Source organism: Furipterus horrens, unplaced genomic scaffold, assembly GCF_987537825.1.
Source record: "Furipterus horrens unplaced genomic scaffold, mFurHor1.1.pri manual_scaffold_11, whole genome shotgun sequence".
In the NCBI taxonomy this organism is placed as follows: domain Eukaryota; kingdom Metazoa; phylum Chordata; class Mammalia; order Chiroptera; family Furipteridae; genus Furipterus; species Furipterus horrens.
This window is the reverse complement of record NW_028327181.1, coordinates 86,871,271-87,015,449: the sequence shown is the minus strand read 5'-3', so window position 1 is coordinate 87,015,449 and position 144,179 is coordinate 86,871,271. Positions and strand designations below refer to the sequence as shown.

The following is a 144,179-nucleotide window of genomic DNA, read 5'->3' as shown; positions in this document are numbered from 1 at the left end:
CAAGATATTATAGGTAATAACTTGGAAAGGCAAGCCAAAAATGATAAGGCAAGTAAAAGTTCCACTTCCTCTTTATGATGTCTGAAATAGGGCTTACAAGTACTAAATTCAAGATAGAACACATTTTCTTGGCAGTCTTTTCTCATTGGCTCAAACTGTCAGTAACAGTGCCACGTATCCTGAACCTTGTCCTACTAAAGAATCAGTGTATTCAATATACACAGGTCTTCCTCCTTAAAGCAAAGCCAGAAAAAAAAATCTCGTTTTCAGTATTCTGTTTTGCATAAAAGATTCAACATGAGATAGCGGTCAACTGTCAATAGTATGTTCCCTTAACCTATTTTTCTGCAAACTATAGGAAAGGAAAATAAATATATTCCCATAACATTCTAAATTCAATCCATTTCATAAAGCAGGTGGCAGGGAGTAGGAGCTTGCTGAAGATTTCTAAAATTAGTAAATAAGAGTTATATAAAAGATTATGGAAGACTCTTTACTTTGAGGTCCATCCTTCAAGATTACTAGGATTTCCAGAGAAAAATACTGCAAGGTAATGAGTGGCTGTCTCCACAGGACAATATTCTGCCTTTCTTCCCGATCCCTCTTCTTCTTTTCATTCATTGAAGAGGGATCTGAAAAACATTAGTGCGGAAATTAAAACAAAATGCTCGCTTTTTCCAATCACTTTCATAATTCGTCTACTTTCCCATCCCACATTTGAATGACGGCATATGAACCTCAAAAAAACAATGTGGTTCACACTAGGACAACTCTTAACATTTTTTATGCAATTATCTTACTGTTAGGACACAAGTTTCTCTTTTGTACATTACTGGAATACTACATTATCCCACCTCTACGGAGTGCAATTTAGCTTATATCGTAGAGCAAAGTGATTTAGAGCTCAAAATGTGAAGGCAAATTACTTCGTTCCAAATCCTGGTCTTGGCGCTTAACTAGTCCTGTGACCTTGGGCAAGTTGGTTAACCTGTCTATGCCTCAGTTATCTCTCTCTGAAATGAAGACGAAAATAGTACTTACTTTATAGGGTCATGATAAAGATTAAATTAATTCATATAGTAAAGCTCTCAGAAGTTTGACCCTTAGTTAAGGGCACAATTAAGGTTAGTTATTATTGTCATCATCTATCAAAATTGCAATACACATAGAGTAGCCCCACCTTATACATGGTTCCACTTTCAGTACCCATGGTCAGCCTTGGTCTGATTCCAGAGATCAGCAATTCATAGGTTTTAAATTGCGCACTGTTGTGAGTAATGCGATGAAATCTGGCGCTGACCGTGCTGTCTCTGCTACCTGCTCACTAGTCACTTCGTAGCTGTCTCGGTCACCAGATGGACTACTGCAGTTACCACAGTGCTGGTGTTCAAGTAATTCTTATTTAACTTGATAATAGCTTCAAAGCACAAGACTAGTGATGCTGATAATTCGGATACGCCGAAGAGAAGCCATAAAGCATATGAATGCATGAAAGAAAAACAGCATATTTAGGGTTTGGTACTACCCATGGTTTCAGGCATCCTCTTGGAATGTTTCCCCCATAAATAAGGGGACCTACTGTACCCTGTAATCCAATAATTCTATTTTTAAGAATGATTAGGTGTAAGGAGAAATAAGTTTTGTACAAGCTTATTCAATGAGGCATTATTTGTCCTAGCAAAAGATTATAAACAACTGAAATGTTATCAACAGAGGACAGAGGGATGATTCTAGTATGGTATACTCATACAATGGAGTACTAAGCATCCTGAATAAAGAACAAGGTCTTCATGTACAGTTATAGCACAACCTCTGGCAAATATTTAGTAAAAAATAAAACCTGTGGTAAAGAAGAGTATGTCATAGAAACATTAATTTTAAATTTCTGGGGGTGAGGCAGTAGGGGGAGCATATATAAATGTGCTAGTTGAAAAGACAAAAAAACATGTAAAAGCTACTAATGGGAGAGACCGTGACATATACGATGCCTATCTCTTAATCCTGAAACGCCTAGTGAAACAATGTAAAATTTATTGGCAAAGTAACCCAGAAGTCAGATCAGTGCTACAAAATGTGTTCTGCAAGGCCATTCAGTGATCAAAGCAAACATATGGCAACTGTTTCAGATAGCTTACACCTCTTCCAATAGAAGAAAATATCTGCTATAATAATATTACCATACTGGAGTATAATTTGTGATGTGTTTGAGATGCTAAACAATCTAGAAGTTAAAAGGAAATCCATTACAATGAACAGAAAAGGAAAACCTTTCATTTTCCTTTAATATGCAAAGGAAAGATTTTTGTTAAATCATCTATATAAATAAATTCTGTAATTTTCAGGGTATATGTATGAATAAGAGTCAAACATACTGCAATTTACCCCACAAATTTCAAATTTGGTTAAAATATAAATTTGTCTCAAGATTTTGAAATAAATCCACAATAATCATATTCTGACTTTTTTGATAATTATATAATTTAGGGTTCCTGTAATAAGTAAATTTATAATCTATCTCTAAAGTTACAAAATAGCATCATGAAATTGGGCACCAAATACTTTTCATACAATAAAATTAACAATAATCATCTTGTACCTAGAATACTAAATGTGACGGTGGCCAGGCTGCCTCGACTATCACTGTGAAAAAAAATCACCTTACAGGCCCGGACTCATAATTTAATTTACTCTGAAGAGTAAACAAAATATAATTAATCTTATATAAGAACCTTGTATTATTACATAGAATATTATTTTACTATAAAAATAACAAATAATAGATATATTTCTATTTTATTCCAGTGAAAAGCATATAATTTAAACCCATAGATCTTCTCCCTCCAAACTGCCATACTTTACCTGTGAATTTTCCATTATATTGTTCCTTGTTCATTGCTACACGTCTCTGGTCACAATTTTTTCCATTCTCTGCCATTTCATAGATCAATAACTCTTGAGGAGCTAATAAAGCAAAATAAAATCCAGTGATACATTACAGTATTCCCTCACTTATCACGGGCATTACATTCTAGATCCCCCCGTGACAGGTGAAAATCCACGAAGTAGGAACCTTACACTTATTTTAGTATTTATATATATTTTAAGGCTTTATAAACCCTTCCCACACACTATAAAGCTTTCCCAGTCCCTTATTAACCTTTCCCACTCCCTTATTAACCTTTTCCACACTTTTATAAACACTACTTATATTCTTAAACACATTCTATACTCTTAAACCTACATAACTTTAACAACATATGTATACAGTACCGCAAAATCCCACAATACAGTGAAAAATCCACGATAAATATAATATTCTTAAAAATCCTGCAATACAGTGAGGCCACGATAAGTGAACAGCCATATAGAGAGGGACTACTGTACATAATTCTGCTTTGCACCCGTGACTAAATAAAACTGCATACAGACACAACATGGCAGCACTACCATATCTTTACCTGAACAATGTGTTTACTTTATTTGTAGTTGGAGTAGTTAAGGTTAAATGAGATCGTAAGGGTGGGGCCCTAATCCAATAGAACCAGTGTCACCAGAAGATGAAAAGAGACACCAGACACCTCTCTCTCTGCAAGCACATAGAGGAAAGTCCATGTGAGGACACAAGAAAGCAGCTGTCTGCAAGCCAGAAAGAGAGGCCTCATCAGAACCCAACCCTGTCAGCTCCCCAATTTCATATGTCCAGACTCTGAAACGGGGAGAAAATAAATGTCTGTTGTTTAAGTCAACTAGTCTATGGCATTGTTATGGTAGCCCTAGCAGACTAATCCAACACTGATTAGTATAAACAAGGGGAACCAGATCACAGTACAGTAATATTTTTCTTGGTAATAGTAATAAATTGGTATTCTGGTTTGTGAACTTGGTTAGAATAATTCCATCCTCTGGTGTCCATTCAGATATACACTTACTACTTCAAATTTACAAGCTAAAAAGCTGAGAAGCAGACACTAAAATGTGGCATCTATACCAAGATCCAGATGCCCTGAGTGGACTAAACTGCGTAAGCCAGACCGTCTTTTATCCCAGATATACCCTAAGTATTTTGCAGCCCGTGTCTTCAAATCACAACAGTGACTACTCAGGCTAGCATTAACATACCCTGTTAATCTTACTCATTATCATTTTCAACATCATAAAAGGACCAATTTTATAGGGGAACAGAAAAACTTGGTTCCCCAAAGCTGCCAATACATCTTGATGGACTTCAGGTCATATCAGAGCAAGCAGCCCTTGGACTTGGTATGTCACCTGTCTGTATTCCACACCCTAGGCCGAATGCATTCTACCCTATTCTAATTCTATTCTCCTTAACTGAAAGTTGCTTTATTTACTGGAGCTAAAAGAATCCTTCCAGCATCATGTATTTATTAGCTGCACGACTTGAGTAACTAATTTAAGCCTTTGCATTTGAGTTCATTTGTAAAATATCCCCATTTCTATATTCATGTCATCTTTAATTTTTGTGTGTGTGTTGGTTTGGAGTATTCTCAGTAATTTAGTCTCTCTACTTCAAGAGAAATTATAGATAACTGTCATGCACAGTGACAGGTACACAGCAGGCACTTAATGTTAGTTTCTCCAAGCCCATTTCACGAATGTCACAATTTCCCAAAATAATCATAGTGAATTCTTCCCTGAGTAGTCACTTACAGACACTTGTTTTCCACATACTACACATGAACTTGCAAAACTGGTTTCCAGAGAAGCAGCCAAAGAATCAGAAAAATCTTACTTTGTTATGTTGGATAACAAAAATGAATTATCATCAATCTAAACATTTTGAAAAGTACTAAAAGGACAATTTGTTAAAAATCATTATGGAGTAAAGGGCTCTAGCCTACCTATGCAGCTAGGTAGGGTAAGAGGAAGTACTAATTTTTAAGGAGAGCCACTTTTCACGGTGGAACGCAGAAGCATAAATTTTGGAAATCTATGATGGAATAGTGTGTGGGAATAAATCCAAAAGGACTGAACTCTCCTCAAACAGGAACCTAGAATATCTTCCTGATATCCAACGGAGCTTACTGTGCAGTGGAAGTGTTGTAATATCAATTTTAACAGCATGTATTGAGAATTAAGTTGTTGAAATAAACTCTATAGGTCTGTGGATGAGATGAGAAGGTAGAAACAGGAAAGCATAATTCAGACATCCAATATAATTTTCATTGTGAAGACATATCTAGATACAAGAAATGCTTTAAAAGGCTGTAAACTTGCAGATTTTAAACACAGCTGAAGCATTCAAAATAAAAGGTTGACCTTAAGATATATGGGTTTTTTTGTTTGTTTCTGGCAGAAGTCCTTAGAAAATACTGCTAAAATCAGCTCACAAAGGTTCTTTGTAGGCTGTACATCGGTGCTAAGACTATAATAATCCATTCATTTTAAACATTAGCTGCATTTGTAATGCAAAAACACTGTGAAACTAAATTATTGTGAGTTCTTCAAAGAAACACAGAAACATTTAAGGAGAAAATGAAAACAGCAACTCCCTGAGTAATAGAAGAGCTACTGGGGAATTTAACAAGATGAAAAGGAAAAGCAAGTAAGATGAGTGAAACCACTGATTCTAATTTTCTTAGCCACTGTGTTGCAAAATAAAATGAGCACACTTCCACTTCAGAAAATAATCTATCCAAATGATCCCACTTTCTCACATACAAAAAAACTAATAAAACAGATTTTCCCATATAAAGCATATAAGGCAGCCAACTTGATTAGTATACCTTTCTTGCTTTCAGAAGTGTGTATCCTTAACTGGATTATTTAGTAAATTCGGTCATAGACTACTCCAAAATAGCTGTAGATTTTCCTAAAATTATTAAGATTAAGAAATTGCAATTTATTCCTGGAAACTTAATAAATAAGTGAAGAGTAACATATCTTGACTAGTGAGGCTTTGATACAGCATAAAGCCAAAGAAAACTCAAACACCACGCGCAATATCAGAGTGACTATCAGATCATCTGACTCAGAGTCAGACAGTATCTAACACATGCTTGTGGCAGTTCAAGAATGTGTTCTCAGAAGATGCATTATTTGAATGAGAACATATGAGATAAATTCTCTGAATCTTTTTGAACTTTCTAAGTCTTGGGGAATTCAACAAATTAAAACTCCAAGTTAGGATAGAATTTAAGTGTTCAAAATCTCAATAAATCTCCCAAAAATGGCTTAGTAGGTTATGAGGGTATACATTTCCAGCCTAAACTGTTCCCCATATTGGTGAAGCATGAAGTACACTAACCTATGGGAAGGGGAACCACCAGGTGCTGAGAGGCTCTGGCGCCAGAGCCGGTAGGAGACATACCCCGGAGCTTCGGGGCCAGAAGCACAGCACAGAGTTCCTGTGCGCACGGTGGGGGGAGGGGGGGGTGGTCACAGATGGCAGATCAGCTTCCGCTGAAGTCAGCTCTGTGCGCACAGGCTTGAAAAGCACTTGCCCTGGGACCTGTCTGTTTTCTCTGACTGCTCTTTGGAACCCCCGGCCCGTGTGAAAAAGGCCCCGGCTAACCTGCTGAGGCAGAGGGGACCATGTGGAGCAAAGGCATCCCAGCCAAGACCGGCCTAGCTAAAGAGCCACGCTAGCCCGGACCAGGACTGCCCAACCTAACTCACAGAATCACGAGAAATATCAAATGAATTTTTAAATCACGAAATTCTGGAGCTAAGTTGTTACACAGCAAAATACTCAATAGTGATAACTGCTACAGTGAAAAGTAAGGAAATTTGGGAGTGTGTATATGCGTGTGGATCGTGCACAATTTTTCACAAGGTGGGTAAAAGAAGCTTTCTCTGAGAACTTAACATTAGAGAAAAGCCACGGAAAAACACGGGGAAGAGCACTGTAGGGAAAGAGGAAAAGAAGTACAAAGCCTTTGAGGTGGGAGCCTGCGGGCATGTTTCACCTCCCAACAGCTACTAAGGTTACTGATTGATTCAGATACTTAAATTTATAAAAATTATAGAGTTTTGCAGGTACAGAGATTCTAGCGATATCTGTAATTAGTATAAACTGAAGAAATTCCTCTACCCACAGAAGCAGCGCTAAAATCTCCTAAAAATTAGATCTTAAAAACTTACAAGGGGCAGGAGAACCTTGTATGCTCTCCTGATTACACAGCTTTTGCAATGTGGAGACTTCAAAGTTTCTGGAAGGAAACAGACTCAAAAATGAGGAAAGAAGAGGTCAGTCAGATCCACCAATTCAACTTTACTGGACTTTATTCTGTCCTCTAGACCACAGAGCAGCATCTGACAGAGCTGAACATTTCTTAAAAGAATTCTGAGTAAATCACATGCTTGATACCCAGCCCCCTAAAAAAAATGACAAACCTCGCTCACCCCTCTGCCTCATCTGTGTAGCTGTAACCACTTTTTATTAGTGTTGGATTATCTGATCATTCTTTCTTCAAACACTCATTTATCAGTGTCCTTTGCTGGCTCTCATTTACCTGACCTGACCCATTGCCAGGTTTCTCCAAGTGACTTATCTGGTTCCATAGTTTAAAATACTAGCATGGATTTGTACTTCCGGTCCTGAGCTCTAGATTAGTATTCCTAATAAAGTACCACCTGGACGATTCCCAAGCATCTCAAATTTAACATGTTCTTTTTAACCCAGCCTCATCCCTCTTCCTCTTCTGGTAACACATCCAGTCCTCCCCAAACCCTCCCTCTCCCGGTGCTTGGCACAACCATCCACCCAGTTACCACACAGAGAAGCACAGCTATCCCTGACTCCTCACATCTAATTCAGGCCCCAGTACTCTTCCAAATATATTTAGCATCCACCCACTCACGGCTCTCCACTTTTGCTACCATCTGGATCAGGCCATCTTCATGTCTCCATTTCTATTCTTGCCCCTTCAATTCATCCTTCACATATGAGCAAGAGTGAACTTCATATAAATCATATTACTCCCTACCTGAAACTGGAGAATGACTTCCTATTGCTCTCAGATAAAATTCAAACTAATTTACATAGCCTGGAAAACTACATAACCTCAACCACACATGTGTTTCCTACCTAACCTCGTATCACGGTATTACAGGTGTACCGTGCCAGAGTCTCAAACAGGCAGACAGCCACATTCATTCTCTCTCAGACCCTTTGTTGTTTCCTTTTTAAGATTTATTATACTGTGTTTATTCTTTCACTTCTGTGTTTATGTTTCTATCAGGCTTCTGACAAGAGTATCTGTTTGTCTTTGTTTCCCACTGTTTTCCCCAGAACCTAGGACACAGGTATTTTGTTCAATGATTGGATGAATGAACAGATGTCAATGCAAAATGATCTTTCCATACAAAGACGTAAGCACTAGAAGACATCCCTAAAAAGCAAACCCCCAGATTTTAATTCTCAAATTCCGTGTTATGGCTTACCCAGATAATGCTGTGGAGAAAGGGAAAAATCCTTCCTCCCTCCGGTTCCTTTTGGCTGGCTGAGGAATCAAATCAATGAGACAGATAGACGAGAGAAAATCAAATTTAACTCCCCAGGCACGGGAAGCCCAACTACATCACAGAGTTCCCGCGCACACGAGGGATCCAGAGACAGAAAGGGAAAATGCCGTATGTACGTCATTGTGAGCTTAGCATGAGACTGTCTGAGAGACTTTGAGACGGAGGTGACCCGTTAAGCTGTGCCCAGATATGTGATTCATGCTTACTGTTTTTTAAAGCCACCATGTTTCAGGGTAATTTGGTACACAGCAATAGGCAACATATATAAAGGACTTGACTTAGCAATGCTGTTGCGCTGTGCTCTTCACAACAGCCAGATTATCAAGTCTCTCGATCAAAATGTGTATACCTCTTAAGCAGAAGTTTTGAGGCAGGCAGGGCTAACACAAAGCACATTGGACTTGGAGTCAAGGTTCACGATTGACTCTCGGCTTTCACATCTGCCTTAAATAACATCATTAAGTCTCTTCAAATTTTGAACTTCGGTTTGCTCATCAATGAAATAAGGATTTTTGACTCCACAATGTTCTCATATTGTACTAAAAGCCTTTTCTTACATCCACTATACTCTCATTGTCTTATCTCCTGAAATACCGATGAAACAAAAGTCAAAGTTCTTACTGTGAAGAATGTTGTCGAGTGGGGAAACCTGAGTAAGAATAAGACATTCAGCTAAAATATGCGACCCTATGTCAATGTTTGTTTGTGAAGTTTGATGGAATACGTTACTAAAGGAAGAATTTAAATAGGATTTAGCATCATAACAAGAATGTTAAATGCCGAAAGAGAAAGAGGCAAGTCAGCTGACAGGATGGCAGTAATAAAGGCACAGAAGTGAGATGTTGTATGAGGTTATTTACAGAGCACTGAGATGATGTGATGGGCGAGAGTGAGTCTCGGTTAATAATGAGAAATGAAGAAAATACTGGAGAAAGATTATTCAGCTTTGCCAAAAATTTTACTGGATGTGGCATTGCTGCTACATATTCATAAGTCAGAAGAAAATCCATTAGCCACAGAATGGGATGGGACAACGTAAATTGAAGTACGAACTGGCATTTTGAAAATACATAATGAAATGTAATAACTGGCTGTGTCAAAGTCTGTCTAGAGTCAACAGTGAAAAATACAGAAATATCAGAGTAATATTGTAATTTTTGCAGTATTCTATCATTTTACTTCCTTTTTAAAGAATTACCCTAAATGCTGAGGCAATATGAAGCATACCTGGCTATTTGCCTTCATTTTAGTTATTACAAAGCATTAAAGGGCATACTCATCACCATTTTATTTGTGCTTTGGAAATCATGATATCCTCATCCCATCCTGTCACATCAGGACTTCCCTGAAGGATACCAGGACAGAAGAAAGTTACTTCTTAGTCACATTCTTCTTGTATAGTGGTAATTCCTTAATTTTTCTCACTCTTTTTGTTATTGTTGTTGATGTTGTTCATGCCATTATATCTTCTCTTCCTGACTAAGCTGACAGACTGTGTGTAGTACTGGTCATCGGTCACATGTTTCCAGCTCATTGCCACTTTATCTGAGTTCCCTCTTCCAGGAGCAGTATTTCCACAGACGTGCCTAACGGCGGTGATGCTCAGTTATAAATCCCCCACTCTGTGTTCTCCCTGCAGTGGATATCTCCATCCATTACAACCAGTTTCAGGGTTTGGACCTGAGCATGGGTATTCCTAGTGGCATTTCGGTATTTCTTTTCCATGCAGAAATATGAGCATTTCCTTTCTCTTTAAATAAAAAGATTACAAATAAGCAATGAATAACTATCTCCACATCCTCCACCAGGGTAAAGGAACCAGAGGGCCAGAGCTAATAAATAACTCATCATGTTGGTTTCTGACTTGGTCTCCACACTACTAGGCAATTTCCCCAACCTGGCAGATGGAAATAATTCAACATTGTGTTTAATAAGATAAACACCAGAGGAAGAAATCTTTTTTTTTTTAATAAAGGGGAAATAAGGATGAAAATAAAAATTAGAATAATTATGCATTTTTTTTTTTTTTTTAGAAATAAGGTGATAAATACTCATATTCCTTCCCATGACATGAGACACATGCAGGAATCACTGCCAATTAGCCTGGAGTGAAGGGAGATTAAAAGTATCAATATGTATCAGAAAGGCATGTGCAAAGCCCACTTTCCTGTTGAGCAGGGTCCCTGGTGAATGGTTTTCTTCCTTTGGGGGCCTTGCTTTGCCCAAATCATTTATTTCACCGTTTACTTGGTTACTGAATTGAATGCATTCCATTAGATTGCTATAAAAAGCATGCCTAGGATTAAATACCCTTTCTTAGCAGCTGAGACTTTCACATTGTTTACTGGAATAGGGTGGCAAAAACTGCTCAATTAAAATTCTCTGCATACTCAGACGAATACCCCTTGTTAAAAAGGATTTTACCAGTCCCCCTCAGGAAATGTGAAAGAAAGCAATCAAAAAGGTTTACAGCAACCACATTAGGGGAAGATAAAATCAGAGCTGAGAGGCAAATCACCCTTTCCAACCTAAAATATGGGAGCATATTTTGAAATACTACCTGATGTGTCATCCACATAAACTGGAGGGAGGAAGAGGTCTATGAGGTATAATGACATAATGTTCCATAAATAACCACGTTTTGGGGAAAAGAGAAGGCAAGAGTGGCTATTTCCCCCAAAGCCTACGATTGAGCCCAGATACAAGGTGCAGATGTAAAAAACTGAAAAACGAACAAAATAAACTTTACTTGCCTTATGTGAATACATATTTGTATCCCTCACATAAAGGAAATTAAAAGCAATCTTTCCTCATGAGAGCCATGGAAGGAGAGAGAGATATCATGCAGACGAGATACAGATGAAGATTTTGTTTTTCATAGGACAAGTCTGGTGATGTGACTTCAGCTATTTTTGCTCTCAATTCTTTTCTGCCTAAGTGGGAAAAGTGGGGTAATTTGATTATGTTTTGGCTTGCATGTTTCTGTTTGCAGCATGAGAGGTTAAAGGAAACACCCTCCACCCCTGCCGGTTAGAACCTCCATTTTTGGAAAGCCTATGGCACTGAAAAAAACGCTAAGGAGGTTGCATCTGCAATCTTGCCAAGAATGGAGAAGTGTTTGCAAGTGTCTATGAGGTGGCAGAGAAGGTAGGAGAGAGGAGCTGAGCCAAACATAACATGCTTGATATATTAGAATTTAACTTTTAGTTTAAATTATTAAATTAGCCTTTCTTAAGAGTCATAGTGTTACTGTTAGCCTGGCCAGACTGCTGGGAGCAGGTGGAGGGCAGCGAACTGAGGGGATGCTGGAGGACATCCTAAACTGCCCACAGCGGCCAGATAACCAAGCTCTGCCGCATGCATGCTCCACCCGCCGGGGAATAGTGGCTTGCACCTGGTGGCATATCCCTGCCCCTGGGCGAGGTGGAACAGGAGGAAGTATTACAGTGAGCACACAGAAGGCTAGCAAGATCCTTGGATAGGCAACAAAGTCCTCCTACCCCCTTCTAGTACCTGACTGGGGATGGGACCAGGGCAAGGCAGGCACATGTGCCACAGAGGTCAGAATGGCAGCAAGGGAAGGAAGGGATGCACTGACCCACCTTGCGAATGTACTGACTGGTGTGTTCGTGAGACCGTCTGGCTCTGGAAGCCGCATAGCTGGTGGTGGCATTGGCCCCACACATGGGCTCCAGGAGGGAGCCTGAGGACTGACGGTGGCTGGGGAAACAGACGAGCTGACTCGGCGGCCACTCAGTGGCTGCCTGCGGTTCCCAAAGGGCAGTACTTTCAATGGGAGAAGGAAGTCTGGATGCTGCCTTTGCTTTTGGTCTGGCTGAGGTCTGCTGTATTTTCCTCTGGGTTTCCTGGAGTGAATGGGCTTTGAGAAAAGTCTACCATTCTCCCAGATCGTGCAACATTGACTAAAAACCTTGTTCCTTTCTCACCACCCTGTCCCTAGAATTTGTCTATTGGTGGTGGCAGGCAGCAGAACCCCCGCTTTGGTTCGGAAACAATAGCTGCAACTGGAACATAGTTATGTCTTGGGGCCTGCAGGCCTGCCAGTAAAGCGAGCTTCAAAAAGTATACCCTGCTTAAGATAACAGAAGAATATAGCCCGTTAAGCATGACATGTATAGCTCTGTTCTGTTGGCTGTCAAGACTATGTCACTGACTCACAATCCCAAGATGTCTTACAGACCTCTCTTTCTGTTCAAGACCACCTGGCCATAGTCACACATACCCAAGAGTGGATAAATCAGATTGCTAAAGCTTGCATAAAATATGATCAATCAACACAGCCCATGACCCTGAACACCTTACTCATAGTCAGGCACAATTTTTGCTCTGTGAAACCTCTTGTCTGTAAACCATTGGAGAACTCAAGCTTCTGAGCAGTAGCTTTCCATTCTCCTGGACGGCACCATTTATAATAAAATAGCTTGTCTTTCCCCACTGCAAAGCCAGGTATCAGTTCTCATTGACTCACTGGGCACACAGTTGGCCATGGGCTCTCCTCTGAGTTGCTTGGTTTCAAGAGCAAAAACTGTTTCTAAGTTGGGAGAGGCAAAACACATCTTTTCCATGTCCAGTGAAGTTTATAACTATGGAGCAGAATGCAGGATTAGTATATGATTAGAATTCAGATAAGTAACCAAAAGGAGTGTGTATGTTTGGATCAAAGTAATCAATGTCACATCAATTAAAAACTTCTCTTGTTTTCAGACTAACCCTGTTTACAGAGATTTGCATGTTTGGATACTGGAAGTAGGAGCGTTGTTATAAATTTTATATCAAAATATGATACATTACCATTGAAAATAATGTGACTCTGCAAGCAGCTAAGAACAAAAGAAATTATTGGCCATAGTTTTCTCTTGGAAGTTAAGTTCCTTTGCTCTCTATTTTCTTTTGCTTTCCACTAGTACAATATCTCACACTGCCTGGAGAGCAGCTTGCATTAGAACCCCGGGAACCTGAAACTGAATTTCCAGAAACCCTAGATCACAAAGACAAGGGACATTCTTTAGATAGGGTTCCCCACCGTGAACCTTTATTAACTCAGACATGATGCTGGCTTTGACTGGCTCCCTTTCACCAAAGGATCCCTGTAACTTGACTTCCAATGCATTTCGCTTACAAACCCTGCCCTTTCGGCTGCCCTGCTACTGACAAACGAAGCAGTTCAGGAAGTGCAGACATTCTCTGTGTCTTTGCCTGGATGCCTCTGAGCTGGCAGCAGATGTCAGCCGAGCAAACAAGTCTTGAGGATATCCTGGCCATTCCTAAATCTTTCCAAACGATGTGGAGGTCTGGTTCCTCTCCGGGAAATCAGGCTTCTATCATGAGCCAGGCAGGGTCTTAAGAACCTCAGAATTCAATGGATTCTGCATGGGAAGGCCATTTCTGTCTTAAAATATTCTGTAATATGTGTTACACAATTAACTTTTTAGAAATGATGGTGCTCTTGAAGTAAGACCATGCATAATTCTACCAAACTAACTCATCCACTTTTTCTTTTTCCCATTTACTTTCAATGTTCCATAAGTTTACTCCATTTTAAGGGACCATTATAATGTAGACACAGTGGTTTATCTAGCTCATTTTATCTCAACTTATATCTTAATTATATAGCATATACTTTACTAAAACAATCTTCCATGAAATGGAATTTAGGTTGTTTCTAATCTTTTATTACTAATAAAGAATTTTGCATATGAGTATCTTTCTGGCTATAAATCTCTACTTACTTCCTTAAATTAAATCTAAAGGACCACATAACCTTGATAAAATTGAGAAATTGCTTTCTAAAAAAATGTACCTGGTTGCTAGTAATATATGATCTTATCAATTTCAAGACAAAGACATATTTCTTATACCCTTCTCATAGATTCCTCCCAACAATATTATTTTCTGATAATTAACTATTCTGCTATCAAGTGACTATGTTATGTTATAGTTTATTAGGAAAGTATACAATATATCTGGTACACGGTAGGAACTCAACAATTTTTAAGTAAAATTAATTTGAGTCCCACTGGTAGTATATAAAATTCTGCCTAAAATAATAAGTTTATCAAAGTGTTTAACTTAAAAGAATAAAATAAATTACTTTTTATCGTTGGAGTTAATATTTATATATGTCAAACCCCCGGAACAAATGCTTCTGCTCTCTATCCCCTGGTCTAAGGAAAATAGTAACTATACTACAACCTTTGTTATTATTAAGGAAGACCTCTCATGTAGCAGTCGGGATAGACCTGGTCCTAGAAAGAGCACTCAGAAAATGGCAAGGGAACAATACTAGGTCCACCTGCTCATTATCAATAAACAGCATGGGCTATAGCAGAGGAAACTAAAATTAATCAAAGTTACAGAGAGATTCAGACCCATTTATAGAGGCAATATAGTTTACATAACTCTGTCCATCGAAACTTTCAAATTAACTGCAGCACAAGCTACTCAGGTATCAATATATGAAAGAAGTCCTTGTGTTTTCCAGGCAATATCTACAAAATAAAAACAGCAGAACAACTCCTGAGGCTGTGGGAGGGTGATGGAGGTGGAAACAAGCCCATCAAATCAGATCGTAGCTGGGTAAACAAACCTTTGGTTTAATGGTCAGCTCTGTGCCTTGTTTTTCACCTGTTTTGGCAACAGGTTAAGGTAGTCTGGGTTGTTTCACCTGCTTCTGATACTCTGCATACATGATCACCCTCTGAAGTCAAGCGGGTACGCTTTCAAATGCCATAATTAAAGGTCTAATTTATCAAGAAATGGCAAAGATAGAATTTGTTTCTGCTTACTTTTCATTATAGCATTCCTAAGTTACCTTTCTAACACCATTGCTTTTATTATGCACATATAAATATGAGTGTAGAGATAGATAGGTATTTAGATGTAGAGATGTAATATTTGTGGCTCTGGATTTTATTACCTGTTACTATTTCATTAGGTAACTCCACCCACCCCAACCACCAAGGGAAGTGGATGTGTTCTCCATTGACCAAGAGGCTGAAGGATTAATTTTCCAGCACCTGAAGGTCTTCAAAGCCAATAGGCAACATTTCCAGTCGGGTAGTTAATTGTAACCCGCTCTAACTAGACTCTCCTAACTGAAGGTTGCTGATTTTGCAGTGCAAAAAAATACTTTCAGCTGTGGACAATTAACAAGCTCAGTAGACCAAGCAAAAGTGCAGCCCTCTTCTGCACAATTCTGCTGCCAGCAGTACTTTGACAGCTATATAATTACATGGACCATAAATTATGCTCAGTAATCACCTTGTTTATAATTCCATTCCCTGTAAATTAGTAGTGTAATGAAATGAGATTTCATAACCACCAGATGCATAGTGAGCTGCTCACCAGAGACTCTGGCAATAGCTAGGAGGCAACCCCTTCCCAAGGAGTGAGATTTTGGTGGGCTGCTATTTGCTGGTCATGCCATTGGCAAGTGACCCAGTGCAACAGGCTTGGGGCTGCCGATGACATTCAGGCAGTTCCAGGATGGAACCTGTATGAAACACCAGTAAGTATCAGGTACATGGTACCCTGTCTGAAAGAAAACCTTTGCTTGCTTTTACCAGCTCCATTTACCCATGTTGCATGTTATGTAATATGTGCACGTAGAGATTCCTCAAGAGTCCATCTTAAAACTAATGATAATGGGCAAATGTTCCATAAAGAAACTATTTGTTTCACTGGGTAAATGAGTGGTCTGTTTTTATAACATGGGAATATGGTAAATGAGCAAGAAATATAACCACATTCCCCAAGGTTATTTTTCCCTCTATGTGGAAATTATTTTTTTCAAAATCCTTTGTATCATTCTCAGTTACTGTGAAAAAGAAATAAGAATGGAAGTAATAAAAATGCTGATTGTCTTTGTTCTAGGTTTTCACAAGTAACCCAACTTTTGAGACATGACTCCCTACTATTTCATAATAAAACAATGACAAATTATAATTTTTAGAGTCGATAGCATGCGACTGGGAATTATACATTTTTATAGAAAAGAAGAACAAATGAACACCTGATAATTTCTCTCTTATATTCCAAAGCCCAGACAAGTTATTTGCAAGAGATTTATTAGAATTTGAGCCATTACTGCTACAAGAATTGTGCTGCAAGGAAAAATACAAATTATCTGCCACTGCTTCTAACAGAACTGGGAGGGGAAAAGGCATGAATCTAGAAGCTTTAATTACTTGCAGAAATGTAAGTTGGTTATGCAGTACCTATTTTAATTACCATCTGATTAAAATTAATCCTAGGTAGAAAAGGAGAAAGTAGAATAAGGACACTGTAGTCTAAAGGTTAATGTTCCAAATGCAGACATGAAATGGACAAAATATCTGCTTGAAGGACATGTACTGCAAGTGACTATCTGAATTGTGAAATAGGTTTTTAGATATTTGTTGTTTTGACACATACTTTTGTATTTTCTGAATTTCTAGGAAAGTTGCATCCTTCATCCCTCTACCAGAGGTATCTAAACAAGGCAACATTTCCCCCAGGTAGAAGCATTTCAGGTGAAATAAAATTATTCCAATGTTATTAGAGACATGGCTGGGACTTCCACACCAGTTCTCAAAGGTTATTTCCTTGAATGACAAACCTAGGATGTAAGTCAACAGCAGCTAATTTATTTTATAACATTTCTATAGTGTGGCATGTGTAATGACTTTTTCAGAGATGGAGGACCCTACTGAGATCATTAGATATTATAGAAATTGACTATTAGTGACTTCTTAGAAAGTCATGTCCGAAAAAGCTGAGGTTTATGTGTAGGGGTGTGTGTGTGTGTGTGTGTGTGTGTGTGTGTGTGTGTGTGTGTGTGTGTGTGTGTGTGTGTGTGTGTGTGTGTGTGTGTGTGTGTGTTCACACACATCACCTGCCTTGATGGCAGGGATCAGGCAAACCTGGTAATATCATCAACACAACAGATTAAGTACTTCCTGGTCAACAAAGAGAGCTTAGAAACTATCTATCCTTTATGTAGACAGATAATTTATAATTGGTGTGCCATTATAAGATGTTGAACTTTGAGTTGGTTTTCCATTTGAAATAATGCATTTACTCTCAAACAATAGGGTATTAGCTAAGAAATAGAATAAATAAACTTGTTGATACATATTTTGAAATTGCATCTTTGGTTGCCATTGTTGCCATTAGACCTAAATGAGAGATATCTTAATATGATTTCTAACACTACCATAATAAGTAGCCTAAATCATAAGTTGTTAATTATATTTGGTGGCTGAAAAGATTGAATATTGAATAAAAATTCACAGAACCCACCTCAGCATACAGTTAAAGGAAATAAACACAAAAATTAAAATAGCAAATATAAACTAGCAGTATTCAATCTTGTGAAAGGGCTAAATTTTATATCACAAATAAAGGTACAGTATACTATAATAGCAAAAGAACAAGCAGATAAAAATTAAAAGCAGGCAGTAAGAATCCACAGAGACGTCTTCCTCCATCAGTCCAGCACCATGTTGTTACGGCTACATAGGCGAGATTGAACACTCTGAAGCGGTGTATAAAGTTAAGCAAAGGATTTTTAATATTGGCCAGGAGTTGGGCAGACCCTGAGCAGGTCTCTAACATGCTCCAACCTACAATGGAGTCTAAACGCTGGGCTTTTATACTGGTGCAGTCTCTTTGTTTCTTCTTTGGCGGGAAACAGCCTTAGGAAGAGGGGGCTGGGCAGGACTGCAGGAATGTCTTGGCAGTAACAGGAACAGAAATTCGCAAGGCTAAAGGTTATCTTCGACGGCAGCATAGCTCTTCAGCCAGGGACGAACTCCCTGTGAGGCAATTTATTTTCAAAGGGCTAGACATTCTGCAAAGCACAACCTTCACAAATGTTATAAACCAGACACAAGCAAGCAAATGGGAGGTGATAGAGGCTGAAGTCCTTTTAGCTTGTAAATCACTAATTGCTATAACACTCCTTCTTACATTCCTTTTTCCAAGGCCTTTTAGCAAGTCCTTGCTACTTCTTACAAAGAACATTTAAAGCCCTTACATACTTACATATTGAAACTTTTTACAGGGAATATTTGGTGCCCCTACATAATCCCCCCTCTAGTCCCTGGACTAAACCTATTAGGGACGTCTAGGGACTATAAGTAGGGTTTTTAAACCCTGGTTTTCAGGAGGGGCTTAGTAGCAAGGATAAGGAGTTGGGTATTTATAATGCTAGCTTTCAGGAGCTGCAAGGAAGAAATTAAGTTTTCAGAAACAAATGATAATGAGTATACAACATCCCAAAACTAAAAGGGACACAGCAAAAGCAGTTTTGAGAGGAAAGTCCATAGCAATACAGGCCTACCCAAAGAGGATAGAAGAACTCCACACAAAAATTTAACCCCACAGCTACAAAAACTAGAAAAACAATAATAAACAAAGCCCAGAGCAAGCAGAAGGAAGGAAATTATTAAGGTTAGAGCAGAATTAAATGACACTGAGACTAAACAAACAACTTAAAAGATTAACAAAAGCAGGGGCTGGTTCTAGGCTTATAAAGAAAAAAAGAATCCAAATAAACAAAATTAGAAACAAAAGAGGAGATATTATGACCGATAACACAGAAATACAAAAAATTGTAAGAAATTACTATAAACAACTATATGGCAAGAAACTTGACAACCTAGATGAAATGGACAAATTTCTAGAAACATATAATTTTCCAAAACAGAATTAAGAAGTAGAAAGTCTTAACAGACCAATAACAAAGAAGGAAATTGAAACAGTAATCAAAAATTTCCCGGCACACAAAAGCCCTGGATGGCTTTACAGGCAAATTTTACAAAATATCTAGGGAAGAACTAACTTCTACCCTTCTCAAACTATTCCAAAAATTCAAGAAAAGGGAAAAATTCCAAACTTTTTCTATGAAGCCAGTATTACCTTAATTTCAAAACCAGGTCAAGACATAACAAAGAAAGAAAACTACAGGCCAATATCGCTAATGAACATAGATGCTAAAATTCTCAACAAAATATTGGCAAACAGGATCCAGCAATACATCAAAAAGATTATATACTACGATCAAGTGGGATTCATCCCAGGGACACAAGGATGGTTTAATATTCGCAAATCAATAAATATAATACATCACCTAAACAAAATGAATGACGAAAATTACATGATCATATCAATAGATGCAGAAAAAGCACCTGATAAAGTACAACACCCATCTATGACGAAAACCCCCAGAAAAATGGGAATAGAGGGAGCATACCTCAACACAACCAAGGCTATATATGAGAAACCTGAAGCCAACATTCCACTCAATGGACAAAAAAAAGAAAACATTCCTTCTGAGATTAGGAACAAGACAAGGATGTCCACTTTTTTCCTTTTCTTTTTAAACAGTGCTGGAAGTTCTAACTACAGCAATTAGACAAGAAGAAATTAAAGACATTCAAATTGGTAAGGAAGACAAAACTGTTACCACTTGCAGAAGACACGATAGTATACATAGAAAACCTTACAGACTTTACAAAAAAACTACTTGACCTAATAAATGAATTTGACAAAACAGCAGGGCACAAAGTTAATATTCAGAAATTAAAAGCGTTTCTATATACCAACAAAACATTAGAGATAGAAACCAGAAAAAAATTCCATTTACTATAGCAACAAGAAAAACAACAGTATTCAGGGATAAACTTAACCAAAGAGGCAAAAGACCTGCACTCGGAAAGCTACACAACCCTGAAGAAAGAAATTAAGAAAGACACAAATAAATGGAAGCATACACCACATCCACGGATGGGAAGAATTAACATTTCCAAAATGTCCACATTATTTAAAGCAATTCATAGATTCAATGCAATTTCTATTAAAATACCAGCAACATATCTCACAAACCTAAAGCAAACACTTACAATTTAATTTAGCAGACATTTGTTAAGCACTTGCTATGTGCCATGCATTGTAGATTCAATGATTAATAAGAGCAAATGGAATGTTAGCAAGATGATGGAAAACAAATTTCCAGACCCTTATGGAAACATTAAATTAACAACTAGGAACTGACTAAAATAAGTTTTTACAGCTTTGAAAACTAGTCAAAGATTAATAGCAATTAAGGAAATGACCAACAAAGAAAGCACTACATTCAAAATGATAGAAAATTTTATGGCACTGTACTTATTTTTGCCTTACCCTTTTTTTTTTCAATGTAGTGCAGTATACTTGGGAGGAATTAGCCTAATTCCCAGTTTTTTTCTTTTCTTATAAGGAATGTCTGAAGCCCCTGTATAATTCCCCTCCTTAGACTTAAGACCTTTTATTTTATAAGAGGACAATGGGCGAAGGTCTCGTGCTCTTCTAGCTGCTTCAAGCTGAACATGGTCGTCGTCCTACCTACCCTTGGGTCTAGGAATTTCTAATAAGAGTGGGGGTGGAGGGGAGTGCGGCCCTCCCTTATGGGGAAGGATTTTTGCAGAGTCCAGGTCAGTTGGCTGTCCCCGGGCAGCGGCATTCTTGGTTTCCAAGGGCTGGCACTGTTGGACAAACTGACATCCTTGTCATATTCTGGAGGCAACAGATTTGGCAACAGGGTTAAAAGGCATAATTTAACCCACAACCACTAGATGACAAAAGACAGAGATTAATTTTTCAATGTCCCACATTAGGAAAAGAAATGGCTTCTTTGGAGGAAGGTGTGCAGGGCATGTCACACCTGTCCAAAATTCTTTTGCTCACTATACTTAGCTAGGGCTGAGGGAAATATTTTAGGTTTTTCCCCCTCTCAGACCTTTAGGCCCTTTTTGTCCAAGTCATTAGGATAGAAAAGAGAAATAAGTTTTTAAAGTGAAGCTCACAGACTACCCCATACTTTACCAACCCAACCACTTAGTTCAGCCAAACCGTCGAGTCTTAGGAGGAGGCACTGCAGATGGGCTTCTTAATTGAGGCCTATAAGTACAATTACTCAGGTAATGAGATCATAAGCTTATGCCCTATGAAAACAGAAAGAACACACATGTTAATTCACACAACACAATTCACAAACCAGTCTCCAAATCGGAGAGACTGTCTTATTGGGAAGACATCCAGTTGCAAGGCATTTGACATTCTTCTTGCCTGTAAATAAAGCATCCTTGATAATGTCACAGACTTGGTTTAACTTTCAAATGAAAAACAAACTTTATAGACAGTTAGCTGCACTGAGCATTGCAATTTTCCTTAAGTCATGATTTTTCTCCTTAAGATCACCCTCCTTGTCAGTAAAGGGCTGCATTAAGTCCAGTTTTAATTTAGCCTGTTCATTTGCATAAAAACAACAAGAGCAGTGATTGATCACATATGATCTTTAAGTCTACTATGCTGGAACTTACGCAAGGAACCTTCATGTTGACTTTTAGTTTGCCCATTAGGGCACAGAAGCTGAGCCACACACCTGCCATTCAGCCTTGCCTGTAAACACCTGCTTTTCCCAAGTCCTTTGGATTTTTCATTGTGCCTTGAGGTTCCTTCTAGCCATTTTTTCAGGAAAGCAACCTTCGTTCCTTCCCTGGAAAGACTGCCATGAACCGCACAACCAACCAAGGTGTCAGGCCTTTTTTTTCATGGGCTTTTCTTAGCTTCAAAAGTTAAATCCAGTTCCTTAGGGCTTCCTGGTAACAACAACCAGAGCCTAAGCATGCCTCTTTCAGGCATATTATTCCAGTCAATGTCTTGGTTAACAATACCTTTATTAACAACTGGTCTTTTTAGTTTTATGCAAAGAAACCTAATGTCATTACTTACTTCTTTAAATTGCCAAATTCTGGAGGGATCAGGTAGGGAGAAAAATATACAGTGTGAAGGAAAATCCTTGTCCTTCTAATATTTACTAAAACTGCATTTCCATGCCTTATACTTTCTTTTGTTCACTTTCCTACATGTGAAGTTTTCTTTTTTTTTTTCTTTTTAACTCTCTCTGGGGAACCTCAATTTTCTTTTCAGATTATATGGCTAATACCAATACAGAGAATTCTAGACCTTTTCTAGGTCCCCAATGGCTAATGCCAATTCCAACACAGGGAATTCCAAATGACCTTTCATAGGTCCCAAGGCTAAATGCCAATACAGAGGTACAGTAACCATACAATTAGACCACAAGTAGTTGAGGTTTCCTTTCCCCAGGTTTAAAACTTTCACAACCTTTCTATACATTTTTATGACTTTCCACAGACCTTCTGCAACATTCACAAACTTTCCATATATTTACCCATTCAGATTTAACCATAATCCATTTCCAATTCTTGTTCTTTTCCACACTGTAAAGTACTCTACTCAAACTCAGTATTTAGCAGCTAAAATTTCCCTAGATTTATAGATATTCTGCAGTTTTCTGAAGCTTCCTGCTTCTTCTTCTTCTTCTTTTCTAACATACACTTTTGAGCTTTCCTGAGAAGTTTTTCAATTGTTTTATTTGGCCTATTACTATTCTATTTAGGATTTTATTGGGAACCTTTTGTTTGGCCAGGACAATTCCCTGACCAGGAGGATGCTTGCATTTTTTTTATATTCTTATAGCAGCCCACCTGATTATTCCTCTTTCTTTCCTATTGAAGAGGATGTCTAGAATGGACATTAGTTTTATTCATGTGTAACAACACTTTTCCTTAAGATACAGGCACATTCCCCCTGCTGAAGCAGTGAGGAGATTGAAGGCTCTTTAGTTACAGCTTTAGAGGTGTTGCTGATTGGCACCCAAGCAGCTTGCACCAGTTTGAAGAAGAGCGGCCTGAGTTTTAAAAGTGTCACTTTTTTTTTCCCTCCATGTTGGAGAGACAGACATTCTGCTCTTTCTGTAACCTGTAGCAAGGGGATTATAGACTGCCTCTTTGCTAGCAAATTTAACATTGCCCCTCCTTGTAGTTCTAGCAGGGAGTATTCAGATGCAAACTGAATTGCTAGAAGTTACCTGGGGTGGAAAGAAATGCTGCAAGCAATTTCTCTGGGGAAATTTTTAAGGAGCCTCATCCCTCTGGCCAGGGCTACAAGGCAGCAGGACACAGCACAGAGGGTCCTAGGCTTTTTTTTTTTTTTTTTGTGACACTGCCCATATTGATAGCCTTGGTTTTCCTGTTCCCCACCCCCCTCTCCTGCGCCTGCAGCTGTTTGAGAGATAGCAATTTGATCTGGGAACCAGGGGCCTTCCCAGATTACAGAATATGTGAAACTAACCCACGTTTGTTTGGCCTTCACTAGCCATCTGCAAGATAATACCTTCTTTTTTTTTCTTAAAAAAAACACTTTTCCCTTAGAAGTGCAGAGCAGGAGCCACTCTTTCAAGGCACAGCTCCCTCCTGCCTTGCTACTTCCCCCAATAACCCTCTCCTTTCTGCTTGTTGCATTTTTGCTTCCCGAGAGACACCGTTTTACACTTATAATATTTAGATTTAAAGTACTCCCAAGGGGGGGGTGGGGCTATCCGACCCCAAAAGCAGACCACTCTGACCTACAGAATGTTTCCAGGGTGCCAGAGTTTATGAAGGGATTTTGTCCCCGGAACTTGGGGAAATTCTGGAGCACACAGTCAAGAACTATGGGTGCAGGCTTAGACTGGCGTCCCCTTATGTTGGCTAACGTGACTGCTACAAACATGCACTTAATTTGGATTACAATTAGGAGCTGGAACACAAGGCACAGGAGCAATTCCCCCCTCACGGCACAGACAAACACGGGCTGGGAGCTCCCAAAGGAAGCCAAACAAATGCCCGCTTGGCCTCTCCTCCTGCGAGGCTAGAGCCCACTCAGACTCCATAGACCGAAGTTTGTGGAGGCACACAAAAAGGAGGAAATAACTTTTTTTTACTTTAACCTTAACATTCACTCACACATTCACTCAGAGGTTAAACAATCCCACCCAAACCCCGCCTAGGCTTCTGAGATTAGATGAGCAGCATCGGCTACAGGCAGCAGAACCCCAAAACCAAAAGAGCTCTATACAATCCAAATGAAGCTAGCCAAGCCGGCTTCAACAAATTCCCTGTTCGGGAATATGTACCTCTGCGTCCAGAGGACAAAAGAGACCAAGTCTCAGTGGCAGTGGCCCAAGTCCGCTGCCCAAATGGGTTGCCACTCACCTGTCGCCGAGGCTGTCCTCTGTCCTTTGCTTACTCTAGACTGGGCCGTCAGGGCTTCTAGCAGCTCCCGAGTGTCTCCTGAAGGTGCAGGGAATTGCTCCCAATCAGAGCTTGCGGCCGCTGTCCTGCCACACGTCAGCTAGACACACGGGACCGCACGAAGCCCCGGGGGCTCACCGAAGGCGGCACCGCTTTACAGAGGCATCTCGCTGGGGCCTCCAAAATGTTACGGCTACATAGGCGAGATTGAACACTCTGAAGCGGTGTATAAAGTTAAGCAAAGGATTTTTAATATTGGCCAGGAGTTGGGCAGACCCTGAGCAGGTCTCTAACATGCTCCAACCTACAATGGAGTCTAAACGCTGGGCTTTTATACTGGTGCAGTCTCTTTGTTTCTTCTTTGGCGGGAAACAGCCTTAGGAAGAGGGGGCTGGGCAGGACTGCAGGAATGTCTTGGCAGTAACAGGAACAGAAATTCGCAAGGCTAAAGGTTATCTTCGACGGCAGCATAGCTCTTCAGCCAGGGACGAACTCCCTGTGAGGCAATTTATTTTCAAAGGGCTAGACATTCTGCAAAGCACAACCTTCACAAATGTTATAAACCAGACACAAGCAAGCAAATGGGAGGTGATAGAGGCTGAAGTCCTTTTAGCTTGTAAATCACTAATTGCTATAACACTCCTTCTTACATTCCTTTTTCCAAGGCCTTTTAGCAAGTCCTTGCTACTTCTTACAAAGAACATTTAAAGCCCTTACATACTTACATATTGAAACTTTTTACAGGGAATATTTGGTGCCCCTACAATGTACCCACCCCATGAACACCCCCACCAATCACCACTAGATATTGGCATTGTGGGGCAGAAGGAAAGTGAGGAATTAAGAGGAATTTTACTAACTTGGGACGTGCCTTTAATAAGTGATCTAAGAAGAAAGGGTGGTTAGGTGGTGGTGGGCCAGATGGGGAGTAAAGTTGGAAAAGAAGGGAAAAAAATCGAATGTACTCCTTTGTTAAAGTGACTTGCTAGAAACTAACATCATTAATAGAATGTGTCATTCAGTTCTCTTCTGACAGGAAGAAGGGTAACAATACTAATTATCCCCAACAATTAAATAATTAATAATTAAATAAATATTTAAAAATTTCAAAAAAATAATAAAATAATAAAATGAAAACCAATGTGAATCCCTAGAGGTATCTGTTGCTAAGGGGCAAGCTCAGTATCTCAAGTGAAGTCCATCTACTCAGTATGCAAAAGGAAAGATGTAGCAAGAGATGACATAGGTCATCTTTTATTCCCCATTGCACTGCTTGAAAAAAGGTAGGATTGGATGCTAGGTGAGCTCAAATATTAGAATTCTGTTAAACCAAGGAAATCATACAAACTGAAGCTCTTCCACTTGCAAAGCCCACAGTATTTTATATGACTCAAACAAGGTAATTTAAAATTTAAAAGATGAGAGAGCAGTATAAAACCCTTTACTGCCCCACCTCCACCATTAAGAGGTGATATAAAATCAGAACATAGAATACTAAACAGGATCTATAACCTTCAATCTTCTATCTGAAGCTCTGAAAGGAAAACACAAACAGACCATCTAATGTTTCAAGGGAGCCAAAAAATAATACTCTCAGGACATTCTGCCAAATGCAATGTCCAGATGAAACAGCCTGCTTACTTAGCAAATATTCTAGAAGGATATGATGGGACAACAATAAAAAATTACTAGAGCAAATAATAATAGGATGGAAATGGTAAAATGAAAAGAAGAGAAAGAGAAAAAAGGAGAATCCTTTCTGGGGAAAATTTATTCTAGAAAATAGAAGAAAAATTTCAACCATAACTTTATACTTTTCAAGGAATTAGGAAAACCACAAAATATGTGGAACTATATATAACAATAAATGTTAAGTTTTTAGTGTGATATTAGAATGCTAAGAAAACAATTTTTTCACAATAAAATATACCAGAGAAAATTGAAACATCAGAAACAGAAATCATGTGGTAGAAGGCCACATCAGTAACACAGGGTACAGGTATTAAAATATCGCTGCAGGTGAAGGTATAAGTCTGCGTTACCTACTAGGCCTCCATTGACACTTGATAGTCCTTGTTGGACAGAAGTGGGAGTTCTGATTCCTTTTATGGTCCCATGGATGCCATGGTGGTGATGCCTCCATGACACCAGCTTTCTGGGAAGGTGAGGGATTCTACATAATTATCAAGTGGAGTCTAGGCTCCCCAAGTGATTTCCACTGATACCAATTGATCAATGACTTGTTACTGGTCAGTAAGGTTGAAAGTGTCAGCTCCCTATGTGGTTTTCTGGAACCATCCTAGTGGGGATATGGAAGACTCTCATTATATCCCAGTACTGGTAAAGATCTAAGCTCCCCCACTTGGCCTTTGCTCACATGAGTGGGGTGGGTCCATAGTTTTTTTGAGGTGATTGCTTGGAGTGGAAAAGTTACTGTCGAAAGTTTTCTGGTTTTGCAAGGCTTCTCCTTTCCTGGTCCTCTTTTTGTCTCTACCTGTGCATGTTTCCAGCCATATGACTTCTTCAGCTGTAAGTCGGGGGTACAGGAGACAAAAATCACACTGTGTTGTTCCTTGGGCCCATGGTCCCTAGATAGTTTGCCTCCTCTCTCCAAATTTTGGAGTCTTCTTATGTTTGTTTTGTATATAATGTTGATAGTTTTTAGCTGGTTTTAGTACAAGGGATAAGAAAAAATAGATTTTCCCCATCTTTCTGGAAGAACTATGAACACATTTTTGAAAGATTGAAAGTGGATGGAAGAGTGGTAATTGACTTAGATTAGTAGGGAAAGCCAAAACTCAAGTGCTTGCAGAGGTTTCTAACAAAAAAATGAAATATCAAATCCTGGAAAGGGTGCAGACAAGAGCCCTTGTAAATCTCTTACATTGCAGGTGGGAATACAAAATGATGCAGGTGTTTGGACAAGCTTTGAAAGTTTCTTAAAAGTTAAACATGTACTTATGTCATATGACCCAACAATACTATTGCTACAGCATTTGCTCAAGAGTAATGGAAATACATTTTCATACAAAAAAACCTCTATTGAATGTGGAGGTCCCCTTACTGATTATAATAAAAGAAAACTCAAATATTCATCAAATAATAAATAGATTATAAAATTATAGTACATCCAGAAATAGCTGTTATTCACTGGTAAGAAGGGGTGAACATCTAATAAATTCAACAGCATGGGTGAATCTAAGAAGTATTATGCTATTGAAAAATGCAATACACAAAGATGGCCTACAAGTTGATTCTATTTGTGTAGCATTCTAGAAAAGGTAAAAATAAAGAAAGTAAAATCAGGTCAGTATGTGAGAATAAAAAGATTGACAAAAAAAGGGGGCACAAGAGAACTTCCTGCAATGATGGTAAAATACCCTATATTTTAATTGTGGTAGTAGAACTCCACATCTAAAAATGTAAATTTTAATGAATTTAATTTATAACTCAATGAATTTGACTTCAGTGAAGTTATAAATGGAGAATAAAATCCTTAATAAAAGATTTGACATAAAAAATAAATAAAAAGTTAACAAAAATTGATGTGATGGGCCTAGTAGAGAAAAAAATAATTAATGAGGTTCAAGCCACTACAATTAATTTCAGAAAGGTATAATAGGTTAAAGAAAAAGGAAGAAGAAATTAAGAAAGATAATAGAAGCATATTTTCAGAACGAAAGGAACTAACTTTTCATATTGAAAGATCTCACTGCAAAATGCATGCATACATACATACATACATACATACATGAAAAAAGAACCACAGGAAGGCAGACCATAGTAAAATTTTAGAACAAAAGAAATAAAGAGAATATCTAAGTTGTCTTGAAGAAAATTAAAATTTTAACATCTCCAATATATAACCTGTATCAAAACTGCACTGGTTTGCCAATATTTTGTTGAGGATTTTAGCATCTATGTTCATCAGCGATATTGGCCTGTAGTTTTCTTTCTTTGTTGTGTCCTGACCTTTTTTTGGAATTAGGATAATATTGGCCTCACAGAAAGAGTTTGGAAGTCTTCCTTCCTCTTGAATTTTTTGGAATAGTTTGAGAAGGATAAGAGTTAATTCTTCCCTAAATGTTTGGGAAAGTTCTCTCCTGTGAAGCCATCTGTCTGGGGCTTTTCTGTGCCATGAGTTTTTTGATTACTGCTTTAATTTCACTAGTTGTTATTGGTTTATTCAGGCTTCTTGATTCAGTTTTGGAAGATTATGTTTCCAGAAATTTGTCCATTTCATGCAGGTTGTCAAATTTCTTGTCATATAGTTGTTTGTAGTAATTTCTTACAACTCTGTATTTCCGTGGTATCGGTTGTGACTTCTCCTCTTCCATTTTTGATTTTATTTATTTGGGTATTCTCTTCTTTTTCTTGATGAGTCTGGTTAAAAGTTTATTGATTTTGTTTATTTTTCAGAGAATCAGCTCATGGTTTTATTGATTCTTTCAATTGTTCTTTTAGTCTCTATGTCATTTAATTCTTCTCTGATCTTGATTACTTCCTTCCTTCTACTCACTGGGTTTTGATACCTGGGACAAGGGTTTGATATCCAAGATATTTAAAGAACTTATATGACTGAATACCAAGAAGACAGACAATCGAATTACAATGCAGGCGAAGGACCTGAACAGACACTTCTCCAAGGAGGACATACAGAGGGCCCATAGGCATATGAAAGAATGCTCAGCATCACTATCCATCAGAGAGATGTAAATTAAAACCACAATGAGATACCACTTCACATGGGTCAGAATGGCCATCATCAACAAATCAACAAACAAGTGTTGGTGAGGATGCGGAGAAAAGGGAACACTAGTGCACTGTTGGTGGGAATGCAGACTGGTAAAGCCACTACAGAAAAGAGTATGGAATTTCCTCAAAATAACTAAAAGTGGAACTTCCTTTTGAACCAGCAATTCCACTGCTAGGATTATACCCAAAGAACCCCGAAACACCAATGTAAAAGAACCTATGCACCCCTATGTTCATAGCAGAATTATTTACAATAGCCAAGTGCTGGAAACAGTGTAAGTGCTCATCAGTGGGTGAGTGGATCAAAAAACTGGTACATTTACACAATGGAATACTACGCAGCAGAAAGAAAGAATGCCTACCTTTTGCAACAACATAAATGGAACTGGAGAGTATTTTGCTTAGTGAAATAATCCAGGCAGTGAAAGACAAAAACCATACGATCTCATCTAATGCAGGAACCTAATGAATAAAACAAACAAATGAGCAAAATAGAACCATAGGTATGGAAATAAGGAACAGACTGACAGTGACCAGAGGGGAGTGAGGAGGAGGAAAAGGAGGGGAAAGAAGGGAAATAGTCTAGTCAAGGAACTAATATAAATGATCTGTGGACACGGTCAACATTGTGGGGACTGACTGTGTGAGAGGGGGGAGGTGGGTGGGGCAGGGGAGAGCAATTGAGGAAAAATGGGACAACTATAATAGGACAACAATAAACAACAACAAGGAAAAATTTCACTGGTCCTCTAAGAATAGCAAGTGACCTCATGGAAATGAACAATGACTTGACAGTTTTGAGAAAATGCTTTTGCTAACTTATAATTCTATATCTAGCTATATCATCGATCTAGGCAGACATTTTCATGAACGTAAAACTTGAAAAGAAGTTTACCATTCATTAATAAGAAGCTAAAGCATACAAGAAACAAGAACTCTAATAACACAGTTAAAGAGAATTCCAAGGATGACGTTAAATAGTCTCATATTATATAACTCTATATCCCTAGAGAGCAACCATTTCAGTTTAAAGCAAGAAGATGCAGAATTCCAGAAGAGAAGTATACAGGTAGTCTCTGGGAAAATTACATTATCTGATATATGAGGTCTATGCAGAAGGTATCCAGCCATGTAATATGAAAAAAAAAAAAGAAAGAAAAGACATTCATTGAAGAAGATACAAAATACAAGAAACATTGTACATATGACAATGATTCCTCAGTCTCCTTCAAAGTCGGCATCTTGAGACCTCACAAAGTTCTCCCAGTTGCCATCAGCTGATCTTTCATATTGTCCTGAATCTCACCAATGGTCTAAAATCTCTTGCCTTTCAAAGGTGATTTTAGTTTCTGGGAAAAGCCAAAAATGGCAGGGCACCAAATCTGAGCTGTATGGGAGCTGAGTCACCTGGGTAACTTGATGTTTCTCCAAAACTCTCTGCACGAGATGTGATGAATGAGTGGGCACATTGTCATGATGAATCTGCTAATCACCAGTTGCCCACAATTGTGACCTTCTGAATCATATGAATAGTTTCCAAGGAAGAATGTTCAAGCTTAATGCAAAACTTGATGCAGATTCTTTGCTCTACTCACTCAGACATTTTGAATGTGACAGCCACACAGTACACAGGCTTACTAAACAGTGTCTACCACCCCACTGAAGTAGTACAGTGAAGTTGTCATTCTTCATGCAGGTACATTCCAGTCCTGGCTGCCAGGTTGCATTGATGTCATGCAAACTATTCTCATTATTATTAACAATGGCTGGACTTTTTCCAGACAAGCCTTGATTTCACCCTTTGGAAAATGGTATTGGCATTCTGTTAGAGAGGTTAGAAAGAATTACCGATAGGTACATAGAAAGATAAACAAATTAAAACTCAAACAAGCACTAACTTCAGAGGGTAAAGATTTTTATTACATGTAATTTAATCTTAGTCCTAACATAACTCAGGAAAACAATGAAAAATAGTTGCATAGTCAAAAGTAATATATAAACTACATTCTTGTTTAATACTGGAATGTATTTTAAGGATGTGGGAAACCACAGCATTTAATGCAATAGTGCTCCCTATTTCATAATAGGCATCAATAGGATATTAACAAAATCAGTATAGTAATAATGCCTACATAAATATATTAGCTAGAAACAACAGAGTTAAATTTAAATATAACAAGTAGTATTTAAAAGAATTGGAAGAGGTCGTTTTTAAAGAACAAAATAAGGCATGAAAAAGAAGGCAGCAAAATATTTTTTATTATATGCTTTATAATTCTGTTCACTAAAATGTGTGGGTTTCTAAAGTTTCTTCTACCGCACTTCTCAGATACCTAAAACCAAAGTGCAAATGATTTGGAACCAGAACCAATTTAAACTCTTTGGTTTGCTACTTCTTACTAGCTTTGGGATTTTGAGCAAGTTATTTGAGTCCCAGTTTCTACTATTTAAAGTAGAGATAATATTAACTAATTAAATCAATTAGAATGATAATTAAGTGAAGAAAGTAAGCCTTGGCCCTGGCTGCTGTGGCTCAGTGGATTGAGCATCGGCCTGCGAGCCAAGTGTCGCTGGTTCGATTCCCAGTCAGGGCACATGACTAGGTTGCACATCAGGTCCCCAGTTGGGGGTGCAAGTGAGAGGCAACCACACATTGATGTTTCTCTCCCTCTCTTTCTCCTTTCCCCTCTCTCTAAAAATATATAAACAAACAAACAAATAAATTATTAAAAAAGAAAAGAAAAGAAAGTAAGCCTTCACTAAAGGGAAAGGCATATTAGAGCTACTTGTACAAGCTACTTTTACTTTTGAAGATTCCCTTCTTCTGGTCCCAGCATAACCCACCTTTATGACTGTATTTCTCTGGGAGAGATCTGTAAACTCATTTTAATTTTAGAACTTTACGCAACTAAATTCTCAATGAAATCTTAATATAAGTAAGTTAAACTTAAATTTTTATGATTGAAATACAACAAAGACAATTAAAATTTTTATGATTGAGGTACACTATTAAAATACTATATAAAATGAATGAGATTACATAGAAACAACTATGGTATTGACTTTTGATGCAAGATATTATACATGCACACAAAAATGTACAAAGGAAAGCATCACTGAAACAATATGAAGATGGTATCCAAATGCATTTGTCCTTTAATTTGGGAGGTAAAATATAAAGTATTTTTTATCATTTTATATGCATGCAGTTCTGTAATAAACATTATTAGATTGATAATCAAAAGAAAGTAAGCTTTGTAAGGATGGTGAATGATGTATTAAAATTACTTTTTCCTAAAGCTGAATGGTATCAATGCTGATAACATTAAGTAAATATTGATTTAATAAAAAATAAAAATTAAATAAGTTACTAATAAATACTGATTTTAAAATGTTAAGTTGGTTTCTGTGCTTGTATCTTAATTTTTCTCATGCTTTCAACATTAGTTTCTGATATGCCCAGAAGAATCAAGAAAGAATGAACATTTTAAACTGGAAGGGGTTGAGCTGAGATAGTCAACTTATATACCAAGGAGGAGACTTTAGTTAGCAATTAAGCAATAATAATCAAGGCAGATTAATGGCTGTCTCAGAAAGTTCATTGCTGTGGGCCATTAACCCTAGTACAGCAATTAATTCCCAAGGAAACGTCCTATGCTCAGAGGTCATTTTTGCAGTTGGAAACTACCAGCAGTAAAACTACACCAAAATGTCCATTTTCAGAAAGTAAGCATGCCATTTCTATTCCTGTGATGGTTCATTTATGTGTCAGCTTGCCATGGGGTGCCCAGATATTTTGATCAAATGTTATTCTGGGTGTGTCTATGAGGTATTTCGGGATGAGACTGACATTTCAATCAGGAGATTGAGTAGATTGCCTTCCTTAATGTGGGTGGGCCTTATCCACTGGTGAAAGGTCTGAATAGAACAAAAAGGTGCACTCTCCCCTGAGTAAGGGGGAACTCCCCCTGACGGACTGCCTTAAGCTAGGACATTGGTCTCTTTCCTGTTTAGGACTAGAACTGAAACGTCGACTGTCCTCAGGTCCTGCCAGCGTTCAGAGTAGGATTTATACTGTTGGCTCTCCTGGTTCTCAGGCCTTCAGATTGGGACTGACTTTACATCATTGGCTCTTCTGAGTCTCTAGTTGGCTGAATGAAGATCTTGGGACTTCCCAGCCTCCTTAATTGCATAAGCCAATTCCTTATTATCTATCATCTATTGATCTATCATCTATTGATCAATCTATCTATCTATCTACATACCTACCTACCTACCTATTTACCCTATTGGTACTATTTCTCTAGAGAACCCTGACTAATACATCCCCCCTTTTTTGTATATGTATAAAGGGAAATATTGAAAACATGCACACAAAATATTTAACAGTGAATAACTTCTTAAGCCCATGAGTTGCATGCATTATTTTCTTAAAGCTGTAATTCAAAACCCTTTTGAAAAAAATAAACTTATATTCAGTATTTATTATGTGACATGTGTCTTACATATATTACAAGTTAGTTCTCGAGACAAATGGTACAAATAAGGAGTATGAACCCCATTTTATTGATGAGAAAAAAATGAGATTCATAGTATTTAATCAACTTGCTCATAAGCACATATTAAGAGGAACCTAAAGAGCATTGATCCCAGGGTTTCATTGTTAAAAGTTCATAATCTTTCTACTGACTATACTGTAATCTTTCTAAAGATCCCCTCTTAGACTAACATTGGCAAAGAATTCTTGCCAGAATTATTTTTTTAAAGTTGCTTTTCTTGTTATGGGGTAAATGGATACCATGCTAATATATGGTATAGTAATTTAATATAGAAAAAGTAAATAATCAAAATACACAGTTAAGTTCAATATCAAGTAATGTGACAAGAGTATGACTAAGTATAATTTGAGGGGATATTGATATTACCACCTAAAATTTCATCTATTAAACTACATCAATCTTATAATAAAAATAAAAATGACTTTGGTATGCTTCTTAAGCTGTAAGTTCTAGTTATAGCAATACAGCATGAATATATATGAACATATATATATATATATAATTCAAAAGAAAGGAATTATAGATTCATTTTTTGTGTGTGCTTGAGCATTTTTATTTATTCCTCATTTTCACAAACAGCATACATTATTTTTATATTCTTAGAAAAAAAGTATTTAGAAAATGGTTTAAAATTAGGTATGTGTAAGGCTCATCCTATCCAAAGAATTTCATTTTATTTTATACTTTTTGATGCAATTGTAAATGGGATTGTTTTCTTAATTTAGTCTTCTGATTATTCCTTATTGGTATGTAGAAACACAAGAGATTTCTGTATATTGATTTTGTAATCCTGCAATTTTACTAAATTTACAAACAATTTTTTAAATCAAAAGTTTAGAGAAAATATAATATTTGTTAGAAGATCAACATATAGTGTATCTGTCTCTTAGGAAATGCAGTATTTAATTCGATATTTATTTACTTGTGGAAAGAGAAATGAGAGGTTAGAGGACATCACTACAGATCTGGGCTCAGTAACAGCTACGATTACCCTAGTGTGACCCTGTTAATTCTATATATTGGGCTAGGAACATCAGTAAGTAAGTAGTGTATATATTTTTATTTTTACTGCTGTGCAAGCTTTGTATTTATGTTTCAAAATTCATTTTAGAGGTCTTTTATGTCAACAAGTGTGCTTCTATCACAGTATTGTTAATGACTGTTTTCCATTGTTATCCCTATACCATGGTATATATAATCAATCCTCTTAATGGAGATTTTTTAAATATTTTATTTATTTATTTTTAGAGAAAGGGCATGGGGGAAGAAAGAGAGAGAGAGAGAGAAACACCATTGTGAGAGAGAAACATCGATCAGCTGCCTCTCATACACACCCCAACTGGGGACTGAACCCAAAACCCAGGCTTGGAATCAAACTGGTGACCTTTCACTTTGTGGGAGACACCCAACCAATGGAGCCACAGTGGTCAGCACCTCTTATTGGACATTTTACAGAGTGCTGTGATAAATATCCTAATAGCTTACTTCTTACACTTTTAGATATATTGAAAACTGCTTGTCACATATTTTTAAATTTTTCTTTGCTTTTTCAGGCTCACTTCCTCTTTTAAACCATAAATGAAAAGCAGTATATTTTTGTATTTTGTAACTGAAGTCACTGGAGGGGTATTGGCGGAAATGGAAACAAAGGGAAAAAGCAATGTTCTTCATGGGGACAAGTGCTTGTCAACTGATTCTCATTTTACTGCTCAGACGTGTATGCCTCTCAAGAGAGATACTGTTTGAGAAATGAGAAATGCCTTAAGATAGGAATTTAATCCATTTAATATTTGTTTTATTTGCATATTTTCTATTTCTTTCCTTCATTCTTTAAGATATTGCAGTGTGAATGCTGAAGTTCTGTAAATTGTAGCTAGTGTCTAATAATAAGATGAATAGAAAAGAAATGGGCTTTTAAATTTACTCATCTCACATACCACATACAGATGATAACATTCATCTGCTTGTCTCAATTAGTGTAGCATCCCTTTTCCCTTGACATTGTACCATCAATACCTTAACCCACAGGCAGTCTTTAAAATGACCCACATTCTCTCCTTTTCATAATTTCATGCCTCCTAGCATCCCTCTGTCATGGACACTATCTGATCCTTATCATGATGGTTGGCGCTCCATCAAATGCCATGAAAATCTCTGAGCTGATGCACTGAGTTCTAGTTTTAATATTTATTGGGCATAAAGTTTATTCTCTCCCTTTTTCTTCTCTTTCTATTTTTTCTTTCTCTTATTTTTTGACAACATACCTTCTATTTATGAACCAATGCTTTCCCAATTTTATAATAACCCTATAAAACACCTTTATTTTGGAAGGGGCTAAAGTGATTCTTCATCTGCACCCTCCAGTACCAGCTTGGGTAATCAGGATCTTACTTCTGAAGAGAGTGACGGTTCAGGGATGGCCATAAATTAGCGTATCTCCTAGGACTTTTGTGAATAGTAGTGGAAAAATCGCTCCACTTTTGCTCAGAGTGTAAGCCATAGAAAGAATATAAACTGTAACCTACTGGCAGCACTGTTTCCCATTATTTATATAGGAAACACTCCCAGGGAATAAAGGCAAGGCAGAGAAGAGCAGAACACAGGGCTGAAATGGGACAGAGCATCGATTCTGTTTTGCCTGAAGAAAATCTGCCTCAGAACTTTGCAATCACTTCATCCAATGAAGTTCTATTTCACTAACTACGTTGAGTTAGATCTTTGTAAACTGAAATTTAATGACTCCTACTTTATTAAGTGATTACTACCTAGAAGTCATTCATTGCTTGTAATAGTTACAGAAACAAAACTGAAAACAAACAAACAAACAAAAAAAAGAACAAGCAAGAAAAGCAAACAAACAAAACTCATAGACACAGACAACAGCAGGATGGTTGGATGGTCACCAGAGGGCTGGGGTGTGTGGTGGGGGTAGGAAAGGGGGTGCACTATATAGTAATGAAAAAAGATCTGACCTTGGGTGGCAGGCACACAATGCAACATACAGCTCATGTATCATTTATTGTACACATGAAAACTATAGTCTTATTAACCAAGGTCACTTTAATAAATTTAATTTAAAAAGTGGCTAAACTGAGAAAGGGTGGTGCAGGGAGGAGTTCCCCGGACCAGATGAAGGATTTATTATTGTACTCAAGAAGCAGAGGTGAAAATGTTGCCTACTGTCTCTGTGAAAAAAAAGAGCATGTCCTCAACTAAAACAGGAGAGTTAACGGACTTAGTCAAATGTCTCAGAACACTGGCGTCTTTCTGTGATGTCCTTTTGTAAGTCCCATCAAAACAGGGAAACTTACAGTCTAAGATGAGCTGTTGGCAAGCCAAACGTAAACACACAGTGCATTGTTAGGAGAGGTCCTATGTTCCTTCAATCTGCATCAAGATCCAGTGAATCATAAAATCGTGCAGACTGCCAGAATGAAAAACAAACGAACAAAACAATAAGCTCTGCTTCTGAGCTAATGTAAATGAGAGGAAGATGTAGAAAACACAAAAAGATATTGTAACAGTGGGACCCAGGGGTTTTCAGCAACTCTCTTGCTAGGTACATCTTGCCATTTAAATTCAACCATTATCCAGACTTTAAAGAGCAATTCTGTTTGAGGCAGCCTGGGTTCAGGGAACATATGAGGCCTCCTATATTGAGTAATACATTTCAAAGGCTGAGGCCAAGATGGACCAGTTAGTTTAAAAGTCAGGAAAGCTGGGCTAAACACTGCAGCCCAATGCAAAGCAGCATAAATCATAATGGAGAAATCGATTCTCAAGATCTTTTGAAATTGGATTTGGGGCAATATTTTTCAACTTAGTTATTAGCCCACAATATTTTTAGGAGTTGGGTATAATTATGACCTATTTGCGCAACGCCTAAGATATTCTGCAGGGCCCTAAATTTATAGTAACAAGAAATAGGTTTCTGCCCTGGCCAGTGTGGCTCAGTTGGTTAGAGCATCATCCCGTGTACTGTCATAATTAAGGTCTTAGAAAAACTTGAGGAAAGACCCCAAGAAGGCATTAAGTGGCAGTTGCTCATCCTCAATTTGCTGACAATGTAACTTGTGACAAGCCTTTTTGTCCTTCTCTTAACAGATGAGGAAGTTGATGTTCAGAGAGTAGAGACTCATTGATTAATCTAACTACAACTGAAATGTGTTTTTTTTAAATCAATTTTACTCCCATGGTTGAATGAGAAAACATATATAGTGTCTGGTTCATAACAGGTGCCTACTAAATGAGAGGAGGGGATCAAGCAAAGTTAATGGAAAATTCTAGTGGTGGCAGCATGTTGTTCCAAACTAGCTGAAAATAGAACCCTACTAGTGAGGTTGAATTTCAAAGGTGGACCTTAAGGTATGCGTGAGTGATTGATGTTGTAATAAAAAAGACTGATGTTGCATTAAATCCCAGGTAAGAGAGATAGATAAAAGTATGTGTGTGAATTTTTTGATGTGGACAAAGGAAAATAATGATCTCTTAGAGTCCCTAAAGTGAAGTTGTTTTACTATTCTCCCACTAAACCATTAGTTACAAATATTGTATGTTTTGGCATCATGATATTGATTCTTAGTCCAGGTATCTTCAAAATTTCAAATACAAGTAGCACACTAAAGATTTGCTTTTCCAAGTGGCATCAGTCCATCTCTTATTCATAGTTACTTTATTTATTCTTTGCCATTTTTCTGTAATAATTTTCTATATTTTTCTGTGTGTTCTGTAACTACTGTAAAGTGTTAGTAATAGAAAATACCTTGTGTAGCTACTCTCAATAAGTCTATTAATAAAAACAATAATTTATAGAAATTGCTGTTGAGAAACACCTTTCGAAAAACCTAATTTCACCTTCAGGGAAATAATATATCAGATAGAGCAGCTAACATAACATTCATACTATGATGATAGACAGGATGTCTATAAAAATGAAAACAGGTGATGGGTCTATATCAGGCATAATTTGAACATATAAAAACCAGAGAAGAAAATAAAATGTTTTAGCTCTATACTTAGTGGATAAACAACAGTAAGTTATAAGAATTTAACATCATGGAATGTTTAATGCTAAAAAAAATTAATTGAGGCAAAACACATAGCCCTGTTCCCTAGTTTTACAAATTAAAATTAAAACATTTGAAAAATTACTTGACTACTTATACTTGCTCAAATAGTTACACTCAGTGTCTGGACAATTACTCAGATCTCTTTTAATCTTAAATCATAGTTCATAAGTGATGATAACAAATATAAAAGTGTTTATATTTGTCATAAGACATAAAAGGTATTCTGGAGAAAAAAATCTTTACTATCTATGTATATTCAAAGAAAGTATTAATATAAAAGTTAACAGAAGGGCTTTTGTCTTTACACACATGGGCCAGAATTAATTATTAACTAGAGAGACCAAGGTGGTCCAGTTATTGTTTTGTCATATGTAAACTTAGGGGGATTAGATATTACTTTTAAAACTCAGAAAATTAATTTTTAAATTTGTACAATAGGAAAAACAATGCTGATTTTAATTTGTTGTGAAAAATAAACTAGATATTTTAAAGAAGTACTTCAAGGTAATATCAACATTTTACATGCAATATTTCTTTTTATTTTCTTGCTTTTATGTGGGCTAACATTAGAATGGTCTACCAATCAAATATTTAAAACTCACTTGCCAAATAGCTTTTAGGTACTTTACCTCCCTAAGATTTCTATAGGCCATTCAATGGGATGGTGACAGAGTTTTTACTTAGGTCTGAAGAAGATAAAAGCAAAGCGCCCTTTCGTGAAAAAGGTCATGCGGTGTATGGCATGTGGGATGCACCATGGGGGTGAAGCCTTTGGGGACAACTGCATCCCACCATGGCTCTTTGCCCAATGGTACAACACCAACTGCTCCACTGGGACACCTACCAGAGACTTTTAATTAAAAACCCAGACTGTTGTGCAGGAGATTGTTACAAAACTGAAGGAAGTTAAACATAAAACCCTGTAGAGAAAACACAATTAAAAAAAAAAAAATCAAACTCCTCAAGGGAGCATTTAGAGTTGTCTGGTGAATCTCACTAGGATTGCCTGTGCATTTTCATCCTATGACTTTCAGGGGTTTGAAAAGCTCTGGCACAGGGCAGCGGGGGAGGGGGCCAGTCGTTTTTTCATCTCTATCTCTGTGGCACTACATATCCTGAAGAAAAAAGCCCAAATCCAGCCAATCATGTATGTAATTTGTGTGTGCACATGTGTGTGTGTTTTCAGGGATGTACAAATATTTTCTTCTAATTTATTACTATCAAATTCCACATCATTTCCCATAGGCCTTCACTGCTAGTTTTGATGTTTGCATCAATCACTTGGTATCTTAATTAACATCCCAGAATATGCATATATATAACTGAAATCACCATTGAAAGTGAAGAGATTTCAGACAGTTGATTAGATTCAGGAAAATACAACGGGGCAGCTGATGGGGACTGGAAGAACAGTGTGAGGTCCCAAGGTGCCCACTTTGAAGGGAACTGAGGCGTCATTGTCCTGTGTACAATATGTCTTGTATCTTGTATCTTCTTCAATAAATGTCTCTATTTTTCATATTACATGACTGGATACCTTCTGGACGGAGATATACAGTTATATATACATATATATATATATATATATGTATATATAACTGTACTGTTTGTTCTGGAAAGATAAGTGAGAATGAACATGTGCTAAGCATATATACTCAAATACTCTGCTTGAATCTTTATGAGAATGTATCGAATCCCCTTGGCAACTCAATGACAGAGGTATTATCTTTCCTATTTTCTGGATGAGAAGGCAGAGTGAGGCTCAGTCTTTGGAGCACATATCCCAAGATAATAGAGGAAGTGTTTGACAGATCAGAGACCGTAACTCCAGTGTGTCTGGCTTCAAAGACTGTGCATTCCTTAAGTTTATTGTAGGATTGTAAGCCCCATATCTCAGCAGTGTTCAAGATCCTGTTTTCAGCCACAGAGTCTGGGAGATGGAAAGACTCATACCTAAGGAAAAAACAGGAAGGGCATTGCCCATCTTCAGGGTTCTTTCATCTGTGTATGAGATCTGCGTTTAATTTTTGTGGTTGCTGTAACACAGTACTACCAACTGTGTAGCTTAAAACAACAAAATTTGTTATCTTACGGTAGTCCTAGAGGTCAGAGGTCTGAAATAGGTCTCACCGATCAGTGTCAGCCCGGGTACATAGTTCTGAGGCTCTAGAAAAGAATCTGCATCCTTGCCTTATCCAGCTTCCAAATGCTCTCACACTCCTTGGCTTGAGGATCTGTCCCCCATCTTGAAAGCCAGCACTGGTGGCGGAGTCTTCCTCATGTCTCATTCATCCAACCTCCCGTTCTGTAGTCAGATCTTGCTCTGCCTCTCTCTTCTCCTTCCCTCTTCCACCTTGATTACCCTAAGCATGCCTGGGTAAATAATCCAGAATAATTCCAAGAGTTTTAAATTAATTAAATTTGCCAAATCTCTTTTGCTCTGTAAGATAACACATTCACAGGTTCTGGAAATTAGAGTGGATGTCTTTGGGGGAAAAGAGGAGTCTTATTCTGCCTGTCAAAAGATTTTTCTCAACCATAATTTGCCAATATATTTCCATATATTGAAAGTATCAAACATTCTTCACTAAAAAGAGAATGGAAACCCTATGCTACAAGTCTGCATGTCTCTTCTCATGCCTACCCTTTCAATTCCATTTTCTTCAATGTTTTCACTTCTCACAAAATGCCTCTATTTCAGCAAATCAATGCCTTTGACCTTTCCCCACTCTCATACTCTTTCATATACCTGTGCCTTGAAAGGCTGGTTCCACTGCCTCAATGTACTTTTGCTTCTTCTCTCTCACTGCAAAATGCCTATTTATTAGTCAATTCAGTTAGAATGGTTTTCTTTTTCATCTGCAAAGTAGCTCTAGACTCACCCAGATGAGGTCAATTCTCGGAGCAAACATATGTTAAGTATGTTCCATATCGTGTTATGATGATCAAGTTTAGTGGCTGCATTTCTTACCTCACTGTGAGCTCTAGGAAGACAGAGTCTTATTCACCTTTTTATTCCCAGTGGCAAAAATGGAAGTTTGCACTTAAAATTTTGCTTTAGAGGGACAGGAAAATGAGATAGTCCTAAACTTACTGAAATGAATTCTCTCAGACAGCAGGTTGATACAACTCACATAACATTCTTCTCCAATTGGTAAGAGTCCATTCATGAAGCCAACTTTCTGTACCATTTCATTTATCTCTGCCTGAGCTGGTATAAGCTTTCTCTGATCTTGGACTTGTTAGGGTGAAGGTACATACAAATAACCGGGTATTTAGAATAGTTAGGTTATTCAACTTTTGGTTGTCATTAATCTTTTTTTATCACTTGGAAGAAATCTTCCTGAGGACCAAAGTTATTTCATAACTTTTCATTTGCTTATTGACATTTGTATATCATTTTTTGGAAGCATCTGCTTTAAGTCTTTTGCCCTTTTTAAAAATTGAATTGGTCATCCTTTTATTTATTTTTTAAAATTTGTGTAAACTTCCTATAAGTCTTCTCCAGACATATGTGTTCAGAATATTGTTTCCCAGTCTATATCTTGCATATTCAAAATATGTATATATATATATATATATGTATATATAGAGAGATAGATAGATAGAAATACATATAAATGCAATATAACTACATCAAATTAAAATTACCAACAAAGGGATCATGTGAATATTTTACCCATGGAAAAGGAGAAAGAGATGGGATAGGCAGAGGCATGAACTATTTTTTAAAAAGAATTCTGATGTTATATTAGCAGCTAAATCAGTTTGAAGAATAGTGATTTTATAAATAACAACGAGTAGTGAGGCCTCAGTTCATTTGGTACTCGTCATCGTCGTCGGCAGCCGTCCGTCTCGAGAGACGATGGTGTAGCTTCTTAAGAGTCTATCTGCACCGCCGAGAATGGCTGTGCAGTCCGACTCGGGAATGACACGGTATCTGTCTCCTCCCATGTTGAATCGACATCTTGCGATGACACTGGAGTGTCCTCTCCAGTGAAGCTGAAGCTACAGAGCCTGGGCAGGGTGATATGGAGGGTCTGCTGTTGCCCATGCAAGGTACTTCCTTGAGCAAAAGTGGCTGCAGATGAAGGTGTTTAATATTGGTATTTGGATGGAGGTGGGCAGCCTGTGTGTTCTTAATGCTCTGATGCTGCCTAGGAATTCTAAATCTAATCTTCCAAAGTCCATTCCTAGTTGTCTAGTAACACTACACATGCACTGTAATCAGGGAGAGCTCATGAAGTAAGCTGAAGTAAGCAAACAACCTAAACAAAGAACTTTGTGTCTGGTTTTCGGTGAGCATGGCCTGCTCTATACAGTAATAGAACACCGATGCCGCTGTCATATTATACAAATAATCAGAAGCAGCCATACAATTCTGTGAAAATGGCACTTGTCTCTCTTTCAGTGTCTTCTATAGGCCAAGTCTCTTAGAGGATCGCCTTCCAGTGATGTCTATGAAGAATTGTTTATGGGTTGCTAGTTTTTCTTCCCATAATACAGAAGACAATCTGCTTGTCTTTCACATAATCACCCCAAATTCTAAATAGCTCACACTTCCCTGAAGGTCTGTTTTTTATCACACTCTCCCGCATGTATTTATGTCTTAGTTAATGTTTGTTTAAAAGCACTCGAGTTTCTCTCTAGCTGAAGCAACAAAAAGGGGGAATGCATGGATATCAATGGGGCAAGACAACTGTGGTTTATCACAAGATCAAGGACAAAGAATAACAAGGGAAGGAACTAGCCCAGCTCTAAAGGTCTCAGCAGCAAGAACTAATATTCCTTCTTCCTTGAGCGTTTTCTTCTGACTTCATTCAGATCCAGTAGCTCCCAGGCTCTACGTCCTCACTTCTCTCAGTTACAGGTTTTTTAAGAGAGAGAATTTGACTCTCCCAGATCAAAGCCACAGGCCCGTCAGCTACCTCCAGGCACAATTTCAGATGGTACAGAGATGGGCGCTGGAAGATGACCTATGCGTCTTCTGAGCTGGTCTCACAGAAGAGAAATGGCTGGGGGAAGGGCCATTCAAAGAGCTGCCTGCCACTGCTCACTCCTGTTCCGAGAGCTTCCCTTATAACATTTCATCTGCACTATCAAATTATTGCACAACTTAAGAAACATGGCTACCAGCTTTACAACAACCTGTCCAGAAAGTGGCAGAGCCACCACTTAAACTTCACTCTCTTTGGCTCCAAAAGGGCTAAAGACAAGTTACAAAAACCGTTCTTAGTACACAGACATATTTTTTTAAATCACTAAAATAATATGGTTACTCAGGTGGACTGAATTACTATATATTCAGAATTGTGTAGAAAGAAAAATATTTTACCACCAGATATTTCTGAAACAGAAAACAGAAAATTTCCAAAACATAGGAAAGAGGAAATGATCAAATCAAACAATGTGTCCAAGAATTTAAAAATCTTGTTGTACTTCTAGGGAAAAAGTTGTATCATCAAAATTTTTAAAAGGGTTATTCTTGACAATCATAAATGACATAGTATTTGTTGAAATAAAAATAAAACTGTGTTTCCATGGATATCTTAGGGACAAGGGTCTCTGTGTTAGATTTGTGATTAAATATGTACTTACTGTTTCTAAAGATGCCTGAACCTTGGTATAATGTGGGGGCATTTTTGTCTTTTGCATATTTGTAATCATTTCATATTTCTGAAAGGTGAGGAATAGAGAGGCACAAGGAACAGACTGACAGTAACCAGGGAGGAGAGGGGAAGGGGGAGGGGATAAACAGGGGGGAGGGGAAGGGTCTAGTCAAGGAACTAGTATAAATGACCCATGGACGTGGACAACAGGGCGGGGACTGACTGTGGGATAAGGGGTGGGTGGGGTGTGGGGGAGTAATGGGGGAAAAAGTGGGATAACTGTAATAGAAAAACAACAAATAAATTTTTAAAAAGCATTAAAAAGAGATGCACAAGCTGATGACGGTACAAATAGTGAAAAAAGAAAGCGAAAGAGAGAGATTGAGAGAGAGAGAACAATTTTTCTTCATATTCCAATATTAGCTCTTGTTTGGTTTATTTTAAGAACTTGAATTTGGTCTCTCCTAAGTAGCTCAGCCTAACTGTTCCCAGGAGAGGACACTGAATTTCAGTTAACTTGACTCTCTCTCTCAAATTGGGATTACGGTGTGCTTGTAAGACATCTCTGAGGCCTAATTGGAATTCCATTTCTATGGAGATTAGATTGGAACCTGCAACAAGGAATAATAAAGCAAAATACTAATGCATTTCTCCTTCCAAGGACTGTTATAGGACATTTTCCTCCACTTGCTGTGAACTGTTATTTCGGGAACTTCCAAGTATATTGTGTTTTGCATGATAACACGTTGAGAACTAACTGCTTATTTGATTCACTGTCTTCATTAGTGCACCAGTAATTAAAAACTGATGTTATTTCTTCCCATTGAGTTTCTTTTTCCTTTTTTGGTGTTTCTACTATTTTTTTTTTTTCTATTTCATGAATTGGTTTGGGCATTACTAGTGATTTGTGCAAATCTGAGCAAAAATCCAATTAAGAATATGAGAAGTAGACCCCAGCAATTGTAAACAATGTTTTTTGTTTGTTTGTTTTAATGACTGGCTCTCTGAGAGAAATTTCTTTTGCTGTCTATCCTCCCTTCCCTTTGAGTTTTAGAGTTAAATTGGAGTTTCAAGAAGTGGGGAAAAGATGAAGATGACATTGTTCTACAACTGCAATTATATTCTGATGTTTTGTATAGGGAGGCGGTTTTGAGTAAAGATACTTCTGGTCATTGTGATGTGGACCTTTAGAGAGAGAGTAGATAGAATTTTGCTAAATACTTTGGTTGTTGATGTTGCCCTCTGTGTCTTTCCTACCTCTCTCTTCCCAATTCCTTAATAGAAAAATTAACTTACAAATCTCCTGCATTTAGTAACTAAAGTTCCTCCCAACACTTGGAGGGGGTGTTAGTACCTTCATTTTACAGATTATGAAAATAAGCCTTAAAGAGAAAATGACTTGACCAGGATCACCTGTCTAAGGAGACAGAGAGAGAGAAAGACAACAAGCCACGTATCACCCTGAGAGGGATGGATTCTAGGGGCTATGTCCCAAATAAGGTGAAAACAAAAAAAGAAAAAGAAAAAATAAAACAATTACACATACCAGGAAATAAAACAGGTCCAGGATCCAAAAGATGAACTGGTTTAAAGTTGAAAAATAAGTCTTATTGCAGGACCAGAATGACTAAAGTCAAGCCACATTAGAAATTAGGGGAGGCTACGGATTTGCAAAATATATTGGAAATGCCTAGAAGCAACAGAATACCACTGATAGGAAGAAACAAGAGATCAGGTGCCAGAATATTTGCTCCAAATTTCCTTTTTGTTCATATTATTATGACTTTTACAATGTAAAGCACAAATTATTTATTCAAATACAAAATACCAATTAATTTATATATTCATGGCCTATATATTTTGAATTACTGAAGTGATGCATGATTGCTGTAGAAAATGCAAACAATGCAAAAAATGTAGAGTAAAATAAAGTCTCTATCAACTTTCTACATAATTGTATATATGGTTATAGAGCTAGAGCTATAATTATAGCTGAATACGCATAGACATAAATAAATACATTGTTCCATGCAAGATCACTTGACTTGTATTTAAGCATTAAAATAACTTATAAAGTCATTTGCTATTTTATGAAAATTATTAGAAGGGCTTGTTCGTCCATGTACCACATGTTCTGGCGTATTTTACTTGTATGAAAAACAAGTCATAGTCCCCCCCCAACCTTTAGCACGGTTTCACAACTACTTTCTCCTCAGAGGAAGTATTAGAGGTTCATAGCCATCATCTCTGAATTGAGAAATAAGCTAAGGTGTATGCATAGCTATTGAATGTAGGCAAATAAACATTAGATAAAACGATCACATCTTAACTGAAAATTTTCTTTCTTTTCTCTATACTACTTCCTATATACCATGGCTCTGCATCTTCTCCTGCACTAGACACTATTAGTTTTTCACATATTAGTACTTTTCATGGATTTACAGTATAATTTCATTGGGGTTTTAATGTGGATTTTCTTGATGACTAACACTGATCATCTTTTCTACATATCTTTTACTCTTTGAGCATCTTCCTTCATGCATTGTTTATTTGATTCTTCTGCCCATTTTTATATTATGCCACCCTCTTATAAGTTGTGAGAATCTTTTATATATTCTGGTCACAAGTATTTTGTCAGATATGCATATCAAATATATGCTCCCAGTCTATGGTTTGACTTTACATTTTCTTAATTGTGTCTTTCAAAGAGAAAAGGTTGCATTTCTTATTTTTTTAATTTTTGTATTTTAATAACACATTACTTATCATGGTTTTTTTTTATGATTTGTGCTTTCTGTATCCTATTTTTTCTAGATATTTTACAGCATTAAGCTTTTACACTTTGACTTGATTTTTGTTCAGGTTCAGGATAAGAGCTGAGATTCAATCTTTGCCTATGGACATCCAACCAATGCTGCACCATTTGTTGAAAAGACTTTCATTCCTTCATTGAATTTCATTGGCAACTTTGTTGATCATCAATTGACCATGTATGTATGGAAATGGTTCTCAATTCCCAGTTCTGTTTCATCGAAAATTATTACACTCACCAAGGCCTTAGCTGCTGTAATTTTGTGGTAAATCTTAAAATCAGAAGGTGTTGCATTATCTAAGGTTACACATCTGGCTCTCTTTTCAGTCTCTACCTACATTGTCCAATATAGTGGCCATTAGACAAATGTAGTTATTTAAATTTAATTAAAATGAAATAAAAATTCAGTTCTTCAGTTGCACTTAGTCCCATTTCAAGTGCTCAATAGCTCAACGACTTAAAAGTGGCTAATGGTCGCTCTATCAGACAAAAATATAGAACATTTCCATGACCACAGAAAGTTCTATTGGGCAGTGCTGGCTTAAATACTCTCTTCCCATTCGATCAATGGTTCCTGAGGGCCTCTTGTGCACCAGGCCCTGTTCTGGACTCTGGAGCTGGAGCACTGAACAAAACAAATCCCACTCTTCATGGAACTGACATTCTAGTACAAGGAGGCGGACAATAAAGAGTTTGTCAGATGAACAGTCTCACTTCTTCCCAAATCATCACATCTGAGGATTCCTAATGCCTCTCTGGGGCTCCAGACTTCAAACCAGCTTCTGCTAGATTTCATCACTTAGAGAGATGTCTATGAAGTACTCTAAACCGGGTCCTAAATGGAACTCAGTTTTGTCCCTTTCCTCTCAGACTTCCTTTTTATGTATCATTGATTCCTGAGTAACCTTACACTTTTCCTCTTTTTGTCACCAAACTTGTTGAATTTATCTGTCTTAAACCATCTCCTTATCTCTGCTAGCAGTGCCCTAATTAACTTCACTGCCTCTAATCTTTCCACATTTGCTTCGCTAAGGCGCTCTACTCATTCCAGCCCATCTGCCATTATCATTATACTTCTATAACACAAATCTGATTCTCTCATTTCCCTGCTCAGAAATCACTGGATAAATGCCTAAAGAATAAAACATAAATCCCTTTGCACGAATTTACACAATCTGGTTACAATCTACTTCATCCTAGCCTACTCTCCTGCTACATACTGTGCCGTCCAGCCACAACAAATTAGTAGGTCCTTTCAAGCAGCCATCCTTCCCCGCAATTATTATTTTTATTTTCCTCCACTTAAACACACAACCACAAACAAGAACATCCTCTTCGCCGGCTCAGGCATAGTTCAAATGGCTGATTCTGAAATCTTGACCATCCCTGGCCTTAATTACTTATTCTTCAGAGCTGCCGTGGCACTTACACATAATCACTCTGGGTCAGAGTCTCAGGGTTTAGTACAGTGCCTGGCGTGCGGTAGTGAAGAATTTACTACTTCTCTAGGCATGACCTCGGGCAACAACTTGACACGCTGCGGGTATTCACAGTACCCGGCAGAGTGTGAGGCCTGCTCGGTGTTTTTTCACAATCGGGGCGAGCACATCGATGCTGCCTGAGCGGAGGCTTTGTCTGGGGACTGAAAACGCTGGGTCCTTGCACTCCCCAGCATCTCGGTCCCTTGTTCGAAAGGACGACTGGCAGAACAAGCAGTGGCCCCAGCGACCAGTGCGCGGAAGGCAATTTACAAAGACGAAGGGGTGGCAATGGGGGGTTTCGGAAAGAGGTGGGAAGAAACATTCCAAGTGCAGAGAGAATGGAGAACGACACCCTTCTCCGTCGCCCTGTGAGGGGCACTGGGCCTACTTACCTACAGCACCTCTCCCCACCGCACTCGCGTCTTTAGGGTCTTCACTTTCGAGGAGCGACCACGCTTCCAACGCGCTGGCTACCGCTTCCGTGGTCCCTTGACAAGTTCCGGATAAGGACTTACTAAGAGATCAGTCATTCTTCCTCTCGCCCCACCCACAGGTCCCTAGGCGAAATCCGGCGACCATCAGCGGAGGTTGCCGAAAAGAGGCGGGAACGTTTCTCTTTAGGAGGCAGGCTCCCGGGGGAACGAGGGCGGGAAGTGACGTAACGAGTTCCGGCTGGCTGGAGCCCAGAGGCGGGTGTGAGAGGCGGTCAGGTGCCGCTGCCAGGATCCGGAGATCCGGAGAAGCCGGAGTCAGAGCGGGTAGGTAAACGAGCGCGGGGGATTGCGGGCAGAAACCTGACACTGTCCTCCGAGCTTGGCTTCTTCTTGAGCTCGCCTGCTTAGACCGTGCAGATCTGGGGCACCACGATTTCGACTTCAAGCAGTGTTTTCGGGTGCTGCTGACTCTGGACGTCTCCGTCTGGCGGTAGCCAGGTTATTTGGGACACCTCGCCATGGTTGGCCACCAGGTTACTGAACACGTACACTAGACTCCCGACCTTTTGCTGTGAGCGCCACGCATATGGAACCTGTTCTGAGCTTCTGTGGAGTGCCTGTCTCCTCTTCCCTCCCGGGCGTCTAGGACTTGAGGGTAAATGGAGATCTCCCCTGCTGATGACCTAGCTGTTTCTCAGGAGCTGTCAGTTTGGGTTCTTGGCTTACCCAAGCAGTAGCGCGTGACGCTGAACACACCCGCTTCTGAACACAATTTAGATGTGTAGGTTCCTTCTAAAGCGTTGGTGTTAAAGGGAATGGGGCCTTCGCTGCGAGGATCGCTCGCAGAGGACCTTCACACATCGCCCACTACTTTCATGAAAAGTGGGGTCCTCTACCTTTTCCAAATCCCTTACCCCTCTGACCCCTGTATATTATCACAGTGGAGGTCGGCTTAATCTCTAAAATTCCAAGAAGCCATTTGTGGTCCTGTGTCACACTGCTAAGATAACTTATGACCTCTAGTAGGGTTTACCCTATTATCTTTTGTTTTCCTGCAAATTCATTGGGAAATCAAATGGTGTATAGGCTCTGGCACTGTTTATACCCATTTGGGCAACATAGATCCTTTAATCCTAACTTTAATCTACTGTACTTCAGTTCTCCTTTGGGGCTTGTCAGAAATTTTGCAGACAGAGTGCACTGATCTTTTGGAGAAGCTTGTACAAGTGTTTTTTAGTGTTGTAATGATAATTTAATGTTCTGACTGCTGTCTATTGTATCTTAGTTCTGATTTTGGTTGTATATTAACAGAAATGATGGTAGAGAAACTGTTATTTACTGTGCAACATTTTGTGCGTTCTAGATTGTTTTTATTGACCTTTGGAAGACGGGTGCTGGTATCCAGACAAATGTAGGTGTGAAATGACTCCACACTGGAAATCTTTTATGTCTTATTTGTTTTAAAACATGGGAACATTTTCTTTGAGGATATATCCTATCTGATTAATATGCTATTAATATCCTATTTGATACGTTAGTTTCTGTGGCACTCATTCCAGAAGAACCAAGTTTCTGAAGTCCTTAATAAATGCCTTTTAACAGTTAACCTATAGCTAGTTTAATCAGTGCCCAGTGCCTCAGCCCATTTTTCATTTGCACGCAGGACTGATGGACGCCGCTGGTCCCTGGCTTCCCTCCCCTCCTCTGGCTATGGGACAAACACGCCCAGCTCCACGGTGTCTTCATCCTGTTCCTCCCAGGAGAAGTTGCATCAGTTACCATACCAACCAACACCGGATGAATTACACTTCTTATCGAAACATTTTTGTACTACCGAGAGCATTGCCGCAGAGAACAGATGCAGGAACACGCCCATGCGCCCCCGTTCTCGAAGTCTGAGCCCCGGACGTGCTCCCGCCTGCTGTGACCGTGAAATAATTATGATGAACCACGTCTACAAAGAAAGGTTCCCGAAGGCTACAGCTCAGATGGAAGAACGCCTGAAGGAAATTATCACCAGCTACTCTCCTGACCACGTTCTTCCCCTCGCAGACGGAGTGCTGAGTTTCACTCACCATCAGATTATTGAACTGGCTCGAGATTGCTTGGATAAATCCCACCAGGGTCTTATCACCTCACGATACTTCCTTGAATTACAGCACAAATTAGATAAGTTGCTACAGGAGGCCCACGATCGTTCAGAAAGTGGCGAATTGGCTTTTATAAAACAGCTAGTCCGAAAGATCCTGATTGTTATTGCCCGCCCTGCTCGGTTACTAGAGTGCCTGGAATTTGATCCTGAAGAATTTTACTACCTATTAGAAGCAGCGGAGGGCCATGCAAAAGAAGGACAGGGTATTAAAACTGACATTCCCAGGTACATCATCAGCCAGCTGGGGCTCAATAAGGATCCTTTGGAAGAAATGGCTCAGTTGGGAAACTATAATAGCGGGACAGCAGAAACACCAGAACCAGATGAATCAGTGAGTTTAATCAGTTTGTTTAATTTACATATTTTTATTTAGAAAAAAATTTCACACTTGTCTGAGACGAGGTGACAAGAGTTTTGAGATGTGGAATTATATAAATTAGAGGTTATTATTATTTTTAACATCTGGTAAATTTGCTTATTGACTATAATTGCCGAACCTGACCTTATATTTTTGTTCAATTCAGTTATTCAGGAACCGATGATTCAAATTTTCTAACCACTTTTTAGGATTGCAAAAGATCATCAGACTTTAAATCAGAAAACCTAGATTGATGTACAGGTTCAGCATTTATTAAGTGAAGGCTGACAGGTTACCTGACTTTCTGAGCTGGTCTGGATTGTATTGATAAAAATACAGCTCACTTTACTTCATAGGATTGTCACAGTGATTGAGATAGTAAATGTGAAATCATGATATAAATGAAAATATTGTCATTTTACTCTGAAATATGGACATATGTAAGTGCAGAATACTGTTGCTTTGCATCGTTTCAGAATTTCATGTTTTATATTGTGTGCTCTTTATCTGAAAATATTATTATACACTTTACCGCGATGATCTTTGCCCTACTTTTGAATGCAATAAAAGCTAGCCAGGAATAGTTTGATACTGTAAAACATTGAGTTAGTCACCTTGATTGATAAGTAGATGACTGGAAAATGAGTATAGCTTTGCATTTGAGAGTTTAAGACTGGTCTTTTCTGGTCGTCATGTATTGTCACATAAGAATTTACAAGTGCAGAGGAAGCTGAAGCTTTCGGTGCTTACATATAGTTAAATAAAGGTTAGAAATAGCCTTATTTATATTAAGTAAGACACTTTATCATTTCACTGAAAACTACTGAACACAGTATTTAGAAGTAGAAGCAACCTCTCTGAACATATAGTTAGATTCTTATTTAACAGGAGAAAACTGAGGCCCAGAAACAATCAGTAATTGGCTTGCTTGAAGTCATACGGCTTAGGCAGTGCCGGTACCTGAACTGGAAATGAGATTCCCAAGTGTTCTTTCTGTTCTGCTAACTTGTCTTCAGGCATCTTTATACGGTTTGGTAATATTTACTGGTTTGCCTTAAAATGGTTTCTCTTATGTATTGCCCCGGCTGGTGTGTGGCTCAGTGGATTGAATTCCATCCAGTCTGCAAACCAAAAGGTTGCCTGTTCGATTCCCAGTCAGAGCACATGCCTGGGCTGCAGACCAGGTCCCTGGTTTGGGGTGTGCCAGAGGCACTGAACTATGTTTCTCCCCCTCTCTGCCTCCCTCCGCCCCCCCCTAAAAATAAATTAAATTTAAAAAATATTTCTCATATTTTAAAGAAATCTATATGTGTATATACATTCCTCCCCCCCCACCCCCCTTTTAGCTGATTGAGTTGTAAATTCTATGAAAACAAAAATACTGTGCTTGGCAAGATTTGCAGTGGAATGTTAGAAAGAAAGAAAATTAGTTCTATTCTTCAGAACAGTTATTCTGAGTTGATGCGTAGTTACTATCAGGTATCGAGATGTCTTCTTTCTGGCAAGTGGAAAAGACAGGATCTTTGTAACATGTCTCAGTGAGTGAAGGTTGTTGCTACTAAGCATGAGGAAGCTGTATTAATTACTTTGCTCCTGCTAAAAAAATTTCTCCAAGCTGTTTGTAATTTCATCATTGTTATATTAATTTTCTCTTAATCTGTGGAATCACTTCTGTAATTATTTCATTCTGGGTAAATAGACAATGTAGAAGAGTTAGTTCTCTGTCTTCTTGGGAACTCTTTTTGCTTCCATTGATTTTACAAAACCTGTTTAGTCTCTCTCCCCTTTCTTAGAGCCTGTAGTGCCAGGTACTTACTATCACTGCTGCTTTGCCCACACCCTCTTTGCAGCTCTCTCTCTCTCTCTCTCTCTCTCTCTCTCTCTGGTATGGAATAAACTCCAGATTAGAGAATCCAGACTAACCTCAGAAGCAAACTAGATGAATGGAAGTGATAATTTGTTGTTGTGTTGGTTAATACTGTGCTTTCACAAAGACTTGAAAATATTTGGTGGGGCGGGGGCTAAACTTTTAAGGAGTTCATTGCTTCAAGAAACTTAATTGTCTGGAAAGCACCTTTGTATAGAGTGAACTGATATTATGTATTGTGTAAACCCTTATTATGAAAAGCTCATTTTAAAATATGCTCTTCAAGGTTTTGGAAATTTGAATAGGTGATAATTTTCTGTATCAGATAAAAGATGTTCTTAAAGCTTAAGGCATTTTTAAATTAAGCAAGAGCAACCGATTGAGTAATCCTATCCCAGCTGATGTAACTAATTGCTGTGGAGTTTGTCAGGAGTCTTCCAAAAGTACATATATTTTTTAGTAATGCTTTGTGATGTTTTCTCTTGTTCTTGAGGTTCATTAGTAACAATAACCGGGGTCTTTACACATTTTTCTGAAAGGACTGGGTAGGTAGTGATAAGAGTCAAGAAGGCTATGAAGCAAAATTGCCTTGGTTCAAATTCCAGCTCTACTGCTGCGCAACTGTTGGGCTAATTACTTAGCCTCTTGCTGTCTCCATTTCCTCCTTGACAATGTAGTCAGTATTTTTGTTGTTAGGGTTAAGTGAATAGATTTACATAAAGCATTTAGAATAGTGCCTGGCATACAGCTAACCATGATTACCATCATTGTCGTCATCCTGTGGCCTGCTGAACAGTTGCTATGAACTCTTTCCCAACCCTGTTTTGAAAGCACATCTTTGTGTTGCTGCTTACTTGGTTATTGTTTGGTATTATTAATGAGATCTCGGTAAATAGATGTATTTATATACACAATTTTATTTTGTGGATTTTTACATGTGGGATTCTTAACAAAATGAGTCATTCTTATAGGTCATTTTCTTAACCTTTTTGTATTATTGTTAATAGTTCACATTATAGGGATCCAGAATGAGTCACCCCAAGGTGTGCCTTTGTGGTATGAAGGTTATTTTGAGCTGAAGTGAACTGAGACCCTGCAGGATAGAGAAACTCCTGCCTCTCCTCCCCCAACTACCTCTAGAAGAACTTGAATTAGAGGCCTTGCCCACAGTAAGAGATTATCAGACATAACCTCCTTTGACCTGTCTGTATGGCAGGGCAAACTACTGCTTACGGAACAACTGCTCTAATCGTCTGGCAGTGACACTCAAGCCTCAAGGTGCCCGTCTCATCCTAAGCTCACAATGACGTATATACGGCATTTTCCCTTTCTGTCTCTGGATCCCTCGTGTGCGCGGGAACTCTGTGATGTAGTTGGGCTTCCCGTGCCTGGGGAGTTAAATTTGATTTTCTCTCGTCAATCTGTCTCATTGATTTGATTCCTCAGCCAGCCAAAAGGAACCGGAGGAAGGAAGGATTTTTCCCTTTCCCCACAGCATTATCTGGGTAAGCCATAACACGGAATTTGAGAATTAAAATCGGGGGATTTGCTGTTTAGGGATGTCTTCTAGTGTTTACGTCTTTGCATGGAAAGATCCGATCCTTTTGCATTGACATCTGTTCATTCATCCAATCATTGAACAAAATACCTGTGTCCTAGGTTCTGGGGAAAACAGTGAAAACAAAGACAAACAGATACTTTTGTCGAAAGCCTGATAGAGAAAAACATAAACACAGAAGTGAAAGAATAAACACAGCATAACAAATGTTAAAAAGGAAACAACAAAGGGTCTGAGAGAGAATGAATGTGGATATCTGCCTGTTTGAGACTCTGGCATCGTCGTCGGCAGCCGTCCGTCTCGAGAGACGATGGCGTAGCTTCTTGAGAGTCTATCTGCACCGCCGAGAATGGCTGTGCAGTCCGATTCGGGAGTGACAATCCCTGCCGCACTTGGTACAGGTGAAGGCAGATGGCTGTTGTTGCTGCTGTTGACGCTGCTTCCGCCTCGATCTTTTCTGGACCGCCTCCTCGTTGCGCGCAGCCTCTGCACGTGACGTACCTTGCCTGACCGCGAGCCTCCAGGCTAGGCGGTCGTCTGCTTGAACTTCCCATGTGTTGAGATTGATGGAGCATTGTGTCATGTCCTCTTTGCAGATGTCTTTGAACCGCAGTTTTGGGCGCCCTGTCATCCTCTTGCCTTCTGCTAGCTCGCCGTAGAGGAGGTCTTTGGGGATACGGCCTGCATCCCCACTCCTACTCTAGGAGTAGTGTGATGTTTATGAGCCCCTGAAATAAGATTTAGACATCACATTTGTGGTGTTGGGAATGGTTAGTGAGTATCATGTCTCCAAGGGTTGTGAACTAATAGTTCCAAAACATGGAATTTGAAAAAGCATATTTAAAACTTATTTTAGTCCATATCATTTGTATTCTGGATTGAACAGAGGAAGATGACCAGTTGTTATAACATGTCCAGGTGGAAAGTCTTGAGTTACTTTCTTGCTTAGCTGTTGATATTATGTAAGTTTTGAATTAATCGATGTCTGTGTTTTAGTCTCAGTTATAAAAACCCAAGCTCCTTACTGAGAAATTTGACTGCCTTTATTTTAAAATCAAATTTTGCCTAGAGGAATAAAACTTCATCTCCCTGAGATGAAAATCATTGTTGGCCCATTGCCTAATGTAGAAAGAAAATATGTGGATGAGAAGGGGAGCAGAGTATATACAATTGAAATTAAGATATTCAGAGACAATATATTGAAACAGCCTGGTTATTGTTCAAAGTGGGTCAATAAAAACATGCCAATAGAAATGGCAGAATACATAGAAAAACCCTACAGACTCTTTGGTAGACTAGAAGAGTTGCCACATTACATCAAATAAGAATTTGGGAGAAGTTAAAAAACAAATGGAATAATTTTGACAGTGAAATCCAATAGGATTAAGGAAAGAGATGGAGGTGAATGCCTGTAAGAGGAATAGTGCTTTTCTTCAGAAATTCACAGAATAGATTCTCAAAAATATCTTAGAACAAAAGCTGAAGATAGAGAATAGAGGACTGTGAGCAATCAACCAGATAATCATCATCATATTTCATCAATTCTTGGCTTTAAATATTTTTATATGTTAAACTTTTATTTAATAAGTTTAAAGTATCTTACAATCATGCAATGCCATATATTAATTGGCAGCAGTTTTTCTTTGCAATTGTTCATGAAATAATGACATCCTTCACCTCTAATGATATTCTACAAAATACAGTATGTGAAGGCACTAAAGCCCAGCTCACTGGCTCTACAGCTCCGAGCAACAACTTCCAGTGTTTGCTTCCAGACTAAACACAGACATGCGGTGGTTTTTCTTGTTGTTTGATTTGTTTGTTTGTTTGTTTTTTGAACGTTAGGAAATCATGGAGATTGATTTCTAAATTGGCAATTGTGGGTGGATAACATGGTAGTGTTTGGAGGTAATTTATATCTGTAATAAAGCACAAAGAGTACTGAAAATGACAGAATATGTTGAAAAACCCTACTCCACCTGGAAAGGAACTTCTACTCTACTCTCCATTTTAGAACTACCATTTAAAAAAAAAAAGTAAAGATGTGTTTTGATATTAAAACCCTTTTAACTCTGAACAATTTATTGAAGATATTCTCTAGTGAAAACTAATTATAAAATTCTGGAAAAATTAACATGTAGATAAGAGTATAGAGTGTATTTATAGGTAAGTATAAATAATTACAATTATGATAGCTATGACATTATTGTACTTGTTAACAAAGGGTTTGTAGGAACAAGTAGGCAACTGTACAATAATTTAAAAAAAAAATTAAAGGAAGCTTTATCAAAATAAGATTTTAGAAGAAAAAATGAGCAAGTAAAAATATTTGAAGACATTTTGTTATTTGGGAAATCATTATCGATAACAATTACATATTGTTAATATGTTTTATTCTTTAATTTTTTACACTGATAAAAAATGTGTTTGTACAACACATTTTTAAAAATCTGTAAATATAACCACAAAAAGATTAGATATAGGATGCATAACCCTCACATGACTAGTAAATTCTTTGGCATATCTACCAAAAAAAGAAAAAAATATTTTAACCCAGCTTTAGGCAGAAAAGAGATACTGATAAGGCATTATAAAAGAAATAAAATGAAGTGTCCAGATAAAACAAAGTGTGTTCACAACATGAGTGTATGGACAGACAAAATGGTTCAGTGATCTGCTTTGTAGGTTCCTCACCTGTTACCAGAAAATTAATATGTTACTTTTACAATGAAAACAAGATTTTCCCAAAGAATTTCTTGGAGACCTACAGCTTCTTAATTCTCTTTCTTTCTTTCTTCACAGAACACTGTACAAATGAATTTTATTAAACTTGATATATTGTTTAGAATAATATATTTTTTGTCCATATAGTTGCCTATTAAATGTATATCCTAGTAGAAAAAGAGCACGCAGAAATCATGTGATTTCATTATCTTAACTACCCTCATTAATTAAATTAATAGGTTAGACTTTGTTGGGATTATAAAAGTCAAGGAAGGGTTAGAAGGTAAAGCATTGATGAGACTGAACATCAGCTTTAAGCAACTATTTTGTAAGTTGTGTAAGCTCTTGGAGAACTGGGGGATAGTTGACCAATGGCTCACAGCTTGTACTCCCTATATTTTTTAATTTATGAAGGGCGTAACAGAGTTTTGAGAAATCTTGTCTTCATTTCTTATACTGTGATTACTCCCAGACTAGACCATGAGCTCCTAGAAAGTGAGCATCCTATACTATCCAATAGAAATATATACATAGTAGAAATCTAGTATTTTTTAACCAAACTAAGGTAAACCAGTTGATTAAATGTACATAATGTAGTTATTCCTGCTCATTATCTCTGACATGTCCTACAAAAGCTGGTTCATACACCATATTGCCTGGGAATCTTTCCATGATTAATTGCAAGTTATTTAAGTTAATTCTCACTTATTGTGCCCTTAGCACGTTCATTATCACTTTGAGCTGTTTAAGTCTGTATTTCCCAAATGCCCCCATGGGGCAGCATTTTCCTATTATACTCTCTTATGCACCTCCTCCCACCCCGCCCCTGCCCCCCACAAAACCAGTTTCTGTGTCATTCTGTCCATTTGCACGTCCAGATTGCCTTGGTCAGGCACCTGTTCACAGGAGGCATGCGATCGATAGCTCTTCCAAGTGCCTAATACTTGCCAGTTTTTGTGATTGTTGTATTTCATCTTGGTTTAAATCCCATAATAGGTATATTTTCTTCTGGCTGAGACTTCAACAAAACATATGGCATGTGTTCTTACATTGATCTCTTTTGAAGTGGCGGACTGAAACATTTTGGTTGTAGAAAAAAAATTGTTTAGAAGCCTCTGGATTGACCCCTTTGTGTACCAAATCGACATTCTGTGCAGCTAGTTTTATCTTTGCTTAAACTAGTATTGATCAAAGCATCAAAAATTGTGTAATAGTTTAAACAGCTGTTCTTGAAGCACTACCAAAAATAAGGGTTTGCATTTAAATCTTTGAATCAATCCACATCTTGTTGGCGATCACAGAGTGTAGGTGGGAGGAACCATGATTAATATTTTTTTATCTTATTTACCACAAGAAAAGCAATAAAAGTATTTGAGCCCTCTACTTTTTTTTGTCATCCAGTGTTCAGTTTATTATACTTTCTGCCATTTATTTTTGCCCTTTGAACTCTTTCTTCACAGATACACAGTTTACTAAGAAGGATCAAAATTGAGTAAATGTTTTGTGAAATACTAAAAATCTCTGCTAGAATTTAAGAGTGTTTTAGCATGGTCTCAGAAAAAAATAGCATAGAAACAAAGAAAAATTCTGAGAGAACTTGTTTAATACTATGAAAGAGCTTAAAATGGACTTGATTACAAGAGGGGATTAAATTATCACATGAGAGAAATTAGAACTTGGATTTTTTTTGGAATTGGGAGAATCTTAAACCTCACTGATGAAAAATATGTAAGGTTTTAGCAAAGATTTGGAAAGCTTTTGTGCCTCTATTTTTTTAAGTAAGCCTAGGAAAGACTAGCTTTCAGCTGAAAATGGGTCATGGCAAGAGAGTATTATTAATTACAGCTAAGCCCTCCAGAGAACTCTACAGATATAAAGGTTAAAACAAATTCAACAGATCTGCAAAACTCTTCATTTATACTTACATAGACTCTTAAGTGCTCTCAGAATAAATCAAGCTTTGGAGTAAAACCTATAGCAGGCATTTAGTGTGTCTTTACTTGATGTTACATGATTACTATGGGATTATTATTTTTATTGTTTATTCTACAGATGTTTTTATTTACAAAAATTTGCCATCGAAACTCTTTTAGTCAGGATGAGGGGGGAAACGCTCAAACCCATTTCTGAGCCTGTACATCTTAAAGCTGTAAATAGACTTCGTTGTGCTCAGACCTTCCTTCATCTTAGCTATTTATTATAAAGTGCAGGGCAGAAAGAAGTCCCGTGCATTTCCCTTTGCCCCTTTATGCGGAGCTGCTCACCTCACGTGCTTTCTGCTGAGTTTGAAATTTCCAGACCGGACCAGTATGAATCAGCCATTACTTAGCATGGCTTAGTTTTTCAATGGTAGACAGAATGAACATGGAGGGAAAATACTATTTGAGATGGGGAAACGGAGTAAAGCAAGGGCAGGAGGTCAGGATGGGTTGGGGAGGGGCATGTAAGAATGTAGACAGAATTGATATTGCCAAGGGAAAAATCTGCACGTGGGGGAACATTTTGTAAATTTTGTTTCCCAGTGATTGTGGCTTGCTAAGATCATTTAATGCGTGGGATAGGGGTGCTAAATGTCATTGTATGAAGACTGTCAAACAGAACAAAGAACTGTCCAATTCCTTTTATGACTTTCAAATGCCTTCCTAAACAGGCAGAGAAAGCTTGCATGAGTCTACAATATAATTCTATTTTATATAAGCACAAATTGTTTCTCCATGGTTTTACTATACAATGACCTTTGCAGTAAAGCAATGAGAGCGTAAGGCAAATTGTCAATTTCAACCCTTTAACAAAATTTGTCCTCATACTTCAGAAATACTACCTGCCACTGGTGGTGATAATGACATTGGTTGTTTTGTTTTACAAATATAACACAGCACTATCAGTCTGCATTTCTAGATGCCACATTATTGGTGAGTATAGACTCACCAATAATAGATACACTTGTACCTCTACTTCATTGTGACTTCTAGCATAGCGGTCCTCAAGGTTTTATCTATTGAAATATAGTACATTTAATGAAATATTACTTTCCTTTTATTTGTCTTTTATAATTTTAATTAAGATATTAAGATTATATTTGAAATAATATGTGTAAATTATATTGTCTATCGATATAATTCAAGATAATAAAGATGGTTTTACTATAAATATGTGTTCTAAGAGAAAGACATCACACAGGATAAGGCTGACAATAATGACCTTGGTGTATATGAAGAGCCTGAGGAAGGTCATCAGGAAAGAGGCACACAGGACATCATTTACTTATTCACTGACAGCCAAGGCACCAAGTCAAGTGCAGATATAATATTCTGATAGAAGCAAGGGGCAAACCGATGCATAGATTACTTGATGAATTCATTTATTCGGGCATTTAACAAGTACTAGAGACTACAGAACTATAGTAGATGCTGAAGAAATGAGTCTTCAATTCCCAGTTTCAAGTAGTTCTGTTAGGAGATACAGGTACTTATATAAATGATTACAACAATATAATGAGCCACATTCAACTATGGAAGTGAGCACAGTGCAGGGGATCTAACCTAGTATAGAAGGCAGGCGACCTAGGGAGGGCTTCTCAGCAGAGATGGGCTGATCGGAACTTCATTCACTGGTAACATTTAGCAAGCCCTATGATGCCAGCGGGGGTGTTGAGAACAATGTACCAGTTATCCATCTCAGAAAAATAACACTGCACACCAGTTACCAATTCCAGAGAAAGACTCAAATTACATGAAAAACAGCAGGCCTCATCAATAGGCTGACAAGCAGGAGTCAAAGTCCACACACTTCTGCCCATGACAACTTGATATTGGAGTGACTGAAGAAAACAGTGCAGTGAAGCGCTGGAGGAAACAACACTTTACTTGCCTAGAGAAGAAATAGAGCGAGACCAGCTTCAATAGTGGGCACTGGTGCCTGTGGCCAGCAGGAATCCGTAGGCAGGCAGTGCAGGGCTCTGTGCCTACACGCACCTGTCTCCTGGTGCAGCAGAAGGTTCCCGACTCTCCCCCTTGGCATCTGAAATACTGAAGGCTGGGGACAAGCCTGGGGGCCATTGATATATAGGCTTAAAACAAAGGATTACGTATTCATTAAGTTTCTAACAGGGAAAGATTCTCCCATACAAGGTGTAAGCACAGCACAGGCTGTATGAGCTCTTCTTCTCTTGATAAGAAAGTGTTTCTGACTTAAAGCCCGTTATCATGTGGCCGAGTGGGAGTCATGTAAAGACTTCATGCTGGTGAGTGTTTTTCCCAATAGGAAGGCTTTAGCTCACTGGGAAGAAAAGTACAGAGAAGGAACAAGATAAGTAAAAGTATATGAATAAGATATACTGTGGAAAATCTTAAGTAACAGCTATGAGTCAGGAGAGGAAGTCAGGATCTGGATCTTTGAGGATCTTAGTAATTATGTAAAAGAAGTATAATACTTTTATAGAATAAAATGGAAAATAGATATTTTTGAGAAATCTTTTAGCTGGGTCTCACTGGCAGCTCTGAGAAGGATAGTGTTGAGGCAGATGGGAGAGTAGACAAGGTATAGAGTGAGTGTACTATTGTAGTAACTGCGGGTGAGAACCTACCCTAGGACTATGGGTGAGGAAGAAACGTTGCTTCAGACATACATAAAGTGAGGTGGTTAAAATATACCATTATCCAGGTGCATCAACCCAAGCTCTGCGCTGGTTGGTTTTAATTAAGTACCAGGTATTAGTATTGTTCTAAGGTCCAAGGTAACTATAATACCTAATAAAGACTAAGAAGCACTGAATTAGATAACCACTTAGGAGAATAACTTAACAGAACTTAAGTAATTAGAGGATAGAATGAAAGACAAGGTAGAATTCTACAATTGAATATAGGGTCCTACTTTGGGAAAATCTGAAAATGGTGCTGTTATAACTTGAACTGGAGGGCGTTAAAAATTAAATAGCTCGAGATGAGAGAACAATGTGTTCCACATACGCATACTGACTTTGAGGTGCCTATGGTATATTAGAATGTTGATGGTCAGCAAGCAAGTGAATATAATGCTTCAAAACTTTGCAAGTTAATTTAAAATACTTTGAAAATACTTTAGAAAAAATATACAAGTTGAAGGTAGAAATTTTAGAGATTAGTGTCTTGACCTTTAGGGGGGAAAGTTAAAAATATGCCTATGCACATTATTCTTCAGACACAGTATAGAGAATGAGAGGAGCAGAGGACCAATGATGGAAATTTATACAATATCAGCATTTCATGGATGATGAGAGAAAAACTAGCCAATTGAAGTGGCCTGAAGAAATGCTGAAAATGTTTAATAACAACTCTTTAATGTGGAGTCTTGGAAGCCAAGGAAGAATACATTTTTAAGAATATTTTATTGATCATTCTGTTACAGTTGTCCTAATATTTTTCCTTTTTCCTCCTCTGCCTGGTACCCCCCTTTCCTCCAGAAATCTACCCCTGCCCCAGTTCATGTCCATGGGTCATGCGTGAATGTTCTTTGGCTTCACCCTTTCCTATACTATTCTTAATATCCCCTTGTCTGTTTTGTTCCTACCAAGACTGCTTCTTAATCCCTGCACCATTTCCCCCTTCCCCCCTCTACCCCCACCCAGCTGATAACCCTCCAAATGATCCCCAGACCTATGATTCTGTTGCTGTTTTGGTTGTTTGCTTAGGTCTTTTGTTTTTGTTTTTTATTTTTTAGATTCAGTTGGTGATAGTTGTGAGTTTGTTGCCATTTTAATATGCATAGTTTTGATCTTCTTTTTCTTAACTAAGTCCCTTTAACATTTCATGTAATAATGGCTTGGTGATGATGAGTTCCTTTAGCTTTACCTTGTCTGGGAAGCACGTTATCTGCCCATCCATCTATTTTAAGTGATAGCTTTGCTGGGTAGATTAATCTTGGCTATAGGTTCATGCTTTTCATCACTTTGAATACATTTTCAAGACAATGTCAGATACAGCAAAAAAATGAACTAGGATCAGAGCAAAAAAAAAATCTATTGGTCTTGGAATAAGAGGTCATTAATAATGACCTCAGGAAGGGCACTTTTCAGTCCAGGCTGGTCTAATGGAGGCAGGCTGAAGAGTGAAAGAGTGATGAGCAGAAGGAAGAGTGATCAGCAACTTTTCCTTTGTAAAATCTGGATAAGAAAATCAATAAGGGTCTGATGGTGTTATTGTAGCTGGAGAAGGGCAATAAGACATGTTTGGAAAAGGAAACAGAAGTGGTTGTCTTCCTGAAAAGTGATGAAGGTGCAGAGAAGGGTGAGATTGATTCTTTAGATCAGAGGGACAATAATTTTAAAAAGCAAGTAGAGAGTTTGAGTTTACACAAAGAAATGCTGTAGACTGACGATAAGACAAAGGAACGAGACCACAAAGTGATGAAAAGGATAAACACATCATTTTGTGATGGGAAACCAAAATCATAGAAATTTTTCTGCACTAAAGGGCAAAGGTGGTTAAATAATTAGGGCAAGATTGGGTAGAAAGCTAATAAAAATTACACCTTAACTGGAAACTCAGCCTAAAAGTTTCCCCTTTCTTTAAAATATGGTTGTACATAAATATTACAATTACCAAATTTAGTATTTTAGAATTTGCACACAGCTGTCATTTAAAGACCTAAGGTTTAGTTACCATTCCTGTATGGCTAGAAAATCATATTCTTTCCACTCTTCTCTATCCATCTCAGTTTAAGAAGGTTTCATGGTGCTCTAATAAACGTTATTATGTAATACCAATCAGGAATAGGAAATATGTCAAAATTATAGAGTAACTAGAAAGCCTTCACATCTAAAAATAAAAGAATGTCCAGAAAAACCCATAGCACTGTGCTTGGAATTTCTTGGTTCCACTGCTTTGAAATCATTAATATTTTCCTATACATTTTCTCCTGATAGATACTATTGCCCATAAACCATTATGTCAATGTTGACAGAGTAATGGGCCTATTGATTTTGACTGGTAATCACTGTAAAACAGGCTTATCTGGGTACCTGCCACAACAGATCTAGGTTAACAGATTTTCAGTCCTACCTTTAGACATCAGACATCAATTGAGCACATCAGAATTGTTAATAATATATGTCTTACCCTCTAGCTGTTGAAACTTGGGCGAGAAATGCAACCTCTGTGAGACTCTAATTTTTAAAAACAAATGTGTTAGTCTTTAGTTGATCCCTTCAACTAAAAAATTCAGCAAATCTATAAATTATCACAAAGTTTTACAGTGAGAAATAGTGTCTGAGTGGGTAGTTTAAAACATAAAAGCTTTGGGTATTGAGTTAGCCAGTGTTTCTAATGGTCCTGGTCACTGTTCTCAGAGGTAGTTGAAAAGTCCCTGTCTTATCTGATATGCACAATATGTATTTGTTAGTTACCATTTAAGAATATAGTCCCAAAGAACCCATATTTGTTCAGTATGTCTTCTTTGGTTAGTTGATTGGTTGATTAGTTTACTTCTTCTTTGGTTTATACATCCATTCAGCAAAAATTATTCTATTTCTCAGATATTCTACCAGGTGCTTTGGGGGTAATGCAAATAGAGGATTATGTCTTTCATGCAGGAAAGCATTATTAAAAGAATTTCACATATACAAGAGATTTATATTTCGGTGTAGGACATAATAAATGTCTTAGGACTAGTGTAGGCACAGTGATACAGATGTTCTTCTAATTAACAGCAGTTTATTCCCCATTATTATGAATCAGGCATTGTTTCTAAACCCTTGCTATTCACAGTATTGTCCATACATCTGCAGCTCTGACTGTCCCTTTGAAATACAAAATCTCAGGCTCAACATTAGCCATATTAAATTAGAATCAGTATTTTAATATAATCCCAAGGTTACCAATATATACATTAAATCTTTAGAAGCCACTAGTACAGTTCAGATTTTTCTCAAAGTGGAAGATAAGGACCATCCACAACAATAATCCAGGTGCTGGATTAAAAATCCAGATCCTACTCCCCAGGATTTTGGTCTTCATAGGTTTGCAATGGGGCTCTGGCTCTTCACTGAAACAAAATTATTCTCAAGTGATTTTCTACAGCATTTAGTTTGAGAACCGCTGGTTTGGGTGTTGGGGGTGCAGAGATGAATAAGACACAATCCCTGTCTTTTAAAATCTCACCATCTCCTCTACAATTTCTGATTGGGTTCAAATAAATTTCCCTTCTTCTTTTTAGTGGTTTCTAGCAGCAATAACTTAAAAGCCTACACAGTGGGTCAGAATCACATGAACGTCAAATAGAGAGTCATTTCTCTTCTCAAAAAATTTCAGTGGACTGATAAATAAACCACCAAATATAGGCTAAATCACATTCAGTATAGCTTCAGAGAGAGTTTTATTTCATGGCAAAGCCATTCTTTAAAAGTTGGCAATCTCTATAAGATATATGTGTCAGCTCCATGAACCATGCTATAGATTAACTGGAACACCCAACTCTCCTGTCACACCAGATAGCAGAAGCTTATGTACTTTCATAAGGGCTCTATTTAGAATTAAATCATGATGCTTGTCTTTAAAGTATTTGGTAAATGTTATTATCTTTGTTATATCTTAAAATATTGCTTTTCAAAATGCATCTTTATTTGAAATATAATAACCTGTGCTTTACAGATTTGATTTGATAAATAGTAATCAATTATTACAGACCAAAGTCATTAAAGACGTGCCTTAGGTAAAAGTCACAATACTTTGAACATCATTAACCAACCATAGCCCATAGTATAAATGAATTTAATATTTTCACAAATAAAACTGGCAAAACTGATTAATATTAGGTGTTGTTTTGGATGGACATGAATCTTTTAGCTGAGTGGTGATAGGTATCTTGGTGAAAAATTGAATGCTTATTTCTGCAGACAAAATTTCTCCTGGGAAGTCTTGCTTATGGATTCTCTGTAAGGTCATTTTTCTCTTTGCCTCACTCAGCACTATTTATATAATATTACCAGTTCTCAAAACAGACACAGATCAATGGGTAGGTCAACTGGACAGTAGCCTAAAAGATCAATGTATAAAATCTGTTTTTTTAAAGCCTTCCTGGAATAGATAAATAGATCAGATAAACTAAGAAATTAATAACATAAAAGTAGCACCTGCTGTTTCAGGATTACCAGGATTCCCTAAAAAGAGAGAGAGAGAGAGAGAGAGAGAGAGAGAGAGAGAGAGAGAGAGAGGCACAGAGAGAAAATAGTCCAAAAATATTTAAAAAAACAATAAAACAATATTCTACCCCAAGAAATGTAGAAAAAAATTTAAATATGGATAAGAATTATACAATAATTAAATAATAAAAATAGAAATAATGCAAATTGAAGGGAATACCATTAAAAAATGTGACAAAAAAACTGTGGTTAATAAAATTAAAGTGGATGATTTATTAGTAGCTCAACTTCCTTCTTCTTGAATAACATCTCAGCATTTTGAAAAAGAGCCTTTCAGTTGTGTATAAAATTTTACAGGAAAAGCCTCTTCATTTAGCAAATTAATGCTATTTACATAGTTTTCTGGCCTCCATATGAAAGAAGGACTTGGACACAAGAAGTAAAATTGAAGAATTAATTTTTAAATATGAACATAAGTTTAAAATGCATTAGATAAAAATAATGCTTATTTTGGAGGGTTTAAATCAGAATATAGTCTAATTTATATATAAGAACAACATAAAGATGAGTAATTTTTAGAGGGATGGTAATGATTTACTTTAGATTTTATGTCAAATATACACATTAAAAATTGACATGTCATTAAAAATTATTAAGTGATTAAAGAGATATAAATAAAACTCAATCAATTTTTAAAAGGTGAAGATTAAATATGGCAAAAGGAAGCGCAAAAAGAGATGATTGAAATATACAAAAATGTTTCACTTAACCACAACAAAATAAATAAGTTTAACTCATAAAATAAAATTATTTAAATGGATTTTAAAATACAGTTGTATATAGTGTACAAGTAACTTATCTGAAACAGCATGGCACAAAAAGGCAAATTAAAATGATATAAAAAGGTGGTGCTATAAATACACTCACAAAAATAATGCCATTGACCCATATTAATATTATTTTCAGAAAAAGATATTAAGACAAAACACAGGTTAGGAATGAAGGCAATCACTTTACAGTGATGAAAAGAATACAATTTCACAGAGATGATATAACTTTTAGAGACTGAAAACACCTAACATATACCCTATGAATAAATAAAGCAAAATCTGGCAGCATTAAAAGGAGAAACTAACATTTTAGTATATGCTATTGAGTAACTAATAGCAAAAACAGACATAAAATGTATGATTGAGATTTCTTCTTGTAAAGGAGGAGAAAGGTAGTGCACTTCTGCACAAACTCCCAGCAGATAGCAAGTATAAAAACTAGGTAAGGTTATTTTTTAAACAATTATTTAAAAAATAGGAATGGATCCAATTGTCAGCCGAATTCAGAGGAGAGTTCAGTCTCAAAAAACTGCAACCACAAAGTGTAAGGATTGTGAGTTTGCCACTTGCAGTCCCAATGGTCTGACCCAACCTTTGTGGCAATAGGAGTGAACAGCAGTGACCCTTTAGGTGGAGGTACTTGAGATCACAAGTTCAGAGCCAGATGACAACCAAAAATGTGAAGGAGGAGAAATACAGGCAGCACAATTATCCCAGAGGTGAGACCCAAATTTGAGCATAGATTACCAAAATAAATTCTTTCCTGGCAGGTAAGAATTTAACAAAATAAAACAACAAAATGCATGTGCAGGGAGACCCCAGGCACATGGCAAAAATGTAAGTAAAGACCAGAGATAAACCTACTCCTGATAGCTAGAGCTATGTGAGGCCAAATCTACGAGTTGGATGATCTTCTTATGTGAGTGTTTTCCCAGTGATGCTTGACTCAGGGAGCTGAACAATTGACATGAGAGCACAGAGCCCATAGGTGGCAGAGCAGACATAATTTTGTGAAATCCCAAGAAGCAAGGAAGCCACAGAAAGGGTGAGTCCATCTCTGGTCAAACCCTTGGAACAGAGAAGAACCATAGGCAGCCAGAATTAAAAAACACCATCTGGAGGGCATAAGAATATCAGTATCAGCAGCTGCATATCAAGAGAAAGACTGCTTGAATCTTGAACCCAGGTATGTTAACTGTTCACAGCACCAAGAATTTACAGAATAAGACAATCAAGGACCACTATGCTATATTAGCTACACTGTCAAATTTACAACAAAGTGCATTAGAATATCTGCATAAAAAGGCAAGGGTAACTCATTATGAGGCAAGATAATAATCAATAGTCCAGTGATGTTGGATACAGGAGACTAAGACTCCAATGCACACATCATAAATATGTTTACAAAGTGAAAGAAAACATGGCCTAAATGGATGGGAAATCTAAGTCAATCAATGGAAAATCTATAAATATGTGGTAATTCAAGAACTTAAGATTAGAGTAACACAAATATTTCTGGATGAGATCAATGTCAGATAGAAGGTAGAAGAAGGAACATGTGGGGTTGATGATAGATTATTAAAAATTACTGAATCTGAAGAGATAAAAATTTAGAAGAAAAATGAACAGACCCTCCATTAGTTTCTGGAAAAATTATGCATAACTTCAACCACAAAAAAACATGAGACAAAAAAATGAGTTAGAAACATCTATGAAGAAATAATGGCTGAAAAGTTGACCTCTAAAATGTTAACTTGAAGATCTGAAATGTTCAAAAAATGCTAAGACAAATTAAAGGAAAACAAATCATTCCTAGGCAGATTAAAAGCAAATTGATGAAAATTAAATATAAAAATCTTGAAATCTTACTGCTTTCTATTTCTCAATTTATGTGTTTAAATACAATATGGGAAAAAACCTTTCTTCTTTGCTTGCCTTTCCTCATCCTTAAAATATTAATTTTATTTGATAAAGTAGATCTCATTGGTATTTTTTCTATCTTTTTGCCTATGACACAGTAGTTTGGAAAATTTTAATTTTTTGACATATATGGATATCATTCTAGATGAGTTACATCCATTACACTCAAGGTTTTTCTTTATTTGATTTAATAACCTACTCTAGTATTCAACACATCCTTTCCAGCTTTTTATTACCAATCCTTTTTAGTAAAAGTCATGGATGTCTACTGATTGCTCACACTTGATCAATCCCTGAGGAAGTCCTGACTCTGGCACGAAGTAGGTATTCACTCTGAGTTTCATTATTTGTTGATGTCTCAAAACAGACTTTTAATCATTGGCCTGGTAGTCAGAGTGCCTAGAAGAAACCCTTGTAATTTTCATATCACATTCACATGCCATGTTTCTGCCGCCTAATCTCACTACATGCAGTTACTTTTAACACTTCCTACTTGGCACATTTTGAGACTCATACCGACAAAGTGACTTGATTTTAAAACAGTTAGACACCTACCTTCAAGTAGCAGTTTTCACCTGACTCTTGCTACTTTAGCTTTGTCCATAAGAATACGCTTCCGTCTTGAGAGCTCTGCCTAATACTACAGTGTCCTTCTTATCTTTCACCACCCGCAGGTTATTGAGAAATAATTGACATACATCACTCTATGGATTTAACGTGTACAGCACGGTGTTTTGGTTTACCTATATTATAAAATGATTTCCACATCAGTTTAGTTAACATCCATCATCTCATACAGCTACAATAAAAAAAAAAAAAAAAAAAAAAAAACAAATTCTTGGGATCAGAACTCTTAGGATCTACTCTGGTTCCTTTTTTCAAATCTTTCATAATGATAAGCTGATTGCTTGGCCTTTCATGCTAAGCCTACTTGCCCAGCTTTTGGTGCTCACCCTGCACAGGCCCCCAGACAGACAAATCTGCAACGATGCCCAACCTCTGGCAGCAAAGCCATGCCTGGGCGCCTCCTGCTTATCCAATCAAATATGCTCCATCTTTCTTCTTCCACACAAGAGCTAACTGCAAGTGCGTGGGTTGTTTTCCTTATCTAATTAAAACTAATTCCTAAGACTCTATCCAGTACACTGCATGGATTTTAGTTGTTCTCATAACATTACAACCTTCAGTGTTCTCCATATACTGTATATGTTTGTCCATCTTCCTTCACTACCGAATGAGCCACATCAGAGCAACTCCTTTCTGTTGCCTCATTTTCTCTAAAATAATGGACAGGAAGAGAGCAGGCACTGAATGCGTATTTATTAAAGAGATTAAAGAAACCTTAGTACCACTGCAAAATAATTATTTGAATAAACAGAAAATTTCATTTTTCTGAGTCTCAGTTTCCTAAAATGCCAAATGGGAATGATAAAAATAACTGTTTATAGAGGGATTATGAATGAGAAATATAACATGTGAAGAGTAAACTTAAAATTAGAAAATTTCTAACATGCTTTTATTTTAAGTTACATTCCTAACCACATTCGAAGAACATATAAATTCAATTGTTACCCTGAAGTTACTATAAGGGAACTTAAAATAAGGAAATTTAAAAATAGTAATGGCATTTCATTATACTCAATAGGAGTAGGACTGAAATAAAACAGGCTTCCAAAATATGGAAGAATCATACATACTTAGGTATTAATTATTTTAGGGCAACATAAAAATATAGAAACCTGATGAGTTTCTCCAAGATCTGGTTGTCAAGTTTCAGCTAAAAGCAGAGCCCAGAGCATGCCCAGCTTCCCCAGTTGGAGCCTGTGAGGCTGTGCCCAGGATAAATGATGTCCAGAGTGGACAAGCCAGGCCTTTGCTGTATAAGGGATGGGTGGCTGAGGTCAACAGGGGTGAGAAAGCAAAACAGGTATTCGAGATCATTAAACACCTTTAAATACAGAGGTTTCCAGTGACTAATACTGCTACTTCCTTTCACCTTACTCTTCTCCACAATCTGTGGCATTTTAAAGTACTTTCATGTTATTCTTTGCAGCACTCTACCCAATACTGACCTGGCTGCTAAAATAATACTCCGTCTGAAATACTGGATAGTATTTCTCTCATTACTCAGCAATCAGGAGGCACTCAAGGGAGAATAACCTAACATATTAATTACTATTCCGGTGCGATGACTAACAATTGCTATCTGTAGTTCCCTTCTCACTTGGGATGGGGGAAATGTACCTGTTAGCCCAAGTGAATTATACAATTTCAGGTGATAAAAGAGATAGATGTGAAGGAAACCTGTAGAAAAGGAAACTTACTGTTAGAACTTAACAATTTTAGAATACACTTAATCAATTTTTAATACAAATACTACAAGCAAACAACAACTGAAGCTGATTTAATGAGTATTATATATGTATAGTTATCTTTTTAAAATCCTCACCTGAGGATATGTTTATTAATCTTAGAGAGAGGGGAAGGGAGAGAGACAGAGAAACATTGATGCGAGAGAAACATTAATTGGCTGCTTCCCATATGCACCCTGACAGGGGATTAAACCGACAACTTAAGTGTGTGTCCTGACCAGAATCAAACCTGTGACATTTTGGTGTACAGGATGATGCTCCAACCAGCTGAGCCACCTGGCCAAGGCTATATATAGTTACCTTTTGACCTTTAATATCTGATCTGTGCAGCATGTATTCACTGTTGTGTCCATTTTATAGATAATTATATTGAAGTTTAGCGAGTCTAAGTCACAAACCAAAATTCTATATTCCATAAGCATGGAGTTGGGATTCAAACAGAGGTCCAGATTTTGCATTCTATTAAGGTGAAAATTTATTTGCTCACACAATTCCAAAAGTCGTGACATGGCTATCTGCATCTGGCTGATGCTGGGTTGGCCAAGAAGTTCATTTGTTTTTTTCTGTAAGATGGCTCTACTAGCGTTTAGTTGTCTTTAACGTCATTTGAAACAATTTTGTTAGATTGTATTGTGACAGGTGTCATATCAGCATGCTTTTAAAAAACCTTAGCAAAATTGGTAAATTTTTGTGTAGCCATTTTAATATTGAAGATGGAAGAAAATATGCAACATTTTGACATATTATGCTTTATTATTTTAAGAAAGGTAAAAACACAACTGAAACACACACACACAAAAAAACTTTGTGCAGTATATGGAGAAAGCGCTGTGACTGATAGAACGTGTCAAATGTAGTTTGTGAAGTTTCATGCTGGAGATTTCTCACTGGATGTTGTTCCACAGTTCAGTAGACCAATTGAAGTTGACAGCTATAAAATCAAGACATTAATTGAGAACAATCAACACAGAAGGTAGCTGACATACTCAAAATATCCAAATCATAAAGGTATTGTTAAAAATAAAAGCATGTTTTTTATTATGGAAAAACTAAATGGTCTATTTGGGCAACCCAATACAATATTAGTAAAAAATGTTAATATAAATATAAGACCTATGATCTGGATGAAGAGTAAGGCTTTGTTATAAATATAGGCATTCACCTCCCTAGACAAAATAGTTTGTACAGTAATTTAGGATGTCTAGGTATTTTGCCTTTGAATTGAATTCTTTATATTATATTGATCTAGGCATAAATCCTCCCAAAATTTGTACCCCAGTCAGGCTTCTGTTTTTTCTTCAAAAGTGGTATTTCTTAAAATAATTCTTCATTGATAGAGTATTTAATTAAAAAAAAATACTTTAGAAATTAGTTTAATAATGTTGGTCATTCTGCATCATAAAGTTCTTATAATCAGTTAAGCAAATAGAAGTTTTAATGAACTCAATTGCCTCAAAGGTAAAAACATGTTAAGGTATCTAAGATGATAAAGTATATATTGTGTAGCGCTAGTCATAATGGTTTAATGAGATGTTAATGTGGATTTTACGTTCATTATAATTTAATGGTAACTGAATATTTAAGTGTTCAGTTAGTCAGCATTTTCCAACATCATATATCTAGAACTCAGTGAGAGAATTAATGTCAGTGTAAATTATACCTGAAAGAGGAATTCCCACTTCTCAAGCCTACATTTTATGCCAAGTGATAGCAGGTGGTGAAGGCAGACAGAACATGAATAACACACCCTTTATTTATGACCAGTTCTATTTTTTATGGCCAGAAGATAGCATCTGCCATCTGGCATAATTCTTGGAGGTTGTTGAAAGGTCATGATGACCAAAATATTGATTTCATATTATTTTGTGATTTGGAGACAGACAGCACATATTGAACTGTAACTATATGTCAGGTGCCCTCTCAGGGATTTTCACCTATGCTATCTTCAAAAAAAAAATTCTAACACAAATCATACTTTTACCTCTGCTTATTAGACTGACAAACCCAAGCTCAGAGAAGATAAGAGGTTTATCCAAATAGTTGAAGACACATATTAGCTGATTGTGATCCATTCTTCTCTTTAGGTGTCAGTGTAGAAGAAACCAGTTAAAATGCAATGAAAAGCCCTATGAAGAGTGAGCATGTCACTGCACTTGGAATTAAGCAAGCGGATACTTAGCCACAACTGCTCTAATTCCAAGTGCAGTATCACTATCAGCTAACATGTTAGCTCTGAAAAGCCGAGTGTGAAACCACCCTAGCGCTCTATGTATAAAACCTAAAGCAAGGTATTGACAGAGCAGAACCTGATCAACGATGGAAGAACAGAATGATAAACAAACTCTAAACTATTAAAGAAGACTTTCAGAAGATCCATGTGTGTCTTCAACTATTTGGAAGAACTATAAGAAATGTTTTATATATTATAAGATGATTATTAGAATAATAATAGGAGAATATGTGGTTAGAGATGTCTGAAACCTAACGTACTTCCCTGGGAGGTAGAAAGTTCCCTAAAGATGCGCAGAGAAGGTTGAATGAATGCTCCTCAGCAATACAGAAGGATGCAAGAAGCAATGTACTGATTGAGTTATATAACTTTTAGGTTTACCTTTTACCCATGACACTCTATGATGATAAACAATCTATTAAATTTCTTAAAATAAAGTTTTATAAAGCTTACAACATGATGAAGTGCAAGAGATTTTAAAACTTGCACTGAAGATAGTTTAGGGGAACTTGAATGGCTCAGCTCACGTTGAGGTCACTCATTAAAGTTGGCGTGAAAGTCTAATTCAAGAGCCAAATAGAATTCTTTCTGACCGACAGAATTTCTCATTGTCTCTTTTCATGGAGTCTGAAATTCCAGCACTCATGACACATGCATTTCATCTCTTAAAGGCTGGTTGATCCTCAGGAAGTTCTGTTAAAATGTGTATGCACCTCAGGGAGTGACACCAGAAGTTTTATCAGCTAGTATTTTGGAATAGTGTGACAGTTGGGTCAGATCTAGAGAAATATGGCAGAAGATTAGTACTGGAGTCTTTGTCTTCTCAAAAAAGGAAAAATATTGAAAACTAGAGATGGCAAGTTACAAAGTTTTAGAAAGAAAGACTCAGGGATTGGTGTTTCTGAATAACTTCTTATTTTAATGATCAATACATACAACGTTTCTTCTTATTGACTCTTACATGAACTTTATTAATAGATACATCTAAAACTAGGTGTTATGCACACACTCATATATATATATATATATACCACATGAAATAAAATGTATGTTTATTAGTTATCAAACAAACATTCCTTCATAAATTTAGAAGTGTATTCATTTCCATTTTAAAAAGAATTTTGAAATATTACCTATATACAGAAAAGAGTACATACCAGGGTTGTTATGAACAACACTGCAATCAAGGAATAAAATATTAACTGCATTTAAGAAGCCCATCTCTAATCTCCTCTAGTCACTAATTCCATTCCTTCCCAAAATGACTATTGTCCTGATTTGTAGCACCATATACAGCTGTGGCAAAAGTAGGTTTACAGTTATTCATAGAAATATAATATAATAATTAATAAATAAAAATACAAGAATAAACTCTGTGTTTTGCATACTCATAATTGTAAACCTACTTTTGTACCACCCTGTATGAGTTTGGCCAATTTCAAAGTTTCTTAAAATGGAATCATTTGTCTTTAATTTGGCTTCCTGTGTTCAACAATATGTTTGCAAGATTCATTCATGTTCTATCATTTTATTTCATTATGCAACATTCATACAAATGTACCATGATTTATTATTTCTAATCTTTATGATTAGGTCTGGTGCATTTCCATAAACAATCAGCAGAGCAGAGATTTAAAAACTCAAATGACCAAAATGGACAAAGCAATTTTTAAATAGAATAACAAAAATAAAGGCCAACACCTTCTGATTTTAAGATTTACCACAAAATTACAGCAGCTAAGGCCTTGGTGAGTGTAATAATTTTCGATGAAACAGAACTGGGAATTGAGAACCATTTCCATACATACATGGTCAATTGATGATCAACAAAGTTGCCAATGAAATTCAATGAAGGAATGAAAGTCTTTTCAACAAATGGTGCAGCATTGGTTGGATGTCCATAGGCAAAGATTGAATCTCAGCTCTTATCCTGAACCTGAACAAAAATCAAGTCAAAGTGTAAAAGCTTAATGCTGTAAAATATCTAGAAAAAATAGGATACAGAAAGCACAAATCATAAAAAAAAACCATGATAAGTAATGTGTTATTAAAATACAAAAATTAAAAAAATAAGAAATGCAACCTTTTCTCTTTGAAAGACACAATTAAGAAAATGTAAAGTCAAACCATAGACTGGGAGCATATATTTGATATGCATATCTGACAAAATACTTGTGACCAGAATATATAAAAGATTCTCACAACTTATAAGAGGGTGGCATAATATAAAAATGGGCAGAAGAATCAAATAAACAATGCATGAAGGAAGATGCTCAAAGAGTAAAAGATATGTAGAAAAGATGATCAGTGTTAGTCATCAAGAAAATCCACATTAAAACCCCAATGAAATTATACTGTAAATCCATGAAAAGTACTAATATGTGAAAAACTAATAGTGTCTAGTGCAGGAGAAGATGCAGAGCCATGGTATATAGGAAGTAGTATAGAGAAAAGAAAGAAAATTTTCAGTTAAGATGTGATCGTTTTAGCTAATGTTTATTTGCCTACATTCAATAGCTATGCATACACCTTAGCTTATTTCTCAATTCAGAGATGATGGCTATGAACCTCTAATACTTCCTCTGAGGAGAAAGTAGTTGTGAAACCGTGCTAAAGGTTGGGGGGGGACTATGACTTGTTTTTCATACAAGTAAAATACGCCAGAACATGTGGTACATGGACGAACAAGCCCTTCTAATAATTTTCATAAAATAGCAAATGACTTTATAAGTTATTTTAATGCTTAAATACAAGTCAAGTGATCTTGCATGGAACAATGTATTTATTTATGTCTATGCGTATTCAGCTATAATTATAGCTCTAGCTCTATAACCATATATACAATTATGTAGAAAGTTGATAGAGACTTTATTTTACTCTACATTTTTTGCATTGTTTGCATTTTCTACAGCAATCATGCATCACTTCAGTAATTCAAAATATATAGGCCATGAATATATAAATTAATTGGTATTTTGTATTTGAATAAATAATTTGTGCTTTACATTGTAAAAGTCATAATAATATGAACAAAAAGGAAATTTGGAGCAAATATTCTGGCACCTGATCTCTTGTTTCTTCCTATCAGTGGTATTCTGTTGCTTCTAGGCATTTCCAATATATTTTGCAAATCCGTAGCCTCCCCTAATTTCTAATGTGGCTTGACTTTAGTCATTCTGGTCCTGCAATAAGACTTATTTTTCAACTTTAAACCAGTTCATCTTTTGGATCCTGGACCTGTTTTATTTCCTGGTATGTGTAATTGTTTTATTTTTTCTTTTTCTTTTTTTGTTTTCACCTTATTTGGGACATAGCCCCTAGAATCCATCCCTCTCAGGGTGATACGTGGCTTGTTGTCTTTCTCTCTCTCTGTCTCCTTAGACAGGTGATCCTGGTCAAGTCATTTTCTCTTTAAGGCTTATTTTCATAATCTGTAAAATGAAGGTACTAACACCCCCTCCAAGTGTTGGGAGGAACTTTAGTTACTAAATGCAGGAGATTTGTAAGTTAATTTTTCTATTAAGGAATTGGGAAGAGAGAGGTAGGAAAGACACAGAGGGCAACATCAACAACCAAAGTATTTAGCAAAATTCTATCTACTCTCTCTCTAAAGGTCCACATCACAATGACCAGAAGTATCTTTACTCAAAACCGCCTCCCTATACAAAACATCAGAATATAATTACAGTTGTAGAACAATGTCATCTTCATCTTTTCCCCACTTCTTGAAACTCCAATTTAACTCTAAAACTCAAAGGGAAGGGAGGATAGACAGCAAAAGAAATTTCTCTCAGAGAGCCAGTCATTAAAACAAACAAACAAAAAACATTGTTTACAATTGCTGGGGTCTACTTCTCATATTCTTAATTGGATTTTTGCTCAGATTTGCACAAATCACTAGTAATGCCCAAACCAATTCATGAAATAGAAAAAAAAAAAATAGTAGAAACACCAAAAAAGGAAAAAGAAACTCAATGGGAAGAAATAACATCAGTTTTTAATTACTGGTGCACTAATGAAGACAGTGAATCAAATAAGCAGTTAGTTCTCAACGTGTTATCATGCAAAACACAATATACTTGGAAGTTCCCGAAATAACAGTTCACAGCAAGTGGAGGAAAATGTCCTATAACAGTCCTTGGAAGGAGAAATGCATTAGTATTTTGCTTTATTATTCCTTGTTGCAGGTTCCAATCTAATCTCCATAGAAATGGAATTCCAATTAGGCCTCAGAGATGTCTTACAAGCACACCGTAATCCCAATTTGAGAGAGAGAGTCAAGTTAACTGAAATTCAGTGTCCTCTCCTGGGAACAGTTAGGCTGAGCTACTTAGGAGAGACCAAATTCAAGTTCTTAAAATAAACCAAACAAGAGCTAATATTGGAATATGAAGAAAAATTGTTCTCTCTCTCTCAATCTCTCTCTTTCGCTTTCTTTTTTCACTATTTGTACCGTCATCAGCTTGTGCATCTCTTTTTAATGCTTTTTAAAAATTTATTTGTTGTTTTTCTATTACAGTTATCCCACTTTTTCCCCCATTACTCCCCCACACCCCACCCACCCCTTATCCCACAGTCAGTCCCCGCCCTGTTGTCCACGTCCATGGGTCATTTATACTAGTTCCTTGACTAGACCCTTCCCCTCCCCCCTGTTTATCCCCTCCCCCTTCCCCTCTCCTCCCTGGTTACTGTCAGTCTGTTCCTTGTGCCTCTCTATTCCTCACCTTTCAGAAATATGAAATGATTACAAATATGCAAAAGACAAAAATGCCCCCACATTATACCAAGGTTCAGGCATCTTTAGAAACAGTAAGTACATATTTAATCACAAATCTAACACAGAGACCCTTGTCCCTAAGATATCCATGGAAACACAGTTTTATTTTTATTTCAACAAATACTATGTCATTTATGATTGTCAAGAATAACCCTTTTAAAAATTTTGATGATACAACTTTTTCCCTAAAAGTACAACAAGATTTTTAAATTCTTGGACACATTGTTTGATTTGATCATTTCCTCTTTCCTATGTTTTGGAAATTTTCTGTTTTCTGTTTCAGAAATATCTGGTGGTAAAATATTTTTCTTTCTACACAATTCTGAATATATAGTAATTCAGTCCACCTGAGTAACCATATTATTTTAGTGATTTAAAAAAATATGTCTGTGTACTAAGAACGGTTTTTGTAACTTGTCTTTAGCCCTTTTGGAGCCAAAGAGAGTGAAGTTTAAGTGGTGGCTCTGCCACTTTCTGGACAGGTTGTTGTAAAGCTGGTAGCCATGTTTCTTAAGTTGTGCAATAATTTGATAGTGCAGATGAAATGTTATAAGGGAAGCTCTCGGAACAGGAGTGAGCAGTGGCAGGCAGCTCTTTGAATGGCCCTTCCCCCAGCCATTTCTCTTCTGTGAGACCAGCTCAGAAGACGCATAGGTCATCTTCCAGCGCCCATCTCTGTACCATCTGAAATTGTGCCTGGAGGTAGCTGACGGGCCTGTGGCTTTGATCTGGGAGAGTCAAATTCTCTCTCTTAAAAAACCTGTAACTGAGAGAAGTGAGGACGTAGAGCCTGGGAGCTACTGGATCTGAATGAAGTCAGAAGAAAACGCTCAAGGAAGAAGGAATATTAGTTCTTGCTGCTGAGACCTTTAGAGCTGGGCTAGTTCCTTCCCTTGTTATTCTTTGTCCTTGATCTTGTGATAAACCACAGTTGTCTTGCCCCATTGATATCCATGCATTCCCCCTTTTTGTTGCTTCAGCTAGAGAGAAACTCGAGTGCTTTTAAACAAACATTAACTAAGACATAAATACATGCGGGAGAGTGTGATAAAAAACAGACCTTCAGGGAAGTGTGAGCTATTTAGAATTTGGGGTGATTATGTGAAAGACAAGCAGATTGTCTTCTGTATTATGGGAAGAAAAACTAGCAACCCATAAACAATTCTTCATAGACATCACTGGAAGGCGATCCTCTAAGAGACTTGGCCTATAGAAGACACTGAAAGAGAGACAAGTGCCATTTTCACAGAATTGTATGGCTGCTTCTGATTATTTGTATAATATGACAGCGGCATCGGTGTTCTATTACTGTATAGAGCAGGCCATGCTCACCGAAAACCAGACACAAAGTTCTTTGTTTAGGTTGTTTGCTTACTTCAGCTTACTTCATGAGCTCTCCCTGATTACAGTGCATGTGTAGTGTTACTAGACAACTAGGAATGGACTTTGGAAGATTAGATTTAGAATTCCTAGGCAGCATCAGAGCATTAAGAACACACAGGCTGCCCACCTCCATCCAAATATCAATATTAAACACCTTCATCTGCAGCCACTTTTGCTCAAGGAAGTACCTTGCATGGGCAACAGCAGACCCTCCATATCACCCTGCCCAGGCTCTGTAGCTTCAGCTTCACTGGAGAGGACACTCCAGTGTCATCGCAAGATGTCGATTCAACATGGGAGGAGACAGATACCGTGTCATTCCCGAGTCGGACTGCACAGCCATTCTCGGCGGTGCAGATAGACTCTTAAGAAGCTACACCATCGTCTCTCGAGACGGACGGCTGCCGACGACGATGACGAGTACCAAATGAACTGAGGCCTCACTACTCGTTGTTATTTATAAAATCACTATTCTTCAAACTGATTTAGCTGCTAATATAACATCAGAATTCTTTTTAAAAAATAGTTCATGCCTCTGCCTATCCCATCTCTTTCTCCTTTTCCATGGGTAAAATATTCACATGATCCCTTTGTTGGTAATTTTAATTTGATGTAGTTATATTGCATTTATATGTATTTCTATCTATCTATCTCTCTATATATACATATATATATATATATACATATTTTGAATATGCAAGATATAGACTGGGAAACAATATTCTGAACACATATGTCTGGAGAAGACTTATAGGAAGTTTACACAAATTTTAAAAAATAAATAAAAAGATGACCAATTCAATTTTTAAAAAGGGCAAAAGACTTAAAGCAGATGCTTCCAAAAAATGATATACAAATGTCAATAAGCAAATGAAAAGTTATGAAATAACTTTGGTCCTCAGGAAGATTTCTTCCAAGTGATAAAAAAAGATTAATGACAACCAAAAGTTGAATAACCTAACTATTCTAAATACCCGGTTATTTGTATGTACCTTCACCCTAACAAGTCCAAGATCAGAGAAAGCTTATACCAGCTCAGGCAGAGATAAATGAAATGGTACAGAAAGTTGGCTTCATGAATGGACTCTTACCAATTGGAGAAGAATGTTATGTGAGTTGTATCAACCTGCTGTCTGAGAGAATTCATTTCAGTAAGTTTAGGACTATCTCATTTTCCTGTCCCTCTAAAGCAAAATTTTAAGTGCAAACTTCCATTTTTGCCACTGGGAATAAAAAGGTGAATAAGACTCTGTCTTCCTAGAGCTCACAGTGAGGTAAGAAATGCAGCCACTAAACTTGATCATCATAACACGATATGGAACATACTTAACATATGTTTGCTCCGAGAATTGACCTCATCTGGGTGAGTCTAGAGCTACTTTGCAGATGAAAAAGAAAACCATTCTAACTGAATTGACTAATAAATAGGCATTTTGCAGTGAGAGAGAAGAAGCAAAAGTACATTGAGGCAGTGGAACCAGCCTTTCAAGGCACAGGTATATGAAAGAGTATGAGAGTGGGGAAAGGTCAAAGGCATTGATTTGCTGAAATAGAGGCATTTTGTGAGAAGTGAAAACATTGAAGAAAATGGAATTGAAAGGGTAGGCATGAGAAGAGACATGCAGACTTGTAGCATAGGGTTTCCATTCTCTTTTTAGTGAAGAATGTTTGATACTTTCAATATATGGAAATATATTGGCAAATTATGGTTGAGAAAAATCTTTTGACAGGCAGAATAAGACTCCTCTTTTCCCCCAAAGACATCCACTCTAATTTCCAGAACCTGTGAATGTGTTATCTTACAGAGCAAAAGAGATTTGGCAAATTTAATTAATTTAAAACTCTTGGAATTATTCTGGATTATTTACCCAGGCATGCTTAGGGTAATCAAGGTGGAAGAGGGAAGGAGAAGAGAGAGGCAGAGCAAGATCTGACTACAGAACGGGAGGTTGGATGAATGAGACATGAGGAAGACTCCGCCACCAGTGCTGGCTTTCAAGATGGGGGACAGATCCTCAAGCCAAGGAGTGTGAGAGCATTTGGAAGCTGGATAAGGCAAGGATGCAGATTCTTTTCTAGAGCCTCAGAACTATGTACCCGGGCTGACACTGATCGGTGAGACCTATTTCAGACCTCTGACCTCTAGGACTACCGTAAGATAACAAATTTTGTTGTTTTAAGCTACACAGTTGGTAGTACTGTGTTACAGCAACCACAAAAATTAAACGCAGATCTCATACACAGATGAAAGAACCCTGAAGATGGGCAATGCCCTTCCTGTTTTTTTCTTAGGTATGAGTCTTTCCATCTCCCAGACTCTGTGGCTGAAAACAGGATCTTGAACACTGCTGAGATATGGGGCTTACAATCCTACAATAAACTTAAGGAATGCACAGTCTTTGAAGCCAGACACACTGGAGTTACGGTCTCTGATCTGTCAAACACTTCCTCTATTATCTTGGGATATGTGCTCCAAAGACTGAGCCTCACTCTGCCTTCTCATCCAGAAAATAGGAAAGATAATACCTCTGTCATTGAGTTGCCAAGGGGATTCGATACATTCTCATAAAGATTCAAGCAGAGTATTTGAGTATATATGCTTAGCACATGTTCATTCTCACTTATCTTTCCAGAACAAACAGTACAGTTATATATACATATATATATATATATATATGTATATATAACTGTATATCTCCGTCCAGAAGGTATCCAGTCATGTAATATGAAAAATAGAGACATTTATTGAAGAAGATACAAGATACAAGACATATTGTACACAGGACAATGACGCCTCAGTTCCCTTCAAAGTGGGCACCTTGGGACCTCACACTGTTCTTCCAGTCCCCATCAGCTGCCCCGTTGTATTTTCCTGAATCTAATCAACTGTCTGAAATCTCTTCACTTTCAATGGTGATTTCAGTTATATATATGCATATTCTGGGATGTTAATTAAGATACCAAGTGATTGATGCAAACATCAAAACTAGCAGTGAAGGCCTATGGGAAATGATGTGGAATTTGATAGTAATAAATTAGAAGAAAATATTTGTACATCCCTGAAAACACACACACATGTGCACACACAAATTACATACATGATTGGCTGGATTTGGGCTTTTTTCTTCAGGATATGTAGTGCCACAGAGATAGAGATGAAAAAACGACTGGCCCCCTCCCCCGCTGCCCTGTGCCAGAGCTTTTCAAACCCCTGAAAGTCATAGGATGAAAATGCACAGGCAATCCTAGTGAGATTCACCAGACAACTCTAAATGCTCCCTTGAGGAGTTTGATTTTTTTTTTTTTAATTGTGTTTTCTCTACAGGGTTTTATGTTTAACTTCCTTCAGTTTTGTAACAATCTCCTGCACAACAGTCTGGGTTTTTAATTAAAAGTCTCTGGTAGGTGTCCCAGTGGAGCAGTTGGTGTTGTACCATTGGGCAAAGAGCCATGGTGGGATGCAGTTGTCCCCAAAGGCTTCACCCCCATGGTGCATCCCACATGCCATACACCGCATGACCTTTTTCACGAAAGGGCGCTTTGCTTTTATCTTCTTCAGACCTAAGTAAAAACTCTGTCACCATCCCATTGAATGGCCTATAGAAATCTTAGGGAGGTAAAGTACCTAAAAGCTATTTGGCAAGTGAGTTTTAAATATTTGATTGGTAGACCATTCTAATGTTAGCCCACATAAAAGCAAGAAAATAAAAAGAAATATTGCATGTAAAATGTTGATATTACCTTGAAGTACTTCTTTAAAATATCTAGTTTATTTTTCACAACAAATTAAAATCAGCATTGTTTTTCCTATTGTACAAATTTAAAAATTAATTTTCTGAGTTTTAAAAGTAATATCTAATCCCCCTAAGTTTACATATGACAAAACAATAACTGGACCACCTTGGTCTCTCTAGTTAATAATTAATTCTGGCCCATGTGTGTAAAGACAAAAGCCCTTCTGTTAACTTTTATATTAATACTTTCTTTGAATATACATAGATAGTAAAGATTTTTTTCTCCAGAATACCTTTTATGTCTTATGACAAATATAAACACTTTTATATTTGTTATCATCACTTATGAACTATGATTTAAGATTAAAAGAGATCTGAGTAATTGTCCAGACACTGAGTGTAACTATTTGAGCAAGTATAAGTAGTCAAGTAATTTTTCAAATGTTTTAATTTTAATTTGTAAAACTAGGGAACAGGGCTATGTGTTTTGCCTCAATTAATTTTTTTTAGCATTAAACATTCCATGATGTTAAATTCTTATAACTTACTGTTGTTTATCCACTAAGTATAGAGCTAAAACATTTTATTTTCTTCTCTGGTTTTTATATGTTCAAATTATGCCTGATATAGACCCATCACCTGTTTTCATTTTTATAGACATCCTGTCTATCATCATAGTATGAATGTTATGTTAGCTGCTCTATCTGATATATTATTTCCCTGAAGGTGAAATTAGGTTTTTCGAAAGGTGTTTCTCAACAGCAATTTCTATAAATTATTGTTTTTATTAATAGACTTATTGAGAGTAGCTACACAAGGTATTTTCTATTACTAACACTTTACAGTAGTTACAGAACACACAGAAAAATATAGAAAATTATTACAGAAAAATGGCAAAGAATAAATAAAGTAACTATGAATAAGAGATGGACTGATGCCACTTGGAAAAGCAAATCTTTAGTGTGCTACTTGTATTTGAAATTTTGAAGATACCTGGACTAAGAATCAATATCATGATGCCAAAACATACAATATTTGTAACTAATGGTTTAGTGGGAGAATAGTAAAACAACTTCACTTTAGGGACTCTAAGAGATCATTATTTTCCTTTGTCCACATCAAAAAATTCACACACATACTTTTATCTATCTCTCTTACCTGGGATTTAATGCAACATCAGTCTTTTTTATTACAACATCAATCACTCACGCATACCTTAAGGTCCACCTTTGAAATTCAACCTCACTAGTAGGGTTCTATTTTCAGCTAGTTTGGAACAACATGCTGCCACCACTAGAATTTTCCATTAACTTTGCTTGATCCCCTCCTCTCATTTAGTAGGCACCTGTTATGAACCAGACACTATATATGTTTTCTCATTCAACCATGGGAGTAAAATTGATTTAAAAAAAACACATTTCAGTTGTAGTTAGATTAATCAATGAGTCTCTACTCTCTGAACATCAACTTCCTCATCTGTTAAGAGAAGGACAAAAAGGCTTGTCACAAGTTACATTGTCAGCAAATTGAGGATGAGCAACTGCCACTTAATGCCTTCTTGGGGTCTTTCCTCAAGTTTTTCTAAGACCTTAATTATGACAGTACACGGGATGATGCTCTAACCAACTGAGCCACACTGGCCAGGGCAGAAACCTATTTCTTGTTACTATAAATTTAGGGCCCTGCAGAATATCTTAGGCGTTGCGCAAATAGGTCATAATTATACCCAACTCCTAAAAATATTGTGGGCTAATAACTAAGTTGAAAAATATTGCCCCAAATCCAATTTCAAAAGATCTTGAGAATCGATTTCTCCATTATGATTTATGCTGCTTTGCATTGGGCTGCAGTGTTTAGCCCAGCTTTCCTGACTTTTAAACTAACTGGTCCATCTTGGCCTCAGCCTTTGAAATGTATTACTCAATATAGGAGGCCTCATATGTTCCCTGAACCCAGGCTGCCTCAAACAGAATTGCTCTTTAAAGTCTGGATAATGGTTGAATTTAAATGGCAAGATGTACCTAGCAAGAGAGTTGCTGAAAACCCCTGGGTCCCACTGTTACAATATCTTTTTGTGTTTTCTACATCTTCCTCTCATTTACATTAGCTCAGAAGCAGAGCTTATTGTTTTGTTCGTTTGTTTTTCATTCTGGCAGTCTGCACGATTTTATGATTCACTGGATCTTGATGCAGATTGAAGGAACATAGGACCTCTCCTAACAATGCACTGTGTGTTTACGTTTGGCTTGCCAACAGCTCATCTTAGACTGTAAGTTTCCCTGTTTTGATGGGACTTACAAAAGGACATCACAGAAAGACGCCAGTGTTCTGAGACATTTGACTAAGTCCGTTAACTCTCCTGTTTTAGTTGAGGACATGCTCTTTTTTTTCACAGAGACAGTAGGCAACATTTTCACCTCTGCTTCTTGAGTACAATAATAAATCCTTCATCTGGTCCGGGGAACTCCTCCCTGCACCACCCTTTCTCAGTTTAGCCACTTTTTAAATTAAATTTATTAAAGTGACCTTGGTTAATAAGACTATAGTTTTCATGTGTACAATAAATGATACATGAGCTGTATGTTGCATTGTGTGCCTGCCACCCAAGGTCAGATCTTTTTTCATTACTATATAGTGCACCCCCTTTCCTACCCCCACCACACACCCCAGCCCTCTGGTGACCATCCAACCATCCTGCTGTTGTCTGTGTCTATGAGTTTTGTTTGTTTGCTTTTCTTGCTTGTTCTTTTTTTTGTTTGTTTGTTTGTTTTCAGTTTTGTTTCTGTAACTATTACAAGCAATGAATGACTTCTAGGTAGTAATCACTTAATAAAGTAGGAGTCATTAAATTTCAATTTACAAAGATCTAACTCAACGTAGTTAGTGAAATAGAACTTCATTGGATGAAGTGATTGCAAAGTTCTGAGGCAGATTTTCTTCAGGCAAAACAGAATCGATGCTCTGTCCCATTTCAGCCCTGTGTTCTGCTCTTCTCTGCCTTGCCTTTATTCCCTGGGAGTGTTTCCTATATAAATAATGGGAAACAGTGCTGCCAGTAGGTTACAGTTTATATTCTTTCTATGGCTTACACTCTGAGCAAAAGTGGAGCGATTTTTCCACTACTATTCACAAAAGTCCTAGGAGATACGCTAATTTATGGCCATCCCTGAACCGTCACTCTCTTCAGAAGTAAGATCCTGATTACCCAAGCTGGTACTGGAGGGTGCAGATGAAGAATCACTTTAGCCCCTTCCAAAATAAAGGTGTTTTATAGGGTTATTATAAAATTGGGAAAGCATTGGTTCATAAATAGAAGGTATGTTGTCAAAAAATAAGAGAAAGAAAAAATAGAAAGAGAAGAAAAAGGGAGAGAATAAACTTTATGCCCAATAAATATTAAAACTAGAACTCAGTGCATCAGCTCAGAGATTTTCATGGCATTTGATGGAGCGCCAACCATCATGATAAGGATCAGATAGTGTCCATGACAGAGGGATGCTAGGAGGCATGAAATTATGAAAAGGAGAGAATGTGGGTCATTTTAAAGACTGCCTGTGGGTTAAGGTATTGATGGTACAATGTCAAGGGAAAAGGGATGCTACACTAATTGAGACAAGCAGATGAATGTTATCATCTGTATGTGGTATGTGAGATGAGTAAATTTAAAAGCCCATTTCTTTTCTATTCATCTTATTATTAGACACTAGCTACAATTTACAGAACTTCAGCATTCACACTGCAATATCTTAAAGAATGAAGGAAAGAAATAGAAAATATGCAAATAAAACAAATATTAAATGGATTAAATTCCTATCTTAAGGCATTTCTCATTTCTCAAACAGTATCTCTCTTGAGAGGCATACACGTCTGAGCAGTAAAATGAGAATCAGTTGACAAGCACTTGTCCCCATGAAGAACATTGCTTTTTCCCTTTGTTTCCATTTCCGCCAATACCCCTCCAGTGACTTCAGTTACAAAATACAAAAATATACTGCTTTTCATTTATGGTTTAAAAGAGGAAGTGAGCCTGAAAAAGCAAAGAAAAATTTAAAAATATGTGACAAGCAGTTTTCAATATATCTAAAAGTGTAAGAAGTAAGCTATTAGGATATTTATCACAGCACTCTGTAAAATGTCCAATAAGAGGTGCTGACCACTGTGGCTCCATTGGTTGGGTGTCTCCCACAAAGTGAAAGGTCACCAGTTTGATTCCAAGCCTGGGTTTTGGGTTCAGTCCCCAGTTGGGGTGTGTATGAGAGGCAGCTGATCGATGTTTCTCTCTCACAATGGTGTTTCTCTCTCTCTCTCTCTTTCTTCCCCCATGCCCTTTCTCTAAAAATAAATAAATAAAATATTTAAAAAATCTCCATTAAGAGGATTGATTATATATACCATGGTATAGGGATAACAATGGAAAACAGTCATTAACAATACTGTGATAGAAGCACACTTGTTGACATAAAAGACCTCTAAAATGAATTTTGAAACATAAATACAAAGCTTGCACAGCAGTAAAAATAAAAATATATACACTACTTACTTACTGATGTTCCTAGCCCAATATATAGAATTAACAGGGTCACACTAGGGTAATCGTAGCTGTTACTGAGCCCAGATCTGTAGTGATGTCCTCTAACCTCTCATTTCTCTTTCCACAAGTAAATAAATATCGAATTAAATACTGCATTTCCTAAGAGACAGATACACTATATGTTGATCTTCTAACAAATATTATATTTTCTCTAAACTTTTGATTTAAAAAATTGTTTGTAAATTTAGTAAAATTGCAGGATTACAAAATCAATATACAGAAATCTCTTGTGTTTCTACATACCAATAAGGAATAATCAGAAGACTAAATTAAGAAAACAATCCCATTTACAATTGCATCAAAAAGTATAAAATAAAATGAAATTCTTTGGATAGGATGAGCCTTACACATACCTAATTTTAAACCATTTTCTAAATACTTTTTTTCTAAGAATATAAAAATAATGTATGCTGTTTGTGAAAATGAGGAATAAATAAAAATGCTCAAGCACACACAAAAAATGAATCTATAATTCCTTTCTTTTGAATTATATATATATATATATGTTCATATATATTCATGCTGTATTGCTATAACTAGAACTTACAGCTTAAGAAGCATACCAAAGTCATTTTTATTTTTATTATAAGATTGATGTAGTTTAATAGATGAAATTTTAGGTGGTAATATCAATATCCCCTCAAATTATACTTAGTCATACTCTTGTCACATTACTTGATATTGAACTTAACTGTGTATTTTGATTATTTACTTTTTCTATATTAAATTACTATACCATATATTAGCATGGTATCCATTTACCCCATAACAAGAAAAGCAACTTTAAAAAAATAATTCTGGCAAGAATTCTTTGCCAATGTTAGTCTAAGAGGGGATCTTTAGAAAGATTACAGTATAGTCAGTAGAAAGATTATGAACTTTTAACAATGAAACCCTGGGATCAATGCTCTTTAGGTTCCTCTTAATATGTGCTTATGAGCAAGTTGATTAAATACTATGAATCTCATTTTTTTCTCATCAATAAAATGGGGTTCATACTCCTTATTTGTACCATTTGTCTCGAGAACTAACTTGTAATATATGTAAGACACATGTCACATAATAAATACTGAATATAAGTTTATTTTTTTCAAAAGGGTTTTGAATTACAGCTTTAAGAAAATAATGCATGCAACTCATGGGCTTAAGAAGTTATTCACTGTTAAATATTTTGTGTGCATGTTTTCAATATTTCCCTTTATACATATACAAAAAAGGGGGGATGTATTAGTCAGGGTTCTCTAGAGAAATAGTACCAATAGGGTAAATAGGTAGGTAGGTAGGTATGTAGATAGATAGATAGATTGATCAATAGATGATAGATCAATAGATGATAGATAATAAGGAATTGGCTTATGCAATTAAGGAGGCTGGGAAGTCCCAAGATCTTCATTCAGCCAACTAGAGACTCAGAAGAGCCAATGATGTAAAGTCAGTCCCAATCTGAAGGCCTGAGAACCAGGAGAGCCAACAGTATAAATCCTACTCTGAACGCTGGCAGGACCTGAGGACAGTCGACGTTTCAGTTCTAGTCCTAAACAGGAAAGAGACCAATGTCCTAGCTTAAGGCAGTCCGTCAGGGGGAGTTCCCCCTTACTCAGGGGAGAGTGCACCTTTTTGTTCTATTCAGACCTTTCACCAGTGGATAAGGCCCACCCACATTAAGGAAGGCAATCTACTCAATCTCCTGATTGAAATGTCAGTCTCATCCCGAAATACCTCATAGACAAACCCAGAATAACATTTGATCAAAATATCTGGGCACCCCATGGCAAGCTGACACATAAATGAACCATCACAGGAATAGAAATGGCATGCTTACTTTCTGAAAATGGACATTTTGGTGTAGTTTTACTGCTGGTAGTTTCCAACTGCAAAAATGACCTCTGAGCATAGGACGTTTCCTTGGGAATTAATTGCTGTACTAGGGTTAATGGCCCACAGCAATGAACTTTCTGAGACAGCCATTAATCTGCCTTGATTATTATTGCTTAATTGCTAACTAAAGTCTCCTCCTTGGTATTAAGTTGACTATCTCAGCTCAACCCCTTCCAGTTTAAAATGTTCATTCTTTCTTGATTCTTCTGGGCATATCAGAAACTAATGTTGAAAGCATGAGAAAAATTAAGATACAAGCACAGAAACCAACTTAACATTTTAAAATCAGTATTTATTAGTAACTTATTTAATTTTTATTTTTTATTAAATCAATATTTACTTAATGTTATCAGCATTGATACCATTCAGCTTTAGGAAAAAGTAATTTTAATACATCATTCACCATCCTTACAAAGCTTACTTTCTTTTGATTATCAATCTAATAATGTTTATTACAGAACTGCATGCATATAAAATGATAAAAAATACTTTATATTTTACCTCCCAAATTAAAGGACAAATGCATTTGGATACCATCTTCATATTGTTTCAGTGATGCTTTCCTTTGTACATTTTTGTGTGCATGTATAATATCTTGCATCAAAAGTCAATACCATAGTTGTTTCTATGTAATCTCATTCATTTTATATAGTATTTTAATAGTGTACCTCAATCATAAAAATTTTAATTGTCTTTGTTGTATTTCAATCATAAAAATTTAAGTTTAACTTACTTATATTAAGATTTCATTGAGAATTTAGTTGCGTAAAGTTCTAAAATTAAAATGAGTTTACAGATCTCTCCCAGAGAAATACAGTCATAAAGGTGGGTTATGCTGGGACCAGAAGAAGGGAATCTTCAAAAGTAAAAGTAGCTTGTACAAGTAGCTCTAATATGCCTTTCCCTTTAGTGAAGGCTTACTTTCTTTTCTTTTCTTTTTTAATAATTTATTTGTTTGTTTGTTTATATATTTTTAGAGAGAGGGGAAAGGAGAAAGAGAGGGAGAGAAACATCAATGTGTGGTTGCCTCTCACTTGCACCCCCAACTGGGGACCTGATGTGCAACCTAGTCATGTGCCCTGACTGGGAATCGAACCAGCGACACTTGGCTCGCAGGCCGATGCTCAATCCACTGAGCCACAGCAGCCAGGGCCAAGGCTTACTTTCTTCACTTAATTATCATTCTAATTGATTTAATTAGTTAATATTATCTCTACTTTAAATAGTAGAAACTGGGACTCAAATAACTTGCTCAAAATCCCAAAGCTAGTAAGAAGTAGCAAACCAAAGAGTTTAAATTGGTTCTGGTTCCAAATCATTTGCACTTTGGTTTTAGGTATCTGAGAAGTGCGGTAGAAGAAACTTTAGAAACCCACACATTTTAGTGAACAGAATTATAAAGCATATAATAAAAAATATTTTGCTGCCTTCTTTTTCATGCCTTATTTTGTTCTTTAAAAACGACCTCTTCCAATTCTTTTAAATACTACTTGTTATATTTAAATTTAACTCTGTTGTTTCTAGCTAATATATTTATGTAGGCATTATTACTATACTGATTTTGTTAATATCCTATTGATGCCTATTATGAAATAGGGAGCACTATTGCATTAAATGCTGTGGTTTCCCACATCCTTAAAATACATTCCAGTATTAAACAAGAATGTAGTTTATATATTACTTTTGACTATGCAACTATTTTTCATTGTTTTCCTGAGTTATGTTAGGACTAAGATTAAATTACATGTAATAAAAATCTTTACCCTCTGAAGTTAGTGCTTGTTTGAGTTTTAATTTGTTTATCTTTCTATGTACCTATCGGTAATTCTTTCTAACCTCTCTAACAGAATGCCAATACCATTTTCCAAAGGGTGAAATCAAGGCTTGTCTGGAAAAAGTCCAGCCATTGTTAATAATAATGAGAATAGTTTGCATGACATCAATGCAACCTGGCAGCCAGGACTGGAATGTACCTGCATGAAGAATGACAACTTCACTGTACTACTTCAGTGGGGTGGTAGACACTGTTTAGTAAGCCTGTGTACTGTGTGGCTGTCACATTCAAAATGTCTGAGTGAGTAGAGCAAAGAATCTGCATCAAGTTTTGCATTAAGCTTGAACATTCTTCCTTGGAAACTATTCATATGATTCAGAAGGTCACAATTGTGGGCAACTGGTGATTAGCAGATTCATCATGACAATGTGCCCACTCATTCATCACATCTCGTGCAGAGAGTTTTGGAGAAACATCAAGTTACCCAGGTGACTCAGCTCCTATACAGCTCAGATTTGGTGCCCTGCCATTTTTGGCTTTTCCCAGAAACTAAAATCACCTTTGAAAGGCAAGAGATTTTAGACCATTGGTGAGATTCAGGACAATATGAAAGATCAGCTGATGGCAACTGGGAGAACTTTGTGAGGTCTCAAGATGCCGACTTTGAAGGAGACTGAGGAATCATTGTCATATGTACAATGTTTCTTGTATTTTGTATCTTCTTCAATGAATGTCTTTTCTTTCTTTTTTTTTTCATATTACATGGCTGGATACCTTCTGCATAGACCTCATATATCAGATAATGTAATTTTCCCAGAGACTACCTGTATACTTCTCTTCTGGAATTCTGCATCTTCTTGCTTTAAACTGAAATGGTTGCTCTCTAGGGATATAGAGTTATATAATATGAGACTATTTAACGTCATCCTTGGAATTCTCTTTAACTGTGTTATTAGAGTTCTTGTTTCTTGTATGCTTTAGCTTCTTATTAATGAATGGTAAACTTCTTTTCAAGTTTTACGTTCATGAAAATGTCTGCCTAGATCGATGATATAGCTAGATATAGAATTATAAGTTAGCAAAAGCATTTTCTCAAAACTGTCAAGTCATTGTTCATTTCCATGAGGTCACTTGCTATTCTTAGAGGACCAGTGAAATTTTTCCTTGTTGTTGTTTATTGTTGTCCTATTATAGTTGTCCCATTTTTCCTCAATTGCTCTCCCCTGCCCCACCCACCTCCCCCCTCTCACACAGTCAGTCCCCACAATGTTGACCGTGTCCACAGATCATTTATATTAGTTCCTTGACTAGACTATTTCCCTTCTTTCCCCTCCTTTTCCTCCTCCTCACTCCCCTCTGGTCACTGTCAGTCTGTTCCTTATTTCCATACCTATGGTTCTATTTTGCTCATTTGTTTGTTTTATTCATTAGGTTCCTGCATTAGATGAGATCGTATGGTTTTTGTCTTTCACTGCCTGGATTATTTCACTAAGCAAAATACTCTCCAGTTCCATTTATGTTGTTGCAAAAGGTAGGCATTCTTTCTTTCTGCTGCATAGTATTCCATTGTGTAAATGTACCAGTTTTTTGATCCACTCACCCACTGATGAGCACTTACACTGTTTCCAGCACTTGGCTATTGTAAATAATTCTGCTATGAACATAGGGGTGCATAGGTTCTTTTACATTGGTGTTTCGGGGTTCTTTGGGTATAATCCTAGTAGTGGAATTGCTGGTTCAAAAGGAAGTTCCACTTTTAGTTATTTTGAGGAAATTCCATACTCTTTTCTGTAGTGGCTTTACCAGTCTGCATTCCCACCAACAGTGCACTAGTGTTCCCTTTTCTCCGCATCCTCACCAACACTTGTTTGTTGATTTGTTGATGATGGCCATTCTGACCCATGTGAAGTGGTATCTCATTGTGGTTTTAATTTACATCTCTCTGATGGATAGTGATGCTGAGCATTCTTTCATATGCCTATGGGCCCTCTGTATGTCCTCCTTGGAGAAGTGTCTGTTCAGGTCCTTCGCCTGCATTGTAATTCGATTGTCTGTCTTCTTGGTATTCAGTCATATAAGTTCTTTAAATATCTTGGATATCAAACCCTTGTCCCAGGTATCAAAACCCAGTGAGTAGAAGGAAGGAAGTAATCAAGATCAGAGAAGAATTAAATGACATAGAGACTAAAAGAACAATTGAAAGAATCAATAAAACCATGAGCTGATTCTCTGAAAAATAAACAAAATCAATAAACTTTTAACCAGACTCATCAAGAAAAAGAAGAGAATACCCAAATAAATAAAATCAAAAATGGAAGAGGAGAAGTCACAACCGATACCACGGAAATACAGAGTTGTAAGAAATTACTACAAACAACTATATGACAAGAAATTTGACAACCTGCATGAAATGGACAAATTTCTGGAAACATAATCTTCCAAAACTGAATCAAGAAGCCTGAATAAACCAATAACAACTAGTGAAATTAAAGCAGTAATCAAAAAACTCATGGCACAGAAAAGCCCCAGACAGATGGCTTCACAGGAGAGAACTTTCCCAAACATTTAGGGAAGAATTAACTCTTATCCTTCTCAAACTATTCCAAAAAATTCAAGAGGAAGGAAGACTTCCAAACTCTTTCTGTGAGGCCAATATTATCCTAATTCCAAAAAAAGGTCAGGACACAACAAAGAAAGAAACTACAGGCCAATATCGCTGATGAACATAGATGCTAAAATCCTCAACAAAATATTGGCAAACCAGTGCAGTTTTGATACAGGTTATATATTGGAGATGTTAAAATTTTAATTTTCTTCAAGACAACTTAGATATTCTCTTTATTTCTTTTGTTCTAAAATTTTACTATGGTCTGCCTTCCTGTGGTTCTTTTTTCATGTATGTATGTATGTATGTATGTATGCATGCATTTTGCAGTGAGATCTTTCAATATGAAAAGTTAGTTCCTTTCGTTCTGAAAATATGCTTCTATTATCTTTCTTAATTTCTTCTTCCTTTTTCTTTAACCTATTATACCTTTCTGAAATTAATTGTAGTGGCTTGAACCTCATTAATTATTTTTTTCTCTACTAGGCCCATCACATCAATTTTTGTTAACTTTTTATTTATTTTTTATGTCAAATCTTTTATTAAGGATTTTATTCTCCATTTATAACTTCACTGAAGTCAAATTCATTGAGTTATAAATTAAATTCATTAAAATTTACATTTTTAGATGTGGAGTTCTACTACCACAATTAAAATATAGGGTATTTTACCATCATTGCAGGAAGTTCTCTTGTGCCCCCTTTTTTTGTCAATCTTTTTATTCTCACATACTGACCTGATTTTACTTTCTTTATTTTTACCTTTTCTAGAATGCTACACAAATAGAATCAACTTGTAGGCCATCTTTGTGTATTGCATTTTTCAATAGCATAATACTTCTTAGATTCACCCATGCTGTTGAATTTATTAGATGTTCACCCCTTCTTACCAGTGAATAACAGCTATTTCTGGATGTACTATAATTTTATAATCTATTTATTATTTGATGAATATTTGAGTTTTCTTTTATTATAATCAGTAAGGGGACCTCCACATTCAATAGAGGTTTTTTTGTATGAAAATGTATTTCCATTACTCTTGAGCAAATGCTGTAGCAATAGTATTGTTGGGTCATATGACATAAGTACATGTTTAACTTTTAAGAAACTTTCAAAGCTTGTCCAAACACCTGCATCATTTTGTATTCCCACCTGCAATGTAAGAGATTTACAAGGGCTCTTGTCTGCACCCTTTCCAGGATTTGATATTTCATTTTTTTGTTAGAAACCTCTGCAAGCACTTGAGTTTTGGCTTTCCCTACTAATCTAAGTCAATTACCACTCTTCCATCCACTTTCAATCTTTCAAAAATGTGTTCATAGTTCTTCCAGAAAGATGGGGAAAATCTATTTTTTCTTATCCCTTGTACTAAAACCAGCTAAAAACTATCAACATTATATACAAAACAAACATAAGAAGACTCCAAAATTTGGAGAGAGGAGGCAAACTATCTAGGGACCATGGGCCCAAGGAACAACACAGTGTGATTTTTGTCTCCTGTACCCCCGACTTACAGCTGAAGAAGTCATATGGCTGGAAACATGCACAGGTAGAGACAAAAAGAGGACCAGGAAAGGAGAAGCCTTGCAAAACCAGAAAACTTTCGACAGTAACTTTTCCACTCCAAGCAATCACCTCAAAAAAACTATGGACCCACCCCACTCATGTGAGCAAAGGCCAAGTGGGGGAGCTTAGATCTTTACCAGTACTGGGATATAATGAGAGTCTTCCATATCCCCACTAGGATGGTTCCAGAAAACCACATAGGGAGCTGACACTTTCAACCTTACTGACCAGTAACAAGTCATTGATCAATTGGTATCAGTGGAAATCACTTGGGGAGCCTAGACTCCACTTGATAATTATGTAGAATCCCTCACCTTCCCAGAAAGCTGGTGTCATGGAGGCATCACCACCATGGCATCCATGGGACCATAAAAGGAATCAGAACTCCCACTTCTGTCCAACAAGGACTATCAAGTGTCAATGGAGGCCTAGTAGGTAACGCAGACTTATACCTTCACCTGCAGCGATATTTTAATACCTGTACCCTGTGTTACTGATGTGGCCTTCTACCACATGATTTCTGTTTCTGATGTTTCAATTTTCTCTGGTATATTTTATTGTGAAAAAATTGTTTTCTTAGCATTCTAATATCACACTAAAAACTTAACATTTATTGTTATATATAGTTCCACATATTTTGTGGTTTTCCTAATTCCTTGAAAAGTATAAAGTTATGGTTGAAATTTTTCTTCTATTTTCTAGAATAAATTTTCCCCAGAAAGGATTCTCCTTTTTTCTCTTTCTCTTCTTTTCATTTTACCATTTCCATCCTATTATTATTTGCTCTAGTAATTTTTTATTGTTGTCCCATCATATCCTTCTAGAATATTTGCTAAGTAAGCAGGCTGTTTCATCTGGACATTGCATTTGGCAGAATGTCCTGAGAGTATTATTTTTTGGCTCCCTTGAAACATTAGATGGTCTGTTTGTGTTTTCCTTTCAGAGCTTCAGATAGAAGATTGAAGGTTATAGATCCTGTTTAGTATTCTATGTTCTGATTTTATATCACCTCTTAATGGTGGAGGTGGGGCAGTAAAGGGTTTTATACTGCTCTCTCATCTTTTAAATTTTAAATTACCTTGTTTGAGTCATATAAAATACTGTGGGCTTTGCAAGTGGAAGAGCTTCAGTTTGTATGATTTCCTTGGTTTAACAGAATTCTAATATTTGAGCTCACCTAGCATCCAATCCGACCTTTTTTCAAGCAGTGCAATGGGGAATAAAAGATGACCTATGTCATCTCTTGCTACATCTTTCCTTTTGCATACTGAGTAGATGGACTTCACTTGAGATACTGAGCTTGCCCCTTAGCAACAGATACCTCTAGGGATTCACATTGGTTTTCATTTTATTATTTTATTATTTTTTTGAAATTTTTAAATATTTATTTAATTATTAATTATTTAATTGTTGGGGATAATTAGTATTGTTACCCTTCTTCCTGTCAGAAGAGAACTGAATGACACATTCTATTAATGATGTTAGTTTCTAGCAAGTCACTTTAACAAAGGAGTACATTCGATTTTTTTCCCTTCTTTTCCAACTTTACTCCCCATCTGGCCCACCACCACCTAACCACCCTTTCTTCTTAGATCACTTATTAAAGGCACGTCCCAAGTTAGTAAAATTCCTCTTAATTCCTCACTTTCCTTCTGCCCCACAATGCCAATATCTAGTGGTGATTGGTGGGGGTGTTCATGGGGTGGGTACATGGTGCTGGACTGATGGAGGAAGACGTCTCTGTGGATTCTTACTGCCTGCTTTTAATTTTTATCTGCTTGTTCTTTTGCTATTATAGTATACTGTACCTTTATTTGTGATATAAAATTTAGCCCTTTCACAAGATTGAATACTGCTAGTTTATATTTGCTATTTTAATTTTTGTGTTTATTTCCTTTAACTGTATGCTGAGGTGGGTTCTGTGAATTTTTATTCAATATTCAATCTTTTCAGCCACCAAATATAATTAACAACTTATGATTTAGGCTACTTATTATGGTAGTGTTAGAAATCATATTAAGATATCTCTCATTTAGGTCTAATGGCAACAATGGCAACCAAAGATGCAATTTCAAAATATGTATCAACAAGTTTATTTATTCTATTTCTTAGCTAATACCCTATTGTTTGAGAGTAAATGCATTATTTCAAATGGAAAACCAACTCAAAGTTCAACATCTTATAATGGCACACCAATTATAAATTATCTGTCTACATAAAGGATAGATAGTTTCTAAGCTCTCTTTGTTGACCAGGAAGTACTTAATCTGTTGTGTTGATGATATTACCAGGTTTGCCTGATCCCTGCCATCAAGGCAGGTGATGTGTGTGAACACACACACACACACACACACACACACACACACACACACACACACACACACACACACACACACACACACACACCCCTACACATAAACCTCAGCTTTTTCGGACATGACTTTCTAAGAAGTCACTAATAGTCAATTTCTATAATATCTAATGATCTCAGTAGGGTCCTCCATCTCTGAAAAAGTCATTACACATGCCACACTATAGAAATGTTATAAAATAAATTAGCTGCTGTTGACTTACATCCTAGGTTTGTCATTCAAGGAAATAACCTTTGAGAACTGGTGTGGAAGTCCCAGCCATGTCTCTAATAACATTGGAATAATTTTATTTCACCTGAAATGCTTCTACCTGGGGGAAATGTTGCCTTGTTTAGATACCTCTGGTAGAGGGATGAAGGATGCAACTTTCCTAGAAATTCAGAAAATACAAAAGTATGTGTCAAAACAACAAATATCTAAAAACCTATTTCACAATTCAGATAGTCACTTGCAGTACATGTCCTTCAAGCAGATATTTTGTCCATTTCATGTCTGCATTTGGAACATTAACCTTTAGACTACAGTGTCCTTATTCTACTTTCTCCTTTTCTACCTAGGATTAATTTTAATCAGATGGTAATTAAAATAGGTACTGCATAACCAACTTACATTTCTGCAAGTAATTAAAGCTTCTAGATTCATGCCTTTTCCCCTCCCAGTTCTGTTAGAAGCAGTGGCAGATAATTTGTATTTTTCCTTGCAGCACAATTCTTGTAGCAGTAATGGCTCAAATTCTAATAAATCTCTTGCAAATAACTTGTCTGGGCTTTGGAATATAAGAGAGAAATTATCAGGTGTTCATTTGTTCTTCTTTTCTATAAAAATGTATAATTCCCAGTCGCATGCTATCGACTCTAAAAATTATAATTTGTCATTGTTTTATTATGAAATAGTAGGGAGTCATGTCTCAAAAGTTGGGTTACTTGTGAAAACCTAGAACAAAGACAATCAGCATTTTTATTACTTCCATTCTTATTTCTTTTTCACAGTAACTGAGAATGATACAAAGGATTTTGAAAAAAATAATTTCCACATAGAGGGAAAAATAACCTTGGGGAATGTGGTTATATTTCTTGCTCATTTACCATATTCCCATGTTATAAAAACAGACCACTCATTTACCCAGTGAAACAAATAGTTTCTTTATGGAACATTTGCCCATTATCATTAGTTTTAAGATGGACTCTTGAGGAATCTCTACGTGCACATATTACATAACATGCAACATGGGTAAATGGAGCTGGTAAAAGCAAGCAAAGGTTTTCTTTCAGACAGGGTACCATGTACCTGATACTTACTGGTGTTTCATACAGGTTCCATCCTGGAACTGCCTGAATGTCATCGGCAGCCCCAAGCCTGTTGCACTGGGTCACTTGCCAATGGCATGACCAGCAAATAGCAGCCCACCAAAATCTCACTCCTTGGGAAGGGGTTGCCTCCTAGCTATTGCCAGAGTCTCTGGTGAGCAGCTCACTATGCATCTGGTGGTTATGAAATCTCATTTCATTACACTACTAATTTACAGGGAATGGAATTATAAACAAGGTGATTACTGAGCATAATTTATGGTCCATGTAATTATATAGCTGTCAAAGTACTGCTGGCAGCAGAATTGTGCAGAAGAGGGCTGCACTTTTGCTTGGTCTACTGAGCTTGTTAATTGTCCACAGCTGAAAGTATTTTTTTGCACTGCAAAATCAGCAACCTTCAGTTAGGAGAGTCTAGTTAGAGCGGGTTACAATTAACTACCCGACTGGAAATGTTGCCTATTGGCTTTGAAGACCTTCAGGTGCTGGAAAATTAATCCTTCAGCCTCTTGGTCAATGGAGAACACATCCACTTCCCTTGGTGGTTGGGGTGGGTGGAGTTACCTAATGAAATAGTAACAGGTAATAAAATCCAGAGCCACAAATATTACATCTCTACATCTAAATACCTATCTATCTCTACACTCATATTTATATGTGCATAATAAAAGCAATGGTGTTAGAAAGGTAACTTAGGAATGCTATAATGAAAAGTAAGCAGAAACAAATTCTATCTTTGCCATTTCTTGATAAATTAGACCTTTAATTATGGCATTTGAAAGCGTACCCGCTTGACTTCAGAGGGTGATCATGTATGCAGAGTATCAGAAGCAGGTGAAACAACCCAGACTACCTTAACCTGTTGCCAAAACAGGTGAAAAACAAGGCACAGAGCTGACCATTAAACCAAAGGTTTGTTTACCCAGCTACGATCTGATTTGATGGGCTTGTTTCCACCTCCATCACCCTCCCACAGCCTCAGGAGTTGTTCTGCTGTTTTTATTTTGTAGATATTGCCTGGAAAACACAAGGACTTCTTTCATATATTGATACCTGAGTAGCTTGTGCTGCAGTTAATTTGAAAGTTTCGATGGACAGAGTTATGTAAACTATATTGCCTCTATAAATGGGTCTGAATCTCTCTGTAACTTTGATTAATTTTAGTTTCCTCTGCTATAGCCCATGCTGTTTATTGATAATGAGCAGGTGGACCTAGTATTGTTCCCTTGCCATTTTCTGAGTGCTCTTTCTAGGACCAGGTCTATCCCGACTGCTACATGAGAGGTCTTCCTTAATAATAACAAAGGTTGTAGTATAGTTACTATTTTCCTTAGACCAGGGGATAGAGAGCAGAAGCATTTGTTCCGGGGGTTTGACATATATAAATATTAACTCCAACGATAAAAAGTAATTTATTTTATTCTTTTAAGTTAAACACTTTGATAAACTTATTATTTTAGGCAGAATTTTATATACTACCAGTGGGACTCAAATTAATTTTACTTAAAAATTGTTGAGTTCCTACCGTGTACCAGATATATTGTATACTTTCCTAATAAACTATAACATAACATAGTCACTTGATAGCAGAATAGTTAATTATCAGAAAATAATATTGTTGGGAGGAATCTATGAGAAGGGTATAAGAAATATGTCTTTGTCTTGAAATTGATAAGATCATATATTACTAGCAACCAGGTACATTTTTTTAGAAAGCAATTTCTCAATTTTATCAAGGTTATGTGGTCCTTTAGATTTAATTTAAGGAAGTAAGTAGAGATTTATAGCCAGAAAGATACTCATATGCAAAATTCTTTATTAGTAATAAAAGATTAGAAACAACCTAAATTCCATTTCATGGAAGATTGTTTTAGTAAAGTATATGCTATATAATTAAGATATAAGTTGAGATAAAATGAGCTAGATAAACCACTGTGTCTACATTATAATGGTCCCTTAAAATGGAGTAAACTTATGGAACATTGAAAGTAAATGGGAAAAAGAAAAAGTGGATGAGTTAGTTTGGTAGAATTATGCATGGTCTTACTTCAAGAGCACCATCATTTCTAAAAAGTTAATTGTGTAACACATATTACAGAATATTTTAAGACAGAAATGGCCTTCCCATGCAGAATCCATTGAATTCTGAGGTTCTTAAGACCCTGCCTGGCTCATGATAGAAGCCTGATTTCCCGGAGAGGAACCAGACCTCCACATCGTTTGGAAAGATTTAGGAATGGCCAGGATATCCTCAAGACTTGTTTGCTCGGCTGACATCTGCTGCCAGCTCAGAGGCATCCAGGCAAAGACACAGAGAATGTCTGCACTTCCTGAACTGCTTCGTTTGTCAGTAGCAGGGCAGCCGAAAGGGCAGGGTTTGTAAGCGAAATGCATTGGAAGTCAAGTTACAGGGATCCTTTGGTGAAAGGGAGCCAGTCAAAGCCAGCATCATGTCTGAGTTAATAAAGGTTCACGGTGGGGAACCCTATCTAAAGAATGTCCCTTGTCTTTGTGATCTAGGGTTTCTGGAAATTCAGTTTCAGGTTCCCGGGGTTCTAATGCAAGCTGCTCTCCAGGCAGTGTGAGATATTGTACTAGTGGAAAGCAAAAGAAAATAGAGAGCAAAGGAACTTAACTTCCAAGAGAAAACTATGGCCAATAATTTCTTTTGTTCTTAGCTGCTTGCAGAGTCACATTATTTTCAATGGTAATGTATCATATTTTGATATAAAATTTATAACAACGCTCCTACTTCCAGTATCCAAACATGCAAATCTCTGTAAACAGGGTTAGTCTGAAAACAAGAGAAGTTTTTAATTGATGTGACATTGATTACTTTGATCCAAACATACACACTCCTTTTGGTTACTTATCTGAATTCTAATCATATACTAATCCTGCATTCTGCTCCATAGTTATAAACTTCACTGGACATGGAAAAGATGTGTTTTGCCTCTCCCAACTTAGAAACAGTTTTTGCTCTTGAAACCAAGCAACTCAGAGGAGAGCCCATGGCCAACTGTGTGCCCAGTGAGTCAATGAGAACTGATACCTGGCTTTGCAGTGGGGAAAGACAAGCTATTTTATTATAAATGGTGCCGTCCAGGAGAATGGAAAGCTACTGCTCAGAAGCTTGAGTTCTCCAATGGTTTACAGACAAGAGGTTTCACAGAGCAAAAATTGTGCCTGACTATGAGTAAGGTGTTCAGGGTCATGGGCTGTGTTGATTGATCATATTTTATGCAAGCTTTAGCAATCTGATTTATCCACTCTTGGGTATGTGTGACTATGGCCAGGTGGTCTTGAACAGAAAGAGAGGTCTGTAAGACATCTTGGGATTGTGAGTCAGTGACATAGTCTTGACAGCCAACAGAACAGAGCTATACATGTCATGCTTAACGGGCTATATTCTTCTGTTATCTTAAGCAGGGTATACTTTTTGAAGCTCGCTTTACTGGCAGGCCTGCAGGCCCCAAGACATAACTATGTTCCAGTTGCAGCTATTGTTTCCGAACCAAAGCGGGGGTTCTGCTGCCTGCCACCACCAATAGACAAATTCTAGGGACAGGGTGGTGAGAAAGGAACAAGGTTTTTAGTCAATGTTGCACGATCTGGGAGAATGGTAGACTTTTCTCAAAGCCCATTCACTCCAGGAAACCCAGAGGAAAATACAGCAGACCTCAGCCAGACCAAAAGCAAAGGCAGCATCCAGACTTCCTTCTCCCATTGAAAGTACTGCCCTTTGGGAACCGCAGGCAGCCACTGAGTGGCCGCCGAGTCAGCTCGTCTGTTTCCCCAGCCACCGTCAGTCCTCAGGCTCCCTCCTGGAGCCCATGTGTGGGGCCAATGCCACCACCAGCTATGCGGCTTCCAGAGCCAGACGGTCTCACGAACACACCAGTCAGTACATTCGCAAGGTGGGTCAGTGCATCCCTTCCTTCCCTTGCTGCCATTCTGACCTCTGTGGCACATGTGCCTGCCTTGCCCTGGTCCCATCCCCAGTCAGGTACTAGAAGGGGGTAGGAGGACTTTGTTGCCTATCCAAGGATCTTGCTAGCCTTCTGTGTGCTCACTGTAATACTTCCTCCTGTTCCACCTCGCCCAGGGGCAGGGATATGCCACCAGGTGCAAGCCACTATTCCCCGGCGGGTGGAGCATGCATGCGGCAGAGCTTGGTTATCTGGCCGCTGTGGGCAGTTTAGGATGTCCTCCAGCATCCCCTCAGTTCGCTGCCCTCCACCTGCTCCCAGCAGTCTGGCCAGGCTAACAGTAACACTATGACTCTTAAGAAAGGCTAATTTAATAATTTAAACTAAAAGTTAAATTCTAATATATCAAGCATGTTATGTTTGGCTCAGCTCCTCTCTCCTACCTTCTCTGCCACCTCATAGACACTTGCAAACACTTCTCCATTCTTGGCAAGATTGCAGATGCAACCTCCTTAGCGTTTTTTTCAGTGCCATAGGCTTTCCAAAAATGGAGGTTCTAACCGGCAGGGGTGGAGGGTGTTTCCTTTAACCTCTCATGCTGCAAACAGAAACATGCAAGCCAAAACATAATCAAATTACCCCACTTTTCCCACTTAGGCAGAAAAGAATTGAGAGCAAAAATAGCTGAAGTCACATCACCAGACTTGTCCTATGAAAAACAAAATCTTCATCTGTATCTCGTCTGCATGATATCTCTCTCTCCTTCCATGGCTCTCATGAGGAAAGATTGCTTTTAATTTCCTTTATGTGAGGGATACAAATATGTATTCACATAAGGCAAGTAAAGTTTATTTTGTTCGTTTTTCAGTTTTTTACATCTGCACCTTGTATCTGGGCTCAATCGTAGGCTTTGGGGGAAATAGCCACTCTTGCCTTCTCTTTTCCCCAAAACGTGGTTATTTATGGAACATTATGTCATTATACCTCATAGACCTCTTCCTCCCTCCAGTTTATGTGGATGACACATCAGGTAGTATTTCAAAATATGCTCCCATATTTTAGGTTGGAAAGGGTGATTTGCCTCTCAGCTCTGATTTTATCTTCCCCTAATGTGGTTGCTGTAAACCTTTTTGATTGCTTTCTTTCACATTTCCTGAGGGGGACTGGTAAAATCCTTTTTAACAAGGGGTATTCGTCTGAGTATGCAGAGAATTTTAATTGAGCAGTTTTTGCCACCCTATTCCAGTAAACAATGTGAAAGTCTCAGCTGCTAAGAAAGGGTATTTAATCCTAGGCATGCTTTTTATAGCAATCTAATGGAATGCATTCAATTCAGTAACCAAGTAAACGGTGAAATAAATGATTTGGGCAAAGCAAGGCCCCCAAAGGAAGAAAACCATTCACCAGGGACCCTGCTCAACAGGAAAGTGGGCTTTGCACATGCCTTTCTGATACATATTGATACTTTTAATCTCCCTTCACTCCAGGCTAATTGGCAGTGATTCCTGCATGTGTCTCATGTCATGGGAAGGAATATGAGTATTTATCACCTTATTTCTAAAAAAAAAAAAAAAATGCATAATTATTCTAATTTTTATTTTCATCCTTATTTCCCCTTTATTAAAAAAAAAAAGATTTCTTCCTCTGGTGTTTATCTTATTAAACACAATGTTGAATTATTTCCATCTGCCAGGTTGGGGAAATTGCCTAGTAGTGTGGAGACCAAGTCAGAAACCAACATGATGAGTTATTTATTAGCTCTGGCCCTCTGGTTCCTTTACCCTGGTGGAGGATGTGGAGATAGTTATTCATTGCTTATTTGTAATCTTTTTATTTAAAGAGAAAGGAAATGCTCATATTTCTGCATGGAAAAGAAATACCGAAATGCCACTAGGAATACCCATGCTCAGGTCCAAACCCTGAAACTGGTTGTAATGGATGGAGATATCCACTGCAGGGAGAACACAGAGTGGGGGATTTATAACTGAGCATCACCGCCGTTAGGCACGTCTGTGGAAATACTGCTCCTGGAAGAGGGAACTCAGATAAAGTGGCAATGAGCTGGAAACATGTGACCGATGACCAGTACTACACACAGTCTGTCAGCTTAGTCAGGAAGAGAAGATATAATGGCATGAACAACATCAACAACAATAACAAAAAGAGTGAGAAAAATTAAGGAATTACCACTATACAAGAAGAATGTGACTAAGAAGTAACTTTCTTCTGTCCTGGTATCCTTCAGGGAAGTCCTGATGTGACAGGATGGGATGAGGATATCATGATTTCCAAAGCACAAATAAAATGGTGATGAGTATGCCCTTTAATGCTTTGTAATAACTAAAATGAAGGCAAATAGCCAGGTATGCTTCATATTGCCTCAGCATTTAGGGTAATTCTTTAAAAAGGAAGTAAAATGATAGAATACTGCAAAAATTACAATATTACTCTGATATTTCTGTATTTTTCACTGTTGACTCTAGACAGACTTTGACACAGCCAGTTATTACATTTCATTATGTATTTTCAAAATGCCAGTTCGTACTTCAATTTACGTTGTCCCATCCCATTCTGTGGCTAATGGATTTTCTTCTGACTTATGAATATGTAGCAGCAATGCCACATCCAGTAAAATTTTTGGCAAAGCTGAATAATCTTTCTCCAGTATTTTCTTCATTTCTCATTATTAACCGAGACTCACTCTCGCCCATCACATCATCTCAGTGCTCTGTAAATAACCTCATACAACATCTCACTTCTGTGCCTTTATTACTGCCATCCTGTCAGCTGACTTGCCTCTTTCTCTTTCGGCATTTAACATTCTTGTTATGATGCTAAATCCTATTTAAATTCTTCCTTTAGTAACGTATTCCATCAAACTTCACAAACAAACATTGACATAGGGTCGCATATTTTAGCTGAATGTCTTATTCTTACTCAGGTTTCCCCACTCGACAACATTCTTCACAGTAAGAACTTTGACTTTTGTTTCATCGGTATTTCAGGAGATAAGACAATGAGAGTATAGTGGATGTAAGAAAAGGCTTTTAGTACAATATGAGAACATTGTGGAGTCAAAAATCCTTATTTCACTGATGAGCAAACCGAAGTTCAAAATTTGAAGAGACTTAATGATGTTATTTAAGGCAGATGTGAAAGCCGAGAGTCAATCGTGAACCTTGACTCCAAGTCCAATGTGCTTTGTGTTAGCCCTGCCTGCCTCAAAACTTCTGCTTAAGAGGTATACACATTTTGATCGAGAGACTTGATAATCTGGCTGTTGTGAAGAGCACAGCGCAACAGCATTGCTAAGTCAAGTCCTTTATATATGTTGCCTATTGCTGTGTACCAAATTACCCTGAAACATGGTGGCTTTAAAAAACAGTAAGCATGAATCACATATCTGGGCACAGCTTAACGGGTCACCTCCGTCTCAAAGTCTCTCAGACAGTCTCATGCTAAGCTCACAATGACGTACATACGGCATTTTCCCTTTCTGTCTCTGGATCCCTCGTGTGCGCGGGAACTCTGTGATGTAGTTGGGCTTCCCGTGCCTGGGGAGTTAAATTTGATTTTCTCTCGTCAATCTGTCTCATTGATTTGATTCCTCAGCCAGCCAAAAGGAACCGGAGGGAGGAAGGATTTTTCCCTTTCTCCACAGCATTATCTGGGTAAGCCATAACACGGAATTTGAGAATTAAAATCTGGGGGTTTGCTTTTTAGGGATGTCTTCTAGTGCTTACGTCTTTGTATGGAAAGATCATTTTGCATTGACATCTGTTCATTCATCCAATCATTGAACAAAATACCTGTGTCCTAGGTTCTGGGGAAAACAGTGGGAAACAAAGACAAACAGATACTCTTGTCAGAAGCCTGATAGAAACATAAACACAGAAGTGAAAGAATAAACACAGTATAATAAATCTTAAAAAGGAAACAACAAAGGGTCTGAGAGAGAATGAATGTGGCTGTCTGCCTGTTTGAGACTCTGGCACGGTACACCTGTAATACCGTGATACGAGGTTAGGTAGGAAACACATGTGTGGTTGAGGTTATGTAGTTTTCCAGGCTATGTAAATTAGTTTGAATTTTATCTGAGAGCAATAGGAAGTCATTCTCCAGTTTCAGGTAGGGAGTAATATGATTTATATGAAGTTCACTCTTGCTCATATGTGAAGGATGAATTGAAGGGGCAAGAACAGAAATGGAGACATGAAGATGGCCTGATCCAGATGGTAGCAAAAGTGGAGAGCCGTGAGTGGGTGGATGCTAAATATATTTGGAAGAGTACTGGGGCCTGAATTAGATGTGAGGAGTCAGGGATAGCTGTGCTTCTCTGTGTGGTAACTGGGTGGATGGTTGTGCCAAGCACCGGGAGAGGGAGGGTTTGGGGAGGACTGGATGTGTTACCAGAAGAGGAAGAGGGATGAGGCTGGGTTAAAAAGAACATGTTAAATTTGAGATGCTTGGGAATCGTCCAGGTGGTACTTTATTAGGAATACTAATCTAGAGCTCAGGACCGGAAGTACAAATCCATGCTAGTATTTTAAACTATGGAACCAGATAAGTCACTTGGAGAAACCTGGCAATGGGTCAGGTCAGGTAAATGAGAGCCAGCAAAGGACACTGATAAATGAGTGTTTGAAGAAAGAATGATCAGATAATCCAACACTAATAAAAAGTGGTTACAGCTACACAGATGAGGCAGAGGGGTGAGCGAGGTTTGTCATTTTTTTTAGGGGGCTGGGTATCAAGCATGTGATTTACTCAGAATTCTTTTAAGAAATGTTCAGCTCTGTCAGATGCTGCTCTGTGGTCTAGAAGACAGAATAAAGTCCAGTAAAGTTGAATTGGTGGATCTGACTGACCTCTTCTTTCCTCATTTTTGAGTCTGTTTCCTTCCAGAAACTTTGAAGTCTCCACATTGCAAAAGCTGTGTAATCAGGAGAGCATACAAGGTTCTCCTGCCCCTTGTAAGTTTTTAAGATCTAATTTTTAGGAGATTTTAGCGCTGCTTCTGTGGGTAGAGGAATTTCTTCAGTTTATACTAATTACAGATATCGCTAGAATCTCTGTACCTGCAAAACTCTATAATTTTTATAAATTTAAGTATCTGAATCAATCAGTAACCTTAGTAGCTGTTGGGAGGTGAAACATGCCCGCAGGCTCCCACCTCAAAGGCTTTGTACTTCTTTTCCTCTTTCCCTACAGTGCTCTTCCCCGTGTTTTTCCGTGGCTTTTCTCTAATGTTAAGTTCTCAGAGAAAGCTTCTTTTACCCACCTTGTGAAAAATTGTGCACGATCCACACGCATATACACACTCCCAAATTTCCTTACTTTTCACTGTAGCAGTTATCACTATTGAGTATTTTGCTGTGTAACAACTTAGCTCCAGAATTTCGTGATTTAAAAATTCATTTGATATTTCTCGTGATTCTGTGAGTTAGGTTGGGCAGTCCTGGTCCGGGCTAGCGTGGCTCTTTAGCTAGGCCGGTCTTGGCTGGGATGCCTTTGCTCCACATGGTCCCCTCTGCCTCAGCAGGTTAGCCGGGGCCTTTTTCACACGGGCCGGGGGTTCCAAAGAGCAGTCAGAGAAAACAGACAGGTCCCAGGGCAAGTGCTTTTCAAGCCTGTGCGCACAGAGCTGACTTCAGCGGAAGCTGATCTGCCATCTGTGACCACCCCCCCCTCCCCCCACCGTGCGCACAGGAACTCTGTGCTGTGCTTCTGGCCCCGAAGCTCCGGGGTATGTCTCCTACCGGCTCTGGCGCCAGAGCCTCTCAGCACCTGGTGGTTCCCCTTCCCATAGGTTAGTGTACTTCATGCTTCACCAATATGGGGAACAGTTTAGGCTGGAAATGTATACCCTCATAACCTACTAAGCCATTTTTGGGAGATTTATTGAGATTTTGAACACTTAAATTCTATCCTAACTTGGAGTTTTAATTTGTTGAATTCCCCAAGACTTAGAAAGTTCAAAAAGATTCAGAGAATTTATCTCATATGTTCTCATTCAAATAATGCATCTTCTGAGAACACATTCTTGAACTGCCACAAGCATGTGTTAGATACTGTCTGACTCTGAGTCAGATGATCTGATAGTCACTCTGATATTGCGCGTGGTGTTTGAGTTTTCTTTGGCTTTATGCTGTATCAAAGCCTCACTAGTCAAGATATGTTACTCTTCACTTATTTATTAAGTTTCCAGGAATAAATTGCAATTTCTTAATCTTAATAATTTTAGGAAAATCTACAGCTATTTTGGAGTAGTCTATGACCGAATTTACTAAATAATCCAGTTAAGGATACACACTTCTGAAAGCAAGAAAGGTATACTAATCAAGTTGGCTGCCTTATATGCTTTATATGGGAAAATCTGTTTTATTAGTTTTTTTGTATGTGAGAAAGTGGGATCATTTGGATAGATTATTTTCTGAAGTGGAAGTGTGCTCATTTTATTTTGCAACACAGTGGCTAAGAAAATTAGAATCAGTGGTTTCACTCATCTTACTTGCTTTTCCTTTTCATCTTGTTAAATTCCCCAGTAGCTCTTCTATTACTCAGGGAGTTGCTGTTTTCATTTTCTCCTTAAATGTTTCTGTGTTTCTTTGAAGAACTCACAATAATTTAGTTTCACAGTGTTTTTGCATTACAAATGCAGCTAATGTTTAAAATGAATGGATTATTATAGTCTTAGCACCGATGTACAGCCTACAAAGAACCTTTGTGAGCTGATTTTAGCAGTATTTTCTAAGGACTTCTGCCAGAAACAAACAAAAAAACCCATATATCTTAAGGTCAACCTTTTATTTTGAATGCTTCAGCTGTGTTTAAAATCTGCAAGTTTACAGCCTTTTAAAGCATTTCTTGTATCTAGATATGTCTTCACAATGAAAATTATATTGGATGTCTGAATTATGCTTTCCTGTTTCTACCTTCTCATCTCATCCACAGACCTATAGAGTTTATTTCAACAACTTAATTCTCAATACATGCTGTTAAAATTGATATTACAACACTTCCACTGCACAGTAAGCTCCGTTGGATATCAGGAAGATATTCTAGGTTCCTGTTTGAGGAGAGTTCAGTCCTTTTGGATTTATTCCCACACACTATTCCATCATAGATTTCCAAAATTTATGCTTCTGCGTTCCACCGTGAAAAGTGGCTCTCCTTAAAAATTAGTACTTCCTCTTACCCTACCTAGCTGCATAGGTAGGCTAGAGCCCTTTACTCCATAATGATTTTTAACAAATTGTCCTTTTAGTACTTTTCAAAATGTTTAGATTGATGATAATTCATTTTTGTTATCCAACATAACAAAGTAAGATTTTTCTGATTCTTTGGCTGCTTCTCTGGAAACCAGTTTTGCAAGTTCATGTGTAGTATGTGGAAAACAAGTGTCTGTAAGTGACTACTCAGGGAAGAATTCACTATGATTATTTTGGGAAATTGTGACATTCGTGAAATGGGCTTGGAGAAACTAACATTAAGTGCCTGCTGTGTACCTGTCACTGTGCATGACAGTTATCTATAATTTCTCTTGAAGTAGAGAGACTAAATTACTGAGAATACTCCAAACCAACACACACACAAAAATTAAAGATGACATGAATATAGAAATGGGGATATTTTACAAATGAACTCAAATGCAAAGGCTTAAATTAGTTACTCAAGTCGTGCAGCTAATAAATACATGATGCTGGAAGGATTCTTTTAGCTCCAGTAAATAAAGCAACTTTCAGTTAAGGAGAATAGAATTAGAATAGGGTAGAATGCATTCGGCCTAGGGTGTGGAATACAGACAGGTGACATACCAAGTCCAAGGGCTGCTTGCTCTGATATGACCTGAAGTCCATCAAGATGTATTGGCAGCTTTGGGGAACCAAGTTTTTCTGTTCCCCTATAAAATTGGTCCTTTTATGATGTTGAAAATGATAATGAGTAAGATTAACAGGGTATGTTAATGCTAGCCTGAGTAGTCACTGTTGTGATTTGAAGACACGGGCTGCAAAATACTTAGGGTATATCTGGGATAAAAGACGGTCTGGCTTACGCAGTTTAGTCCACTCAGGGCATCTGGATCTTGGTATAGATGCCACATTTTAGTGTCTGCTTCTCAGCTTTTTAGCTTGTAAATTTGAAGTAGTAAGTGTATATCTGAATGGACACCAGAGGATGGAATTATTCTAACCAAGTTCACAAACCAGAATACCAATTTATTACTATTACCAAGAAAAATATTACTGTACTGTGATCTGGTTCCCCTTGTTTATACTAATCAGTGTTGGATTAGTCTGCTAGGGCTACCATAACAATGCCATAGACTAGTTGACTTAAACAACAGACATTTATTTTCTCCCCGTTTCAGAGTCTGGACATATGAAATTGGGGAGCTGACAGGGTTGGGTTCTGATGAGGCCTCTCTTTCTGGCTTGCAGACAGCTGCTTTCTTGTGTCCTCACATGGACTTTCCTCTATGTGCTTGCAGAGAGAGAGGTGTCTGGTGTCTCTTTTCATCTTCTGGTGACACTGGTTCTATTGGATTAGGGCCCCACCCTTACGATCTCATTTAACCTTAACTACTCCAACTACAAATAAAGTAAACACATTGTTCAGGTAAAGATATGGTAGTGCTGCCATGTTGTGTCTGTATGCAGTTTTATTTAGTCACGGGTGCAAAGCAGAATTATGTACAGTAGTCCCTCTCTATATGGCTGTTCACTTATCGTGGCCTCACTGTATTGCAGGATTTTTAAGAATATTATATTTATCGTGGATTTTTCACTGTATTGTGGGATTTTGCGGTACTGTATACATATGTTGTTAAAGTTATGTAGGTTTAAGAGTATAGAATGTGTTTAAGAACATAAGTAGTGTTTATAAAAGTGTGGAAAAGGTTAATAAGGGAGTGGGAAAGGTTAATAAGGGACTGGGAAAGCTTTATAGTGTGTGGGAAGGGTTTATAAAGCCTTAAAATATATATAAATACTAAAATAAGTGTAAGGTTCCTACTTCGTGGATTTTCACCTGTCACGGGGGGATCTAGAATGTAATGCCCGTGATAAGTGAGGGAATACTGTAATGTATCACTGGATTTTATTTTGCTTTATTAGCTCCTCAAGAGTTATTGATCTATGAAATGGCAGAGAATGGAAAAAATTGTGACCAGAGACGTGTAGCAATGAACAAGGAACAATATAATGGAAAATTCACAGGTAAAGTATGGCAGTTTGGAGGGAGAAGATCTATGGGTTTAAATTATATGCTTTTCACTGGAATAAAATAGAAATATATCTATTATTTGTTATTTTTATAGTAAAATAATATTCTATGTAATAATACAAGGTTCTTATATAAGATTAATTATATTTTGTTTACTCTTCAGAGTAAATTAAATTATGAGTCCGGGCCTGTAAGGTGATTTTTTTTCACAGTGATAGTCGAGGCAGCCTGGCCACCGTCACATTTAGTATTCTAGGTACAAGATGATTATTGTTAATTTTATTGTATGAAAAGTATTTGGTGCCCAATTTCATGATGCTATTTTGTAACTTTAGAGATAGATTATAAATTTACTTATTACAGGAACCCTAAATTATATAATTATCAAAAAAGTCAGAATATGATTATTGTGGATTTATTTCAAAATCTTGAGACAAATTTATATTTTAACCAAATTTGAAATTTGTGGGGTAAATTGCAGTATGTTTGACTCTTATTCATACATATACCCTGAAAATTACAGAATTTATTTATATAGATGATTTAACAAAAATCTTTCCTTTGCATATTAAAGGAAAATGAAAGGTTTTCCTTTTCTGTTCATTGTAATGGATTTCCTTTTAACTTCTAGATTGTTTAGCATCTCAAACACATCACAAATTATACTCCAGTATGGTAATATTATTATAGCAGATATTTTCTTCTATTGGAAGAGGTGTAAGCTATCTGAAACAGTTGCCATATGTTTGCTTTGATCACTGAATGGCCTTGCAGAACACATTTTGTAGCACTGATCTGACTTCTGGGTTACTTTGCCAATAAATTTTACATTGTTTCACTAGGCGTTTCAGGATTAAGAGATAGGCATCGTATATGTCACGGTCTCTCCCATTAGTAGCTTTTACATGTTTTTTTGTCTTTTCAACTAGCACATTTATATATGCTCCCCCTACTGCCTCACCCCCAGAAATTTAAAATTAATGTTTCTATGACATACTCTTCTTTACCACAGGTTTTATTTTTTACTAAATATTTGCCAGAGGTTGTGCTATAACTGTACATGAAGACCTTGTTCTTTATTCAGGATGCTTAGTACTCCATTGTATGAGTATACCATACTAGAATCATCCCTCTGTCCTCTGTTGATAACATTTCAGTTGTTTATAATCTTTTGCTAGGACAAATAATGCCTCATTGAATAAGCTTGTACAAAACTTATTTCTCCTTACACCTAATCATTCTTAAAAATAGAATTATTGGATTACAGGGTACAGTAGGTCCCCTTATTTATGGGGGAAACATTCCAAGAGGATGCCTGAAACCATGGGTAGTACCAAACCCTAAATATGCTGTTTTTCTTTCATGCATTCATATGCTTTATGGCTTCTCTTCGGCGTATCCGAATTATCAGCATCACTAGTCTTGTGCTTTGAAGCTATTATCAAGTTAAATAAGAATTACTTGAACACCAGCACTGTGGTAACTGCAGTAGTCCATCTGGTGACCGAGACAGCTACGAAGTGACTAGTGAGCAGGTAGCAGAGACAGCACGGTCAGCGCCAGATTTCATCGCATTACTCACAACAGTGCGCAATTTAAAACCTATGAATTGCTGATCTCTGGAATCAGACCAAGGCTGACCATGGGTACTGAAAGTGGAACCATGTATAAGGTGGGGCTACTCTATGTGTATTGCAATTTTGATAGATGATGACAATAATAACTAACCTTAATTGTGCCCTTAACTAAGGGTCAAACTTCTGAGAGCTTTACTATATGAATTAATTTAATCTTTATCATGACCCTATAAAGTAAGTACTATTTTCGTCTTCATTTCAGAGAGAGATAACTGAGGCATAGACAGGTTAACCAACTTGCCCAAGGTCACAGGACTAGTTAAGCGCCAAGACCAGGATTTGGAACGAAGTAATTTGCCTTCACATTTTGAGCTCTAAATCACTTTGCTCTACGATATAAGCTAAATTGCACTCCGTAGAGGTGGGATAATGTAGTATTCCAGTAATGTACAAAAGAGAAACTTGTGTCCTAACAGTAAGATAATTGCATAAAAAATGTTAAGAGTTGTCCTAGTGTGAACCACATTGTTTTTTTGAGGTTCATATGCCGTCATTCAAATGTGGGATGGGAAAGTAGACGAATTATGAAAGTGATTGGAAAAAGCGAGCATTTTGTTTTAATTTCCGCACTAATGTTTTTCAGATCCCTCTTCAATGAATGAAAAGAAGAAGAGGGATCAGGAAGAAAGGCAGAATATTGTCCTGTGGAGACAGCCACTCATTACCTTGCAGTATTTTTCTCTGGAAATCCTAGTAATCTTGAAGGATGGACCTCAAAGTAAAGAGTCTTCCATAATCTTTTATATAACTCTTATTTACTAATTTTAGAAATCTTCAGCAAGCTCCTACTCCCTGCCACCTGCTTTATGAAATGGATTGAATTTAGAATGTTATGGGAATATATTTATTTTCCTTTCCTATAGTTTGCAGAAAAATAGGTTAAGGGAACATACTATTGACAGTTGACCGCTATCTCATGTTGAATCTTTTATGCAAAACAGAATACTGAAAACGAGATTTTTTTTCTGGCTTTGCTTTAAGGAGGAAGACCTGTGTATATTGAATACACTGATTCTTTAGTAGGACAAGGTTCAGGATACGTGGCACTGTTACTGACAGTTTGAGCCAATGAGAAAAGACTGCCAAGAAAATGTGTTCTATCTTGAATTTAGTACTTGTAAGCCCTATTTCAGACATCATAAAGAGGAAGTGAAACTTTTACTTGCCTTATCATTTTTGGCTTGCCTTTCCAAGTTATTACCTATAATATCTTGCATTTTTATTATACTTACAATTAATAAAACATTTTGTAACATTTTTCAGTTCATTTGATCTTTAAAGCAACTCCATAAAGAAGCTAAAACAAGTATATGATTATCATGATTTTTAAAACAAGAAACAGAATCAGACTGGTTAAGTGTCTTACTCCAAGTGCAGTATTTAAGGAACTTGGGATTCTGACCCAAGTCTTCTGACTTGAAGGCCAGTGCTCTCCAGTGTATTACAGTGCTTCTCCTAATTAGAAGTTTGGTGTAAATAAGATTAGTCTTTGGATAAGGGAATAAAATTGAGTTCTGTACCCATGTATCTTCCCTGGACCCCTTCTATACCCCAAGAGACCATAGTGATTAAGGACAAAAGAGCTCATCCCAGAAAGAACTGATCCTGTAGCTGAGCTAAAAAAACCGAACTGCTTTGACAGGATATTGTTTTTGAGAATGATGAATCCTGAAAATGAAACTGAGCTATTTCATTAATTTTTTAAAATATGTTTTTAAGATTATGGCATCGTCAAAACACTGTGGTGTCTTGTTTACTGCTGCTCGCTGTGCTTATAGCTACGTATTATGTCGAAGGAGCACATCAGCAGGTAAGAGGTTCGGTAACTGCGTTTCTGTTCTTTTACCTTTCCGCATCCCAGCTTCAAAATGGGACTCCTGCGGATGTCATAGGGTTTCTACTCTTAATGTTTTTAGGCTTGATTTTGCTTTTTAAATTTATCTGAAAGTATTATTCCATAGATGTATTGAACGTTCCACATTGGCACACAACCTGCCAAGTCTCTTAACCCACCTGCATTCCAGGTGCCTGCCTAAATTTAAGCACAGAGCAAGAATTATTTTTCTGTATAGGGCCTTTTGTTCTGGGGGCGGGGATGTGTGGAAGCAGTGACCAAGCTAATGCTTTGGTGGGTAAGTGGAGAAGGGCATGTCCCGATGAAGACCTGTTAGCCGTGGGTTTTAATCACGCTCACCTGTGATGGTAGCAAGACCACGAGCACACAAAGAGGTAGAGAGGGGGACTTCCGGCCAAGATGGAGGCTTAGACGCACATGCTCGGCTTCCCTCTACAACTAGAGAGGAATACAACTACTTTAAAACAAAAGATAACTAGAAATTCCAGAAAATAAAACTACACGGAAGCCCAACGTATGAAGTTATAAACCAGCGGCGCTCTTTGGGCAGGTAAGAGCAAAAGTGGGCGGTGCTGTTTGCGGCCGCACCAGGGACAGCGGCAGGGAGAGCAATCCCAGCGGCAGGGAGGACAATCCCGGCTGCAGTCAAACCCCGGCGGCTCGCGACCCCAACGCTGGAAGAAGCAGCCACCACATCGCCTCGAACAGTGAGGCCCAGGGGGCAGGAGGACAGATCCCCCGTCTCCTAGCGGAATAACTGTGTGAATCCATCTTGGACCCCCGCCCCCACACAAACCGCCACAGGGCTGCGAAATAGGTTGCGGATCGCCAGTGGACGCTGGGCAGTGACGACAAAGCGCCGGCGAGAAAGGTTGCGGATCGGCGCAGGTCGCTGGGTTGTGACGAGTACGCAGGCACTGCCCCCTATAGCCGGCCCAAGAAAACAAAACGCATCTGTCAAAATGAGGCAGACAACTATAGAAATCCCGGTGGCGCAGCTCACCAGGCAACAGATGAGGAATCTGACAGATGAACAAATAAGAAACCTGTCAGCGGCTCAGTTCAGGGCCATTGTTATCAGGTGGCTTACAGAATTCACAAAAGATCTGGAAAAAGATGAGAAAGAATCGAAAAACACGCATACTGAAAGGAACAAAACCACATACGAGACAGATGGTGAGGAAATAAAATCCAGAGTTCAAATCAACAAAACAGAACACAAAGAAGGAACAAACAGTCAACCAGTGCAGAGAGAAAAAACGGGAAGCAAGGAAAGTGATGAGAGGATCAGAAACCTCTGGGACAGCTATAAAAGGCCCAACATAAGAATCATTGGTTTGCCAGAGGGCGAAGAAGATGAACTAGAAATTGAAAAATTAAGTGAAAATATAATAAAGCAGAACTTCCCTAACTTGGGGAAGGAAACAGACTTACAGGTCCAGGAAGCACAGAGAGTTCCAAAACAACTGGACCCAGGGAGAACCACTCCAAGACACATTATAATCAAAATGTCAAAAGTTAAAGAGAGAATCTTAAAAGCAGCAAGAGAGAAGAAAAGAATCATGTACAAAGGGGTCCCAATTAGACTACCAGCTGACTTCTCAAGGGAGACCCTGCAGGCAAGAAGGGACTGGCAAGAAATATTCAAAGTAATGAAAATCCAAAACCTACAACCACGAATACTCTATCCAGCGAAATTGTCATTCAGAATAGAAGGGCAGAGAAGGTGTTTCCAGGGCAAAATAAAACTGAAAGAGCTCATTAGATCCAAACCACTGTTATATGAGATGTTAAAGGGACTGGTTTAGAAAAAGGAGGATCAAAACTATGAATACTAAAATGAAAACTGCATCACAAGAAACAACAACAGAAGCTAGGGAATTGAAACAAAGGCAAACTAAACAGGCAACAAGAGTGGATAAAGAACTATAGGTATGGGGAGCATATTGGGGGGAGGTCAGCAGGGAGGGGGAAGGGGGAGAGGGAGGGAGATGATATAGGAATTAAGGAGCATGGTAGGAGGGAATGGAATAGACAGAGGTTGAGAAGAACTATATGCACAACTAATGGACATGGTCTAAAAGGGGGGGACAACTGGAGGGAGGGGGGCCACCGGGTGGAGGGGAGAAGAGGGAAGGGAAATTGGGACAAATGTAACATTATAATCAAAAAAACACATTAAAAAAAAATAGAGAGGGGAAGCCTCGTGCTCCCTCTGCATCTGAGCAGGACATGGTGGGGACCATGAACGTGAGGAATCGCAGTAGATCTGCAGCGAGTGTAACTGAGTGGGGTCTTCCAGCCTTGGTTTTTCTTCAGTACCTGGCAACTGGCCCTTGGGGATCAAGGGAATCATCCTAAATATAGTTACTCTATTTCACGCTGTGGAATGTCCTGAGTCAATAACGCCCTTTAAAAACATACCTTTTCTCCTTTTGTTGTGTTGCCAATCGGGTTTAAGTTGGGGTTTATTTTTCTCCTCTCTGAACAACATTCCGATATTTGCTGGTTCCCAACTTATTTGACTGGCATGTAGGGCTTTGGACTGACAAAAAGCTGTCCCATGAGTCCTTCATAATCAAAAATGGTCTCTTCTTTTTTGACAGATGTAGTATATTTAACAAATGCAGACGGCTCTTTCATGAGAGCATTACAAGAGCATTTAAAGAGTGAACCCAAAGGGGAGAAAATTGGAACTGTTGTAACAATATAATCAATAAAAAACATTTAAAAAATAAAATAAAAAAAAGAGGAGAGAAAAAAAAAAAAGGAGAGAAAAGAGAAAATAAAATAAAATAAAGAGTGAACCCTAAGGGATTAGTAAATGAGAACTGTTAAAAAATACAGTTCCAGAAATTTCATATTAAGATTTTTATAATGTAGTTTTTGTTGAACTAAAATGAATATAATGAAGTGTAAGGTCACCATAACGATAAAATTTATTTAGGAAGCCTAATGTATTGTCACTTGTTTCTCTTATGTGTATTTAGTCAAGGTTCGGTGTTTGGGTTTTTGTTTGTTTGTTTTGTTTTTCCTTCTTATTTCCAAAATATTATTTAGAGAAATTTGGGGGTTAGAAGCTTAAGAATGCAAAATAAATTTGACTCTCCATTGTGTGTGTGAAATTATTAGTGACTTACATTTTCCAGGAGAAAACCAGAGGCTGAAAGAAATCCTCCTGTGCTATATCACAACAGCCACGCTCGACCCACTGGTGCCTGTAACTGTGGAAGGAAACAAGCACCTCGAGATGATCCCTCTGATATCAAGGCAGCTAACTTTTATCAGGTGGACTGGATTTTTTTCTTGTTTCTTTTTTTTTCCTTTTTTTCCTGTTAACTACCAATTGAGTAAAATCATATTTTCAGAAGTAAAATATCTAGAAAAATAAATGTGACTGCTGTGTGGTATGTAAACAAGGGAAAGTTATTGACATGTACTTATTTGCTTACTCATTAATTGTTGATCTTTTCTGAATGAAGACTTTTTTTGTGTTATATTAAATGAAAAACTCTATAGCCCCCACCCAACCCCGCCCCGCTCACTTCTTCCTTTATAGCTTCTGGAAGAAAAAGGTTATGGAAAATTGGATTGTATCAATTTCCCAATATTTGCACTAATGCTAGTGTGGCATCAAGATGTTTAATAGACCCTGAAACAGACTGGTCACTGTGCCCTGTGTACTGGTACTTGTAATCTGTTATTGTCAACTGTAATCCGAGTGCCTAAAAGCTATCGATGATTCATAAATTTTGACCTTGTATCTCCCATGCATACCCTTCTCAATGAAAAACATGAAGGACAGAGGTCTTGTGCTATTCTCCACCAGAGGGAACAGCTGCCTCCCTTATCCCCCAGACAAAATACAGTGTCCTGGATAGATTTGTTCCGCCGTGGTTGTGAGACCTCTGCTGGACAGAATAGTTTCCATCCAAGCCTAGGGCGTTGGAGGCAACTCTGCCTTATGCACCAAATAAAGCTATTCCTGGAAAGAGAAGTGCAGTTATAATGGGAAGAGAAGGACGGGGAGATGACACAGCTCAAGCATCTGTTGGCTTTGAATATGAAGACTCTTGAGGTCAGAGGTTTATGTGCTCAGGGCCTGACAAAGTAGTGAAAGTCCTAGGAAGTGGACCAAAGGAATCAGCTGTAAAAGCCCTGAATAGTGATATGCCCTTATATATGCTGTCATTGTCTCAGGGCGGAGGGCTAAAACCACATTATGCTCAACTTACGGGGCTTTTTGTTGTGGTTCCTGATGCTCCTTTGCAGATATTACTAATGCCTCAGGTGAGAAATTGGCCCTTTCCGTATTCAGAAACAAAAATGCTGTTGCCAGTGTTTGGGTTACTTTTTTTCCTTAATTTTATTTATTGATTTTAGAGGAGGAGGAATGTTGATTTGTTGTTCCACTTATTTGTGTATTAATTGATTATTTGCCTCTTGTGTGTCCTGACCGGAGATCAAACCTGCAACCTTGGTGTGTTGGGACAACACTAACTGAGCCACCTGGCCAGGGCCTGATGCTTGTTTTGATTGTTTTTAAGAAGTACAGGATAATAGCAAAGTAATTATTTAATTGAGCAGGCCTTAATTTTAAATACTTTTTATACCTAATATTCTTTTTCTTGAAAAATAAATTATGTGTTAATCAGTTCATGCCATCAATTCACATCAATTGACTGAGGCAGAACTTGAAGTTAAAATTTGTAGAAAAGCAGGGTAATATTTGAGCCTAAATAATGACGTATTAGATATGATTAAAATTAGGAGTGTACCCATTACCTACAAATCTATTGTTTGTTTAGGCGTTTACCTTTCAGGTGTTTCTTATTGAAAAATGAAAAAAATAATTCTATTATCTGTTTTTCGGGTATAACCAGGCCCACCACCATGTCCAGTATTCTACCCAGGAAAACAAGAAATCACTTTCCCACCAGATGGCCTCTGGGTTTTGAGATTTCCTTAAACATATGTGACAGAGAGAGAGCCATGTTTGCCCCCGAAGGAAAACGTGCAGTTAATGAGTTACAAGGTGCTCCGTGGGATTCTTAAAGCAGTAGCACAGTAAGTGCGTTCCAGCCAGTTCATTTCTAGACTTGAGCTGGTTTTTGTTTCTGGTGTATACGGAGTTATTGATTTGGTATGTGTATACAGTGTTTTCTTGAACCCACAGCGGGTTTTGTTTACAGAAGCTCAGTATTCGGACAATAATTGTTCTACTGTTCCGTGATAACATTGATATTTATTGTCAGTGGGGCTACAACTCTCTAATAAACATCGGTCATTCTAGAAAAGGACTTAAAATATATGGTTGATACCTCTGTTTTCTCTTGTGTCTGTGCCACTGTCCATAATAAAACATGTTTCTATCAAAACTAAATGTTGCATAATCATGTTGAGCCAAAACTTTGTTACTGCTAAAATTATGTTTTATCTGGGATTTTCCTTAAGATGCTGCTCCTGAAATTATCTTTTTTATTTATTTATTTTTTTTTTTTTTATTTTGGTTTTTCAATTACAGTTGTCCCCTTTCCCCCTAATTTCTCTCCCCCACCCAACCCACCCCCTCTCCCGCAAACATATCCCTCCCCGTTGTCCATGTCCATGAGTCTTTTATACGGGTTCTTTGACTAATCCCTTCCCTTACTTCTTCCCCTTCTCTCCCTCTCCCCTCCCCACTATTGACTGCTATTCTGCTCTTTGTTCTATTTAGTTCCTTTGTTTGTGTTGTTCTTCAGTTTCCTGTATTAGGTGATATCATATGGTATTTTTCTTTCTTTGCCTGGCTTATTTCACTAAGCATAATTCTCTCTAGTTCCATCCATGTTGTTGCAAATGGCAGGAGTTCCTTCTTTCTTTCTGCTGCATAGTATTCCATTGTGTAAATGTACAACAGTTTTTTGATCCACTCATCTACAGATGGGCACTTAGGTTGTTTCCAGCACTTAGCTATTGTAAACAGTGCTGCAATGAACATAGGAGTGCATAAGTTCTTTTGAATTGGTGTTTCAAGATTCTTCGGGTATAATCCTAGCAGTGGAGTCGCTGGTTCAAAAGGCAGTTCCATTTTTAACCTTTTGAGGTAATTCCATACTGTTCTCCATAGTGGCTGCACCAGTCTGCATTCCCACCAACAGTGCAGTAGGGTTCCCGTTTCTCCACATCCTCGCCAGCACTTGTTGCTTGTTGATTTGTTGATGATGGCCATTCTGACTGGTGTAAAATGGTATCTCATTGTGGTTTTTATTTGCATCTCCCTGATGGCTAATGATGTTGAGCGTTTTTTCATGTGTCTATGGACCTTCTGTATGTCCTCTTCGGAGAAGTGTTTGTTCAGGTCCCTTGCCCATTTTTTAATTGGGTTGTTTGTTTTCTTGATGTTTAGTCGTATCAGCTCTTTATATATTTTGGAAATCAGTCCCCTGTCTGTGATGTCATTGGCAAATATGTTTTCCCATATGGTTGGTTTCCTTTTCATCTTGCTGATGTTGAAATTATCTTGAAACAAGCCCTGTTGTTTGGTTTACAATTTTGTTACCTGAGTTAGATTCTTTATTCTTTTTACCATTTTATTCTTGGACTGCTGAAATACCTTATTTTAAATGAGTGCTATCTGAGTTAAATCTTTTCAATCCAAAATATTACACACTTTATTCTTTAAAAATTTCAATACCGTGAAACAATTTTTAAGTGATACAGATCTTATTAATCTATGATGACTCACGAGCATCAACCTGGTAACACTGGTATATCACCAGTTAGATAAATGTGCAAAATGAGTTAACATACCAAAGTTTTAGTGTAATTGTTTATATTTTCCTAAACACATTGATTCTGAAATGCTGGGCAAATAAAATTAGAGATTTTAGTCTTAAAATATATGAAATATAACATTCGCATAATGTCTTACTAATAGTTTAAGGCAGTTATGTAAGTTTTGATTAATAAGTGCAAATTAGCCCTGGCTGGTGTGGCTCAGTGGATTGAGTGCCAGCCTGTGAACCAAAGGGTTGTCAGTTCGATTTGCAGTCAGGGCATATGCCTGGGTTGCAGGCCAGGTGCACAGTTGTGGGTGTACGAGAGGCAACCACACTTTGATGTTTCTCTCTCTTTCTTCCTCTCTTCCTCTCTCCCTAAAAATCAATCAATCAATTAATAAATAAATAATCGTTTAAAAAGTGCAAATTGGCAGTTATAAAAATAGTCATGATGTTATAAAGTACAGTATAGGGAATATAGTTTTTTGGGGGGGTCCCCCTCCTCTGTTCTTGTCTCACTCTCAAGAATTCAGGCGAGAGACAACGTGTGTAGTGGAAATAGCAAGTTTATTTATGAAATACACTTGAGCACAAAGCTGCAAGTGGGCACCCAGCTAGTCTGAGTGTACTGCCTATTGGGGTTTTAGGGGTTTTCTGCTCGTAGCCAGTTTCTAGGTTTCCCCTCCTCCCATCTTCAGACCTTGGGATTAATATACAGTTTAAAAGCCTTTTCCAGATAGTGGAAATGATACTGAAAGATTTTCAAGGGCTCCCCTCCTGCGCTCTCATGTTTTTTTCCTTGTGATTTCTGGAACACCTGGCAATCTTACTGCACCAGACTCAGGACTGCTGAGTTAATGGGTGAGACATGTCTCCCTCCCACTCCCTGCTTTGATTGGCTATCCTGCCAAACAGATCCCTAGAAAATAATTGATTCGATTAATTGCATCATTTTTGCATTTGTGGTATATGATATGTAATAAATTTTATTTATGTTTTAAAATTAACTGACCTCATCCGGGGCTCTTCAAATTCCTCCTCTCTGGTGGTTTGTGGATCATCTACCGATAGCACAACTCCCTGGGGGCATGGTTCAAAATATGCAGATTCTGTTCTGCCAGCTCCAAACTGTGAGTTAATTGTGGGCTCTGGCTGAGAAATTTTTATTTGTAAAGGTAGTAAGTAATCCTTTCATCTGCTAAAGATTAAGAAAAGTTCCAAAGTATATACCATTTTCGGTTAACTTTCTTTTAAGTTGCTCAGTCGTTTATTATTATTTCAAAGCAATTTTAATTATGCTATTAGAGTTGTCCCAATTTTTTCCCTTTGCCCCCCTCCACCTGGTACACCCCTTCCCTCAAGCAATCACCCCGCTTAGTGCATGTCCATAGGTCATGCACTTATGTTCTTCAGCCTCTCCATTTCTTTAATATTCTTAACATCCCACTGTCTATTTTGTATCTACCAATTATGCTTCTTAATCCCTGCGCCTTTTCCCCCATTCTCCCTCTTCCCCTTCCCTGCTGATAACCCTCCATATGAACCACCTATCTATGATTCTATTCATGTTCTAGTTGCTTGCTTAGTTTGTTTTTGTTTTTCTCTTTTTAGATTCAGTTGTTGATAGTTGTGAGTTTGTTGTCATTTTACTGTTCATAGTTTTGATCTTTTTCTTAAATAAGTCCCTTTAACATTTTATATAATAAGGGCTTGGTGATGATGAACTCCTTTGACTTTACCTTCTCTGGGGAGCACTTCATCTGCCCTTCCATTCTAAATGATAGCTTTGCTGGATATAGGAATCTTGGTTGTAGGCCCTTGCTTTTCATCACTTTGAATACTTCTTACCAGTCTCTTCTTGCCTGCAAAGTTTCTTTTGAGAAGGCAGCTGATAGTCTTATGGGAACTACTTTGTAGGGAACTCTCATCTTCTCTTTTGCTGCTTTTAAGATTCTTTATCTTTCACCTTTGGCATTTTAATTATGATGTGTCTTGGTGTTGTCCTCTCTGGGTCCAACTTGTTTGGGACTCTATTGGCTGTTTATTTCTTCCTTATGTTCCAAATCATTGATTTGAACCCTGGCTTCCTTCCCTTCACTGTTGGTCCCCTGTAGGTTTTTCTTTATTTCACTTAGTGTAGCCTTCATTTATTTCCTTATTTATTTGCCATGCTCAATGAATTCTCTGAGCATCCTTATCACCAGTGTTTTGAATTCTGCATCTGATAGGTTGGCTATCTTTGTTTCACTTTGTTCTTTTCGTGGAGTTTTGTTCTGTTTTTTCATTTGGGCCATATTTCTTTGTTTACTCAACTTGGCAGCCTCCCTGTGTTTTTTTCTGTGTATTAGGTAGAGCTGCTTTAATTCCCTGTCTTGGAGCACCTGTTACATTTTAAGGGGCAGAGTGTTAGGTATTGACCAGGGCGGGGCAACCTGTTCCACTGCTTTGTGGCGTTGTATGTTGGGCAGGGGTCTGAGATGGAACAATGCTACTTGCTCAGCACTCGCCCTGTTTCCAGTCACTTCACTCACTTTCCATATATGACTGGTGCCCCTCTAGCTGTTGCCCTGGTGATGGTTCCCTGAGCAGGTGGGTTTGAGTGCTTTCTAGGACTGTGGTGGCCCTCTGAACAGACAGACATGGGTGGTTTCTTCTCCCTCACACCCCCAAACTCACTGGTTTCCACAGCCAGAAGCTATGAGGCTTTATTTTCCCAGAACTGGGAACCTGCACTTCAGGGTCTGGCCTGGGGCTGGGATCACTCCCCAGGTGTCCCTCCCAGCTTCTATCCACCACATGTGAGTGTGGGACCACCCGTTCCACCAGCCGCCACCACTGCCTTGCTGCTCCCTTGCCACTGCCACACCGTGTCCTCTTCACCCCACCTTCCCATTTCTGCCGCTCCTACCGAGCTGGATGAATATTTACTCTTTAAATTCTTAGTTGTTAGACTTCCATACAGTCTGATTTTCTGGCAGTTCTGGTTGTTCTTTGTTTTGAGGTTAGTTGTGATCCTTCTTATGGTTGTGCAAGGAGGTGAAGCGTGTCTACCTATGCCTCCGTTTTGGCCAGACATGTGAGCTAACTTTTTATCAATCGAGAGATGAGAGAAGATTTCTCATGTGCACTCATCACTGGAGTTCAAAACCATTCCTGAGGGGTAGTTGGAGTCTATTAATTTCCTCAAACTGCTGTAACAAAGTACCATAAACTTGGCTTAAACAACAGAAACTTATCCTCTCACAGTTTTGGCGTATAGAAGTCCAAAATTGAAATGTTGCAGTCCAGTGTTTGTGTCCCTCTCCCTCAAATTCATATGTTGAAACCTGACCACCCAATGCAATAGTATTATTTCTTTTGGCAAGTAATTAGGGTTAGACGAGATCATGAGTGTGAAGCTAACATTTACTTCCCTTTGAAGGTCTAGCAAATAATATTTAGGACTGTTAGCTGTGCATATACTGAGATTACAATTTGTGGTTGGGTTTACTTTAAAAAGCACACATGACATTTTATTTTTCTTAACGACATTCAGTCTACCTTGTATATACCTTGTCCTATCTTTACATGAAATTAAGGGTTCTACATCCTTATGTTAATTTATGTCCCCTACATTTTTAGCAAAATGTTTTGCATGTAGCAGTAGCAGGTGCTCATCAAAGACTGGTTGGATAAATGATTGTTAGTAGGTGATAACTTGTAATAGATGAAGTTTTGATCATTCTTCTGTGAGTGCCATAATTCTAAATATTTTGGATTTGAGAAACTAAAACTTTATCTAATTAGATTTTATAGGCAATTCGACCAGTGAATGTTTTGAGTAGCAGACTTAATATACTTTGAGTTGCTATTTCATGTTGCTTGCCAGGCATTTTTGTTCATTGGATGTGGTGTTAACTTGTTGGATGTCTACCTTTGTGAGACATAGTATTCCTCAAGATTAAAATAAAGGGATAATACACTTCGTGTTCTCAACTTTTAGAATATGTCCACTTGCCAAATTGAGTAACAGTGCATGACAGTGAGTTGTCTAGGCTAAACAGCAGTTTCATTAGTTTTTTGTTTTTGTTTTTTTGTGACGTGTATTTCCAGACAATAAAGGCTGGGAAGAAGGCTGTCAGGCAAATGTGCATATGTGTGTATGCTTTGTAAGTAAAAACATTCTAGGGCTGGTTTAAGATACTCCAAAAGCACATAAACAAATGTGGTTGGTGGATTGGAATCCTGCTATGGTGTCAAGGCTAAAAGACTAATATCCTTTATTGGTACTTTATATTCATTCTATAGACTAGAATGATGGTTTAAGTACTAACATACTAAATTCCTAGTATAAGAAATAACTCATTCCTCTAGTCATCTATTGAGTACTTTGTAGCTAATATAGCTGTTGATGGTGCAAAGACATTGGCTGATGTCACTAGCTTAATTTTCTAAAATTATATATTTAAAAAGGCTTATTCACTGGAGATTAAGTGTTTTCCTTTTTTGGAGAAAACTTTAAATGGGTATGTAAAGTACTCCGATGACATTACTGTATGGCTGCCACCTTGTTAATACAAAATCAGAGTCATCTTGCTTTGCATAAGCTAGAGGTACTTGACTGAATAAGGCTTTTATTTATTTTTCTTGTTAAAATTCAAAGTTATTTCAGCCTATAGGTTTTATGACCTATTTTTCCAGTACCTTGAGAAGGCTGGTCTAGAAAACCTATTTAGAATAGCTATTTAGTCTGAAATCAAGCATTTGCTAATTAAAGAAAAATTAACTCATAGTTGAAATAGAATAGTTCTTGCATTTCACTTGTGTGAGCCTGCTGAGAATACTTATGTGGACTTTTGAATTTGGAACCTCTGATGGCTACAGAAACAAAAGCTCTGTTGTCGTCCTGTCCTGGGCTTGAAGAAGCCTGTCTTCCTTTGAATTATGTGAGGAAGGGATTCCATACTGATGCTAAATTTTCAGAAACCTAATTCTAGCAAGAGAGTCATCGCTGCATGAGGCCAATCCTGGAATCAGTTTCCTTTAGAAACCAGTACTATGTGCTAGACACTGGGAATAAGATGCAGCTCTTCTCTCTTGGAGTTTATGGGCCAGACGTTGTGCCAGACAGTAATTTATAAAATAAAATATAAAAAGGCTGTGAGGGAAACTGGGAAAATTGGTTTTTGGAATCTGGATGCATCGCTCCTCGCACAAAGCCTGGGTTCTGTTAGTGAGGAAGAAGGAGAGCTGTGCAGGCTACAGGAACATAGTCCACATTATAACTGAGACCCCTCTTTTTTGTTCATAGCTGGCTCACCCTAGAAGCCCAACTCAAATTCTGCCCCTTTCTACAAGCAGCTTTGATGAACAAAACTGATGCCAACGCTGTCCGACTCCCTGTGATCATCCGTAAAATATGCTGATAAAATCACCTCACTCCTTTTTAAGAAATGTAGTACGTGTAATTATTCTAATATATAATTCCATTTAAAGAATTACAGTATGTATGGAGCCCATGTATACTGTGGTATAAAGTGGGTGTTTGGATATTTTCTAGTTTGCATGATCAGGAAGAGAACAGAATGGAAAATACAATCTCCAAAGCAGTGTTTATCCTGGAACTACTCAATTGAGGCTAGAGAGGTTGTTCAAATTTAACTATAATTCTAATTTGTATTCTGTAGGTGCAGTTATAACCTTCAGATAATAAGCTAGTTCTCATTCATCTTGGGTATTTTTACCCTGTAAAGCTCATGCATTCATTAAGTACTATGAACTTGATCAATTAAAAAGACCTGCTGGATTTGATTTCTGTTCATTATAAACAGTTAAGAGGTGAGACCATCCTCCATCGAAACCCAACTATTTTCCAGGAGATTTGGAAGCAAAAGATCTAATGTGACCTTAAAAATTAGAATGTGTAACTTTTATTTTATTTTTTTTTAGAGATTGCTGTGGACCGCACAACCAACCATGGCAGCAGGCCTTTTATTTCGCGGGCTTTTATTACCTTTGAAAGTCATTCCCAGTTCCTTAGGGCTTTTTGGTAACAACATGAGCCCAAGCATGTCTCCTTTAGGCTTGACATTCCAGTCAAAGGCTTGTTCAGAAAAAGGAACCTCTATTAACAACTGGTCTTATTAGGTCTATGCAAAGAAACTTAAGTCATTACTTACTTGTTTAGAATGCCAAACTCTGGAGAGATCAAATAGGGAGAAAAATATACAACGTGAAGGAAAATCTTTGTCCTAATATTCACTGAACTGGCATTTCGATTCTTCATATTTTCATTTTCCCCCACTAAAAAAAATTTTTTTGTTTGTTTTTCCATTACAGTTGTCTCTCTTTTTTTTTTTTTTTTCCCCTCTTGCTTCCCTGTATCCTGCCCCTCCCTTCCCCCACATTCAGTCCCCACTCAGTTGCCCATGTCTGTGGGTCATTTATACATGTTCTTTGATTTTACACTTCCCCTTCTTACCCCCTTTTCTCCCTCCCCCCTCCCCCCTTGTTACTGTTAGTCTACTCCTTGTTTACATACCTCTGGTTCAATTTTGCTCATTTGTTTGTGTTGTTCATTAGTTTCCTGTAATAGGTGACAGCATAACGTATTTTTCTTTCGTTGCCTGGCTTATTTCGCTAAGCATAATTCTCTCTAGTTCCATCCATGTTGTTGCAAATGGTAGAAGTTCCTTCTTTCTTTCTGCTACATAGAACTCCATTGTGTAAATGTACCACAGTTTTTTGATCCACTCATCTACAGATGGGCATTTAGGTTGTTTCCAGCACTTGGCTATTGTAAATAGTGCTGCTATGAACATTGGAGTGCATAGGTTCTTTTGAATTGGTGTTTCAGGATTTTTCGGATATAATCCCAGTAATGGAATTGCTGGTTCAAAAGGCAGTTCCATTTTTAGTTTTTTGAGGAAATTCCAAACTGTTTTCCATAGTGGCTGCACCAGTCTGCATTCCCACCAGCAATGCACCAGGGTTCCCGTTTCTCCGCATCCTCTCCAGCACAAGTTGTTTGTTGATTTGTTGATTATGGCTATTCTGACTGGTGTGAGGTGGTATCTCATTGTGGTTTTTATTTGCATCTCTCTGATGGCTAGTGATGTTGAGCATATTTTCATATGTCTATGGGCCCTCTGTATGTCTTCTTTGGAGAAGTGTTTGTTCAGGTCCTTTGCCCATTTTTTAATTGGGTTGTCTGTCTTCTTGGTGTTGAGTCGTATGAGTTCTTTATATATTTTGGAGATCAATCCCTTGTCTGAGATGTCATTGGCGATTATATTTTCCCATATGGTTGGTTTCCTTTTCATCTTGCTGATGTTTTCTTTAGCTGAGCAGAAACTTTTTAGTTTGATGTAGTCCCATTTGTTTATTCTTTCCTTTATTTCCCTTGCCTTAGGAGATATATCAGTGAAAATGTTGCTACGTGGGATATCTGAAATTTTCCTGCCTATTTTTTCCTCTAGGACTTTTATGGTATCACGGCTTACATTTAAGTCTTTGATCCATTTTGAGTTTATTCTGGTGTATGGTGTAAGTTGGTGGTCTAGTTTCATTTTTTTTCATGTCCCTGTCCAGTTCTTCCAACACCATTTGTTGAAGAGGCTCTTTTCACTCCATTTGATGTTCTTTCCCCCTTTGTCAAATATTAGTTGACCATATGAACCTGGGTTTATTTCTGGGCTCTCTATTCTGTTCCATTGATCTATATGTCTGTTTTTATGCCAGTACCAGACTGTTTTGATTACCGTGGCCTTGTAGTATAGTTTGATATCAGGTATTGTGATTCCTCCTACTGTGTTCTTCTTCCTCAAAATTGCTGTGGCTATTCGGGCTCTTTTTTGGTTCCATATAAATTTTTGAAGTATTTGTTCTAGGTCTGTGAAATATGTTGCTGGTATTTTAATAGGGATTGCATTGAATCTATAAATTGCTTTGGGTAGTATGGACATTTTAATGATGTTGATTCTTCCCATCCATGAGCATGGTATATGCTTCCATTTATTTGTATCTTCTTTAATTTCTTTCTTCAATGTTATGTAGTTTTCTGAGTACAGGTCTTTTACCTCCTTGGTTAAGTTTATTCCTAGGTATTTTATTTTTCTTGTTGCTATGGTAAATTGAATTTTTCTTTCAGTTTCTATCTCTGAGTTTTTATTGTTGGTGTATAAAAACGCCTTTGATTTCTTAATATTGACTTTGTATCCTGCTATTTTGCCGAATTCACTTATTAGGTCGAGTAGTTTTTTTGTGGAGTCTATAGGGTTTTCTATGTACACTATCATGTCATCTGCAAATAATGACAGTTTTACTTCCTCTTTTCCAATTTGGATGCCTTTTATTTCTCTTTCTTGTCTGATTGCGGTGGCTAGAACTTCCAAGACTATGTTGAATAGGAGTGGGGAGAGCGGACATCCTTGTCTTGTTCCTGATCTCAGGGGGAATGCTCTCAGTTTTTGCCCATTGAGTATGATGTTGGCTTCAGGTTTCTCATATATGGCCTTTATTATGTTGAGGTATGCTCCCTCTATTCCCATTTTGCTGAGAGTTTTTATCATAAATGGGTGTTGTACTTTATCAAATGCTTTTTCTGCATCTATTGATATTATCATGTGGTTTTTGTCTTTCATTTTGTTTATGTGGTGTATTACGTTTATTGATTTACGAATGTTAAACCATCCTTGCATCCCTGGGATGAATCCTACTTGGTCATGGTGTATGATCTTTCTAATGTGTTGCTGGATCCGGTTTGCCAATATTTTGTTGAGGATTTTAGCATCTATGTTCATCAGCGATATTGGCCTGTAGTTTTCTTTCTTTGTTGTGTCTTGACCTGGTTTTGGAATTAGGGTTATACTGGCTTCATAGAATGAGTTTGGCAGTCTTCCCTCTTCTTGTATCTTTTGGAATAGTCTGAGAAGGATAGGAGTTAGTTCTTTCCTAAATGTTTTGTAGAATTCACTTGTGAAGCCATCCGGTCCAGGGCTTTTGTGTGCTGGGAGTTTTTTGATTACTGCTTCAATTTCACTAGCTGTTATTGGTCTATTCAGACTTTCTGCTTCTTCTTGAATCAGTTTGGGAAGACTATAGGTTTCCAGGAATCTGTCCATTTCCTCTAGGTTGTCAAATTTCTTGCCATACAGTTGTTCATAATAATTTCTTATAATCCTTTGTATTTCTGTGGTATCAGTTGTGATTTCTCCTCTTTCATTTCTGATTTTATTTATTTGGGTCCTCTCTCTTTTTTTCTTGATGAGCCTGCTTAAAGGCTTGTCAATTTTGTTTATTTTTTCAAAGAACCAGCTCCTACTTTTGTTGATCTTTTGAATTGTTAGTTTAGACTCTATGTCATTTAATTCTGCTCTGATCTTGATGATTTCCTTCCTTCTACTTGATCTGGGCTTTGCTTGTTGTTCTTCCTCTAGATCTTGTAGCTGTAGAGTTAAATTTTTTATTAGATATTCCTCTAGCTTTTTTAGGTAGGCCTGTATTGCTATGAACTTTCCTCTTAGGACTGCTTTCGCTGTATCCCATAGGTTTTGGGTTGTTGTGTGTTCATTATCATTAGTTTCCAGAAACTTTTTGATTTCTTCCTTGATGTCATTGTTAACCCATTCATTATTTAATAGCATGTTATTCATTCTCCATGAGTTTGAATGTTTTTGAGTTTTTTCCTTGAGGTTGATTTCCAATTTTAAGCCATTGTGATCTGAGAAGATGCTTGATATAATTTCAATTTTCTTGAATTTGTTAAGGCTTGTTTTGTGTCCTACCATGTGGTCTATCTTTGAAAATGTTCCATGTGCACTTGAGAAGTATGTATATTTTGCTTCTTTGGGGTGAAAACTTCTATATATATCGACTAAGTCCATTTGATCTAGAGTGTTGTTCAGTGCCTCCATATCTTTGGTGTTTCTTTGCTTCGAAGATCTGTCCATTGTTGACAATGGGGTGTTAAAGTCCCCTACTATGAGTGTGTTGTTGTCTATATCTTTCTTGGAGTCTTTCAAAAATTTCCTTACATATTTGGGTGCTCCTAAGTTTGGTGCATATATATTTATAAGGGTTATATCTTCTTGATGGATTTTTCCCTTAAGTATTATGAAATGCCCTTCTTTGTCTCTTTTTATGGACTTTGCTGTGAAATCTGTTTTGTCTGATATAAGTATTGCTACCCCGGCTTTTTTTTCATGTCCATTTGCTTGGAATACATTTTTCCATCCCTTTACTTTCAGTCTGTGTAGATCTTTTGTTCTAAGGTGGGTCTCTTGTAGACAGCATATATGTGGGTCATTCTTTCTAATCCATTCAGCTACCCTATGTCTTTTAATTGGAGCATTTAATCCATTTACATTTAAGGTTATTACCGATAAGTACTTATTCATTGTCATTTTTCCCCTTTGTACTCGTGTTCTTCTCTGTCTCTCTCTGTTTCTTTATCTTCTTAGAGCAGACCTTTTAGCATCTCTTGCATTGCTGGTTTGGTGGAGATGTATTCTTTTAGCCTTCTTTTGTCTTGGAAGCTCCTTATTTCACCCTCCATTTTGAATGAGAGCTTTGCTGGGTATAGTATTCTAGGTTGTAGGCCTTTGTTTTTCATTGCTTGGAATACTTTTTGCCATTCCCTTCTGGCTTGTAGTGTTTCTGCTGAGAAATCTGATGATAGCCTTATTGGAGTACCCTTGTATGTTATTAGTTGTTTTTCTCTTGCTGCTTTTAGGATCCTCTCTTTGTCTTTGAATGTTGCCATTTTAATTATGATGTGTCTTGAGGTGGGCCTGTTGGGGTTCATCTTCATTGGGACCCTCTGTGCTTCCTGGACTTGCGTGACTCTTTCTCTCGTCATGTTAGGAAAGTTTTCTGTCATTAGTTTTTCAAAGAGGTTTTCTATCCCTTGCTCTTCTTCTTCTCCTTCTGGAATTCCTATGATACGGATATTATTACGTTTCATGTTGTCCTGCAGCTGTCTTAGAACCTCTTCAGTCTTGTTCAGTCTTTTTTCATTTTGTTGCATTGTCTGGGAGTTTTTGTGTAGGTTGTCCTCCAGCTCGCTGATCCGATCTTCTGCTTCCTCTAGCCTGCTTTTAATTCCTTCTACTGTGTTCTTCAATTCAGAGATCGTATTTTTCATTTCCTCCTGGCTCTTATTGATAGCTTCTATGTCCTTTTTCATGGTCACGTAATTTTCTGTGAGTTCCTTGTAGTTTTTCTGGAGTTCTTTGAAGTTTCCGCTGAGCTCATTCAACTTCTCCATAATCCATGTTTTGAATTCCATATCTGATAGTTCGCTCCCCTCTATTTCATTTAGCACTCTTTCTGGGGATTCTACCTTTCCTTTTGATGGGAGGTTGTTTCTCTGTCGCCCCATTTTTTTGACTAGAATGTGTAACTTTTAGTATATTAGATAGGTAGTAATATCTGACTCACTGAATTCTGAGATATTTGTTATTTTGATGTCTGCTGTCCACATTCATACAGCTAAATATAAATTTCATGATGACTCAACACGAACCTTGTATTTTCCACAGTACCCCGTGAAGGATTCTTCAAGTCCTATAGAAGGTTCACTATAAGGCCTGATACCCTGTCCTCAATACCCTGTTGTTTCAATAACAGTAGTAATGCATACCTAACTGTATTTGTTTTCTTTCCTGCCAGTCCAGGGTTGCCAGATTTAGTAAACACAAAAATGTAACACCCAATCAAATATGAAATTTAGATAAATAACAATGAATTTTGAATATAATATGTTCCATTAAACAATGAACAAACCTCTTTTTTTGTATAATTGTGTCCCAAATATTACATGGGACATGTAACAAAATGTATTGTTTCCTGAAATTCAAATTTGACTGGAAATTCTACATTTTATTTGGCGACCCTGTCGGTCAGTCCCCTGCAAAGTTGCCAAGTATTTCTGGGAGCCCTCAGCGTGTCAGACTCACCTGCTTAGCAGTGGGCGTCATTGTAGCTTCAACCAGGCCCAGCACCGATGCTCTCAGTGCCTTGGAGGGAGGGGAGCGCTCGTTAGCGTGAATGTGCCTGGATGGGCCGGACCAGCTTTAATGCTGTAACCCCCACTGCAGTTCCGGGAATAAGGCCAACAGTTTTTCATGGATAGTCACCAAGGGATTTCACATATTCACTGCACTTTTTAGCCTGCGAGGAAGCAGCTACATACATGATATCCATGAAATATCTCTGGTTAGCTGAGGCTAAAAAGTTATTTTAGCAATTTCCCAGATGAATGTTGCTTTGAGGTGCCAAATAGTGTTATAAAAGTTACCAGACTGGGAAGCAGACCTGGGGACACTTTTGTTTTTATGACACCCACATTTATGTCTACAACACACTTATAGATAAAAATTCAACAGATAATAAAGTTAAGAAACATGTGCTTCCAGTAAGTTTTTTAAAACCTGCTAGCTGCATTTATATTACATGTGAGTAAAAAGAATGATTACCGAGAATAAAGCAGTTGAATATTTGTACAAACTATTTTATGAGGCATTCATAGTGTTTCTAATGTTAGTAAACCACTGTGTATTATATCAATTTAATTTAAATGATTTGGTCATTCTTGTGGAATAAAGGTTCATTAAAAATGTTATAGAAATACTGTAGATAAATATTTGTAAAGCTGCTATTGCCATTGTGCCAGTATTAAAATGTATTCTACCTTGGATCACTTAATAATTTTTATGACATATTTTATATTGTACCTATTTGAGAATCCTGTAAATGCTATGGCTTCATTAAACTGTTGCTGATCATATGCTCCCATTGTTTATCCTGAGACTAAATGACAACCAGAGAACATAAACTACCAAGGTGTATCTGGTTATGTTTTTAGATAAAGAGCAATAATAAAAAACCCTTGATTTTTTTTCTTTTTTAATGTTTTCACTACAACTATAGCACATCCAGAAAGGTATATAATACAAATATATAAATTAATGAAGCATAAAGCAAACACCCATTTAACCATCAAGAAAGAGGCATTATAAATGTCTTTAGAAGCCCTGTCTCCCTCCCCTATTATAACCTTTCCTCTAAACTAATTATTGATATACTTGTTACAATACATAGTTCTTGCTTTTGCCCTCTAAGAATGCATCCCTAAATGCTATGGTTTGTTTTGTTTGCTTCTGAACTCTACATTAATAAAACCATACATTATATATTCTTCTGTCTTCTTTCAATCAACATTTATTTTTTAAGATTCAACCATGTCATTGTTCAGTACTATTGGGTTGGTCAAAAAGTCTATTTAGATTTTTCCATAAAATAAAAGACACATTTTTAACTTTCACCAGTAATTTTGTCGACTTGGATATTTGAGTATGTGAACTACCTCCTGCTATTGACTTCTATAGGGTAGAGGCCAGGGGTGCTGCTAAACTTCTTTCAATGCATAAGATAACCCCACAGCCAAGAATTCTTTGGCTCAAATGTCAACAGTACCAAGAAACTTTGCAAACCACTTTTGACATGTTCGATCAGTCACAGCCCCTTCTCCACACACTACGCAATTTAAAAAATATTTCAGTTGCATTTTTTTACCTATTTTGCAGTAATAAAGCATATGCGCTCAAAATGTGTATTTTCTATCTTTAGTATTAAAATGACTGCACAAAAGTTCACTGATTTTGCAGGGCTGCCAACTTGTTAATACAAAATCAAAATCATCTAGCCTTGCTTAAGCTAGAGGTACTTGGCTGAATAAGGCTTTTATTTATTTTTCTTGTTAAAATTCAAAGTTATTTCAGCCTATAGGTTTTATGATATACTTTGCCAATATCTTGAGAAGGCTGGTCTAGAAAACCTATTTAGAATAGGTATTTAGTAAAGTACTGTCAGCACCTTGAAATCAAGCATTTGCTAATTAAAGAAAAATTAACTTGTAGTTGAAATAGAGTAGTTCTTGCATTTAACTTGTGTGAGCCTGATGGGAATACTTATGTGGAATTTTGAATTTGGAACCTCTGATGGCTACAGAAACAAAAGCTCTGTTGTCGTCCTGTCCTGGGCTTGAAGAAGCCTGTCTTCCTTTGAATTATGTGAGGAAGGGATTCCATACTGATGCTAAATTTTCAGAAACCTGATTCTAGCATGAGAGCCATTGCTATATGAGGGCAATCCTGGAATCAGTTCCACTTTGAAACCAGTACTATGTGCTAGACACTGGGAATAAGATGCTGCTCCTTCTCTCTTGAATTTATGTGCCAGAGGTTGTGCCAGGCAGTAAACAAGGAGTGAAGTAAAATAGAATATAAAAGGGCTGTGAGGGAAGCAAACTGGGTGCTAGTTACAGTGTCTGAAGAAAATGACTTAACGTGCCGGCTTTCACACCGGAGTGTCTTCTCCACGTGTGCGCACAGGGCAGACCTCTGAAAGGGCCGTCCTTACTTTGCTAGATCAATGGCTGTGTTGAGCCAAGTGGGAGGGGCACCTTTCCCCAACCATTGTAAAGCATTGTTTACTGGGTTTCAGACCCTGTTTCCCAGAGTGCATTGCTCACTGTCAAACCCCATCTGCAGAAATTTTGGAGTCATCCCTGACTCAGTGGTAGCCCCCACCTAACAGAGTGGCAAGTGAAGAACCAGACGTGGATTCTGAGAATTTCCAGGAAGTGACAACATTTTAGAGCTATAAAGTGTGTCCCCTTCCCAGCCACCCACACTGGTGTTTATTCTGTAGGCCAGCTACTTTTCTGAGAGCAGTGTAGCCAAAGGGAGGACGAATGTCACTCAGATTTCAGCTTTAAGGGGGAGTTCAGGTTGCAGGAGCTTGACCGGCACCTGGGCATTTCCTGGGATGCCAGGCCCTGTGGCTTCCTTGGGAAGCTCTGCATGCAGCACGCACGCCTGCCCCCGCAACTTCCCACCCTCTTTACCGCCCGCGTCCCACCACCCCTGGCTGCTGGCGTCCGTGGCCACCAGGTGTGCAGCCCAATCCCGCCTCACTGTGAGGGGCAAGGGGAGGCCCGTCAGGAGGGAGCTGTCCCCTCTGCAGGGAAAAGGACCCTGATTCTGGAGAAAAAGGCTCGCTCTCCTGTAGTACTCTCACCCCAGACTAATATAACTGCCTAAGTGAAGGTTGGAACCTGAGGCGGGGGAGGGGTGCTTTGTGCTAAGGGGCACGTGCATGATATGGCTGCCAACTGTGACACAGCTGCCAACTGTGACACGGCTGCCAACTGTGACACGGCTGCAAATTGTAGGCTCCTGCTCAGTGCGTGTGCCTGCACCTCATTTGTCTGGGTCTCATTGCGTTGCCCCAGACCCCCTGACCCCCACTCCAGATCGCTCACTGTGCCCTGGGCCCCCAGGTCACTCACTGTGCCCCAGCCCCTCCGGGTCACTCCTTGTGCCCCAGCTTTCCTGGGTTGCTCATTGTGTCTCCCGGACCTCTGTTAGCATGTCCGGGCTGCACCTCTGGGCCCCATTGATTTTTTGGCAGCTATTGTGGCTGCTGGCCGAACCATCGCCAACGGAGATCCGAGCTCAGGAGCCAGAAGCCCCTGAGACGAGAGACCCTCCTGAGGTGGAGCAAGAGAGCTCAGCTCTGCTCCAATGGCCTCTTTACCCAGGAGACAATGCAGAACCTTCCACAGGCCTGCAGAAGTCTCCATCTCAGCCTCCCAAGCCAAATACCTATTTTAGAGTGACAGGTCGGCCTTTGGACCTGGAGCTAACTGTGCAGCCAGAGGCTACTGTGGAGGCTGAACGTCCGACACCGACACCGCTGCAGCAGACCACCGCTCCTCCGAAACACCCTGAGGCGATGCTTCCAGGTCCAGAGACTGTTCAGCCCCAGCAGCCACCCTGGTCTGAGCAGTTTCTCAGGGCCCATCAAGCAGTGTCATCTGAGGTCGGTCCTCCAATGCCTGAACAGAAGGCCGTCATCCATATATGTGAGATCTGTTCCTGCCGAAATGAGACGCTGTCTTGTTCTGGTCTCGGCCCAACGCAGGCGCTCCACAGAGTGCCTGTGCCAGACTCCGACACGTACAAGGACATCTTCACCACCTTGTAAGAACTGCCTTTCTTCCTTTGTTCTCCGCAACCTGCCTGACCTGCCAGCCTTCTCCTCCTGGTCTCCCTGGGCCTTCCTCAGCTTCTCAAACCCACACTGACTACTTCCTGCTTTTATATTTTGTTTGTCATCTAGTCCTTATCTTCATTCTCCTTCTCACCATTGTTTCCTCCTCCGCATGTTTCCTTACTGGTTTTTCTTTAGCCCCATCACTTCATTCCTTAACCCTCTACTCTCCTCCCACTTCTATGTCATCCTCTTTACAGCTTCATGGCCCTCTCCGAATCTCATTGGTGGTGATACAACAAATTGGTTAAGAGAAGAGACTCTAGAGCCAGAGTGCCCGAGTTTGAATGTAGTTATGCCATATATTAGTGTTTGGGTTCAATTTCATCATCTGTAAAGTCAAGATTATGATAGTTACCATCTCTTAGGATTGTTGTGAGATTTAGATGAGTTCACCTATGTCAGTGCCTATCATATATCCAGTTATACCCAGAACTCACATTTGCCACCTGGCTTTCTAAATATATCACCCATTCTGTGTCCAGCCAGGGCTAAGTACTATGGGAGCCACAGAAGTATGACATTGTCTATGAAACATGACAATGACAGGTGGGAAGAAAGGGAATATGACTAAAAAGGGAGATGATATATAGTTAAGTACTAAAAAAGATACAGACCAGAGGTGGTATAATTCAGCAGAATCGGTAGTCACTGGCCTATGGAAGTCGGAAGACTGCATGGTTAAGCTATAACTTTAACTGGGACTAAAAGGTGCCTGTGGTTTGTTACATAGAGGAAAAATAATGCGTACAGTCTTGGCAACAGCATGGCTGCAGGAACGACCAGGACTTATTAGGCTAGTCTTGCTGTCAAGAATTGGTTTAGGAAGCGGTGAAAAATATGATTATGAAAAACTTTGGCTCTAGGAGTTTGGAAGTTGCACTGAGACTGGGAGAGCCCCTGAATGTTTTCAAGTGAGAGAGACAGGTGGTTAAAATAAGAGGGTTATTTTAAATTCCATATGTAGAGTGATCTCAAGAGGAAAGCTTGATTCAGGGAGACCAGTAGAATACTTGAGCAAAATCTAGCAGTAAAGCAAGAAGAGTGGTTGTGATAGGAGGAGAAAGAACATCCTGGGAACAGTGTAAAGAAAAACTGACAGGCTGTAGTAACTGGCTGGAGTTGGGGAATGGGGTGTACAGGAAAGATAAAAATCAAATACGACCCTGTAAAGTTTCTGTCCTGGGTGATGAGGAGAACCACAGTGGTGTACGAGGTGGACAAAGAGCATTTGGAGAGGAGAAGCCAGATTGAAGGCGATGAGTTCAGACTGGGCAGTTTTTATTGGGGAGCCGAAAGCAACCAAAGGATTCTGGTTGGGTGGAAGTGTCCACTGTGCAGAGGGACAGACAGGGACCTGTTTGACTTTTCTCACCTTCCTGGGAAACGCGCATATAAACTGGACAGGTAAGTTGTCGCTGAGGGATGAGGACAAAGCTAAAGGTGAAGATTCAAAGTTACCCACTGAGTTAGTGATTGAGACTGAACCTCGGGAATTTCACAGATTCTTTTAAACGCTTGTAATTCATGGGAACAGCCTCCCTGTGTTGTTGGTGTTGGTGTTAAAGTCACAGAAACACACAGGATAAATGTGAAAATCCCACACAGCACTTCCCGCCACTCCTGTTACCACTTTGGCATGTGTCTGTTCTTGCAATCTCTCTCTCTTTTTCTTCTTTTCCTTTTCTTTTGCAGTTTCCCCCCTAAAGAGGTAATACTTTACTCCTTGCTCAGTGATTTGTGCTTTCCCTTGTCACATATGTCTGTCAGATCTTTCCATATCAGTCCTTCTCATTTCTAATTGCCCTTATCTTTCTAACACCTGGAAAGATTCCCACAGAGGGCACTGACCCAAAGTTTTGCTGTGGCCTGGCTGACGCAAGGTTTCTTTGTGTTAATTTGCTGATAATGATACATTTTTGGTATTTTTCTGTGGAATTATTATTTTTGTATTCGTTTGTACAAGGAGTCATTTTAGACACAGGTGGTTTTGGAGAAAATGCATTCAAAGTAATCAACTGGCAACACCTAGCCAAATAAGAAATTGAGGTTCTGAGGAGATGCCTCATGGTTTGTGCCAGGGGCCCCACATTATGTCTTTATTAATTTGTGCAGACTGGGAAAGCTGATAGCTGTGGAAATTAGAAAGCTGGTATTTTCTTCATTTGATTAATCCCCACAAGGTTGCCATGACTGTTTTAATTACTCTGTTTGTTCTTTTCCTGCCTATTTAAAGATACTAACTGTGTTTCTTTGCAGCGATTTAAAAGGCAACTCTATTTCTCACCTTGATAAGGACTCATGGAGGTTCTTCCATGTAACTGAGAAACTGTGAGTATATTCTCTCCAAAAATGTATACAAACAAACAAACAAACAAACAAGCAAACCTGACTGCATTGTAAGGTCCTTCTTGGTCCCCAATTTTGAGGTCATTAGCTCTGAGAAAAGGTATTCACCTCCATATCATAAATCAACCTCTATTGATTCCAAGTCTGTGTTTATTTAAAAAATTAAATTGGCAGGCTCTCTTTAAAATGAGTCAATTTAACCTTATTCTTCACTGTAACAAGTAATACATGTTTATATTCTCAGTATATAAAAATGAAATACAGGCATAGTGAAACCTTCGCTTCTGCCCTCGTCCCCCACCCTTAAGGTGAGGCTGTTCTGAGCTGTTTACTGTGTGCCCTTGCAGACCTTTCCCCGGGCCTTTGCCTACATACTGATAGCACAATAGGCATGTTGTGTGATTTTCTTTTTCTTTTTTTTTTTTTTTTACATAAATGGTAACAACTCGGTCCTTCCACCTCTTGCTATGTCTTAGATTTGTTTCCTTCCTGGTTAACCAATTCATTTAAACTCCTGCATAATATTCTACAGGATGGGTGTGTTACAGTTAAAAATCCCCCTATTGGTGGATGTTTAGATTATGTCTAGTTTTCCTGTTGCATGTATTGCTGCAACGAACATTCTTGTACATGCATCTTTGTGAACATGGACAGGCTTTCTGCAGAATAGACATTTAGGAATGGAGTTGTTGGGGCGAAGAGTATACTGATATAACATTTTGACTGCCCTCAAAGAAGTTGTGCCAACTTATGCTCCAGGCAGTAGTAGGCCACGACAACATTCATTTCCAGCACTGATAGTCTCCATTTTTTGGCTGATGTAATGAGTGAATAAAAGGGGTCCCATCTGAATTTGAATTTTTCTGGTTACTTGTAAATTTAACTGGAGAGTATCATGCTTTGTGAAATAAACCAGGTGGTGAAAGAAGAATACCATATTATCTCACTTCATACAGGAATCTAATGAGAAAACAAACCAATGAGCAAAGTAGGACCAGAGACATGGAAACAAGGAACAGGCTGACAGTGACCAGAGGAGAGGGGAGAGGGGAAAAGGGGGGAAAGAAGGGGAAGGGTCTAGTGACGAAACTAGTGTAAATGACCCATGGACATGGACAAGAGGGAGGGGGTTGTCTGTGGGAGAGGGCTGGGGGTGGGCAGGGCAGGGGAGAGCAATGAGGGGAAAAATGGGGACAATTGTAAGAGAACAACAATTTTAAGAAATCTTTAAATATTGAACATTTATATTTCTTCTCTGACTTTGCCCTGTCCTTTTTTGCCTATTTCTCTTTTATCTTTTTTAAATCAATTTGTAGAAAAGTCAGTTTGGCTACACAGGTAGTTTGGGAAAAAATATTTACATTCAAAGTAATTAACTGGCATTTTTTATGACAAGTTTGTGTGTCATATTATTAGGTCAACTCGAACAGATGTCATAAACAACCTCTGAGTTAATAATAAGAGACCAAATAGCCATAGTAATCTAAAAACAGGGTTTACGATCACCCTCTAAGATATCTTATTGGTAACGAAAAATGCTAGAACCAAGCAGGTGTTTTTCTTTTTTTTAACTTACGAATTTCTTTGAAATTATATATAGTTTATATTTTCCATGATAGAGTCTGAATTGGAAATTTTATTTCCCAAACTTGTAAGAAAAATGAAAGTCATTTAGCACAAGAAATAAATAAGATTAGTTTTCTTTAAGGAGTAGAGAGAACGGAGTAGTCTGAAAGATGGTGTAGGAGAAAAAACTTTGGATTGTGTAACTATATACCTATGTATGGAATTTTGAGCCATAAGAAATATACATTGCACATTTTTTAAGTTAAAAATTAAACATTCGTTTTTTTAAATAACATGTGTTTGGG

At 37.8% G+C, this 144,179-nt stretch overlaps 2 protein-coding genes and 1 long non-coding RNA gene across 3 annotated transcripts in view; 2 read left to right on the top strand and 1 right to left on the bottom strand.

The window, feature by feature from the left end:
- The window catches only part of LOC149998730 (uncharacterized), a 20,333-nt gene extending 13,131 nt beyond the window's left edge, over positions 1-7,202 (bottom strand). The window contains exons 1-3 of the long non-coding RNA XR_016514100.1: positions 7,105-7,202; positions 2,860-2,961; positions 498-632 (exon numbers count right to left, since the gene is read on the bottom strand). This is a non-coding gene — a long non-coding RNA (uncharacterized LOC149998730). The remainder of the gene's footprint in view (positions 1-497; positions 633-2,859; positions 2,962-7,104) is intronic.
- A 42,380-nt stretch (positions 7,203-49,582) lies between these two features.
- On the top strand, positions 49,583-117,059 carry LOC149998728 (vacuole membrane protein 1-like). The gene is made up of 4 exons (XM_090292622.1): positions 49,583-49,669; positions 113,503-113,604; positions 115,832-115,966; positions 116,968-117,059. The coding sequence occupies exons 2-4, from the start codon at positions 113,529-113,531 to the stop codon at positions 117,024-117,026; spliced, it is 270 nt and encodes an 89-aa protein (XP_090148748.1). The 5' UTR covers positions 49,583-49,669; positions 113,503-113,528; the 3' UTR covers positions 117,027-117,059.
- Positions 49,678-54,879, top strand: LOC149998729 (microtubule-associated serine/threonine-protein kinase 4-like). The gene is made up of 3 exons (XM_090292621.1): positions 49,678-50,000; positions 51,009-51,828; positions 54,730-54,879. The coding sequence occupies exons 2-3, from the start codon at positions 51,220-51,222 to the stop codon at positions 54,739-54,741; spliced, it is 621 nt and encodes a 206-aa protein (XP_090148747.1). The 5' UTR covers positions 49,678-50,000; positions 51,009-51,219; the 3' UTR covers positions 54,742-54,879.
- Positions 117,060-144,179: the final 27,120 nt, after the last annotated feature.

Excerpts from the sequence above, each read along its gene's own strand:
- LOC149998729 (XM_090292621.1), top strand. The coding sequence starts at position 51,220 with ATGCGCCCCCGTTCTCGAAGTCTGAGCCCCGGACGTGCTCCCGCCTGC.
- LOC149998728 (XM_090292622.1), top strand. The coding sequence starts at position 113,529 with ATGGCAGAGAATGGAAAAAATTGTGACCAGAGACGTGTAGCAATGAAC. Across the intron at positions 113,605-115,831 it reads ATATAATGGAAAATTCACAG|ATCCCTCTTCAATGAATGAA; the intron begins GTAAAGTATGGC and ends AATGTTTTTCAG. Across the intron at positions 115,967-116,967 it reads CTTGAAGGATGGACCTCAAA|ATTATGGCATCGTCAAAACA; the intron begins GTAAAGAGTCTT and ends TATGTTTTTAAG.